Source organism: Spermophilus citellus, assembly GCF_964194105.1.
Source record: "Spermophilus citellus genome assembly, chromosome: 2".
In the NCBI taxonomy this organism is placed as follows: domain Eukaryota; kingdom Metazoa; phylum Chordata; class Mammalia; order Rodentia; family Sciuridae; genus Spermophilus; species Spermophilus citellus.
This window is the reverse complement of record NC_138183.1, coordinates 141,857,137-142,001,315: the sequence shown is the minus strand read 5'-3', so window position 1 is coordinate 142,001,315 and position 144,179 is coordinate 141,857,137. Positions and strand designations below refer to the sequence as shown.

Here is a 144,179-nt window from a genome sequence, read left to right as displayed (position 1 = left end):
AGATAGTAGGAGAGAATGAGCCAAAAGTAGAAACAAGACTCAGCTCACACTGGTCCTTATTGTTCTTGAGGATCTGATTCTGAGTGAGAAGAGAAGCCACATGAAGGCTTTGATCAGGATAGAGACCTGAAGGCAACACGCAAACAAAAACAATGTTGGTTCCTGTGTGGATTACATAATATTAAAAATCTTAGAGACAAGTGTGAAAGTTTTATAAGATACAAGAAAAAGACCATTGTGCTGTATTTTTTGAAGAAGAATATTTAATATGATTAACATAAAAACAATTAGAAATGAAAGCTTCATTGCTCGGAGAAAGATTTACTTTACCTGAAGAAGCTGAACCGCAGGTTTCTTCCTGGTTAGGCTGGAGGAAAACTAATTTTTTTAAATTTGAGAATTATTATGTGAATTGAAAAGGATTCAACTGAAAGGATTCAATATTTATCCTAGAAGATATGTAATCACAATTGTTCATCAAGAGAAGAAATTACAAATCTCAGAAGTATAAAAAATTCCTTCAGGATGAATGTGGATGAAAAAGTTGTAAGGAGCTGTAGAGACATCACTTAATCACTTCATTTCTCTCATGTTTTCATTTCCTCTTACTGAACTAGATGTAGGAAAAATTAAAAGTAGCTTATATACACTGATTCCAGCCCCTATCAGTGGTATGAAAGCTAAAATATGCTTAATGATATAATTTTCTGACTTCAGTGTCTGAGTATCTCATCTGGAATTTTAATAGGAAATTTGGATATTCCTTTCTAAAAGTTAATATTTCTCTGTTTACAACCTATAATTTAGCACTTCATTTTAAAAGTAGAATAAAACTATTATGAATTTTACTTGTCAGCAATGCCATATTCAGAAAGATTATACTCTCGAAAACAATAAGTATCTCCATTTACTTTGGAAAAATGCCACTACTCTCTGAGTCATCCTGATTTAAGTTTTAGCTCATTTATGATCTCTAAGGGACAAACCCTTTCTCTCAATGGAAATAGTTTCATTGCCTAATCCTCATTATAGGAATAATACAATTTCCTTCAAAGCTGATTTTTGTTAGTACCCTAAATAAAAAGCACATATTTTATAATTCCTACCTCTTTTCTTGCCTTTTAAAGTTCAACTGAAGTTTTAGATTCTCCATAAAAATATCCATGTCAATATTCATATCATCCTTATTTCCATGCCTTTGGCAGTAGCAATTTGTGCATTGATTGGATGTTTAACATATAATGTCATGTCATGCATTATGGTAAAGTTTCATGGTTAACATCTCAGAGTCTAAGGTTTTATTTTAGCTTTCTGTGAAGAAATGAATGACTATAACAAGCCAGAGACAACCTTGTTTATAAGAGCCAGTTTATAAGATTGGCCTTGGCTGACATCAGGAAATTTGGCCCTTGATCTATTCCTTTACTGATAAGGGTGATTCATTGTGCCTACATAGTTTGTACAAACACTGTGATTTATAATGAATACTTGCTGTCATTCTGGGAATTTGGAATTTGTGTACATTTTAGGCAAAGGGTATCAATGTGACTAGCCACCAACAAAATCTTAGGTGCTAAGTCCCCTTGAGCTTTCTTGGGTAGAAACATTGTACATACGTTTGTGCATCTTATTGTTGGATAAAGGTATAAGCATAAGGAGACATATGTGTGAAATTCTCTACTCTGCCTGTGTCTCTTTCCCTTGCTCAACTGTGTGTCCTTTCAGTGTAACAAAAACCTTATCCATGAGTGCAACGATATGCTGAGTCCTGTGAGTATTTCTAGCCCATTTCTAAATACCCCCAAAACATTCTTAAACAAGCTACTATATTTGTTATTCTTTATGGATGCTGTCAGAAGACATGAGACACTTGGGTCAGCGACAAAGAAATTTATTGCTAACAGCATAGAGCACAGCATCAATCTTATGCTTGTGTCAGTTACTCTTAAACTGCAAGTTCCAAAAAGGCAATGCAGAGGACCTCAGGTAGATGTTGTGCAAACAATGGATTAGTGCTGTAGCTGAGGAATACTGAGTTAGAAAAATACACCTTTTAAAAAAATTTCCCAGCCCTTTGTCTTGAGAGGACACTGATCTCATATTTCAAGGTTGCTTGCTGCAAACACAACCCTAAGAAATGATTGGTTAAACCGTAAACAGGACCTTAAATTCTTAGAATAAGTAAAAACCTTTCAGATGTTCAGGGCCCGTGGAATACCACCTTGCTTAATCATACCCCTACATATCCTACAAGGTTGCAAACATATTAAAGACAGTAAACAGGTTTTCATATTTCTTTTATGCTATCAAGAACAGAGGCAGTATTGCATACTTAGTAAAAACTCAGTGACTCCTTGTGTTAATTTTCTGTGATTACTACAATAAATGACCATGGGTTTGGTGATTTAGAAGAGCAAATATTTATTGTTTCACATTTCTGGAGGCCAGAGGTTCAAAATCAGCGTCACTGAACCAGTATGATGTATTGGCTGGTCTAAATTTCCTCTAGAGGCTCTGGAATGGAATACACTTTCAACATGTCGTGGCTATGAGCTTCCCTTGGCTTTGGCTCTATCATCTAACCCTTCTTCCATGGTGGCATTGCCTTCTCCTACCATGTTTGTATAGCGGAATCTGTCTTTGCTTTTCTCTGATACGGGTGCGTCTGGGAATTGCAACTAGTGCCCATAATCCTGAATAAACTCCTCAAGACCCTTAATGTAATCACATCTATAAAGAATTTCCTGTTATGTAAGGTAACATTCACAGATTCTAAAGATTAAAACATGGGTATTTGGTGGGTGAGTCATAGAATGTTTTAAAAGTTATAAAAAAATCACAGTCTGATCACAACTGAATACTAAAAAAATGAAGAGATAATTATTCAGTTACAATAGCTAATAAATAAAAAGTAAATTCTATTTCTACAATACTAGAAAATCCCCAGAGGCACATTTACATTCATATGTATATTTTGATAAAAGAAATATAAAATCTGAATTTATAGAAGGTGAAATGATTTTACACTTCTTATAAAATTATCAGTATGTTCATAGAGATGTGGAAGTAAAATTTACTGAATAATAAAATATTTATTTTTGTGAAGGTACATACAATTTGTAATGCTAATTAAAGGCATGAACTTTGTTAATTTTTTCTTATTATGTGTTAATATAACAATAAGCAACATATTTTTCTAATGTTTACTTTGGGAAAACACTGCTGACAGGAATATAGACTAGAAGGAAAACAAAGCTTATATGCTTTTGATGGTTTCTAATCTGTGAATTAGAGAATTTAAATAGTGACCTTAATAATACCTGTGTATATGATCTACTTGGCTTTTACTTCTATTGTGTAGGATCCAAGGAATAAAAGACTATAAATAACATCTTTACAACCTAAGGAAGTGTCTAACTGTGTTTTCTTCTCTTTCTAGGAAATCGCGTGGAGCGCACACACACTACACATCTCACGGAGTTCCAAACACAAATAGACTTGAAAACTTAGTTTAGCTTCATAACTGTGAATTTGAAATTTCCTGTTTAGTTTTTTGTTTATCAATTTAAAACAACTCTAAAACTACTTCTGGCTCTCTTATATTTCCTAATTGGCAAGAAATAAATTTTCTATTTGTTAATTCCTCTGCTAGGGAATTCAGAATTTAATATATTTTGCTATAAAAATATTATCCAAACTTGGTGTGGCAAAATCTCTGCAGTTCAAGTGGTAGAAACTGTATTAATTTGATGTTTCTCTGTCCTTTGGCAGAACTTTCAAAGGGAGCTCTCATGAATGGGAGTCAGTAAACTGGGATTCAGAGGTCACATCTGGCTCTCCATCTGGTTTTGTAAAATGGACTTTATTCCTAAACAGGTATGCTCACACATTTACATTGGGTTCATGACTGTCTATAATATTAGGTTGTAAAATAACAAGATTAAATTTAAAAGAAATAAATTCAAAGTCATGAATTCAGAGTTCCAAATTAACTGCACAAGATGATTTTGCCTGACCCTTAATCTCCACATAGGTAACTAAGAATATCACACTAGTCAGTACAATGTGGCTAACAAAGCATAAAGGACAATTTTCAGAATTAATGAAGTTTGTTTCCAGATTAATAAAACTACCAGCAATAAGTAATATTTATTGAGGATGCATTATATGTCAAATGTTTTTTTGAAAACTGTGTAGTATGAATCAATGCCAAGGTTACCCCTTTTTGTAGACATGTCCCCTTTCATGTATTGGAAAAAAACCTGAATATTTTTCATGAAATTTTTAGCTCATGTTCACATAGTTCATAAGCTGCCTAGGCAGAATTCATATCTTCTTTTCACCAGAGCCCATTTTCCTAACTCCCAGTTTAGAGAACAAAATACTTACAGCCTTATGATCACTGTGTCTAAATATTTGAAATAAAATATGCATTTATTGAGAGTAGTTTCAAGGTCAGCATTAAAACAATAAAATCACAGGTAAGGTTGAATTATGTCAATAGATGAAGAAAACTTTAGCTAACAATTGAAAAAATTATCATAAATAGAACATGCTGTATCTGTTTTCTGGTCTCATAGAATAAGGGTTTCTCCAGGACTTGAGTATCATTATTTTTTTAAGGAATTTTCTGGTGGAAATATTTGTATGAAGTGGAAGACCTAGATGTGCTCAACTAAATGCCGGATAATTTATGTGGAAGAGGAAGAAGGCAGGGAAGCTGGGATTTGCTCTGGATCTTATTCTGATAGCATTGCTGTCATGGAGGAAGGTGACGTGCCTGTAGCAGGAGAGTCCAGGATTAGCTGCACAGAATAGTGTGAAGCATGCTGTGCATCTACAGGGAGTTTTAACCAGTGCCCTGGAGCACAGTAAATGAAGGACTTTTTTGATCCTGCTGAATTTTCTTTTTTTCAATTAGGCTTAAACATGACAGCTATGGAAAGTTAAAAACTTCTATAAAGTTCAAAGCAGCAAGGAAGCATTGGCAATACCATTTTCCATTATATTTTACCAATGTTACCCAACTTTTTTTGAGAGATTAAAGGATAATTTTTATTCTGTGACTAATCTTGAGTCTCATTCTTCAGAGATCTAGTAGGCTTCCTGAGGACTTACTCTGCAAGATGTTCTGTGCTTTAGCACAGAAATAGATGTTTCAAAATGACTTTCTAATTTTTGACTATACAACACATTAAGTGAAGTACAAGAACAAAACACAGAATGGAGATATTTAAAGGGAGATGAATATTTTAAACTTTCATACAAAATTCTGTCTTGAAACTTTGATCCTCACCCCACCTGAAACAGCATGGTAATCACAAAGATGTATTTTTAAAATAAAGCAATAAAAATGTGTATGATATAAATGTTTATGTATATAAGCACAAGCTATAATTCATTATTAACAACACGGATAGCCTCTTAGTTATTCATTTTTAAAAGAATTCATTTGCAGTCTTAAACAGCTACTTAGGTAAAAATTAAACGTGCTTAGCGACAGACACTATCTCCTTAATTTTAATTAATACATAAACATCTATTTTAAGTATTTATTTGCTCTGGAAGATTAATCTACATTTCAATGACAACACAGTGCCAAATATGTATCACTGAGTAAAACATTCATACATAAGGCAAGTTGCTTCAGCAGAGATGATTAAGTCTTGTGCAGAAAAGTTAGGCTCCTGAGTGTGAGTTTGTAATTATATAAGAAAGCCAAGATTAAAACACAGAACTCTTTTCCAGCTATGAATAAAATAAGTAAACACTGGGATGTGAACATTATGAGAAAGTGGACTTCAGTAACCTCTGCCCCATCATATTCATGGTGCCTCTGAGAGCACAAGACACACATAATAGCACTCAGTGACGGCTGAAGTGAATAGAGTAAAAAAAAAAAAAATGTTAGAGAAAACACTCTGAGAGTTATTACCGGGACTCTACAGCGGGTCGTTGGCTGCAACTGTAGCGTAGAGGTCTTGCTAAACTGCTGAGGCTGGCCTTGAACTTGCAATCCTTCTGCCTTACTCTCCTGAGCCACTGGGATTACAGGCATACACCATTTCAATCCAGCTCCCACTTAAGTATTCCAAAGTAGATTTACCAGAAGGTTGCAAGTGTACATGGCCATGAGTAACGGGATCAGAAAGACCCTGTGGAACAGCGGCAGTCTACCTACTGAGGAACTTCTAGCAAAATTCCGTGAAGGGGGTCCTGCCGGGAATTGGTAGGTTTATTAAAAGTGTCAGTTTGTGGCCGCCGGGACTCGGGGCCTGGGGACTGCGGTACTTGCTGGAGAGGGGCTGTCGCCTCCCCAGCCCCGGGCGCCGCCAGAGCCGCAAGCCGGAGAGACACGGCTGCGGTGCGGCCAGAAGCCGGGAACGCCGGGGGCGGAGAGAGCGACCGGGGCAGCGCTGGCAGTGGAGGCCGGCGGAGAGAGGCACGGGAGCCCGAGGCTGAGACACACCGGAGGGAGCAAAGGGAGAGCCCCGCCATCATCCCGAGATAGCAAGAAGAGGAAGATGGCGGCGGAAGTGAGTAAGCCTCTCCGTGCTACGTGCCCCGCGCCGCTGCGTCTGAAAAGCTGAGACAGACAGCTGTGACTCTGCATTAATCCATCCAGCTGAGGCGGCTGGTCAGCCCTTCCCATCCTACGAAGGTGGATGCCTGCCGGGCCTTCGTGGGTAGTGGCAGCAGTTTCCAGGCGGGGCTTGGGAGACAGTGGGGACCCGCCCGTTGCGTTGGTCGCCCGGCAGGGGGAGGCGAACTGTCGTCATTTGCGGGGGACACCAGTGTGGCGGAGGGCTGGCGTCGCAGGACTGCGGCGAAGGAGATAACTTCATTGAAGCCTGCTGCTACAGGTGTGTAACCCCCTAGCTTTCCCTCTCCACGCATCGGGGAAACCTTAAGGGCCCTTCCCAGCTCTCCCTTGAGTGCTACAGTCAGCCCGAGGGAGTCAGAGGTGGGGTGGGACCCGCAGTGTGGAACTGCCGCTCCCGCCAGGGCTGACTGCTGAGGTCTCTTGCACCAGCTACGGGGGAGTGGCTACCGGAGGGCAAGTAAAATTCGCTGATTCTCAGCCCCAAGCTCTACAAACTTAGGGTCTGAGGGAATGGCAAACTGGGAGAGTGTGCCCAGTCGTTCATGAAAACAGGGCTCCCAGGAGCAGCAGACCTGGCCTGTAGCCAGTATTGTGGTGAGAGGGGCCTGGCTAGAGGAAAAGTGGAAGTGATTGGACACAAGAGGAGGACCTAGGCACTCAGGATTGGAGACTCGCCCAGTCTGGGAGGAGCTGCTGCACAGTGATTGGTTCCCGCGTACTGACAGGAGAGACTTGACCTGGTGGGCACAGCGCCACCTACTGGAAGAGAAGTTAATCAAACTCTAAGATGGCATTTATTAGTTTTTTTTTTTTTGAATGGGGTTTTTCTTTCATCCTCATTTTTCTATCTTGTTTTTTTTTCTTCTTCTTCTTTCTCTTCTAATTTTAATTTTAATTTTTTTTAATTATTATTATTATTTTTTAAATTTTTTTTTCTTTTTTTAGTTCCTATTTCTTTCTTTTGTCTTTTCATTTTTCTTATCCCCCCTTCCTTGAATTCTATCTGCCTACTCTCATTCTCTTTAGTGACTTCTTCCCTTCCCTTCTAATACCTTTCTTCCCAAGCATCAAATAAATTTATAGGAGTAAACAGTAACTCAGCAGTCAAACAGAACAAGAAGCAACATGAGCAGCTTCAAGAAGCAAGGAAGAAAAGGAGTACAAACAATGCAGGACAGCCTAAATATTCAGAAGGACCTAGAGTCATCAGAAAAATGGTCATATAAAAACCTCAAGGAACACCTTAGACAGATGGAATGGAACCTTAAAGAGGATACAAGACAGCAAATTCAAGCAGCGAAAGAACACATTGAGAATGAATTACATAAACAGCTAAAAAAAAGTTAAGCATCTTTATCAGGAGATAGAGATTATAAAAAATAATGAAACAATAATTCTAGGAATGAAGGAAATGATAAACCAAATTAAAAACTCAATTGAGAGTATCACTAACAGGGTGGAGCAAGTCGAAGCCAGAACGTCAGATAATGAAGACAAAATATACCATCTTGAAAAGAGTCTAGCCAACTCAGAAAGGCTGGTAAAAAATCACGAGAAAAAATCCAAGAGTTATGGGATAACATGAAGAAACCAAACTTACAAGTCATCAGGATAGAAGAAGGTACAGAGATTCAAACCAAGGGAATTAGAAACCTGCTGAATGAAATAATTACAGAAAACTTTCCAGAAATAAAAAAGGAAACAGATATACAAATTAAAGATGCATACAGGACACCGAGCACACAAAATCACAGTAGACCAATGCCAAGACACATTGTTATGAAGATATCCAATATACAGAACAAAGAGAAAATACTAAAAGCTACAAGAGAAAGGAGACAGATTACATTTAGGGGTAAACCAATACGGTTAAAAACGGATTTTTCATCACAGACACTGAAAGCAAGAAGGTCATGGAAAAATGTATTTCAAACTCTGAAAGACAATGGATGCCAACCAAGAATTCTGTATCCAGAAAAATTAAGCTTCAGGTATGACAACGAAATAAAGATCTTTCATGATAAACAAAAGTTAAAAGAATTTGCAGCCAGAAAACCAGCATTGCAAAGCATTTTGAGCAAAACACTACACGAGGAAGAAATGAAAAACAATAACCAAAACCATCAGTGGGAAGTACCTCGCTAAAGACAGAGGGCGACGGGAAAGATAATCACGGAGAAACAAACTAAATTTAAAAAAAAAAAAAGGATAAACAATCAAACATGGATGGAAGTTCAAACCATATATCAATAGTAACTCTGAATGTTAATGGCTTAAACTCTCCAATAAAGCGACATAGGCTGGTATCATGGATTAAAAAAACAAATCCAACAATATGCTGCCTCCAGGAGACACATCTGATTGGAAAAGACATACACAGGCTGAAGGTGAAAGGATAGGAAAAAATATACCACGCACACGGTCCTCGTAAGCAAGCAGGGGTGGCCATCCTCATATCGAATAAAATCGACTTCAAGACTAAGTTAATCAAAAGGGATAAAGAAGGTCATTTTATACTGTTAAAAGGAACCATTCTCCAACAAGACATAACAATTATCAATATTTATGCACCAAACAATGGTGCTGCGACATTCATAAAACAAATTCTCCTCAAGTTCAAGAATCAAATAGACCACAACACAATAATTATGGGTGACTTCAACACACCTCTCTCACCATTGGACAGATCCTCCAAACAAAAATTGAATAAAGAAACTATAGAACTCAATATCACAATCAATAACCTAGACTTAACTGACATATATAGAATATATCAACCATCATCAAATGGATATACTTTTTTCTCAGCAGCACATGGATCCTTCTCAAAAATAGACCATATATTATGCCATAGGGCAACCCTCAGTAAATATAAAGGGGTGGAGATAATACCATGCATTTTATCTGATCATAATGGAATGAAACTGGATATCAATGATAAAAGAAGGAAGGAAAAATCCTACATCACATGGAAAACGAACAATATGTTACTGAATGATCAATGGGTTACAGAAGACATAAAGGAGGAAATCAAAAAATTCTTAGACATAAATGAAAATACAGACACAACATATCGGAATCTATGGGACACAATGAAAGCAGTTTTAAGAGGAAAATTCATCGCCTGGTGGTCATTCCTCAAAAAAAGAAAAAACCAACAAATAAATGAGCTCACACTTCATCTCAAAGCCCTAGAAAAGGAAGCGCAAAACAACAGCAAATGTAGCAGAAGGCTAGAAATAATTAAAATCAGAGCGGAAATCAATGAAATTGAAACAAAAGAAACTATTGAAAAAATTAACAAAACTAAAAGTTGGTTCTTCGAAAAAATAAATAAGATCGACAGACCTTTAGCCATGCTAACGAAGAGAAGAAGAGAGAGAACTCAAATTACTAACATACGGGATGAAAAAGGCAATATCACAACAGATGCTACAGAAATACAGAAGACAATTAGAAATTATTTTGAAAACCTATATTCCAATAAAATAGAAGATAGTGAAGACATCGATAAATTTCTTAAGTCATATGATTTACCCAGAATGAGTCAGGAGGATACACACAATTTGAACAGACCAATATCAATGGATGAAATTGAAGAAGCCATCAAAAGACTACCAACCAAGAAAAGCCCAGGACCGGATGGGTATACAGCGGAGTTTTACAAAACCTTTAAAGAAGAATTAATACCAATACTTTTCAAGTTATTTCAGGAAATAGAAAAAGAGGGAGCTCTTCCAAATTCATTCTATGAGGCCAACATCACCCTGATTCTGAAACCAGACAAAGACACCTTAAAGAAAGAAAACTATAGACCAATATCTCCAATGAACCTAGATGCAAAAATCCTCAATAAAATTCTGGCGAATCGAATACAAAAACACATCAAAAAAATTGTGCACCATGATCAATTAGGATTCATCCCTGGGATGCAAGGATGGTTCAACATACGGAAATCAATAAATGTTATTCACCACATCAATAGACTTAAAGATAAGAACCATATGATCATCTCAATAGATGCAGAGAAAGCATTTGACAAAGTACAGCATCCCTTTATGTTCAAAACATTAGAAAAATTAGGGATAACAGGAACTTACCTTGACATTGTAAAAGCTATCTATGCTAAGCCTCAGGCTAGCATCATTCGGAATGGACAAAAGTTGAAGGCATTCCCTCTAAAATCCGGAACAAGACAGGGATGCCCTCTATCTCCACTTCTATTCAATATAGTTCTCGAAACACTGGCCAGAGCAGTTAGACAGACAAAAGAAATTAAAGGCATAAAAATTGGAAAAGAAGAACTTAAATTATCACTATTTGCAGATGACATGATTCTATACCTAGAAGACCCAAAAGGGTCTACAAAGAAACTACTAGAACTAATAAATGAATTCAGCAAAGTGGCAGGATATAAAATCAACACGCATAAATCAAAGGCATTTCTGTATATCAGCGACAAAACTTCTGAAACGGAAATGAGGAAAAACACTCCATTCACAATATCCTCAAAAAAAAAAAAAATACTTGGGAATCAACCTAACAAAAGAGGTGAAAGATTTATACAATGAATACTACAGAACCCTAAAGAGAGAAGTAGAAGAAGATCTTAGAAGATGGAAAAATATACCCTGTTCATGGATAGGCAGAACTAACATCATCAAAATGGCAATATTGCCAAAAGTTCTCTATAGGTTTAATGCAATGCCAATCAAAATCCCAACGGCATTTCTTGTAGCAATAGATAAAGCAATCATGAAATTCATATGGAAAAATAAAAGACCCAGAATAGCAAAAGCAATTCTATACAGGAAGTGTGAATCAGGCGGTATAGCGATACCAGATTTCAAACTATATTACAGAGCAATAGTGACAAAAACAGCATGGTACTGGTACCAAAACAGGCGGGTGGACCAATGGTATAGAATAGAGGACACAGAGACTAATCCACAAAGTTACAACTATCTTATATTTGATAAAGGGGTAAAAGCATGCAATGGAGGAAGGGTAGCATCTTCAACAAATGGTGTTGGGAAAACTGGAAATTCATATGCAACAAAATGAAACTGAGGGGCTGGGGATGTGGCTCAAGTGGTAGCGCGCCCGCCTGGCATGTGTGCGGCCCGGGTTCGATCCTCAGCACCACATACCAACAAAGAGGTTGTGTCCGCCGAGAACTAAAAAATAAATATTAAAAAAAAATTCTCTCTTTCTCTCGCTCTCTCTCTCTCCTCTCTCTCTCTTTAAAAAAAAAAATGAAACTGAATCCCTTTCTCTCGCCATGCACAAAAGTTAACTCAAAATGGATCAAGGAACTTGATATCAAACCAGAGACTCTGCGTCTGATAGAAGAAAAAGTTGGCTCTGATCTACAGATTGTGGGGTAGGGCTCCAAATTCCTTAATAGGACACCCATAGCACAAGAGTTAACAACAAGAATCAACAAATGGGACTTAATTAAACTTAAAAGTTTTTTCTCAGCAAGAGAAACAATAAGAGAGGTAAATAGGGAGCCCACATCCTGGGAACAAATTTTTACTCCTCACACTTCAGATAGAGCCCTAATATCCAGAGTATACAAAGAACTCAAAAAATTAGACAATAAGATAACAAATATCCCAATCAACAAATGGGCCAAGGACCTGAACAGACACTTCTCAGAGGAGGACATACAATCAATCAACAAGTACATGAAGAAATGCTCACCATCTCTAGCAGTCAGAGAAATGCAAATCAAAACCACCCTAAGATACCATCTCACTCCAGTAAGATTGGCAGCCACTATGAAGTCAAACAACAACAAGTGCTGGCGAGGATGTGTAGAAAAGGGTACACTTGTACATTGCTGGTGGGACTGCAAATTGGTGAGGCCAATTTGGAAAGCAGTTTGGAGATTCCTGGGAAAGCTGGGAATGGAACACCATTTGACCCTGCTATTGCCCTTCTCGGACTATTCCCTGAAGACCTTGAAAGAGCATGCTACAGGGATACTGCCACATAGATGTTCATAGCAGCACAATTCACAATTGCTAGACTGTGGAACCAACACAGATGCCCCTCAATAGATGAATGGATAAAAAAATATGTCGCATCTATACACAATGGAGTACTATGCAGCAATAAAAAATGACAAAATCATAGAATTTGCAGGGAAATGGACGGCACTAGAGCAGATTATGTTTAGTGAAGCTAGCCAATCCCTAAAAAAACAAATACCAGATGTCTTCTTTGATATAATGAGAGCAAATATGAACAGAGCAGGGAGGAAGAGTGGGAAGAAAAGAGTAACATTAATCAGTGACATGAGATGGGAGGAAAAGGGAGAGATGAGGAAAATTGCATGGAAATGAAGGGAGACCCTCATTGCTATACAAAATTACATATAAGAGGTTGGGAGGGGAATGGGAAAATAAACAAGGAGAGAAATGAATTACAGTAGATGGGGTAGAGAGAGAAGAAGGGAGGGGAGGGGAGTGGGGATAGTAGGGGATAGGAAAGGTAGCAGAATACAACAATTACTAATAGGGCATTATGTAAAATTGTGGATGTGTAACTGACGTGATTCTGCAATCTGCATTTGGGGTAAAATTGGGGGTTCATAACCCACTTCAATCTAATGTATGAAGTATGATATGTCAAGAGCTTTGTAATGTTGTGAACAACCAATAAAAATAAAAAAAATAAAAAAAATAAAGAAAAAACTCTGATTTTCTTCACAGAATTGCTTACATTGAGAAAAAAAAAAACATGAAAAACAATAAAACTATTTGTATCATTTTGGGAGATAAAAATTTAATGAGGTGAAATACTAAAGGAGATTCTCTAAAAGAAAACAATACCAAATTCCATTCAAATAAAAAAATGCTATCAATTTATCACCCCTATTTCAGGTCAGATAAAATTATTTGATATTAGGAACACCTCTGTAAAACATGTTTCTGTTAGATCTTAGGAAAAAGTTGTACAGTTTTTTATTTCTTTGTGCCAGGAGTCCCACACATCTGCTTGTAGTAAAACAAAGCAAAAACAAAAGAAAAATTACTGTCCCATCTTCATTGGATAACATAAGTTTTGCCTTGTTATTCATTCCTTTTGAAGCTGGTAGCATCAGCCTATAATTTATTATAGAAAACATGAGTTTAGGAAGCAATTTAATGATACTGCTCAATTTTGGAGCTTCTGAGAGTTCAGAAGTGAGAAGCCAGATAGAAAAGTGAAACTCTTTGAAGTAACACAGTATGAGATGATAGAAACCAGCGTCAACTCCAAGAGGAGCAGAGTGCCACGTGTTCAAAACAGTGCAGTACATTACTGAAACTTCCATTAATTCTACCCAAGTTCAGTTTTATGGCTATGTGTTTATGGCTGTATGGGGAAAAGTATATTATATCCAGGTGTGAAAGTATATTGCTTTTCTAGGAATAAGAATTGAGTTGCAATAAGTCATCAAAGACTGGATATAGAATGTGATATCATAATGACAAAAAAGAGACCAGAACCCAATTGGTTTGGTCTAAGCACTGGAACTAGTTTTCTAATAGGTGAATGAATTAAAATAATTAGAAACAATTTTTTTGTACTTCCAAGGAGGTGAAAAAATATAAGCACAAAGTTGATATTTCTCGACTATCTGTTATAGTTCAAGGCACCTGAATCAAGACAATCTGAGGCCTTTATTCAGTTCATTATCTCGTTGTTATTCTTTTGAAATAAATTAAATTTTACCAACAGTAGGAAAATAGTGAAGAAAGTTCCTCTGTATCCTTCAACTAGATACTCACTAGGATAATATCTTTTTCTAATAATTTTTACATAGCTGAAATACACTGTCATAAGTAGAAAATTGATACTAATAAAATACTATTGACCAAAATACAAACATTATTTGGATTTCATCAGATTTTATGTTAATTTTGGGAGAGGGGTCACTTTAAAAAATGTTATCACCTGTACAGATTAAATATCCCCATGTTTAGGGCCTGCAACTGTTCCAACACAACAAGGAAATTGCCTATGATATCCCTTCCTATTCCTGCCTTTCCCATTATGTGTCCTGGCAACTGCTTGCTTATTCTGCATCCCTATGATTTTGTCACTGCAAGAATGTTATTTAATTGGAATCTTATAAAATCTAAGCAATTGTGATTATTGTTCTTATTTTTTTTTTTTGTATTTTTGTTTTTTCAATCAGCTTGTCTTTAAGAACCATTTAAATTGCTGCATGTACATGAGTTCATTTTCTTTATTTTTGTCACAGGTAGTATTCCACAGTACAGTTGTATGACACAAGAAACTCAAACCTGTTTTGCAGAATGTACCCTTTCATATTTGGGCCAGCAGTGGATCCAGAGTTTCAGTTGCTTTGTATCTTAACCAGTCAGCACATGTGCATTGAAGACTGCCTGCAAGAAACAATTCGAGTATCCAAAAATTTGGTGCAAATTCAGAGTTAACATGCCCTTGAGACTTCAGGGAAGATCAACTTTATCAAGTAATATTACAAGTATATGATTGCAATTCCTGAAAATTGCTATGAAAGAAAGAACAGAATTCTCTGAGATCATAACATATGTGGACTGAATATAGGCTATAAGGTCAAGAACTGCTTCTTCAAGAAAGGGTTAAAGCAAAAAGTAAGGTGCACAGTACAGGTATATATTTGCCAAAACCTTCCATGTGGATAGGCAGACAGAGGCTCAGCAGACGCTTTCTACTTTCTCCCTTTGCTGTCAAAAATCTGCAGATGGGATTGGGCATGACTTGGATGATCATGCCATGAAGTATGCTCCAAGAATGGGAACCCGCTCCTTCCCCACATTTTGTATAAATGTACTTTCACAATGGCCTGGAAACACAAAACTGGTAACGTTCATGTTAGGTGGATTCTTGCGTGGGGGTCTGGTCTTGCTGCAAAGAGGAACACAATAAGCTTGAATATTGAAGCCTGAAACATATTTGAATACTAGCACCTATAACTAGAGACCTTTAAAGTCTTTTTAAGACATGTGATGAGAAAATACACCTCAAAATCCAAAAGCCAGAGGGAACAAAGTACCCATGAATAACTGAGGCTAGTCCAGGGTGTTGGAACTCAGAAGATCATGAGACCTGTAGGTTAGATGGCCTGGGCTTATATTGAGAGGAGCTTTTTATGTATGCGCAATTTCCAAATCACAGGTAGTGAAAGCAGTTTGGTGTAATGTTTAATGACTTCATATATAGTTATATTTTGATTCATATTTTAAGAAATTTTTAGTTCCCAAACCATATAGCATATCATATTTATGTAATTGATTAAAAAACAGCTTATTAAATGGGAAATATAGGAATTCCTCCTTTTTTCAAGGTTATAAATAATTTTTATAGAATTAGTTGCCTTTCTTCATATACCTATTTTTCTTCCTCCTCAATGAGAAAACAAAATCCCCCAAATATTAATATGTTTCTAATATATTATATTTTCTAATGGTTAATTTCAGTTCTGGGTAAGAGAAATTTAATATTTCATAAGATTTGTTTTAACGCCCATTGCATAGGTTACTTCAGTTAATGATCCAAAAGTATACAAAATAATGTGTGCTTTCTTATTTAATTGTTGAAATGTGTGTGTATTTGTGTATAATTTCAAGTATTGTTTGAAATTTTATACTGTTTTTTTCTACTTTCTTGAGTATATTAATCATACAGTTAATTTAAAATTTTTAATAACTGTAATGCCAACTACAAGTCTCTTCTACCTAGTGATTTTTATTTGTATTGTTTTGGTTTTGGTCATTTGGCGTTTTGATATACCTTGTAAATTTTAATCAGATTCGATGCTGGATGGACACTTGAGTTGAATAATAATAATTACTGTGATATGTTATTTTTCCTCAAATAGAGTTAGATTTTCTTTGACAGCAAAAAGAGCATCAATACATTTCTCAGTTCTTTTGAGTGATGATTTAAAGCTCAGTAGAACATTCTAGGTCAGTTTGGCTGGTACTTTTTAGATGATAGTCCTTACTTCTGAAGTATATTCCTATACCAAGGGTGTGGCCTTACTCCTAGGATGTGTTTTTTTTTTTTTGTCTAGGGTTTTAACAGAAATTATGGTGTTTGAGAGGTTTCTCACATTTCAGGGCTTTAGTTCCAACTTCTGTCTCTCTAATGCTACATGACTGACTTATCTTCAGTTGTTTTTTTTCTAGTTATCAGCTATTGCTAATCTTTTGCTTTTATTTTTTCTTTCCTCTTCTTCTTTCTTTTCTATTTGTTGTTATTTTATTTTTGAGACTCCTGTTTCATATGCAAGCATAATCAACAACCTGGGGAAGATTTGCCTGTAGATGTTTTTACTCAGTATTGTAATCCCTCATTCTGGAAATTTGGCTTCTCAAATCCTGTCCAATTTGGCAGCTTTAGACCCCTGGGCTTGTGTCTCATCCTAGTGAATCTGTATGCTTGCTTGGATTCTGCTCCATTGTGAAGTGAATTGAAAAATATCTTCAGAGAAAAGAATGGAATGTGTATCTCACCTCATATATTTCCATTCTTCTAAGGATTACAGATTTAAGGATTACAGATCCTTAAATTCTGCCTGAGTTACTGCAAATTATTGTTTTATGTATTTTGCCCAAGTTTTATAATTATTGGTGGGAAGATTTGTGTGAAATGAGTTTCTCTGTTGTAGTTAGAGCAAAAATTTTGAAAATCATTATTTGAGCTTACATTTATTATTCCTAATTTACAAACTCTCTCATAAAACAGATAGTACTAGCTAAACTTTAAAGTCAAATCTTTTAATAAGTTCATTGATCTTTCAGTTATACCCCAAGGGTTATAAATATTTTTCACAAAAAAATAGTTCTTAATATGCAGAATCTAGTGTGCATAAAACATTAAAAACTATTTTTTTGGCAAACTATTAATCTTTATATATGGTGCATATATATAGGTATTTATATGTGTGCATATGTACTTTGTCTTTTAAGCACAGCAGAGATCAGCATATGTAAAATCTAATTCCAAGCACCCTATCATTCGGTGCTCTTATTTTTGTGGACATACATTTACTAGACATGACTGATGCTATCACTCAGAAGAGAATATAGGGCAGAAGAGATCTTAAATAGTTAACTATCAAAATTGCTAGTATGAGTTGTTAACTCTAATGAACATTTTTTATTTCCTTTTATATTATATCCACTCATGTAATAAATAATAGTCATAAAAACTATAAAAGTGATAATTATAATTTTGGAGATTGTATAATTTCATACTTCCAGAGGGGCTAAAGAATATTCCATCCATAATCAGTTGTTTAAATTATATATCTTACAATGACACTTGGTGTTTTAAAGAAGAAAATGTATTTTGGGAGAATTTCATCCTAAAAATAAATCTGCCTCAATTAGAAAGCTTGAATCCTCATTCTCCTGCTCATTTAGCTTAATGAATGTCATTACCATGGGCTGTTGATCATAATGGATAAAATATGAGAAGCTTTCTTTCTCCCTTATGTTTTCCATGCCAGCTTAAAAAAAAAATCCAAGCTCCATGCAGGTGAGGTTTCACATACATTATTGTTTCTCATCATAGGATGAAGATGACAGAACAAAAACTATATTTGTGGGCAACTTTGATAAAACCATGGCTAAATTAAAATTTTTGCTTTGCAATTTATTAGTTGTGGAAATTTGAGTATATTGAACAATGTAGATAATAATGTTTTAGAGGGACTATGAAAGATTAAATATGTTTTTGAGATGGTTCTCATTGTGTTGCCCAGGCTGGATTCAAGGGATCCTCCTACCTCTGTTGGGATTACAAGCATATGCCACTCTGGCAGGATTAAAGATCTATATCTTAAATGATATTTATAATATGAGTATGTCAAACATGTGTGTGTGTGTGTGTGTGTGTGTGTGTGTGTATACAAGGGTGTATGTGTGTTTTTGGCATACATTTAGATCTACCAATACATTATAAATTGAAATCTTAATCTCTGTTATTACCTAAAAGGATAAATTAATTTGGGAAGTAAAATAATGTTTTCACAGAGGAGCTCTCTGATTCACCAACAGAAAATGTTATATAAAATTGATAATTAATCCATGGCAGTATAACAGTGGGAGAAGGCTAGAAAACCCATTTTGGATGGCCAAAGTGAAAATGCGCACCTTTCATATTGCTTTTTTTGACATCTGTTTTTTTATAGTCTGGTCTATAGGTACAAATTAATTGGTAAAATTTTAGAACTGGCTAGAGTAACACAAGAATGGTATATTTTTGTCTCTAAAACGACCATCAAATTGAAGTGTATGTTTCAAAGTGTGCCTCTGGATCTTTGATATTCTGCTTTTCTATTGTGGGGATACTTTAAAAAATGATTGAGAAGCCCCTTAGGGAGAGAACTGGGGAAAGTGTCAACCTGTTGGCAGTGCCAAGAAAGTATGGGGGTTGGTTGATAAATAATCTCTACCTATGACACAGAGCCAAGAAGAAAAAAAAAAGAAAGCAAAGTAAAAAATCATAAACATAACTGCAAGATGGTATAAGGAACATGATTATGGAAGAAAAAAGTGAATGAACAGAAGCAAGGAGTGTAGGAAGGTGAAATAACAAAAACAGCAGAAGATAGTACAAAACAGAGCTTACAAAGAATATGAGAATAAGGTGTAGAAGAGAAAGAAAAATGCAAGACTAAGTTGCAGCATGAATGCAAAATAAGGAAAACAAGAAATGTTTCCTGTTGTCATGTCCTCAGCTGCTTTACTCCATTATACCCTTCCACTATGTTGTTCTGCCTCTCCTGGGCCAAGAGCAATTGAGTCAGCCATCTGTGGACTGAGATCTCTAAAACTGAGAGCCCCAAATAATCTTTTTCTTCTCTGTTGTTCTTCTCCAGTCTTTTTGTCACAGCAGTGAAAAAGCTAACTAGAGCAATAAACAGATCAAAGAAAAGTAAATAAAACTTATATTGCATATTAGAAGTATTCATTACTTTGGTAAATATTAAGCATCTACTATGTTGTAGTTCAGATTCTGTTGTCAACAAATCAGAAAAAAACCATTATTTTCATGGAAATGCCATTCTCAAAGTATAATCTAGTTGAAATATTCTAGGCATCATTAAGATGATGATGATGATGATGATGACGATGATGATGATGTTATTAGGTTCTGTTTTGAATGTTTTAGGTATATTATTGTTATGAACTAAATCTCTGTGTCCTCACCAAATTCTTATGTCAAAGTCGTAACCTCCAGTGTAGCTGTATTTGGATAAGGAAGTAATTAAGTTTAAATTAGTAGGTTAGGGACTTGATTCAATTGGATTATTTTACTTACAATAAGAAATACCAAAGATTTTGCTTATGCTATCTGTCTCCTTCTCTCTTCCCTTACCTTCTCCCACTGTGTACATGGAGAGAAGGTCATGTGTGGGTGCAGCCATCTGTAAATCAGGAAGAAAACTTGCTCCTGCAACTGAACTCTGTTTGATCTTGTACTTTCCAGCCTTCAAAATGGTGAGAAAATAAATGTCTGTTGTTGAAGTGATTCAATCTTAGGTATTTTATAATAACAGATTAAAAATACTAAGATAATTTGAACCCTAACAAATAAGCACTATTTCTATTCCTATTTCATGGAGAAAAGCCCCGACATATTAATTAAAATTTCTAATACCTAAATACTTCTAAGTTTCTTCCAATTCTTTATCTACTTGAAATTTAGCACTTATTTGTGAATTTATCATTTAAAAATTTTAGTTGTAAATGGACACACAATTACTTTATTTTTTTCATGTGATGCTGAGAATCAAACCCATTTCCTCAAATGTGCTAGGCAAGTGCTCTACAGCTAAGCCACAATCCCAGCCCATGAATTTATCCATTTATTCACAAAACAGGTGTTAATATTTTTGAGTTCATATCTCAGGATTCTGGCTCTAGAATTTTTCCTCTGAATCATATTTTTCTTCTGTCTCAATGGTTAAGTTGGAAATAATTTCATCCATGTTGAACTTACAGTGGGCATTTAATTTGTATTTGATTACCCATTTAAAAACATTATCTAGTGTTGGATTTTTAAATACCTTGATAATAAATTAATATCACCTAATAGTTTACTCATTTTCTAATACAACACACTCATAATGCATGCCAACTCTATCACTTAAGTATTTCTTGGACATGTTTTCTCCCATTTCCAGCCCTACTGTATTAGCTCATTTTCCCATTATAATGGAGTTGCATTATATCAGTTTTTAAAGAAAGACCAGCCTGTCTTTCTTCTCCATCTTTTTCATAATGTTACTCAAAAACTACTTGTGATCATATTTACTTACTACCTATAGGTTTTAACTTACCCTTCAGAAATTATTAGATTCCAGCCTCATTTAATGACATCCTAACCCTTTCATTAGTTTGCTTTATTCTCATTCTGTAACTTGATAAGTCCTTTAAAATATTACTTAGATGCTACCTCTTCAGAAATTCTTTCCTGCTCAATATCTCAATACTCATATATATCCCACCAAGGGTTCATACCCACCCACGGATACTATCACCTGTGCATATTTTCCCATCTAACTCTTATTTATTTACACATGACACCCTTTAACTAATTAAACACCTATAGGACAGGTTTTATATCTGCATTATTTAGGTTTTCTATACCTAGGCTAAACACAACACTTATAAACACTTATAAACACAACAATTATACGATAGTATGTGGTTTTCCCAATGCTCTAGGATGCTGTTTAATTCAATAAGTATTTATTGAACAAATAGTCTATATAATTATTACATTAGTCATTTACTTCATTTCACTTATTTGATAACTATTCATAATAGAAATAAATTGTTGTTAGAAACAAAAACACTACTATTTTTACTAAGGGATTTAATTGTTCTGTTTTCTCAGATTGGCATTACAACAAATAGGCATTTGGTAGAACTTCCCATCTGGCTGTTTTCAGATAAACAATTTGGAAGAATGTACCAACGAGTCTCATCATCTTTACCAATTTCATTTATTTGAAAACAGGCTTTATGGAAAAAATAGCTTTTAAGCAAGCCTGTAGATTCTAAATATGATTATTTCCAAGACTGACATCCTGTGAAGATCCCAACTGGGAAAACTTGAAAATTATAAACAATAGGGATTTAACTCAAGGAGTTGATTATGTAGATAATTAAAGAGCTGAAACACAAAACAGGAAAAATGAAAGATGACCTAAAAATTAAGAACAGAAAAACATTCTACCTCTTCTGGGACTGAGAATCAAAAGGTCGAGATGTGGTCACCAAAATGGAAGGATCAGTATCACCTGTGGAGTGCTGGAAACCATTGTAGACTTTGCTGGAGGGAGATGGAGGCTAAGAAGTACCTCTGCTATGGTCAAAGACACCACTGCAGACTAACAAGAGAGGAAGATACGTGTCTTGGATTCTCCCTTTCTCTCACTCTCTAGTCTCTTGACAATGTCTGCCATTGATCAAACCCCAGGTGGAGACCAAATGACATGAACCCTGGAAAATTCAACTTGCAAAGATTCTCTCTCCTCTTATCTACAGCAGAGCAGAGATTTTTTTTTAAATTGTTTTATTTATTTATTTATTTTTGCAGCACTGGGAATTAAACCCAGGAACTCACACATGTTAGTGAAGTGCTCTACAACTGAGCTACACTCTCAGCTCATTTTTTAAAATTGTATTTTGAGACAGGGTGTCCCTAATTTGCCCAGGTTGGCTTTGAATTCGTGATCCTTCTGACTCAGCCTCCCAAGTAGCTGGGAGGTGTGTGCCACAACACCTGGCTAGAACAGAAATTTTGAGAAATGGAGCCGTGATGTGATATCACCTGGGATATGATATCACCTGTATCTTAAATTTTAAAACATGGAGTATAGATTCATTCTTGTCATATAACTATCTATTTTTTAGAATATGTCACTAAACCAAACATATACTTTGAAAATTCTGTATGATTGAGGTTGATCAAAATCTCTTATGATAGAATCATATATGGATATGAATAAAATGATGAAGATTATTTGTTCTCTTTCAGTAAAGTGTGGTCATCTGGGAGGGCATTAGTGTCTATTCATTTATCTGACCAATTAGTTTACACTTTAGAAACTGATTATGCACAGCAAAGGTGATTTCATTAGGAGAAAGTTTTGTAGCCATGTGTCTCAGTCCTGGGGAAAAGGGTGAATGAAGGAAAGACTGTAATAGCACTAAGAAAAGGATGGCAATGTGGCACTTTGGACAGAAACCTAGTAGACAGCAGTACCAGGAGGCTAGAGAAAGCAAAAAAGGGAAAGTAATTTTATCTGCTTCGAAGTATGAAGTGGAGCTATTCCTGGGTGTTTCTCAGACATGGTTTCTGTTGTAGTAGCCTCAGATTTCTATTTAGGAAAGAAAGCATAGCAATGAGGGGCTAGTACAAACTAAGCAGTTTCTATTGAAGCTATACCTGCATGACAAAATGCAGACTCTATTTATTTGGTGTTGGGGTAGGAGCTGTTGGTAAACACTGAACAAAGTCAAGAATATTTTCCAAGGAAACCCTGGACTCTGCCTCCTGTAATCTCTGCTTTGTATTTCCTCTTAAAGATAATGTCAAGTCTTCATTGATGTATATTTTTTTCAAGTGAATCAAACAAGCTTCTGTCTGACTCCATTTCTCATTTTGTCTTGTATGTATTATTCTTTTTCTAAAATGAAAAATAAATTCAACATTGGTTGTCAAACATCTTCATTAATCATCAACCTCTCATTGCAATGCAGTATAGAAAGCATGGTTATCTATTTTCAAAAGCAAACTCAACTTTCAAGATTTTTTAAACAAAAGTTTGATGGACATTCTTTGATTTATTGCCTTATCTGGGTAAATTTAATTTAAAATTTAGGTATAATAAACACTGAAAATCTTTTTTAATATACAGCTCTTCATCATGAAGATGAAGTTTAATCAGATTACATGTTCGTCCTATTAGCGGAAGACAATGGAGATAAATAAATCAAGCCAACAAAACTCTAGAACACATAACATAAATATCATCTTACTTTGATGGATGAATAGAATCGGGAAGAGAGCTTCTTGCCAGGTTAGCACAGCAATTGAGAAACCGAAAAACTTTCTCCTTCAAAAACACCCTGTAGCCAGATGGGGTGGTGCACTCCTGTAATCCCAGTGACTCAGGAGGCTGAGACAGGAGGATCCTGAATTCAAAGCCAGTCTCAGCAAAAACGAGGTATTAAGCAATCAGTGAGACCCTGTCTCAGGGAACCCTAAGAACCTCATTAGGGCACAAGGATAATTATTCTAGCACATTTTCTCAGTGTGATTCTTTTTCTAATCCTCTTCTTCTTATTATTATTATTAGGCATTTATTTCCTATGGTACTGATTTTTCTCTATGTCTCATTTATTTGTCAAAATTGTTCCTTCCTAAGCTTTTAATATCTGTAATGTTCTGGTAAACATGGCTTTCTCACATTGTTTTAGCTTATGTAATTTCAAATTGTATCATTTTTTGTACTAATTCATAGACAAGAATCAATCCATACACATGCATTTTCTCTCCAGGCCACTTGGAACACTAGCCAGGCTATGGATTGCCTACTCTTGAATTAGGTATCCATCCATGATCAAATCAGTTATGGTCAGAAACTGTGTCCCAAAATGATGTGGAAATCATCCATGGACACCTGGTTTCACAGCAGCTTCAGTGGTAGCTCAAGGGGCGGGGTAGTGGTGGTATGACACAACAGTGTGGTTTCTCAACATAAACAGAATTTTCTCTGAGCCCTCAATCATCTCACATTCAGTAATAGAACAAAAGAGAAATGGTTTCCTGTTTCCAAAATTTCAGTGGCATATATTTTCAGTAAATAAAAACATCTCACATTTTGCAAAGAAAAGTAAGGGCCAGAGAGGATAAGTGACGCATTTATTTTTATGTAACTACTTAGCATAGTTGAGACTAATATCTAAGAGTTCTGGTTTTTTTGTAGCATAATAAGATATTTTCTTTACTTGAGACTGAACAAAAACAGGTTTTTTTTTGTTTGTTTGTTTGTTTGTTTGTTTGTTTTTGCTTATGAATGAGCAATCTCTGCACTAAGCCTGCTTACCCTAATTCTGTAGATTGTGGCTGAGGGCAGTTCTGGGAAAGGTATTCATGGATAGACTTAATGCTTCTGAATAGACTGTAACTCGTTTGGTTTTCAAGATATTGACATTTCCATAACAGATTTCTTGCTAATGTCTTCCCCCCCCGCCCTTCTAAATGTGGCCTTTGAAAACAAAAATAGGAAATTTATCTGGAGCCAAATACTAGCCACTTTCATTACCTGAGATATGTTATATGCAGGATCCTATTTATAAACTATAGTTACCAAATACACTACTATTTAGAAAGTAATTCATAGTATTCAAGTAAGAGAATAAGAACATCTTTCTGTAAGTAAAGTCCTTGGATTTGAGAAAGTAATTAGAATAAGTACTAAGGGAGAACAGCTTGATTAGAGATGAGGATCATGATGATGATGATGCACAGAGGAAGTAAGGAACAATGGAATGAAACCCCAGACTGAGTCCTAATGTCCTTCCTTGCTCCTTCATACACTACCTAAGGGCAGGATGTTCAAATGTATACACGTGAGACGTCATTTTGTATGTACTAGGGTGGTTTCTGGAAGAAGAAATCGAGTCAGAAGTGGAGAGCAGGGCTTTTAAGGATTGACTAAATATAGAAGAAAGATAAGGGAGAAAAATATCTTATGGCAGAAGTGAAAAGTAAGGGAGGGGAAGAGGAGTGGAGGAAAGGAGGCAAAAGTTTGTTTTAGACAGTTTCAATAAATAAAATTAATACAAGATTTGTACACTTCTTAGTACTTAACAGAAGAGTTTCTGCTTAAATTTGTTATTTTTAGAAATAGCTATCTTCTCAATTATCATTGAGTGTCAGAAGATGTAAGACAAAAATATTATTGCAATACATTTCAAAAGAAATAGTAACTACCTAACTTATGTTTGTACTGATCACTATGTACAATGTCGTGTTAAAGCACCACAGAGTAGACCTTCCCATGGAGAACAAGCCAGAAAAATCATGTTGTGATCCTGGGTACTAGCGCTATAGGACAAGGCCCAACACTTACAAGCTGTATAGTTACTTCTTACATTAAAACTGGAATGAAAACTCTGCAGCTAAAAAACCCAAATTATAGCTTCAAGTGATTTAAAAATTCAGAATGTGAAGACCTTAATAATACTCCACACAGGGACTCAAAAACAAGGCATGAACTGAAGAGTAGTTTACCTTTAAGCTAAATTTAGAACCTGATGCAAATACTGAAAATATTTACTTAAAATAAAAGTTAAAGGATCCGTTGATTCTGACTATTACCTGGCTCCCGCTGACCTGTCTCATAGCATCATTTCAAGATTTTCCCTATACATCATGGGAAGGAGTTAAAGCCTTAGAGTCACTTGTTCAACATTTAAAATGGGTGCAATATTCCCTCAGGACAATCAAACAGTATAAAAAAGCATGGATCATGCAATCCAATGCTAATGACAGACAACTTGCTGTTATTTAAAACAGTATATCCAAATATATTTAACTATCTCATTTAGCTTCTATATGTATAATGTCATGTTAAAGCACGACAGGGTAGACCTTCTGTTACTAATATAATAAAATTAATTTTCTTTGTCATTGCTTTTAATAGAAGTAAAACGAGTGTAAACAATTTGTTAGAAATAACAGTGAGTAGAAATAAGAATAGTGAGATAATTTGCCGTGCATTGCAGCTTCATCCTTGTTATTATGTAAACATGCTTCATAATCAGCTTTATAAATTTATATACAGTGCCACAAAATTCACTTATGTAACTTGGCTATATTCCCTTTTCCATGTCTGATTTCATTTTTTCCATCCTCCTCTACCCTGTATTATTTCCCTTCCCTTTTCCTTTCATCTTGCTCCTCTTCCTCCTCTTCTTCTTTCAAATTTAGATACTGGTGGCATTGGACTTATAAAGTACCCATGGAAAACATTTATTAATAGCTTATCATTACCCTATCTCATACTAGATATTTATACTTTTGTATTATTAATATAATAAGAGAAAATAATATTATTACAAAATAGAATTTTCAATCAACAAATTTCCTTCATTCTATTGATTGATACATGTAGGCTAAAATTAAAATTCCGTCTTTCAGAAGAATTTTTGAATCAGAGCATAATATTTCATTCATGAATGAACAATTCACTTATAAATTATTGAAAAGTGAATCAAGAGTTAAAGTTGCAAATGTAGAACATCTCAGTCATCTATAATTACTTTTCAATGTTTTCAGAGTGAAACTGTATGGCTTTCAAAACTTAGAAAGCCTAGATGGAAATAATTTAAAATTCAGTTTTCATTATCTCAGGTTGCCAAATGAACAAGATGGTTTGATGAATTAAAAGGTTAAGAATTCTGTATAAGTCTTGTGTGTGTTTTGAATTTTTGTTTCTTTCCTGTAAATTATCAAACTCTCCTTTTCAAATGGACCGTGATGTTTGCCCTTTTGAATTTATGATGGATGCTATACAATTAAAATTATCATGACAACTGAAATGTGAAAGTAATGGGCCTACAAAAAGTAATTGCAATAAAATAATCCTGGCATTTCTCAGGTTCAGAAGTATAAAGCACTTTATCTCAGTATCTAATCTTTGTTTTTAAACTTCACTTACATTTACCTTTACTATTAAACAAGTTTCTTTTTTCTTTTTTTTTTATTCAAAATCTATACAACTGCATTACTCTGGATGAATTTTTGTTTCTTTCCTCTGTGAGATCAAGTTAAAATAACTTCACAAAATTAAGGTCAGCAAATATTAATTTACTTGTTATATTTCATTTACACTAATTCATGATTTTTTTGTTGTTTTCTTTTTAGTTGTAGATGGACCCAATACCTTTATTTTATTTATTTATTGTTATGTAGTGCTGAGGATTAAACCCAGTGCCTCACACATACTCAGCAAAGGTGCTACCACTGAGCCACAACTCTAACCCCAATTGTTTTTTTCCTTTAAATTAAATGTTTCATCCGGTTATCAAATGGGAGCAACAGTTAAATATTTAGAATTATTCATATTATCTCTATATACTTGGGGAGACACTCAAAATAGATTGTATGAAATATTCTTTTGTATTTATATGTGCATATATCTTATTGAGCATACAGACATTTTTCAATTAAGTTTTATTTCTCCTAAATAATTGTTGGAATTTTCTTTTCCCTGTAAAGTCTAATAGTTACTCATACTATCAGTTATACTTTGAAGGAAGAGAGTAGAATAACCTTAGATATTTTTTTCTGTTTTTAAAATAACAATAGTAAAATTCATGTTCAAAGTTTTAGAAGTTAATTTGTTTTGAATAACAATTTTCATATTGTCTAATTTAATCCATGTTTTGATCATTTAGATCATTGAGAAGATTCAATAAGATAAATATGATCTAGCTTTATTCAGTAAAATTATCTGACATATCATAAATGAGTGAAAAAGGAATTTGAGGCATGCTTTGGAATTAAGCAATAATGAAAATATGGAAAAATCTCCAAGTGTGGTTAGACTTTCAGGGTTCCAACTCTAACTTTGTTACTATCCATTATCTAGCTTGTAAATGTGATCCACTGTGCAGCTAATTTGAATATAACTTCTCATCCTATATATTTTAAATAATTCATGTTATTATGATTTCAGTGAATGTTTAAAATAAAGCTTTGTTCAATCAAAAGAACTCTGCTGATATGTAGTTATCTTATTGTTATAATTTGCATTGGTAAACAATATGCAAAAAGTAAAGAAAACTAGATATAAAAATAGAAAAATATGTTCAACCAATACATTTCCAAAGAGAACACTCCGGGAATAAAAATGGGTCACTTGTTATTATCACAAGAGGTACTCTTGATATTATGAGGATTCACATTAGATTCCTATTCATTAAATACTGATGAAGAATTTGAGTTAATTTTAGCTTGCATATAGAGTAGTAAGATAAGAGTATCTTTTTTCTACTGTTAAATAACTAATATTTCTGGTAATCTCATATTTACACACATGCACAAAAACATGATGTTTTAGATGTTTTACTTCATGGATAAGTCTTTCCAGGAACAAAATAAAGACAAATTTCTAAAAACTCTAGTGATTCTAGTAAGTTAAGAACATGAATTTGATTTTTCCACATCTGTCAATGATGACTATATGTTACCATTTATCAGATGGTGAAGTTTAACCATGCCTTCATATTTTTTGAAAATTTTCAAAATAATAGTTGATACAATTAATTTCAAATAGGTTTGAAAGTAGAATTCACAAAGTTTTCTTTCTTTTCTATGTGGACAAATATGCAGATTTTAGTTAAGAGTAAAAATCTTGTGCTTATTACTCTACAGAAATTCCCATACTCGTAAAACTTGTCCAGACCATAAGGTTTCGATTGCTCTTGTAGGAGCCTCCAATCAAAGCATGTTCTATATTTACACCTTAACTTGTGTTTTAAAATTTAACAAAGGGAGAACCTAAACTTCCAAGGAGGGGAGACACATGGGATTAATAGGTAAAACAGAACTTTCAAGAATATCCAGCTGGAAGCCTAGGTAATAGCACTGGCAGTCTGTGTAAGGATATTTTTTCTGCACTGCTGAGTAGCTGCCATTTCATGGGTAGAATATCCATAATAAGCTTGGGGACCTAAGGGGGGATAGTAACACTGATTAATTCACTCATTCTTATTCTCTGCATGCTAGAACCTACTTTCCTATACTTCATTCCAGTAAACACTTAATATTAAGACTTGGAGTGCTTCATTGTTGAAATAAGGGGAAACTGGCCTTGGGCCACATTTGTAAATCTACATTCAAGTACACCATCAATCAAATCTTACCCAAATGCCAGTGTGCAGCTGGGTATTACAGATGTTCACTAGACTCATTCCTTTACTTTCCACAAAAACAGATCTAGGGGACAAATTGAAAAACAGGAGAATTAAATTTTATATTAGGAGTCCTTTTTCTACCTTCTAAACATTCTTACTGTTAATTGGCATCTGAGTCTGCATTACTTACAAATTGATTATTTTGTATGTATTTAAGTGTATTCAGAGTTTGCTTCTTTACATTTTTATTTCATTACTTTTTCATTTATTCTAAATATTCACATGACTAACCCTAGGGTAGTTGTTACTTTGGAGCTACTCTGCTGCAGTGCAACTACATTGCCTTTTATTTCGGTGACTGTTTCTTGCTTAAATGGGCTAGAATATTTTGAGCACTGGTTTTAATGTATTGGTATGACATGAAGTGACACTGAAATGATATCCCCAAGGCCTTATGTTCATTCAACCAAGTTAAATAAGTTTCTTGTTCTTAAAAGGAAGAAAATGTAGATATCTGCAATATTCTCTGGAGCTTATTCAGAACCATTAAGGCACTTTAGGTAGTACATATGTTCTTTGAATTTTATTCTATATTTTCCTACTAATTGACATATATAAATATTTTTAAATTGCCATCTTTCAGTCCAGGACAGAATGGCAAGTACTTTCATTTTTCTTTTCAAAGTATTTTCCCATCTATTACATTTTTTATATTAGTTGAGCTATAATATACTTTACAATACTATAGATCTTTCAAAAATTATTATAGAGTAAATAGTGGAATTGGCTGAAAGTACATATATTTTCACTCTTACATGCCTGAATACAAAAATAAACAAAAGATAAAAGTATTTACAAATAGTTGAGCCACAGTATTAAATCACATATAGCCATGCTTATTTTAAAAGAAAATACAGATTACTTAGATTAAGAAGAGAGATTTTAAAAAGTGGTTGAGGTAATCAAAGAAAAGTTTTAATTTTGAAATATTTTGTAAAGATATTTATTATTCTAGCTTCCTGCCATTTTTGTTCAATTACCAATCTCCTTACCTGTCAATTCATAACAGGGTCAAGGATACATCACTTCTTACAAATTAACCTACTAATTTGCATAGACATTTTAGAAACTAGAAACAAAAAGGTTAGAAGACTAAAAAGAAAAAAAAAGTAATGAAATTCTTTTTGTAAGTCAGTGTACTAATTCATATTTTTTTTAGTTGCAAAAGCAGATAACCCATTTCAAACTCACTTAAGCCCAAGTGGGGACTTTTTTGGTAAGAAAGTGAGGTATGTCCCATGAAGCCCATGAATAAGTTGATAGCCTCAGGAAGGATAGTAACCAGGAGACAGCCATGGGTAAAAGGTAGGCGATGAGTTTGCTTGTAGTGTCTGTGTGTGTCTCAGGCCATATGGTTTTTCATCTCTGAGCATTTTGCCTTCATTTCTGTCTCCCCTCTCTCTTGTAGAATACTTTCTTTGTCTCTTGAAGTACATGGTTGCGCAAAAGTTCTTGTGTGTTCCAACTAAGTTTTCCAGGTGTCCACCCAAGTCGACTCAGCAAAGAAAGCTCAGGTCCCCAGTATGTCTGCTGGGATCCACTGGCTATGATAAGAGTTGGGGAAGTCCCAGAGGAAGCTCAGTTTGATATCAAGTAGACAGCTTGAAACATTTTTAATAGGCATTAACAACAACAACAACAACAACAACAACAACAACAAAACCCATCTTCCTTTGTTTTGGACATTTTGAGTATTTATTACTCAAAACTTCAAAAAGACTTAAAAGCTGCAAGTATCTTTTCAAATAAAAATGTTTATATTAAAACATGTTTTTAGGAATGCTTATTTATGTACACATTATTCAATTCTCAATAAAGAATTGCTGAGAACCTACTAGCTCAAACGCAGCACAGAAATGCCAAGATGAATAAGACCAGTTTCTTAAGAATTTCAGGATCTTTCTGGGAAGACAAGTAGGTAGGTGGGTGTCCCAGTTGTATGTGGGTAATGCTATAATAGAGGTATGATCAAGGGAGATCAGAAAAATTATCCAACTCTGTGGGGACTGAAATTATATAAGTTTTTAATTTTAAAATTATTATTATTATTATTATTATTATTATTATTATTATTGCTGAGCAGTGGATTTAACCCAAGAACATTCTACCTCCGAGAAGATGGCAGCATAAGACTACTAGGAATAGCCCAAGGTGCCAAGAAAGTAAGAGAGGAGCGAGTCTGGAAGGCATTGTCTAATCCTTGGCTTCCCTGAGTCCAAATCACATAAACATTAACATGAAAATATAGATGTCCTAGCTGCATTTTGGAGTGTCACCACTCTTGAAATAAAGTCCTGTAGCCTCAGACAGTGCGATTAGAGCTGTTAACATTTTAATTCTGGATGACTAAGAGGTGACAGGTGTGCAGCCTGAGAAAGTCACTCAAGACCATTCACAGCATGTGGAGACAAGCAGTACTGAGCCAGGGTGCAGGACACACCCCAACTCTACAGGCAGGACAGAAATCTATGCGGGGGAGTTTATAAAATTTTCTGTTGAGGCTGCTAACCCACTGGAAAAACGTCAGTGGTAGTGAAACATAAATACACAAAAGTTTCCACATGGGATTTTTTTGGTGATTGTTGATCAACCAACAGCCCACTCCTATTCTTTGAGACACATTACCCAGCCTGAGATAGTATGTAGAAAATGAAAGGTTGTTGTTGTTTTCATTAAAATAGACTTGTCTGGGGGAGGGTGGAGAAAGGAAGGAAGCACCTGGACCTTTGCAGAGGAGGAACCAGAGGGGGAGAGAAACATGCAGAGAGAGGGAAACATGGGCACTGCAGTGGAGAGTGAGGAAAGGGAATAAAGAGAAGTGTGGTAGGCTCTGCATACTACCAGTTCCCAAGGGAATCCCTCTGCATGCTGGCTTTCCCAACCCTATCCCTAACCTGCTCAGCAGTACAGACAGCAATCAAATACAGTATTTTGTTCAAGGATCACGATGTTTGTGTAACTATTACCTGTACTTTACCATAAAAAATATCCAAACCTCACTGTAGGTTTCTCAGTGCCGAATTAAACTGCCTACACCAGAGTTACTTGGGGTGATTGTTTACTTAAAAAATGCAAATTATGGGCTGTTCCATCCCAGATCTACTGAATCAGACCTTCTAGGACGAGAACAGGGTAATTGGAAAATTTAATAAGCTCCCCAGTGATTTTTGTTGTTGTAGTGCTAGGGATCAAATCCAGGGCCTCCCATAGGCTGGGTATAAAAGTATAGAGCCACACCTCCACCCAGATTCTTATACACAGTAAACTCTTGCCAACGTTTGTATGAAATGAGAGTGCCTAAGATGAGGAGGCAAGTCCTACTTCTCTGTATTCCTAGAATCTGGGCGTGACATAGTGAGGTGTCCAATTAAAGTTCACTGATCTGAATAGAGCTAAGAGATTTAATGAGAAAGTCACTTGTGCCATTGCACAAGTAACAGCTGATTTCATTTTTCCATATTCAAATCTATGATACAGATTTTATACTGTTATATTTGCAATTTAAATTTCTGTTAAACTTTTCAACTTTTTTAATGGTAGTGGGGATTGTACTCAGGGGCACTCTATCACTAAGCTACATTCCCAGCCCTTTTTTTTGTTTGTTTTGAAGCCGTGTTCTGTAAAGTTGCCCAAGCTGGCTTGGAACTTGTGTGCCGTAGTCCGGCTGGGCTAAATAACTGAGAGGTGACAAGCAACTTGAAGGTTGAAGCGGGAACTACTTTACTGAGAGTGAACTGGGCAGGAACTGAGCTAGAACTCAAAGTAGCGGGCACCCGAAGTAGCAGGAGCCGCTTCTCTGCCAGACAGCAGAGGTATATATACTTAACTAATTACACACCACTTAACTTAATTAACATCATCTAGATACAGCAATCAGCCAATAAGGAATCCTCATCATCTTAATGGTTCGCTGGTGTTGCTTCACAAACCACTCCTCCTGGCAAAGTGCCAGGCGCCATCTTGACTTGATTTGCATCCCCAACACTTGGGACCCTCCTGCCTCAGCCTCCTGAGTTGCTTGTATTACAAGCATGTGCCACTGCACCTAATAGCTCTCTTATTTTTAGTACCTGTAAACTATTTCATTCAACATGCATAAATATTTTCGTTCACACAGATTTTTTTTTTTTAATTTTTAGTTTTGAAAGGGTCTCCCTTAGGAGAACTTATACCTGTGCGGTGCTTTTTGGTTTATGAAACCCTTTCACACAATCTTTGTTGCTTCTCACAACACTCTGTAGGAGAAGCTCTATCATCATTTTGCAAATTGATATACAGATTGAGAATAAATAACTTGCCTAGGGTAATACAGCTAGGAAGTGGAATGTCTGACTTAAGCTAGGGTCTTCTATGTCTAGTACCATTTCCAAGACACCAAATACTCACCACGTTTTCTGGCAGGAATATGACCTCACAACTTCCTGATGTAAAATCCTGAAATGCAGAATGCAGCAGACGAAATTTACATTTAAAAAGATGATTGGCCAGCCATATCCTAACACAACAGGAGTCAGCTCTTGCCATTTGGGATACTGCAAAGAAGATGTAGGTATTAATGGCAATTTTCAGTGTAAAGAACTTACTATGGTTTAATAATATCTTATGTTGTCTGTATATGACCCAAGCCTGTTTCTGTAATCCTCAAGTGAAGGAGTGTTTTGCCGCGTCCGGCAAAATGGACCGAGTCCGGCGGGAGACGTCGGGATTAACAAAGACACAGGAGTCCGAGGTCCTTCATCCAGGGGGAATCTGACTTTATTATCTCAGCTCATACTTATATATTTCTTTCAGACAGAATGGAAAGTTACTGGTAGGCAGAAGCAAGGACGGAGGGGGGCAGGTGGTCCTTGTCGACTCATACTAAGCCTTCAACCAGGAACCTTATCAGACCCAAGCAGGTCAGGACGTTCCCACATAACCGTTATAGGCTGAATATGAAAACAGACACCACAAATCTTTCAAGGCCTTGGGAGCTGGCCTCTTTGACGTGCACAACAAGAAACCAGGGCCGGCACCAAGCCCCGGGGGCCAGGGGGGATCCGAGCCAGCAGTGTTTTAGTCAGCATTTTCCACCACTATGACCAAAAGACCAGACAAGAACAATTAGAGGAGGAAAATTTTATTTTGTGGTTCATGGTTTCAGAGGTCTCAGTCCATAGATGGCCAACTCCATTGCTCTGGACCCAAGGTGAGGCAGACATTATGGTGGAAGGGTGCAGTGGAGAAAAGCAGCTCAGGACTTGGTACAAGGAAGCAGAAAGAGAGCTTCCCTTAAGGAGGACAAAATATAAGCCCCAAAGCATGCCCCCAGTGACCTACCTCCTGAAGCCAAACCTCACCTGCCTATAGTTACCATCAATCCTATTTAAATAGATTGATGCATCAGTTCTCATAACCCAGATATTTCACCTCCGCATGTCTCACACATGAGCTTTTTGGGGGACAACTCATTTAAATCCTAACAAGGGTATTGGGATTGTTCTGGAACACTCTGAAACTGTAATTAACTTTCTTTAGCAGTATTTATAGGAAGTGGAACAATCACCACAGGTGGTAAGGCAGATAGGAAGGAGGCACTGGAGACTTCAAAGCTCTTCTAACATCAAAACAATTACCACAGGACATTTGAGCAGCAGCTGAGTGAACAGGGGAGGAAGGCTTCACCTGCCAAAAGAAAGGACTGTTTTAAGTTTCTGTTCTCTTTTTGAGATGGGGTCTTGCTGTATTGCCTGAGATGGCCTTGAACTTTTCTCCTCCTGCCTCAGCCTCTCGAGTAGAAGGCACTACAAGTGTGGGCCTGTCTAATAGGGGCATTTTAAGGACACACTGCCCAAGGAGTAACCTGAAGGGTGCAGCCTTTCAAATCAAGGACAAACTGTCCAACTAAGCAGCTGCAGAGGTTCTCTACTAGAGAAGGCTGGAAAGAAAAAAGTGCTGTTTCAACTTGCTACTTTTGTATGCTACAGAGGGTAGGTCTAGTCATTTTCAGTAAAAGTTCCCAACCACTAGAGCTCTCCGAGGATGGAGAAGTTCCCTCTAAAGATGGCAAGTTCCTACTCACAAGCTCTGGGGGAAATAGAGGGGAACTGTTTATATATTATAGGTAGAGGAAGTAAAATTATTATTATTATTATTATTGGTGGTGCTGGGGATCGAACCCAGGGCAGTGTGCATGCAAGGCAAGCACTCTATCAACTGAGCTGTATCCCCAGCCTGAAAATTATCTCTTTTAAGAGATAATTTCAAAACTAGAATTCTAAGAAAATAGCAAACCAGCAATTCTTGTTGAGATATCATGCAGAAAAGGTAGAGTTATGGCTGTGATTGGCTCAGGCTCTGCCAAATACTGTTCTAGGTACTTGTAACATAAAAACTTTTACTATTTGGGTCCGTCAAGTTTCTTTCTTGGAGTATTATCTTGAAAATGAAAGGTCCATCACTGTGGTAAGTATGTTAATAAGTCCCATTCAAGTTCTATGTATATTTGGGTGATCCTTTAGAGAAAGGTAATTAAAAAACTGAGGCCAAAAAAATAAGACATAATGATTAAATTCACTGCTATCTTTATTCCTAGTGTTTCACATTACTAGAATGTATTTGGGCTCAATCAACATCTGTCTTCACATTCTTAAGTCCCTTTTCCCTACAAAGAATGAGGAACTTAGAGGCCAAAGTGTTATGTAATATGTCCAGTAAATGCTAGGACTTAGGATGCGAGATTCTTTGTTTATGAGAAAGTTCAATTTTCATTTTCTCTGGAGGCTGAGGGAAGGTGAATTTTACTTGTAGTCTACTTCCTCTCAATATCAGGGATTTCCATTCTTTACAAAACCTAGTCTTTATTAAACCAAATGAATTTCAACCCCACTAAAATACAAAAGAGGCCGGGAGCTGTGGCTCACTCCTGTAATCCCAGTGGCTTGGGAGGCTGAGGCAAGAGGATCATCAAGTTCAAAGCCAGCCTTAGCAACTTAATGAGGTCCTAAGCAACTCAGTGAGAGAGACCCTGTCTCAAAATATATATATATATATATATATATATATATATATATATATATATATATATATATGGGCTGGGGATATAATTCAGTGGTTGAGTGCTCCTGGGTTCAACCCCCAGTACCAAAAAATAAAATAAAATACAAAAGAGCAAGGTCCACAATACATTGTCCTATGAATTAAGAAAATATGTGAAAAACATTTATAAACTGAAAAGCAATGTCCAAGTGATAGTCACATTACTAATAACAATTACAAAACAGTAAAGGTGAAGCAAAAGTTATTGAAGAGTCATGAACTACGTTAATTCAATGAGTTGCTCTGTGAATGAGTTTAGGAACCACCTAAACTTCTGGCAGCTTCTTTCCAAAGGTCATCTGGAAACTACCCACCATGCTAATAATGGCTGTAGATTCACTGGACTCCAAACCAAGCTGTGTTAAGAGCTAAATGGAGCCTTTGTTGGTTAGATGGGAAATACAGGGCTCCTGGCAATGCTAGAATGAGCTGGTTCCAGGAGGGGTGTTGACCTGATCTAAAAGGACTTGGAGGGGGTACTGGGAATTGAACCCAGAAGTACTTTACCACTGAGTTACATCCCTAGTCTTTTTTTTTTTTAATTTGAGATGCTTATCCAATGTGCCTCAGTTCCTAGGCAAGACAGTTTTATTGAAGTTCTATTGAATCATTTTAGTAGAGAGTAATCAAGGTTGCATAGCACTATTTTCTTGAATGTCCTTCCTATTTTAAAATTTGGACTATAAAATGGGAAGAAATTAAAATTGGATATTACTCTTACCTATTTTCCTTTTATTATACATACTTTAGATTTCAGACTGAATACAAATATTGATCAGAAGCCAAAATACCTCACACATTTCTTATCATTTCAATCCAAGCCAATCTTTCAACTCTGCATTTTTTTGTTCGTGTCTCACCAATTACTTAAATAAATACATGAATAAATAGCAATCTACACAAATATGCATCTTTCATTTATAATTATCTGAAGCAAGAGATTTAAAGATGGGTAGTTAATCCATCTCACAAAATGCATCTTCCATGCCTGTTCAGTCAGGCTTGAATATTCAGATTCAATTTTTAGAGAATAGGAATACATAACATTGTTAGAGGGAGGCTTCTGGCAGATCCTGTCTGAGAGGGACAAAAGGTCAAACAGTTCTTTTGCCGACCTGTGGCGAAGGCTCTGGGTTTGGTCAGAGGGTAAGAGTTGTCTAGATCTGGAATGGATCATTCATGACAAGTAGGTTCTTGTCAGACCAAAAAACATGACAACACAACTTCCCGCTAGGCAAGAGACCAGATGGAAAGTTACGACAAAATGTGAAATGGGGATGGGAATTAATGGCGGAGAAAACATTTCTAAGATTTGAAATGTAATCTTACCTGGATTGCTGGGGTTACCATCTTGGGGTAATGCCTGGAAATCTTGGGAAAACAGAATGCTATTGGAAACTGGTCACCCAAGTGAAAAACTAATTTACCTTCAAATAACCATGAAGCACTAATATAAACAGTCCTTGATTAAACCCATAGTTTATATGAAGACTTATACAGAGCTCTTTACATTTAGAACTTAGATATTCATAATTAGCTGATGAGTGGACACTTGAAAGTTTTCCTATTATATTGCCTGCAACAGTTTCATTTTGATCATCTTTGTCTGACATCAGTTCTGCCCCCCCACCCTCGAAATTATTGGTGAAATAGAAGTACTGAGGCTTGCTATAGGTGGCAAGTTTTAGCTTTAACTAGATAACTTTAAGTTGATCACTGTGTGATCAACTGTCAAGGCAAAGAATGAATGAATACACATGAAGTTTTTGGAAATACTGAAGGCTTCATTAGGGGTAAGCCACAATATATTGATGTCTTGAGAAGGATCTTTTCCCATCCCACATACATTGAACAAGTTTAAGTCTATTGTTCAATTTTCATTGATTTAACTTAATTATACATTTTCAGAGACTGTGCATGTACTACTATGTGGGATTGTATGTGGTCTAAAGGTTAGACTCTAAATCAATTATTTTTAGGGACTATGTACAGCATAGATTCATAGAACGTTAAGAAATAGAAGGGTCCTTAGAGATTATATACTTCAAAATTATAGTGAAAATGAAAGAATTGGAGGTCACGAGGATTATTTCACTTGGCTAAGGCTTCACTACTAAACTAATGGTGGTGCAAAGACTAGAACCTAGGGGTTTGTCTAACTCAGCATTCTTCCCACCACTTTATTTTAGATGCTCAGAAGTTTACAATTCTGTCTGGTTTCTCAAAAGTCATGGAAGGTGACTCCTATTGGCCTTAGAAACTATAGTGCCTCCAGCTGCCTAGTCCATGAATGCTGTGAACCTTGCTCCATAAAATTAACAGTATCAAGTAAGAATTAAATCTCAAATCAATATTGGCTGATGTTGCAAATGTTTTAAAATGTTTTCTGCATTTTATCCTCTAGGCTTAAAGCTAAATACTGCTTTTTTTTTCAGAGATGTCTTCTCTGGCACTTATCTATGCTTTTCCTTTTTTTTTTAATATAACTTTCTAGCATACATTTTGAAATAATACATTTATTTACTTATTATGTATCTTCTCCAATACATTCTAAATTCAATGAAGACAGGTCATTTCTGTTTTGTTAATAACTGTTTATCTGGTACCTAGTACAGTCTTGGCATATAAAATAAGCTCAAATATATTTTTTGAATAAACAAATGAATTTATCTCTATAATTATGGTTAAGGCAAGCCTTAGGGAAACCCTAATTATCTCTTTTATTCTTTCCTTAACTTGGTATGTGAGCCCAGGGAATTAAAGTTCCAGGGAAGTTGATTTTGCTGAGACTTTTAGCTCAGCAAAATCTACCAATTAGATTCAGAAATGGAATGAACAATTTTGTAGGATGCTGAGTTCTGACAAGAAGATGCAGAAACCACCAGTTGCCTAGGTACATATAGGTACCTGCATTAGGCAGGTCAATCTCGACAATCTCAAGTGTCTTCGCACCTTAATGTTTTGAAATTTGTTTCTTTTCAACTGTTTGATTTTGAATTGGGTTAAGAAAAATTACATACACAAACTCATTAAGAAATAATCTAAGTTATCTAATGAGATTTAGAAAATTCATTATTCAGGCACACATGCCCTTTTACAATTACTTAGTACATAAACATTCTACTGAACATACAGTTTGCTATAGGTCCATAAAAATGCAACTCAAAGAAGACTAAAAGACTAATGCTAGAGTCTTAAAAATGTCTGTGCAGCTTTTTCTTTGGTGTGTATGTGTGTGTGTAGCCCAGGGTCTCCCACATGCTAGGCAAGTGCTCTCTACTAGTGAGCTACACCCCCAGTTCTCAAATCAGTTTTAAACACACACACCACACAAACACACACAAACACACACACACACACACACACACACACACACTTTCATGTGATTACTCTATCAACTCTGTGAAGAAAATTATGCCTGAGCATATACAGAGTAAGTGGCTTATTTAAAGAACTAGAATTGTCAGGTTTCAAACTCCCAAATTAATGCTTGTCTCATATAGGCCAGGCCAGTTTTTTGACTCCAAGAATTTCCTATCCTTTAGGTTTAGCAAAATTTCTATTCCAATCCTGGATATAAGAGATCTTTCTTCCAAACTTCACTGGGAAAGGATCAAGAGGAATTTAAGAATAAAATTTTTGATAGGGTATTAACTATCAGAAAGTTATAAACATCTAATCAGAATGGTGATAAAATATTTTAATACAATATCAAAATAATTTAATGCAATATCTCTTTAAAGATTAAGTTAATAAACAATTAATTAATAACAAGGGATTGAAGCCAGGGGTACTTACCCACTGAGACATATCACTAGCCCTTTTTTAAAATTTTGAGACAGGGTCTCATTAAGTTGCTTAAGGCCTTACTAAATTGCTGACGCTGTTTTGAACTTGTAATCCTCCTGCCTCACTCTCCTGAACAGCTGGGATTACAGGCATGGGCCACCATACCTGGCAAGATCAAATTTATTAGATGTGATTTTTTTCTACCCAACCCAATGAAAGAAAATTTTAATTCAGAATAGCAAGTTTTTTAAATAAGTGAATCCCCCGAAAAGCACAGAGAACAATATAGGCATTTATCACAGATTAAACAGCAAGGGAGAAAAGATCCAACATTTTATTTTTAGCTGCTAGTTGTTTCTCAAAAGTCACACAGGGAAGTAATCTACTGATTAAAGTTAAAGTAAAATATGCTCTCATCTTAGAGTTTGAAAATAACTTTGAGACCATCTAGTTCAATTTCTTCCCTTTTTTTTTTTTTTGCGGGGGGGGGGGCGGTACTAGGGATTGAACTCAGGGGCATTCAACCACTGAGCCACATCCCCAGCCCATTTTGTATTTTATTTAGAGACAGGGTCTCACTTGAGTTGTTTAGTGCCTCGCCCTTGCTGAAACTGGCTTTGTGATCTGCCAGCCTCCTGAGGTGCTGGGATTACAGGCTTGTGCCACCACTCCTGGCTTCTTCCTTTCTTCTTTTATTTATTTTTAAGACAGGGTCTCACTGTATTGATCAGTCTGGCTTCAAGTGATCTTCCTGACTCAGCATCCAGGTGACTTGCTTTTTTTCTTAATTGAGGTAATGGATTTGAAAGTTCACTTGCTGTAATTAACCCTTCTTGGGTGTGCTTGTGTTTCCAGGAAATGCTCTCAGCTTTCTAAGAAAATCATGACCATTTCTGTTTTTTTACGTTTTGTACCTTATGGCAGAATAATTATATATTTATTTTTCCAGTACTGAGGATTAAATCTGAGGGTGCTCTACTACTGAGCTACATTTCCAGCCCCCTCCCCATCTTTTAAAAATTTGAGACAGGGTCTCACAAAGTTGCCAAGACTGGACTCAAACTTGTGGTCCTCCTGCCTCTGTCTCCCAAGTAGCTGGGATTACAGGAGTGTGGCACTGTGCCAACCCAGAATAATTATATATTGAAATCCACATTTCTAAAGTTCAAACATGTATTCTCTGCTTGCATATTTGTTCAAGTATTGTGCCTCTGTCCTAGGGTACTTTTCCTTAACTAAATTTTCAGCTATAAAAGACATGAATGAGTAAATCTTGGAAAAGGGATAACATCTTTGATATTTTCAACTCCTAAGATGCACTGTAGGTAGCGTTCAAATCCCATCCCAAATCCTTCATGTGGCTCAGATCCAAACCGACGAAGGTCCAAATACCTGTTTTTAAAAACAAAGAATTTTTACCTATAAACACTATATGAAATCAAATGTTATGATTACAATTTTGTTTCAAAAGTATTTTGCAACCATTTGTTATTGTCCACATCATTGTGGTAGACCAGACCAGTCTTTCCCCTCCACAGAGATAACAGAAACAGAGAAGTTAAAATGATCTATCTATACAAGTTTACCCAGACAGGCAGCAGTAGTTCCTGTTGTGTAGTTGTGGATTTTGGTCACCTGTTTTCCTTTTTCTTGTTAAATTACTTATGTACTTATATACAAAATACTTGCCTCATGAGGCTGCAGGAAATTTATAATAGCTTTACTAGTTTTCTTAAAAATATATTTCTCTTCCATATCTTGTTAGATTGCTAATGATCTTTGTTCCTCCCTGTCATCCAAATCATATTGTTCAATACATGCAGGGGAATGAAGAGTTTTACCTGACATATAACAGAAAGATATGCCCTTGATTAGACTGTATGCTATATCAGAGGCAGGCTCTAGTCTTAATCAGCCTTTTATCTTCAGAGAATGTTCTAGAGTAAATGCTTACTACATGAAGATTGTTTAAAGGAACAAAAGTATATTCTTGAGGGCTTCAGTAAGAAGAAACTTCTAAGCTGGGTGCAGTGGTGCCTGCCTGTAATCCCTGTGACTTGTGAGGTTTAAGGCAGGAAGACTGCAAATTCAAGACTAGCCATGGCAAATTAGTGAGGCCCTATGAAATTTAGCAAGACCCTGTCTCAAAATAAAAAATACAAAGAACTAGGGATGTGGCTCAATGGTTAAGTGTCCCTGGGTTCAATCCCCAGTAAGCCCCCCCCCCAAAAAAAAAAAAAGAAAGAAAAAGAAACTTCTAGTTCTTTGCTTCAGGCCCAGCGAAGACACCCAAAATCATTTTTCTGGTTGGCTAGACAGCCTCAGATAGCCATACGTTAGCATGTTCTATTCCCACTTACAACCGCATGGCTAAAAAATGGTACAAATATGACTGAAATGCAGATTTCAATATACCAGTATGGAAAAAGTTATTTTATGAAGAGAAGAAAAGAAAGACTACAAATATTATTATTATTGGTGGGAAAACTGAGCTATATAATATGAATTAAACTAAGTTTATTGTTTCCTGAATGATCTGTAAAATCAATTCCACAATAAAACTTAAGCAGCACAGCTGATAGCCATTTGTCTCCTTAAGAATAAAGACTATCATCTATTTTCCACTATCAATAAAAATGGCTGGATGTATTGATATTTTAAGAAGTTAAGATTAAAACTTATATCTCTAAAATAAAAGATGAATTGTAACTAGATGAGTTTAATCAGGTGAAAGAACAATATGCCAGAGGTTATTTAGCATAAACTCCAGATTGGTAAGAACTATAAGGAATAAAGGAAAGAAACACAGTCTGAGTAATTAAAATGTTTGATAGCTGAATTCATTTTAAGTTTACAAGGCACAGAGACAGGGTATACTCTGATTTATGAAAAAAAAATGAGATGAAAAGCATACCAAACTTTGTCATGAATACCTTTAGGACCTGATGGCTCTTAGAAGTCTAGTAATAGTTTCAGATGTCTCTAAATTTCTCATACATTGATATCTAACCACTGACATGAATGTCTGCAAACTGCAATCAGCAGAGAGATTCAGTTTATTACATTTTTCTTGCTTTTGCATTAATAGATAAAAAATTCAATTCTATGAAAAAAAGTTTGCCAATGTATATATGTATATATGTCTGATTATTATTATATTGATTCTAGGGTAACCAGATATAGAAGAGATGCTACAAAATTTGAGGGATTAGTTACAGATTTTATTTGCACAAGGCACATAAAATAGGAAATGACTACACTCTGAGTTCCCTGTTCAGGGTCATGGGAATACAAATAAAAACTTTTCTATGTAATGCTCAGCTCAGTGGCTAGAGTAAGAATCATTAAGGGTCTCATTCTTACCATTGGTAGGCTTCTGTGAGTCCTGATCTATAAAAGGAAAATAACAGAATTGTTTTAGGCAATGGGAGTAAATATACATAAATGTATTATTGTCAAATATTTATTCTGAGTTGTATATAAAGAGCTCTTTGTAAAAAAGTAAACAACAAAGCCTGTGCTCTCTATACAACAGAGTCAAGAAGCTGAAACTTTATAGTAAGTTAATCAATAGCCCAAGGTATTATTCAATAAGCGGTACAGACAACAGGTCTACAGAATGAAAATAGAACCCCAAAGAAGGGATTCATCTGAGATGAACTTCTTATTCCATGTAATAATTAGGCCAGTTCTGGTGGCACATGCCTGTAATCCCAGAGACTGAGACAGGAGGATCTTAAGTTTGAGGCCAACATGGGCAACTTAGCAAGACCCTGTCTCAGAATAAAAAATAAAAAGGGCTGGGGATGTGACTCAGTGGTAGAGTGCCCCTGTGTTCAATTCTGCTTACTGTAAACAAAACAAAATGACATGACACTATTATAACTAGTTAAGGTGTCCGGAAGACCTGAATGAACAAAGAACACATGGACAAAACCTTCATTCTCATTATTAAAGCAATAACAATAATTCTGAGGCTGCCTTCATAATATTGTTTCAATTTGTTTCTTGTTTAACTTGAGAAAAATGGATAACATTTTAAGTTCTTTGTGCTCATTAAAGTTGATCTTAGATCATTAAAAAGGTGTTTGGGACCCAGGTTATCTGAGTGATGAGAATGCTGAAAAATTTAATATACAAAAGTATAGAAAATAAGAACAGCAGCCACAGACAGATGCCTGATATAGGGAAACATATCTCTACTTCATTAGGAAGGGTAAATTTGGACAGTATCAAATATTAGGTAAACATTTAATGTTATGAGGAAAGGTTTCCTGAAGGAAGGAAGCAAGCAAAAAAAAAACCAGACCAATTAATCTTTCAACAGATGAGGTTTCTTGCCACGTGAGTTTTATTGTGCTTTAAAAAAATAACTCATGAGATTGGGGTTGTGGCTCAGTGGCAAGACCCTGGGTTCAATCCTCAGCACCTCATAAAAATAAATAAAATAAAGGTATTGTGTCCAACTACAACTAAAAAATAAATATTAAAAAAAACCTCAGTGAACATTCAAATACTTTCCATCTAAAAATATGACCTTCACTTCAATTCTACAACTTTCCCAGGACTTTCTAATGCTTTAGTAGGAGTAAGGAGGGCACAGGTAATAAAGGGTCTTCTCAGAACCTATTTACCCCACTTCTGTTGGAACCTAACATAGCAGAGCAGTTCAGAAGACAGGAATCAGAGAACTGCACTGCCCAAGAGATTTACAGGTTGGGATCTTGGAAAAGCATCAACTTTTAAAGCATTTCTCCATTTGGAAAAGAGGTCGTAGAGGTCGCAAAAATGGCTAATTCAATAGGATATTTTCAAACAATTAAGGCTTTCCCAGGTTGTGAAGAAACCTAGTAGTATCTGGAAAGAAGGATTTAGCATACAGACATGGGAAAGTCTTTCCTTTCTTTCTTTCTTTTTTTTTTTTTTTAAGGTTACCAGAGCAAAGTAGAAATCATGGAAAACAGAGGTTTATAACCTTGGTTAGTTTAGGAAGTCACTGTGGTTTGTTGGCAGACCATGCATATACAGGAGTGGTAGTTCAATTAGAAATATGATTCCCTACTTCCCATCTCTAAAACATTTTCTATGTGTTTATGGAGCCCTTTCCCAGGTCTCCAATAGCAGTTTAAAATAAAGTTATTCAAATAGCTAAATCAAGATCCATATAGAGGAGACAACCTGAGGAGGGAAATCTGCTTATTCCAAGTGCTAGCTTTGCAGATATTTTTAGTAATTTTCTTTTTCCATCTTTATCCTTTTCCTGGATTGATCTGTCTTTATGTTCCTGTGGGAGTCTGCCATTCATAAATAAAAATACATAAAAAGGGAAAAGAAAAATGTAGGAAAAGCTTTGAGGGGGAAACATCCCTCTTCCTTTCATTAATTTTTAAAAAGGCTACTTTCCACACCTATGTACAGGCAAACACTGCTGTGGGCTTGTTTGGTCTTTAAGACAGTGAAGCTCAGAAAGGTTAGAAACACCTTACTTAAGGCAATAGAATCTGAGATCCAGGTCTGTAGGTCCCATGTGTGTTTCTGGTACTTTCTGTAACTATCTTTGGGTAACTCTATCCCAGTTTCTGACATGTGCTTCTTTTAGGTCAGAATAATACCTGGCCAGCTGTTGCTTTAAGAAGTGATACCGTTCCTCCCTGAGGCTGCCTCCAAAGAGCTCTCCAACTCCAGGAACAAGAAGATCAACAGCAGCTACCTAAACAGGAAAAATAGTCATAATCAGCATTACATTTTCAGATGGTTCCAGTAACAGCTACTCAAGCAAGTGGAATGTGTTTTTAGATAACCTTATAACTGGCTATTTTACTGCTTACCAGTGTCTTATTTACATCTGTCCACATTTCTGTCATAAATATAAAATGTTTAATATTATCTTTAGAATAATACTATAGAAGAGCCAGGCATTCATGCCTGTAATCCCTGTGGCTTGGGAGGCAAAGACAGGAGGACCCTTAGTTCAAAGCCAGGCTCAGCAAAAAGCGAGGTGCTAAGCAACTTCGTGAGACCCTGTCTCTAAATAAAATACAAAATAGGTCTGGGATGTAACTCAGAGGTTAATGCCTCTGAGTTCAACCCCCAGTTCTCCCAAAATAAAATAAAATAAAATAGGGCTGGGATTTGGCTCAGGCTCAGTGGTTAAGTACCCCTGGTTTGAAACCCCTGTACCACAAAACAAAACAATGCTACACAAGTTGCAGGTGGTCAGTTTTTCTTCTCCCCTCCTGTCAAGAGTGTATTTTCGGGCTGGGGATGTGGCTCAAGCGGTAGCGCGCCTGCCTGGCATGCCTGCGGCCCGGGTTCGAACCTCAGCACCACATACAAACAAAGATGTTGTGCCTGGCAAAAACTAAAAACTAAATATTAAAAAAAAAAGAGTGTATTTTCTTCACAAATGTGCTGTTCACTATAAAAATTAAAGTTTTAAAGTTATAAATTATTAAAAAAATCAGTTATCAGGCTGGGGATATAGCTCAATAGGTACAGTGCTTGCCTAGCATGCACAAGGCCCTAGGTTCAATCCCCAGCACCACCATCACCAAAAAAAAAAAAAAAAAAAAAAAAAAAAAAAAAAAAAAAAAAAAGCTGTTCTATTGCATTAGGCTGGGGCTGTAGCTCAGTGGCAGAGCGATTGCCTAATATGTGTGAAGAGGCACTGGGTTCAATCCTTAGCACCAAATAAAGGCATGCTGTCTATCTACAAGTATTAAAAAAAAAAAAAAAAAAAGCTTTGGGCTAGGGTTGTAGCTCAGTGGTAGAGCACTCCCCGAGCGCATGTGAGACCCTGGGTTTGATCCTCAGCACCACATAAAAATAAATAAATAAAAACAAAGTTATTGTGTGCAACTAAAAGAAGTAAATATTAAAACAAAATCAGTTATCACTATGAAGAAGCAATTGCATTTTGGCTACTTCCTTTCAGGATTTTTTTCTTTATACATTTAAGAAGAGTAAGTTAGAGACCAAATTACATTTAAAAACTCACCATTCTAATTGCTTTGCCAATATTATAAAATGAATATTTTCTCTGTCAAGAAAAATATATTTAATGTTACATAGCTATATAGTTTAATGGTTTAGAAATATCATAGTTTACTTAAACTACTATGTACGTGTGTGTACATATTTGTTTTCTCATAAATAGTGTGTCAATAAAGAATTTTCTTCTTTTTTTTTTTTTTCTTTTTTTGGTGCTGGGGACTAAAATCAAGGCCAAGTACACACACTCCACCACTGAGATATATACCTCTAGTCCCTACAATGAAGACATTTCTTTTATTTTGTGGTACTGACGATTAAACCAAGGAGTATTTCACTCATGAATCCAGCCCTGTTTTTCTTACACTTTATTTTAAGACAGGATCTCATTAAGTTGCCCATAAATCTTGCAATCTTCCTGCCTCAGCCTCCCAAGTCACTGGGAATATAGGTATGTGCCACCATGCCTGGTTAAGAGATTTCTTTAATTTGTAGTATTTCATTAGGTCATAGTAAGTTTTCATTATTAATCAAAGGAGTACAAATTAAAATAATGATATACTATTTTGGAGTGTCTTAGAAAAGATAAAACAATATAAATTATATAGATAAGAGAATGGATGAATCAGTACCCTCATGCACTTGATATAACCTTTTCTGGTTAGCAACTTGGCAACAGATAATCAAAAGCCTTAAAAATGTAATATGCTTTGAGTCAGCAATAGCAATTCTAGGAACTGGTCTTAATAAAATAATCAGAGATGAATAAAAAGATTTCTGCACAGGGTGTTTATTACAGCATTACTTATAATAATAAAAAATTAATGTGTACACCAACAGGAGACTATTAGATAAATTTTAGGCATGGATACAAAAAAAGACCGATATGTACATAATATGATTTAATTGTGTTGCCCCTGTGATACAGTGGGATTGTAGTATTGTGGGATTTCGGGCTGGGATTTGGCTCAGCAGTAGAGTACTCACCTATCATGTGCGAGGCCCTGGGTTCAATCCTCAGCACCACATAAAAATAAATAAGTAAAATAAAGGTATTGTGCCCAACTACAACTAAAAAATAAATATTAAAAAAAAGTTTCTTTCCTTCCTTTTTTTGGTATTAGGGAATAAACCCAGGGGTATTTAACTACTGTGCCATATCTCCAGCCCTTTTAAATATTTTATTTAGAAACAGGGTCTTGCTAAGTTGTTTAGGGCCTCACTAAATTGCTGACCTAGCTTTGAACTTGCAATCATTCTGCCTCAGCCTCCTGAGTAGATTACAGGTGTGCACCATTGTGCCCAACTTCAAAACAAACTTTTTTTTTTCTTTTTAATTTTTTTTTTTAGTTGTAGATAGACAAATACCTTTACTATATTTATTTATCTTATGTGTGCTGAGGATTGAACCCAGTGCCTCACATGTGTGAGGCAAGCGCTCCACTTCTGATCCACAACCCCAGCCCCTCAAAAAAACTTTTGGTAAAGAAAAACAACTTGATATTTTAGTTTGTATTTCCTTAGTTATGTTATTACTTAGTTATGTTATTACTTAGTTATGTGTATTACTTTGTGACTTATCAATTCTTCGGGGGCTTTTGAGAGTCCAAGAATCTGAAGGTGTAACATTAAGGTTTAGTACAACAAATGAGATTAGGAATCCATAAAATATTCCATTCTTTAAATGTCACAGATACTGTAATTTATTTTTTTAAACTTTTTCACACTTTACCATTAGACCACACCCCACTTTGATTTCAGAACTGTTGACTGAGATTCTTTACAGACATTTGAGATTAATAAAGAATCATTCTAGAATATGCTCCCAATGATGTATATCTCATCCTCATTACTATCATTAAAGAGAAAACATCAGGTATGATTCTCATTGTGAGGCTGAATTGCAGGGAGAGAGAACAAAGATTCACCAATGGTTCCTACTCTTACTAAATCTCTTGCCTCTCAATGAGGTGTTGAGGACTAAGAGTATAAAAAGGTCCTTGCTCTGCCACAGCACTGCCTGTTGATATTGGGCGATAATTCCATTAACCTGGGTATCTACATGATCATCCAGGTTGTTAAAATTTGGTTTTAGTGACTGAGACATGATAAACATGTAATTAAATCGAACCAACACTGTGGATAGGTAGACAAGAGAGCATGACTAATGTGATACAATTCTCATGGGCTGCACACTTAATATGATTAGTCTCTACTAGGACCCTCCAATTTTTCGAAAAAAGGAGAAAGTCCAAAGTTTTTTTTTGTTTTTTGTTTTTTTTTTTTTTTTGGTACTAGGGATTGAACTCAGGGGCACTTGACCACTGAGCCACAACCATAGTCAAATTTTGTATTTTATTTAGAGACAGGGTCTGAGTTGGTTAGCACCTCGATTTTGTTGAGGCTGGCTTTGAACTGGTGATCTTCCTGCAGCTGCTGGGATTATAGGCATGTACCACTGCACCAGGCCAAAGGGAGTTTTTATGAACACAGAAAGACTGGCATCTTTATTTCCTAATATTTTGCTTTGAGACATGGATAAATAAAAGGCCAATGGCTACATAGCTAAATAAGAGGCCAACGGCCACTGATGAAGTGACGAATGACAGTTGTTCTGCTTTTTCTATGTAGTCCTTCAGCATCAAACAAGAGAACTCTTTCTTGCTTGGTCTTGCTGAGAATATAACTAAGACAAACAAAAACTCCTCTGGGATCTTAGTACTTCTGGCAGAAAATTAGGCTATTCTGGACCTTAGTTTTTTAAATGCTATTTTTAAAGAAGTTTAAAAGATATCTATTATTCTTTGATTACAAATCTCTTTTAACATTTGGGTTTATGGGATAATTCACTGTGTACCTATACTGGTTTTATAGCTTTCTGTCTGGTTTTTATTTATCTGGAATATATGCAACTAGAGTAGAACTGGAAACTTCTGAAACAATTTTGAGTTAGTACCAAAATCTTATGCCCTGGTATGATTGATACTCATAAATATTTTTAAAAAATTTTTAAATTAAGTTGTAGACAGACACAATATCTTTATTTTTATTTGTTTATTTTTATGTGGTGCTGAGGATTGAACCCAGGGCCTAATGCATGCAAGGCAAGTACTCTACCACTGAGCTACAACCCCAGCCTGACCTATACATAATTTAAAAAAAAAATTTCTTCCTATCATGCCTTCCTGATTACTAGGGTACATAACTAGTTATATCCAACTATTTCTGCTTTGGCTATTTTAAAATTAAGGTGACAGTTGCTGTATTAGTCAGCATAGCCTAGGTTATACTGTCATCATACAAAATCTCCAAAGTGCCAGGTGCAGTGGCACATGCCTATAATCCCTGTGACTTGGAAGGATCACAAGTTTCAGGCTAACCTCAGCAACTTAGTCAGATCCCATCTCAAAAAATAAAAAAGGACTGGGGATATAGCTCAGTGGTAAAGTGCCCCTGGGTTCAATTACCTATTCCAAAACAAACAAAATAAAACACAAACCAAAAAACAAAACAACTCCCTCCTCACTAAAAAACAAAACAAAACAAATAACAAAAACCACTCTAAAGCTTACATGAGTTTCTCAGTCTCAGCATTAATAACATTTTTGGCTACACACTCCTTTGTTGTGAAGACCTGAACCATGCACTGTGAGATTCTATCCCCCACCCCCAGTACTGGGGATTGAACCCAGGGGTACCCTATCACTGAGCTACATTCTCAACCCTTATTATTTATTTGGCTACCAGGAATTGAAATCAGGGACACTTAACCATTGAGCCACATCCCCAGACCTATTTTGTATTTTATTTAGAGACAAGGTCTCACTGAGTTGCTTAGCCCGTCTTTTTTGCTAAGGCTGGCTTTGAACTCCTGATCCTCCTGCCTCAATCTCCAGAGCTGCTGGAATTACAGGTGGGCACCACTGCACCCAGCTAGCCCTTTTATTTTTTGAGTCAAGGTCTAAGTTGCCCAAGCTGACCTCAAACTTGTGATCCTCCTGCCTTGGCCTCCTGAGTAGCTGGGATTGCAGGTATGTGTCTGGCCCACTGTGGGATACTTAACAATATAACTGGTCTCTATTTACAAGATGCCAGTTGCACTATTCTAGTTATGAGAACTAAAGTGTCTCCAGGCATTGCTAAATGTCCTCTGAGGCTGGGAAGAGGAAGACTTAATAATTCCTGATTAAGAATCACTAGTTTTGGGGGCTGGGGATGTGGCTCAAGCGGTAGCGCGCTCGCCTGGCATGCGTGCGGCCCGGGTTCGATCCTCAGCACCACATACAAATAAAGATGTCGTGTCTGCCAAAAACTAAAAAATAAATATTAACATTCTCTCTCTCTCTCTCTCTCTCTCTCTCTCTCTCTCAAAAAAAAAAAAAATAAATAGTTTACAACAATGAACTTTTTTTTTTTTTTTTAACCTTTCCATCCTGGCCTGAAGCTGACAAAATAGCCTCTTTCTGAAGTCTTGTGGCAGACATAAAAAAAAGCAGGGAAGACTTTATGCTATAAGCATTCATCTAGAAGTAATGTACAATTGTCACTTTGGCTCATCATGCAGCAGGGCAAGCGCATGTCAACAGGGCACGGAAGTATAATCTCTGAGGCACAAGTAGAAACTATTTGTGTACAGCAAAAGAGTTTGCCATGTTTCTCTTTCCTCATTTACTTGGATCCTTTTACTTCTACTGTCCCAGCAAATTCTTCTTTATCCCTTAGAATTAAGACCAGGATGTCAGTTTATCTATTTTCTTTCACATCATCTTGGAGATACTTATTAGTTTGAAGTAACTTATCAAAGTGAATATTTAAGTTGAATAAAAATTTTAGAAGACAAAAGTTCCATATCACTATTGTAGCTTTACTTGACACTAATTTTGTGCTATGTAAGAGAAACACATTTATCATCTATGTCCTTCTTCTAGATGGTCGGAAAATTCTGAAGTGGGTAAAAAAAAATTGGGGGGGGATCAGGGATTGAATCCAGGGGCACTTAACCACTGAGCCACATCTCCAGCCCCTTTTGTTTTTTATTTTGAGACAGTCTCACTAAGTTGCTTAGGCTGGCTTTGAACTTGTGGTTCTCCTGCCTAAGCTTTCTAAATTACCTGTACTATAGCCATGCACCATCATGCCTAACTCAAGTGGAGGAAATTCTATGTTTCCATGACTTAGTGAAGTTGCTTCCTCTTTATACATACATTTGTACCTTTTAATTAAGGCATTCCTTTATAGTGCCTCAAAAGTTCTATGACCAAACACTAATATTTCTCTTTGAGCAAGTAGAGATTTACTTGTGGGGCAAAAAAAAAAAAAAAAATGCACAAAGGCCTTGTTCTCCTCTCTTCTTCTAATATAAGATTCTTCTTTCCTCATTTACTTAAGTTTACTTTCCCTCAACCATATTCTAATACTTTTTGCTCTTCCAATCTATCTAGAAGCCTCCACTTTCTGAGACCTTTTATATATTTCTCAACTACAAATAAAGACACAGTTTGTATATACAGAGATTCATTTTCTTCTGGTATGATATAAAAAAATACTTCTTTCTCTAAAGATTATTAGAATGATCCCCTCAGATTTCCATATCTTTCAGTTAGGACTGAGATTCCAAGTAGGATTCTTCTGCCTGTATCTCCTCCTGATATCTACTACCTGTTTCTCCAAGGGCTTGAGCAGAGATAAAAGGCACATACAGATACAATACAACACAAGATACAAGTATACACAAAATGCAAAATGTGGAGGGAGTCATACAAATTTCTTGGAGAAGTAATAAGAAAAACCTGGATGTGGTTTGCCAAGTGTTTGGGAGGCTGGATGAATACAAAATGGTTGGCAATAAGCAAGCTGGCTTGGCTACTTGCTGGGGATTACAATTTGCCTTTATGGGCTGGCAGTTCTGAGATTTAAGTGAGGCTGATACTGACCAGGCAGTGCAGATGGGAGGAATTAATTCTGATGAGGTAAAGTAGGAAAGGTTCATGGATGAATAAAAGTGTTGCAGTAGACATTAGATTTTATCATAACTAACCAGAAAGCATGATTCATAGTTATGCTATTAAGTGCCACTAGAAATGTACAGATAAAGTATGATGAATAATCATACAGATCATAGCCACTATCAAAAAATACTGATACTGATTGACTACTCATGATTCTTCTAGGCAATTTTAGTGTGCTTAGAGAATCAGCCACCTGCAAAGGTGACTCTAAAACTGGACTACTTTTAGCATTCCTTTTCTGCCCAGTCGGTTGTTGTATACCACTCTTAGGGCAAGTCTTAAGCCAGTCATAGAGCCATCTTTCCTCTGGGGCATGAAGCTGCAAGTGTCCGAAACTTCCTTTAGGAAATATACATATATAAGCATATGTCTACATTCCTGTTTAAAAGCAAAGTAACTCAATCTTCCTATGTTAGTCTTTAATGAGGTTTCTGGAACTTTATTACATAACACCCCCAAATCAGCCACAACCTTGAATTTTTAAATGTTCTTCTGAATTAAAGACCATCCATACTTTATGAAAAACTATAGGATTCCTTCAGTGGTAAAGCACTTTATGAAACCCCTGGGTTCAACCCCCAGTACCAAAAAAGAAAGAAAAATATAGGATTCGAAGGGAACAGAAGGTAGAATCAGAAAATATGAATAGTATAGCTGTGGGTCTGGTGGTTACTGGGAATAATAAGCTATAAGGAACAGGAACCAGAGCAAGCTCTGTCATCAGAGAATTCACCAGCTGCATAGTGAAATGCCTTCTTAATTTAAAGATGACCAAATCTGAGCACTTTTGCAACTAAAAATCTCTAATGTTTTTCTATGCTCCTTGGGAGACTTGAAATAAATGGAAGGACATTGGCTCTGCTACCCTTTCACTCTCCCCGGGTAGTAAAACGTTCCCCTAATTTCCCCTACCTTAAACAAAACCTGTTTCACTTTGGCTACATCTTTCAGGCCCAGGATGCTTCTTGGCACATCCTCCCCCTTGGGTGTGAGTTTTGATTCTGCTTAAGTCACACAGCTGCAGTGACATGCTGTCTAGAAATAGTTTCTGTTGGTATTCAATCTGAACAAACCCTGGTTTCTATTTATGATACTCCCTTCTGACTCTGACTCTTTGAATCCAATCAATGTACCAAAAATAAAACTCAGATCTTGAATTAAAACAATAATAACAACAAATAGGCTATATAGAAACAAGACCTTTTTGATACATAACCTCTTTTATGCTAAGTCAAAGGCAGGAAAAAGTGTCATGTACTTTCCACTGCTATTTCTCTTTCCACCAACCTGAGCACTTACAAATATTGATGAAAACACAACTGGATGCCTCCTTATTCAGTTTCCCATAGGCTACTACTCATGATGGAATAACATTACATTCAATTATCAAAAGAAAAAGAATGTTAAATAAACCAAAGGAAACACATTTGTGGTCTCAGACTCTATGAACTTTTCTCTACCTTCTGATATAGACATTATTTTCCCTCTGAAAACAACTGGGTACAATGAGGAAAGAGCCTTCTAGATGCCACAGTGAGAAGATGAAGATGGGCTGTAGGTAGCAATGACTGAAGATGGACTTGGGCAGGCATAATGGAGAGTCAATTGTATTACTTCTGTGGCCTGAAAGAGGCAAACATTTTATAATGTGCAAAACTGCAAAGAATTAATGGCTTCAAAGGAACAGAATTCTCACCTTGCCCCTAGACACATACTCCCTTCTCCTCAGGGCCAAGGTAATTGCACATTTCCTTCTTCCTTAGAGAGTTCTAAATTCCAAGTGAGCCAGCAGAAAAAAATTAGCTGGGGCCACAAACGCACAGGAGTTCTTCCCCTTGAGAGAACAAACATTGCTGTAAATAGCACCACTCTTAGAATCAAGTCTGACCACTGGGAGTCACCTATGATTCCTTCCTGTAGTACTTTTTTTTCTACTTCCAGTTTATTTCAGAGTCCACTGATTCACTGATTACTTCTTGAAAATATCTTTATTTATTTATTTTTAAAAGCTTTCTTTTTTTTAAAAAAAAATATTTTTGCAGTTGTAGATGGACACAATACCTTTACATTGTTTGTTATTGTATTTTGGTGCCAGGGAGCAAACTCAGTGCATCACACGTGCTAGGCAAGTGCTTTACCACTGAGTCACAATCCAGGCCCGAAATATCTTTTTTTAGTTTCACTTCTTTCTTCATTTTCATTGTCATCACCATCTTAGTCTAAGATCTTATCTTTCCTTTTCCATATTCTAAGAGTCCCCTCCTTCCTCAATCTCTCCTGTGTACCACTTGTTAGCTTCATCTTATCATCTTGCCATCAAGAAAAAGGAAATACAATGCCTTTCTACTGTGCTGGATGGATCCTAGGCTATATGAAACATTCCAACCCCTCCATAATTCGTTCCCTCTTGTCTAGACATCTTTATCAAAAAATTTCACTCTCTAATATTTTTATAGTTTTAATTTGCAAAACAATTTTATAAGCATTGTTCATCTTACCTCCACAACAAGCCTGTGATGAGAAAAGGATAGTAGTCCCTTCCAAAGTAAATGTCTTTACTTAAGTTATTTACACATACGTTATAAAAATAAAGTGTACAAAGCATAAAAATAACAAATATATATTCTATAGACTTTTATGAAATGAACACACTATGAATCATCACCTACATCAAGAAAGAACACGATGACTATCACGCTAAGGGAATAAAGCCAGTCCCAAAAAGCCAAAGGTCGAATATTTTTGCCGATATGTGGAAGCTAACCCACAATAAGGGGGGAAGGGGAAGAACAGATATTTTGTAGATTAGACAAAGGGGAATGAAGAGAAGGGAGAGGAGGATAGGAAAAGGAAAGGCAATGGAATGAATCTGAAACAATTTTCCTATGTACATACATGAATACACCACTGTGAATCCCACCATCGTGTACATCGATTAGAATGGGTTTCTAATCAGTACAAGATACATTCCATGCTTGTATAGTAATATCAAAATGAACTTTATTGTCATGTATAATTAAAAAGAACAATAATTTTTTTAACCAATTAAAGCAATTTAAAAAAAAGAAAAAAAGATGAGCTTCCAAAAAAGTCTTTCTCATGCTCTTTCAGTTACTGCATCTACCAAAAGTAACTTCTTTCCTGTCTAATATCATCATAGGGTAATGTTGCTGATTTTTCAACTTTCTGTAAATAGTATCATACAGTGTATACTGTTTGTTTAGCTTCTTTTACCGAAAGTTGTATTTGTGACATTTGTCATGTGGATACATGTAGCAATAATTTATTGACAAGGGTCTTCCTCACTGCATCTGTTGGTTTGAGACTTAGCTATTTTGATGCAGATCAGCCTCAACCCAGGGAAATTCATTAGGTACCTCGTGGTTGAGTGTTTGCTCTCACTGTTGTATTCCATCATATAAATATGCCATAAGTGAGTTATTTATTCTACTGCTGATAGTACACACTCCTTGGAGTGGGGCTATAAAACTGTATGTATTTTGGTGAACAAAGGTGTACCAAAACTAAAACTCAGATCCTTTGAATTAAACAACAACAACAACAACAACAAATAGGCTAGATAGGAACAAGATCTTTTTGATACATTTGGAAGGGAATACTATCCTTTTCTCATCACATAACCTCTTTTATGCTAAGTCAAAGGCAGGAAAACATGTCATGTCCTTTCCCCCAACCTGAGCATTTACAAATATTGTTGAAAACACAACTGGATGCCTTCTTACTCAGTTTCTCACAGGTTACTACTCACAGTGGAACAATTATAGGTCCACATTTCAACAGGAGAGAAACTGCTGAATCATAGAATATGCAAATATTCAGCTTTAATAGTTCTATGATTTGGGGCTGGGGTTGTGGCTCAGAAGAAAAGTGCTGGCCTAGGGGCTGGGGATGTGGCTCAAGCGGTAGCATGCTCGCTTGGCATGCGTGCGACCCAGGTTCAATCCTCAGCACCACATACCAACAAAGATGTTGTGTCCGCCGAGAACTGAAAAATAAATATTAAAAATTCTCTCTCTCTCTCTCCTCTCTCTCTTTAAAAAAAAAAAAAAGTGCTGGCCTAGCATGCGTGAGGCACTGAGTTCGATCCCTAGCACCACATAAAAATTAGATAAAGGTATTGTGTCCACCTACAACTAAAGAATAAATGTTTTTTTTAAAAAATAGTTCTATGATTTCAACATGGTTTGTGTCCTCCAAGGGTCCACTGAGATTAAAGGCTTGGTCCCCTGATGCTTCTGAAAGGTGGTGGAACCTTTGAGAGGTGGGGCTCAGTGGGAGGTCCTAAGGTTATTAAGGGAATGAGGTATTCCTTGTGAGATCTCTTTGGTAATCCTTGTGAGAGTTTAGTGTAAAGCCTGGCCCCACCTGTGCTTTCTGTTTATGTTCAAGATGTGACCACTTACTAGTTCATATATGTGCTCCCACCATGATGTGCCACACCATGTAGCACTACAGGTCAAACCAATGAGGCTACCTGATCTTGGACTCTAAACCTTCAAAATTGTAAGTTAAATAAACATTTTCTCTTTATAAGAGAGCTACCTCACGCATTTCATTGCAGTAATACAAAACTGATTAATAATGGCTACTGCCAAAGAGTTTCCAAAGTGATTGGACCAATTTATACTTCTACCAGCAGTGTATGAAAGTTTTATCTTCTAACACTGTTACAAACAATTGGAACCATAGGCTATTTTATTTTAGCCATTCTAACTGGTAAGTAGTGGCACCTTTCTATGGTTTTAATTTGCACTTCCTTGTCAACAAATGAGACTAGGAATACGATCCCTTGAGAATACTGCAACTAAGAAAGATTAAGTGGTGGACAAATGAGCAAAACCTAAATTTCCTGGCTGTAACCTACTGCTTTTCTTGCTCCTCCAAATAATATTCAAAAAATATCAGTGTTCTGGCAAGGCCATCAAACATGTCACATCCTGCCTCTCCATCTCAGCTCCAACAGTTACTAGCTCTATGACTGTGCACAAGTGACTACAGCACAGTGCTAAGAAGTAAAGGCCTCTTCTGTAAGAAAAGGATTAAAGGCACATGGTATACGCTCAACAAATGTTAAATTTTCCTCTTTCAAATGCTTCAATACTATACTTGTCAGATAATAAGTACTCTCTAACATGCCGATTTGGAATCTCAAGTTTAATCTACTTTGCTCATCTTTTCTTTTATTTTCTTCTTATAACCATAAACACATTTTCTCTCTAATCTTGCAAAGTTAGTTTCTCTTTAGGTAAATAAGATGATACAAATAATTTCAACTTGTCTGAATTCCTTTTCTTTGCTCTTCTTCATATATTGCAGCTTCCTCAATACTCTTATTTAACGAGAAAGCTTAGAAGACATCTATGTTCACTTTTATCTTGATTGCTTCAACTAAACAGTTGTTTGGCTGAAGCAATGGAAAGACTGAAATGGAGACAAATATCAGTAGATTAGCAAGAAATGTAAAAGTCTATTACACATAAATATACTTCTCCTCCTTATATTCCTTACCTTTATAATTCAAAGTATATTTCTTTTTATTATTTATTGGTACTGGAAATTGAACCCAGGGGTGCTTTATCATTGAGCTACATCCCAGCCCTATTTACTTATTTAAAAGAATTTCTTTCTTAGTTGTAGATGGACACAATACATTTATTTTATTTGTTTGTTTATTTATTTTTTATGCAGTGCTGAGGATCGAACCCAGTGCTTCACACATGCCAGGCGAGCACTCTACCACTGAGCCAGAACCCCAGCCCCTATTTTTTATTTTTATTTATTTATTTTTTAATTTTGAGACAGGATCTTGCTAAGTTTTGGAGGCTGGACTTGAACTTGTGATCCTTCTGCCTCAGCCACCCAAGTCACTGGGACTACAGGAGTGCACCTCTGTGCCTGGCCTGATCTGTCTTTTTCAAATGATCAAATATGCTTGGTAATTTAAAAGATATCCTTATATATGCCAGTGAAGAAAAACTTAAGACTACATGATTTCAGAGAATCTTAAAGATGGTTAGTACCTTACAGGAAATCAAACCAAATCCTCTGATTCTACAGAAGGAGAAACAGATGGACCATTGGAGAGACTCATCTACGGTAATATATTTGAGTAATAACAGCTGGATTTCAAACCTAAAACTAGCAGCTCTCAATCTGGGGTAGTTTTCATTACCCCACAGTGCATATCTTTTTTTTTCTTTTTTCTTGGAAGGGTTGGAGGAAAGGAAGAAGAAAGACTATAACTGTAGAAATATACAATTTTACTACATGTTACCTCTTAGCCCAGAGTTCCATGTGTAGGTTAAATATTTTCCTAGCTTTCTCTTTTGATTTCCTAGAGAAAACACTGATGAAACACACCTTTCTTATTTTTTAAGACTGCATTGCATCTCTTGCAGAAACCCTTGTAACCCTATCTGCAATCTATAATTAGAGCCTTACTAAGAGAAATCCAGAATTTAGTCATCTGCCTAAAAGTCTACATATTCATTGCTGAAAAAAAAACATGGAATACATGGGGTAGAAGCAGGCACTTTACACCAGTAGAATGATAAGAAATCTAGGTGGCTAATATGTTATAATCTAAGGTTAATATAAACAGTTTAACTAAATGATATTTGAATAATTTAGCAATGATTAGCTGTATGCCATAGTACTATATGAATTGTGGAAGCACACGAAAGTTCACTGTGATGCTTTCATAGTTTCAGACCACATTACCAGAAAGATTGTGCTATAATGAAGGCCTGACAGTATTTCCTGAGCTAAGAAGTGTGTGTGAGTGCAGACTCTGAGAGAACTGCCTTTTAAGAACTCTCATTATATAGCAACATGTTATATGGCAACACATGCAAACATTATGATGCTAATATTCCAATAAAGCTTTTAGCACAATTTAGAAGGTAATGACAGACAACTTCACACTCACTGATTACTTACCATCCAAACACTGGGCTACGTGTACTTTTCATATATTACCTAATTTAATCCTTTGGACTCCAGAAAATATTTTTATCATTTCATTTTTACAGGCCAGGAAACTAAAATTCAAAGAGATTAGGTAGTTTATCTAAGATCAAATAGTTGGAATTGAACCTAAGAGTGTCTGAGTCTAGGGCCATTAGACTTTTCCTTTATACTGTGTTGTCATCACTAACACTATTTAGAGTAGAAGCTTTTTTTTTTTTTTAGCTTCCTACCAATTTCCTTAGCACTATGTGTCTAAAACTGTGTTTGGTTCTATTTATCCATCCATCTACCAAATAGATATTATTATCTGTTATGTCCCAGGCATTATACTAGGTCCTAAGGATACATTGGTGAGTGAAAAAGAAAACCTCAAGACAGAGAAAAGAGTGATTAAACATTTATGCACATAGACACAAACTTACAATTGTATTAACGGATATGATGGATTAAAAGTTAGTAGCTCTGGCTGGGCGCAGTGGCTTATGCCTATTATCCCAGCAACTTGGGAGGCTGAGGCAGGAGGATCAGAGTTCAAAGTCAGCCTCAGCAATTTAGCAAGGCCCTAGGCAACTCAGTGACACCCTGTCTCAAAATAAAATACAAAAAGGTCTAGGGATATGGCACGTGGCTTAGTGCCCCTAGGGTTCAATTCTGGTACCAAAAAAAAAAAAAAGGCTGTGGATTTAACAGGGGATCATTTCTGATCTTAACAAGGGCCACTTTAGTGGCATGATAGAGGCAGAAACCATATTGGAGGAAATGAGTAGTGAGCAGTAGATAGTGTAGTTTTATAAAAAATAAAACCCTGAAGGAGAGTTTAGTTTGAGAGAGAAAAACTTATAAGGAGACTATGAAAAATACATTGCTACAAAGTTTTATTTATTCTTTAAGCACTGCAGAAATCTAGAAAAGGAACATTCCAAGTGGCTGGGTAACCCAGGAAAGTGTTTAAAGAGAAGGAAAGTCTTAAGCAGAGAACCTAAAGGGATGCAGAACTGAGTTTTAAAGTACTCCATTTAGGGATATTACATGAGGGGGAGGGGGAGAGGAGGGAGGGAGAGGTCGGGGAGAGGGTGTTGGTACAGGGTAGAGGGCGAAACTGCAATCAGTCTCTCTGTGCTGTAGTTTTTCTTTTATAAAATGGAGGAAACTAAGTTTCTTGGCAAAGTTGTTAGTTGTTTCAGGATTTTGAGATGAGATGATAGTACGTGACTCACAGCAATCTAGGAAATTATAGCTAGAACTGTTTTATTAATACTATATGAGAAACAGGAAATATACTCAAACAGATAACCTTGTATACTAAAGATGGGGCATCTTATTTACTAGTGGGGCTTAACCTTCATTTCCCACAAGTATTTGACAGGCACAGAAAAAGTATCAGCAAACTTTAGTTTTGGGGCCTAATTTGAAATAAATATATTTGTCTCACAGACCTTTATAATTAATGGTATTAAATATAACCTATTGAATAAATATTTTAAAAGTCAAAATATATTCTTATTTTATATTATAGCTAATTTTGTAAAGGAGAGAAAAGAGACAGAATAAGGGATGGGGATGTGGCTCAAGTGGTAGCACGCTCGCCTGGCATGTGTACGGCCCGGGTTCGATCCTCAGCACCACATACAAACAAAGATGTTGTGTCCGCCGAAGTCTAAAAAATAAATATTAAAAAAAATAGAGACAGAATAAGAGAAATAAGGGGAAAGTAAACCAGAAAAATAAAAAGCAACTAAAATTAAGAGTGAAAAGAACAGAGGATAAGAAAGGGTAGAGATCAGAGACAAGAGGAACTACAGGCAGATGGAGAAGACACAGATGAGATGTGTGAGATCTGGACAAGGAGGACCTGCCTAGAACTCCTTGATTCCTCCACAGTCACCCCTCACTATTTCTTCTTATAGCCCAGACCAAAGTACTCCAATGAAGCTGCCTGCTCCTCTGCCTGATCACACCAAAGCTATATCATCTGTTGCCCAGCCTGTTTCTCTTCCCAGGAGTCTTTTAATCAGTACCACACTCTGCAGCAGACCTGGCATGACTACACAGTGTTCTAAGCCCACTTCTCAGTCACTTAAACAAAAACAAAACAAAACAAACCTCCCCCTACAATTGCATCTGCTAAACTAAGGACACCTTGAGATAGAAACAAGTTTTTTTTATTTTTATTTAATAGAACACTAAAATCTTTGGGAATGCTTGTCAGAAGGTGCCTTTATAAAACAAAAACGGGCTGCAGCTGGGGCTAGAGCGCTTGCCCAGCATGTGTGGGGCCCTGGGTTCGATCCTCAGCACCACATAAAAATAAATAAATAAATAAAGGATTGTGTCTGACTACAACTAAAAATAAATAAATATTAAAAAACAAAAACAAAACCAAAAAATTTTGGCAGTATTGGGGATTGGACCCAGGGTTGCTTTACCACTGAGGTATACTCCTAGTCCTTTTTATTTTTTATACTGAGACAGGGTCTAAATTGCTGACTTGAACCTCCTGCCCCCGGCCTTCCAAATCACTAGGATATAGGCACACGCTGTGGCCCCAGTCTGAAAAGCTATCATTTTTGTGAGATTGAAAGAGTGATTTTTAAAAATATGCTAAAAGCTAAATGAAATTAAATAAGGGGAAAACCCAAACTCTGAGATGATGCACCCCAATTTATTTAGTATCTCTTCTTACTGTGTGCTGAGGGCCATCTTCATTATCCCTCATGTAGAAAGGCTTGAGTGCTAATGGATACTTTATGACGAAGACTGGTATGTCGCCACAGTGTTTCACCAGGTACTTCTCATGTTCAGTTTGTAGATCAACACACCACTGTAATGAGAAAAAAGGAATGATAATGGGAGAAGGCAGAGCTAAAATACTCAATAAAGCCCCCGAAAATAACCTGTGTCAGTTCCAAGGGCTTCTTTTCCTTGAGGCGTGGTGATGCGTAGAGCTGTCTGCTGAGGTTACACAGCTGACTAAACTAAAGAAAGATACTTGTTAAAAAGAACAGCCAAAGGCTTGGAGGGATGAAAGCTGAACCCACAGAAAAACACAAAGCTTTCTGTCTGTCTCAGGGAGCCGCATTCAGCAGGTGAATAGCACAGGCAAGAAAACAAAGTACACTTTGTAGATGAATAAAACTGACTTCAGAATTTTAGTTTTTATTAATATTGCCTTGAGCTTCTCCCATAGTCACTGTTCTTAAGTCTCAGGAAATTAAATGACGGAAGATAAAATTCCTAATATTGAGCCCAGCTTTGGCTAGATGGTCTCTCTTGGGATTTTTTTTTTTTTTTAATAAAAGCGTCAACTCATATCAGATGCTCTTTGATAAATATTTAATAGCATGTTCAATCTATTTACTCAGCAAATACTAATGTGCTTATTAAAATCTAGATATTAGATATGGTGGTAAGAAAATACTTACAATTCCTGACTTTGTGAAACTTCTAGGGTGTGAGATAAACTTTAAACTAAAATTATACAAAGAATTAATTGATTATAAATCAAACTAACACAGTTATGTTAAAACTTACAAAGGCATCTGACAATGGGAGGGAACTGGAGTAAGGGATATTTGAGGACAAAGGCATTACATTCTTAACATTACCTTATGATTCCCACTTGTCTGGCAGTAACTTTTCTTTTATTCTTTATTCACTTTAAACAAGAAATTTATTTAAACAATAACATGCTTGACTTCAAAGTAAAACTACCTAGGCTTTTTTTTTTTTTTTTCAATTGCAATTTACTACTAAAGACAAATTGTACTACATGTTAACAGCTACATATTAAAAATACATATTAAAAAGTTATAAAAGGGGCTGGGGATGTGGCTCAAGCGGTATCGCGCTCGCCTGGCATGCTTGCGGACCGGGTTCGATCCTCAGCACCACATACAAAGATGTTGTGTCCGCCGAGAACTAAAAAAATAAAAAATATTAAAAATTCTCTCTCTCTCTCACTCTCTTTAAAAAAAAAAGTTATAAAAATCTTCTTGATTTTAAGATGACAAATGAAAAAACACTAAAATTCTAACAATTAAACAAGGCATGTAAAAAAATTTTTTTTCCCCTTTTGGTATTGCAGATAAAATCCAGCATCAACTCTACGACTGAGCTGCATACCCAGACCTATTTATTTTTTTATTTTGAGACTGTGTCTCACTAAATTAATGAGGCTGACCTTCAACTTGTGATTCTCCTGTCTCAGGCTCCAGATTTGCTGGGATTACATGTGTGTACCACTATACCCAGCTAAGTATACAAAGATTTTTATGTTGTTGTTGTGAAAACAGTGAGAGCAAAATAACTTACTCAAATATAAAGAGTTGAATTAGCATACCAGTAATGGAGAAAGCAGGTATTTTCACAGAACCAATACAGAATCAATATTTTTCCCTATCATATTTCCATTTGATGCCAACCAAAACATACTATTGTCCAGTTAGTTTAAAAAAAAAAAAAAAGGAACGTATTCCTTCAAGGACACCAGTACTTTATGTACAATAAAGGAATGGAAAGGGGAAAAAATAGAATAGAGAAAACAATACTGTAGTAGTCAGGACATGCTGGAATCAAATTGCAATTTTCTGATTGAGAATGTATTCTTGGTCTGTAAGAACAGAGTTCCGGAATAAAGTAGCAGGTTCCCTTCTTATAGACTACCTGTGCTTGCTGCTGCAGCACATCAGTTGTATCTCCATCCTCTATTTCCAGCTGTGTAGGTGTGTTTCACTAATTGCTACTCATGTAACTGGAAATTGATCTACCTCATTAAAAACCCTGTCCACAATAGGGTTTTACCAGTTCTCTAAATGGTTTGTGCCTCTTAATCTTAAACTGCACACCATGGAACCCATCCTTCTCCTGCCACCTTCAAACTGACATGATTGTTAAAGTCTTGAGTTCATTCTTGGGCTTTTTGTCAGCCATAGCAAGTTCCAGAGTTTCTTCAGTTGTTGTTTTAACGAAAGAGGAACCAGGTCCACACCAAAGGCGCACAAGAACAGTGCAAGGAGCAGTAGAAGGCGGCAGCAGTGGTAGATGAAGAAGAGGCATATGCACCTGCCTGGTAATATTTAAAGTACAGGAATAAAGGACTGGAATAGAAACAAAGACACTGCCTCTAACACTGGGGCTCTCTGGGCCTATATTTTTGCCAGTAGAATAAAGGAGATCCTGTACAGAAATGAAGAATAGAATAGGGGTTGCCAGGGTTTGGGGCTGAGGGAAATGAACAGTTGTCATTCAAAGGGTATAAACTTTCAGTTATAAGATGGACAAATTCTGGGGATCTAAATTACAGTGTGGGTGATGATGGATATCTTCATTAATTTGATTGTGATCATTACATCATGCATACATGTCAAATCATCACCTAGTGTACCTTGAATATATACAACATGAAGCAATTAAGTATTAAAAATGAAGGAGTTCTTAAAAAGGAGCTATTTGGCCTGTAATCCCAGTGTCTTGGGAGGCATGAAGATTGTAAGTTCAAAGCCAGCCTCAGCAAGGTGCTAAGCAACTCAAGGAGACCATGTCTCTAAATAAAATACAAAATAGGGCTGGGGATGTAGTTCAGTGATTGAGTACCCCTCAATCCAATCCCTGGTATCCCCCAGTCCTCCCCCAAAAGAGCTATTTGAGAGGCTCAAAATTAAGTCTATAAAGTTCAACTGAAAAAGAAACTTGGTTAATATGTTGACTAACCTTATTTCATCATATAACCTCTTTTATCTGTTACCTTTTAACATCATTCAGAATAAATTTTGGGAAATAATTAACCATTTGATTTCCACAGTAATATTATATGACTATTATTCTTTTTTTAGGATTTTCTTATTTCTCAACTTGGTATACTCCTTTGTAATCCTTCAGGCACTGCTATTTCAAATGCTACCATTTTATTTCAATTTATAATTTTATATTTTTTTCATCTTAAGTATTTTAACAAGGTCCAGCAAAGGTATAGAAGAACGAATACTATATGTTGCTAGTAAGAGAAATAGTTTATTTTGAAGAAATTTTTTTTTTCTTTTATGTGCCAGAGATTTAACCCAGGGGCACTTTACCTTCAAATCACATCCCATATCCCTTTTTATTTTTTGTTTTTGAGATATGGTTGCATTAAATTGCTTAGGGTCCTGATAAGTTGATGAGGCTGGCCTTGAACTTGCGACCCTCCTGCCTCAGGCTCCTGAGCCACTGGGATTACAGGCATGTATTACTACACAATAAGAGGGAAATATATTACACACATTCACACATTACAATACTACCTCTGGAGTGAAGGTAAAGTTCTGTGATGCTCGCTGTAAGATCTCTATGGCCTCCGTGTAAGAAATGCTGTAGGAAAACAAATAAAAGCAGAGAAAGATTAACACTCAAGCTAGAGGATGTGGGTCACTGGGGGTGTGCCCTAGAAGGGCTCAACTTCCCAGTGGCCCCTTCCCCCCTTTCCCTCTGTTTTCTGGCTGTCATAAATGGATTTGCACTCCTCCATCATGCCCTTCTGCCATCATATTCTGTATCTCCTTGGGCCTAAAGCAATGGACTTGGCTGACCATGGACTCAATCTCTGGAACCATGAACCAAAATACACTTTTCCTCTTCTAAGTTGGTTTTGTTAAGTATTTTGGTCACAGTAACACAAAGGTAATATAGTAACTGGAAAGAGTTTCATTTTATAGTATAAATAAAATCCCCAAAGCTATGTTTTGAGTAATAGGTTTTATTTTTAAGATGAAAATTCTATTCAAATTAAAACTTAATATTAAATAATAGGTAATATCTAAGGTAATAATGGTGATGGCAGTGGTGGTGTTTAGTAGAATTTAAAAATTAGTACTTTATAGAAAAGAAAATGAAGCTTAGAGAGGATCAGTACCTTGCCAAACATCAGTCATAAAAAGTAAGTAATATACAGTGATCTCCTAACTCCAAAATCTAAGTTTTCAACTGCTAAGATACTTGGAGTTTCATATGTTTGATCAACACATTGAGTTCTTCCCCTGATTCTACCACTTACTAGCTATGTAAATCACCTCAACTCAGTGAAAGCATGTTATTAATTTTTGTAATATGCTATACAAACATTAAAAATTAAGTATTCATACTTGTAAAAGGAGATTGGACTACCTTGTCTGGAGTTCTTTCCTGCTTAGACATTCTATTGTTCTATTTCATCAATTACTTTATATGACCTACCGATTACACTGAGAAATATTAAAAGCAGTCAAAATGGGAAGCAGTAAGATTTTATAACATTGTTACTATTCCATTATCAAGTCAAAATGACTCTAAATATTGCTGTTTTATTTCTCCAACACCTTAATTTAGGGCAAAGATTCAAGTTCAAATTATAGTCTGACAATGGATTTCCTTAGTGGCCTTCAACTCTCTCTACTATTTTTTAAAAAAAATATATTTGTTTTTAGTTGTAGGTGGACACAATATCTTTTATTTTATGTGGTGCTGAGAATCGAACTCAGTGCCTCACGCGTGCTAGGCGAGCATGCTACCACTTGAGCCACATCCCCAGCCCTCTTTTCCTTTTTTTTTTTTTTAAAGAGAGAGTGAGAGAGGAGAGAGGGAGAGAGAGAGAGAGAATTTTTTTTTAATATTTATTTTTTAGTTCTTGGCGGACACAACATCTTTGTTGGTATGTGGTGCTGAGGATCGAACCCGGGCCGCACGCACACCAGGCTTGAGCCACATCCCCAGCCCCCTCTTTTCCTTTTTTTAAAAAAAATATTTTTAGTGATGAACACAACATCTTTATTTATTTATTTTTACATGGGGCTGAGGATGGAACTCAGTGCCTCACATGTGCAAGGCAGGTGTTCTACCACTGAACCACAACCCCAGCCCCCTATTTTACTTTCTTTCTTTTTTTAAGTTGTATGGACACAATACCTTTATTTTATTTGTTTATTTCTATGTGGTGCCAGGGATTGGATCCAGTGCCTCATGCATGCTAGGCAAGTGCTCTACCATTGAGCCACAATCCTGGCTCCCCTATTTTTAAATATTTCTTCTTTCTAGAGACCATTTCCAATGTGCTTTCTAATGAAGAAAGGAGAAAGAGACATTTTGACACAGCATGACACAGCATCAAACTATCTTCATATTTCAAATTTTTCATTGTTGAATGAAGACAAGACACTATTCTAAAATTGTTAGAGGAAAACTGCCAAGGTAAAGAGATTAAAATTGACATTCTGTAGTTGTGCATCCTTATAATCCCAGCAGCTCGGGAGAGTGAGGCAGGAGGATCCCAAGTTCAAGGCTAGTCTCAGCAAAACTAAGGTGCTAAGCAACTCAGTGAGACCCTGTCTCTAAATAAAATACAAGATAGGGCTGGGGATGTAGCTCAGTGATTGAGTGCCCCTGAGTTCAATCCCCAATAACCCCCCATCCTCACTGACATTTCTTTGCCTTAAATTCACAAAGACAAATAAATTGAGAGCAAATAAAGAAGATAAGTACTCTATATATTTTCAAAATCTTTTAATAGTATAAAGGAAATGTAAAAGAACTGAATCCTACCTGAACTTCTACTGCATAGGGGATAAATTCACTGTACAGGTCCCTTGATACATTTTGATATAGAACAGTTTTAACAGACACTGAAGGATACACTGAATTCTATTTATTCAAAATGATACAGGCCATGTGGAGTCTGCATGGATTAGACAATTAATGGTGTAGATCACGTAAAAGACAAGATTCTTTGTTTTGCCAACTCCCCCTTTTTTCCCTCACATTAAAGGATTAGTCACAGGTAGATTCAGTTATACCTAAAATGTACAGGAACTTCAGAATCCATGCCTTGGGGAGCATGAAGCAGCCAGAGTGATGACGGCAGTAGGGAGGGTACCGCCATACAGACCACTTCCCATCTCATCGCTCATTACATTAATGGAATATTCACTGCCAACACACTGCCACCACCCCATTACGCTTTCTGTGCCCACTCTTAACACTGTGAAAGTATTGTCTGACTTAAGAAGTCTATGTTAATCAGTATCTTTCCCTTCCTTCCAAATAATACAAGGACTAACACACTTCAACTAGGACACTAACACTAACACTTCAACTAACACACTTCAACTTCACTATATGGTGTCACATGATATTAAGGTCCAGGATTTTAGTTCTAAGATGAAGGATCCTCTCCCCAACCAACGATGTGAAAATATTATTTTATCATCCTATTGTCACTATTGTTATTAGAATTTCTTGTGGATCTAATCATTCTATATGTTATTTCTGTGGTGGTTGCTTATGGTAGAGTATCCCCCCTGCCTCCATAGTAGGCATTATAAGTAATCTAGAGGTAATCTAAAGTATACAGGAGGATGTGCATAGGTTTTATGTAAATTCTATGCCGTTTTACGTAAGGAACTTGAGATCTATGGGTTTTTTTATCCATAGGTGGTCCTGGATTGAGACTCCAATGAAATCCTTGACAGGTACTAAAGAATGACTACTTAAGTTGAATTGTAGTAACACAGCTCATTAATTACTATGTTCATTTATCTTGGCATGACTTATTAATTTATTTATTCATGACACACTGATTATCAACTATAAATAAACCAGACATAAGAGCTATAAACATAACTAGAACTTGAGTCTTGCCACAAATTTGGGGAGTGTGAGAAAAAAATACATAAACAAAAAAATTATAACTCAATGTGATAAATTCAATGATAAAGTACAAATAGAGTTCAGAAAAAGAATAATGTCTACTTACATTAAAAAGTTGTTTTTTAGCATATGTTCTAATCTGTCCTTGGTAAGAAAAGACAAAAATGAAAAAAATTTCAAAATGTAATTATATTCATTATGTGTAATTTAAGATACTTAGAGAGCAGCTTTATCAGGCTTTATCTACAAAACTAGTTACCTTGTATCCAGGAGCTATGAATTTGTGACAGAGCTCAACATCTTCAGGACAATTTGAAAGAACCGTCATTGTTGTGGTCTTGAAGAGTCCTTCCATAATCTAATGAAAACGACACAGAATTGCCTGAAGTGAACAACTTATACAAAATACCTCTGAAGACCGCTCTCCAGGTTTCAGTGACTATAAATCCATTAATCTTCTTAATCCCTGAAAATACTGTGGCAAAGTTGTTCAGTTTTCCAGGCAGCTCAATTTCTTCTCACAGAGGAAGAAAAAAGGAAAGGAAGTTTGAATTTTGTGCTAACAGTTTCAATACTGGTACTGAAGTGAGATATGAAATGAACAGTTTTAACTGACTGATGTCTCAACTGAATATCTATAAGCCCACTTGTAGAATCAGGACAACAGTAGTGCCTACTTTACAGGACTGTTGTGAGAATTAAAATGAGATAATCCATGTAGCAGGCTTGGCTTAGTACCTGGCTCACAGAAGCACAGAAGTATTAACTGTTGTGAAGTATAAGAACATTTTGAAAAGGGGTTCTGTCAGTCATTGGTAAATGAAGTAAACTTTAAAATCCGAGAGACAATGAGACATATCTAAATATCAATGTTTAATTTTTGTTTGGTATAAAGCATAAAGTAAAAATAATATGAATCAGCATATAATTTAGGATTAAATTTACCAGGGTATCCATAGAAGCCTCATGGGAGAAACTTTTTCTGAGAAGAAAATAGTAACTGGAATGGAAGATATTTCTTTTTATTTATTTTTTATTTTAAAATTTATTCTAATTAGTTCTACATGACAGTAGAATGCATTTCGAAATCTTTTACACAAATGAAGCACAACTTCTTCCTCTGGCTGAACATAGTGCAGAGTCATCCCAGTAATGTAATCATTACATGTATATAGGGTAATAATGTCTATCTCATTTCACCATCTTTCCCACCCCCACACCACCTCCCCTTCCCTCATTCCCCTCGGCACAATTCAAAGTTCCTTCACCCCCACATATGGATTATCATCTGCTTATCAGAGAAAACATTTGGCCTTTGGTTTTTTGGGTTTGGCTTATTTTGCTTAGTGACTTTCTCCAGCTCCATCCATTTATCTGCAAATGCCATAATCTCATTCTTCTTTAAGGCTGAGTAATGTTCCATTGTGTATATGTACTACATTTTCTTTATCCATTCATCTGTTGAAGGGCATCTAGGTTGGTTCCATAGTTTAGCTATTGTGAATTGAGCTGCTATAACCATTGATGTGGCTGCGTCACTGTAAAACACTGATTTTAAGTCCTTTGGTTATAAACTAAGGAGTTGGATAACTGGGTCAAATGATGGTTCCATTCCAAGTTTTCTGAGGACTTTACATACTGCTTTCCATAGTGGTTGTACCAATTTGCAGTCCCACCAGCAATGTATGAGTGCACATTTTCCCCCACATCCTTGCCAACACTGTTGCTTATATTCTTGATAATTGTGGAATGGAAGATATGTCTAAAATCTTTTTAATCAAAGTGGTAGAGCACATGCTTAGCATTATGGTTCAATGCCCTATACCAAAAAATAAAAATCCAAAGCTAAAAACTAAAAGTTTTGGTTTGAAATCAGTGAGATCCCATGAGGCCCTCCAGATGTTTAACTCATAAAAACACACACATTTATAAAGTATAGGCTGCCTCAAATGGAGGGGTGTTTCTTTTCTTCTGTTGCAATACTGACATGCCTTACCCAGACTGGAAACAAAGTGGGGCACAACTGTATATGATCAGATATAGGAAAACATTTAAATACCAAGTGACTACATTAATGCCATTTATTATTAATCCCTTGCTAAGCTATACCACATTACTGGTTTATTCTCTAAATGTCTGTTATTATTGTCATTTATCCATCCAAACAACATGTATATCTAATACATGGTGAGCATGTATTAGATATGTTTCTAAGGTACTGACAGTGTAAGATAGCAACAACAACTAATATGAAAGGTGGGAAGAAAAGTTAGAATCCAAGACAATAATAAAGACAAAATTGAAGGGAACAAGCAAAACTTCCTGAGGGCCTTGTAATCTAAGGAGAGAAGAGTTGTTTAACTGTAGACTTGATGTAAAAAAGTAAAATAAACTATTTATTACAATAACAGAAATAGAATGTATAGAATTTAAACCAGTGGAGGAAAATAAAGAAAATCAGATGAAATCAACAGAGAGGAGAATAGCAGTAAGAAATAACTTGATGAAAAGGCTAGTCAGATGCTAAAGGTTCTTTACCTTGAGCTATGTCACCTACCAGTCCAGAAGTGAGATAAAGAAATTTATGATGGGTTATATTCCTCAGTTACTAAACAAAGCCAGCACATACTGGAAGGGAAAAAAGAAGCTGGATTGGACAGTACGCCTGGACTGTCAAGGGACTGTTATGGTTTGGATGTTAGGTGTCCCCCAAAAGCTCATGTGTAAGTAAGTGCAAGACAGTTTAGAGGAGAAATGAACAGATTATGAGAGACTTTACCCAATCAGTGGATTGATCCCCTGATGAGATTAACCAAGTGGTAACTGAAGGCAGGTAGGATGTGGCTGGAGGAGGTGGATTATTGGTGTGCCTTTGGGGTATATAGTTGGCAAGTGGTGAGTGGAGTTTCTCTATGCTTTCAGATCACCATGTGAGCTGCTCCCCTCTGCCACACTCTTCTGCCATGATGTTCAGTCTCACCCCAATCCCCAAGGAAAGGAGCCTGCTGTATATGGATGGGACCTCTGAAACTGCGAGCCCCCAAATAAACTTTTCTTCCTTTAAATTTGCTCGTCAGTTCTTTTAGTCACAGCAGTGAAAAAGCTAACTAAAACACAATACACCTGTTTATAAAATGAAGACTCTGATCACTGAGGTTGTTAAATTTGTGTATTTGTGAGCAGTAAGTAAATATCCATTTGAAAATGAGTATAACTGACTTCCCTAACCTTGACTTTTAGACTACACTCTGTAAATGTAGTTGACGAAAACAGAAACTCAACTGAAGAGTTAACATAACTTTAAGATGTTTTAAAAATGTATTGCTCAATGGCACTAAACGGTATTTATTAGTTGCTTTGTAACTCATGAGGGGAAATGACTCTGAGTTACAACATTCTGATTTAATATTTATGAGACTACTCTTCACTAAGATGATAATTTCCACAGAATACAATTTATAAAGAAAAAGAGAAGTGGGACATTACTTTTGGGGGCAGTATACCTTTTCCTTCTCTCTTTAGGGAAAAAGTTTGTATTCTATCTAAATCATCAAACAGTGCATGCTTTAAATACCAACAGTAGAGTACAATGATTCAAGCAGCAAATCAGTGACACCAAAACTTGAATATTCTTCTGATTTAAATGCCTAGTTATTAGATTCAAGGAGATCAGCATTAAAATTCACAAAATCAAAGAACTTTTTGTGTAATTATGTAACAAATTATCCAAACTGGGGTACTTCTGAGAATGAAAAGTAGAAATATTTTATTATAAAAAAAAACCATAAAAATTGAATATGACAATGCTAGGTGATTGTCCAATATGTTTATATATTGTGTAATGTTTGTATCAGGTTAAACATACCTATTTTCTCAATCATCAATAATTTTAGAATTATTTTTTCTAATTCTGTGAAGAATGTCATTTGTTCATGGTGAAGATATTCAATATCCAGTTTTCTAAGACATATACTACATAATTTATATTGTCTTTAGTTACCATTAATATGCAATTCCATACCAAACTTCTATTCCTATTTCACTGTAACTTAGTATCCATTGGTCAACCTTTCCCCATCCCTCCTTATCCCTAACTATTCTTACTGGGATGAGGCAATATCTGGTTTTCATTTGCATTTCCCTGATGATTTTTTCATACATCTGTTGGACATCATATGTCTTCTTTTGAGAAATCTCTATCCAGGTCTATTGCCCATTTTTAAATTGAGTTTTTTGCTTTTTTCTTACTAAGCTTTTGGAGTTCCTTATATATTTTGGATATTAACCCCTTGTCATATGTATATAGTTTGCAAATATTTTCTTCCATTCTGTAGTCTGTCTCTTCATTATGTTGCTTGGTTCCTTTGCTGTGCAGAGACTTTTCAGTTTGATAAAATCCTATTTTTGTTTTTATTTCCTATATTTTTGGAGTTTAGTCCACAAAATCCTTACCCATCCTGATGTTCTGAAGGTTTTTCCCAGTTTTCTTCCAGTAGGATTCAATTTGCTAGTTTCAGTTTTTATAGTTAAGTTTGGAGATTGAACCCAGGGCCTCATATATGTTAGGCAAGTATTCCACACTGAGCAACACCTCAGCCCACACATTTAAGTGTTTAATTAATTTGAGTTAATTTTTTCTTTTGATACCGGGGATTGAACTGAGCCACATCCCCAGCCCTATTTTGTATTTTTTAATTTAGAGACCGGGTCTCACTGAGTTGCTTAGCACCTTGCATTGCTGAGGCTGGCTCTGAACTCGTGATCCTCCTGTCTTAGCCTCTAGAGCTGCTGGGATGTCAAGCATATGACACCATACCAGGCATGGGTTGATTTTTGTTAGTGATAAGATGTAGGAGGTCTAGTTTTATTCTTCCGCATGTGGATACCCAATTTTCTCAGCATGATTTACTGAAGATACTGTCTTTTCTCCAATGAGTGTTCTTAGCACCTCTACTGAAAATCAACTGGCTGTAGATGCATGGGGTTATTTCTCTATGCTCAATTCTGTTTTGGTCTGTATGTCTGTTTTTATGTCAACATCATGTTTTTATTACTATTGTTTTGAGATATAGTCTAAAATCAAGAATTGTGATACCTCCAGATTTGTTCTTTTTGCTCAAAACTGCTTTGCCTGTTTGGAGTCTTTGGGGCTTCCATGAATTTTAGAATTATTTTTTCTAATTCTGTGAAGAATGTCATTGGTATTCTGATGAAGATTGTATTGAATATATAAATACTTTGGGAATTATAGACCTTTTAATAATATTAATTCTTCCACTGTGAACATGGAAAGAACATAAACATTTTTTGTGTCATTTTTTTCCATAGGAGTTTTGCAAATTTTTTTTTTTTTTTGGTATAAGTCCTTTTCCTTCTTGGTTAAATTTATTCCTAGGTATTTTATTTTTTATAGCTATTGTGAACAGGATTCCTTTCATAATCTTATTCTTAGCAATCTCATCACTGGCATATAAAATGCTTATGTTAACATTAATTTTCTGTGCTGCAACTTCATTGATTATTTTATCAGTTCTTGTAGTTTTTTAGAGTCTTTAGGTTTTTCTATATAGAATCATAGCATTTGTGAACAGGGATACCTTGATTTTTTCCCTTTCTATTTGTATGCCTTTTATTTCTCTCTCTTGACTAATTGCTCTGGCTAAAACTTCCAATATTATGTCAAATAAGAGTGATAAGAGTAGTCACCTTGTCTTGTTCCAGACCTTAGGAAAAATGCTTCCAGCCTTTGCCTGCTCAGTGGTATGGGTTTGTCATATACAGCTTTTATAATATTTATTTTGTACCTAATTTGTCCAAAGTTTTTTGCATTGAAGCAATGTTGAATTTATCAAATGCTTTTTCTGTATCTACTGAGATGAACATATGATTTTTATCTTTCATTCTGTTGATGTGATGTATTATATTTATTGATTTGCATATGTTGAACCATTTTTGCATCCTGGAATTGATTCCACTTGATTATGGTCAGTATTCTTTTTATATGGTTTGGGATTCAATTTGCTAACTTTTTATTCAGAATTAGGTATTTTAAAAAAATATTTTATTTTTAGTTGTAGATGGTCACAGTACCTTTATTTTATTTATTTATGTGGTGTCGAGGATTGAACTCAGTACCTCACACATGCTAGACAAGAGCTCTACCTCTGAGCTACAGCCCCAGCCCATGAATTAGTTATTTTTATTTAGACTTTTTGCATTCAAGTTTATTAGGGATAATGGTTTACAGTTGTCGGGTGTGTGTGTGTGTGTGTGTGTTTGTGTGTGTGTGTGTATGTGTATATATGTGAATGAGTGACTGGTTTCAGGGTTAGGGTGTTGCTGGCCCCATAGCAAGAGTTTAGAAAAAGTCATCTCAATTTTTTTAATTTGTAAAGAACTAGTATTAGTTCTTCCTTAAAAGTTTGATATAATTCAGCAATGAAGTCACCTGATTCTGGACTTTTCTTTGTTGGTAGACTTTTTATTATCAACTCAATCTCATTGCTAGTAATTACTCTCAGTTTTCTATGTCTTCATGGTTCAATTTTGATAGGGTGAATGTGTTCAGAAACTTAGCCAATTTGTTTTCTAATTTGTTGTTCCAAACAGTATCTAATGACTGTTTGTATTTCTGTGGTATCAGTTGTAATGTCTTCTTTTCATCTCCAATTTTATTTACTTGGTTCTTTTATTCTTAGTATGGCTAAAGATCTGTTGATTTTGTTTACCTTTTCAAAAAAACCAACTCTTTATTTGTTGATTTTTGTATTTGTAAAGTCTCTATTTCATTTATTTCTGCTCCAATCTTTGCATTTCTTTCCTTCTATTAATTTTGAGATTGGTTTGTGCTCATTTTCTTCTAGATCCTTAATACATATCACTGTTTACTTGAAATCTTTCTATTTTTTGATGTAGGCATCTATTGCTATGAACTTCCCTCTCAGTACTGTTCTTACGTTTTGGCATATCATGTTTACATTTCATTTGTTTCTCAAGAATTTGAAGATTTTTATTTCTTCAATGACTCACTGTTCAGTAGCATGTGATAAGGCTCTATGAATTTTGTATAGTTTCTGACATTTCTTTTGTTAATTAGTTTTATTCCATTTGGATCAGAGAAGATATAATATGATTTCAATTTTTTGATGATGTTGAGAGTTGTTAATTGTAGACAATGTTTCATGTGCTGAAGAAAAGAATGTTGATTCTGCAGACATTGAACAAAATGTTTTACAATTCTTTGTTAAGTTCATTTGATTTATAGTATAGCTTAACTCTGGTTTTTGTTGATTTTTTTGACTGGCTATCCATTGATAAAAGAGGGATGTACTCTCCTACTATTATTGTGCTGGACACTATCTCTCCTTTTAGATCTAATATTTGTTTTATAAAATTGGATGTTCTGGTTTAGGTAAACATGTGTTTACCATTGTTATATGTTCTTGTTGAATTGATCCCTTGACCATTATGTAGTGACTCTGTCTCTTTGTGGTACTAGGGACTGAATCCAAGGCCTCATGCTTGTTAGGGAAGGGCTCTACCACCAATGAGCCACATCCCCAGCCCCTCAGCTTTTGTCTTTAAGATTATTTTGTCTGAAATAAAAATAGCTACTGTGACTTGTTTTTGGTTTCTGTTTGCATGGAATATAAAAAAGGGGAATTATTAATAATTAAGCCATTTTTTTCTCAATCTGGCTGTTTCTCTAGCTATACTATAGTAAGATGACTACACCCTATCTTTCTAACCCATTATAACTTAAAAATCCAGTTAGAATACAAAGAGCAAATGACTCAGGATTCAAAAAAGTAAACAGTGATAGGTAGCCTTGTGATGGGCTGACTTAAATAATAATCTGTAGTGAAGGTGATTTTTCCCAATTCCACTCTTCCTTCTTCTGGCTTTCATTTGGGAGTGAAATATTGAACTGTTTGCAGGCATGGGAAGCAAAACTTTTGAGAGAAGGTTGCTACTTCCCACAGAACTGGGAAAAGGTCCCCGTGTTTTAGTGTTTACAGGGAAATCTTACGTTGGTATTCTACTCTTCTTTGTTTTCTCTTCTGGTTCTTTCTTGAAGGCAGCCCCAGTTGTGGAATACCTGGAACTCCCAAAGACCCATTTCTCTAATCATAGGACCTGAGAGAGGAGGACCCTGCTGTTTGGAGAATGTGTATGTGGGAATCTCCATTAATTTAAGTACCTTTACTCTTGTTACTTCTAACTAATTAATTATGGATGACCACAGTCACCTGGAAATAAATAACATGGTGAAGGATAAAAATGTGAAAGAAATCTGTCTTTCTGGCTAGAGGAACCAGAGCTAGGGGGTCTCAAGAAGCCAGAAAGTATGAAGGAAATTCTGAACAGCAGGAAAAGGTGACCCCTAATTTTGTGTATGAACTTCCATAAAGCCAGGGTTCACCCTGAAGCATGGCACATGTGCAACCAACCCAAAGAAGCACAGGGTGGCTTTCCAACAAGGAACTACAGTATAAAGCACTGTGCAATTTCCAGAGTAACTGCTGAGTGGCACATGCAATAGACAGACTCAAATAGCATAGCAAAGACTTTGAAAACTGACATAGAAACCAATGCCAACAGAGAGTGAGACAGAACTTACAGATCTTATTGGTTACTGATCCTAGGTTTAATGACTGATAAAACAACACTACAAAATGATATCACTTCCACAGGATTTTAGCAGGACCAGAGCCCCAGAATATGACATTCAAAATATCTAGGATAGAGTCTAAAATTACCAGACAGAAAAAGAACCAGAGAAGTTCGAAGAATTCTAAGAGGAAAAGACAATCCACTGATGTAAGCACACAGAAGACCCAGATTTTGGAAAATATTTGATGCAGATCTTAAAGCAGGTATAATAACCACCTTCCACAAAATAAAGGTAAACAACATTCTTTAGATGAACAGAGATAGGACTTCTCAGGAGATAAAAAAGAAATGAGAAAATATGCATCTGAAATAAAAATTTCACTGAAGGTGCAAAGTAGCAGAAAGAAGACAACAAAGGAAAGGATTAGTGCATTTGAAGACAGATTAGTTGAATTCCCCAGTCTGAATTATGGAAAGAAAAATGATGGATTAAATAACAAACAAAGAACTGAAGAATTGCGGGACAATATCCAAAGGCCTCATATGTGTGTTATTGGTGTATCAGAAGATGAAAACAGACACAGAAAAAAATGTGAAGAAGTAATGGTTGAAAATTCTTCCCAAATGGCTAAAGACACATTCAAGGAGTTCACTAAATTAAAAATAGGATAAACTCAAAGAAAATCATACCTAGACATACAGTGACCCACCTGTTAAAAAACAAAGATAAAGAGCTCACCAAAATTAAAAGAATGAAAAGGCAAGTTACTTACTAGGAGAACATATCTGGAAGCCACACATCCAACAAAGAACTAGTACCTACAATATATAAAGAACCCTCAAAACTCAACAGTGAAAACAAAACAGTCCATAAAAGACATGAATAGTCATTTCACTGAAGAGGACTTATAGATGGCAAATAAGTATATGAAAAGATGTTCAGTATCATCAGCCAGTAGGAAAATGTAAATCAAAAACACAATGTGGTACTACTAGATACCTAGAAAAGAACAGTGAGCACATCAATGCTGGTAAGGATGTAGAAAAACTAGATCATTCATACATTGCTGGTACAATAAATTGCTGAAAATAACATAATTTCTTATGAAATTAAACATATGACCTAACAATTGCACTCTTGAAAATTTATTGCAAAGACAGAAAGACTTGTATTTATGCACACACAAAAACTATACATAAATGTACGTGAACTGTACACAGGTGTTTTATTATAATATCCCCAAACTGAAAATTATATATGTATAAATATATAAATTAAGCAAACTGTGGTAAAAACATATTATTCTACTCAGCAATGAATAGAAATGAACTACTGATGCATACAACAATGTGGATGATACCACTTTCAGAAGAAATCATGAGAATCTTGAGTGACCTTGAGTTGTTTTTTTTTCTTTTCTTCCAGGTTGGCTTCCAATTCACAATTCTCCACTTCAGCCTCCAGAGTGGCTGGGATTATAGGCACACATCCCTGCACCTGGCTTCAAACCATTCTTAATGCCGTTAACAGCAAGAGAACTGGTAAATTAGTATTCATAAAAATTAAAGCCTTTTTCTCTATATATGACACTGTTAAAAAAAATGCAAAGACAAGCCACCAGTTGGGCGAAAATATTTGCAAATCAGATATCTGAAAAAGGACTTTTATTTGGAATAAAGAATTTTCAAAATCCAATAAGAAAACAAAAATCCAATAAAACATTTTGATCAAACACTTCACCAAAGACTATAAACTGACGGCTAATAAGCATATGAAAAGATGCTCAACATCAACGAGCATGAGGAAAATGCAAAGTAAAACCACAATGAGATACTTATACATTGCCATCAGAATGTCTTAACACACACACACACCTGAAAAAATTAAATGCTGGTGAGGAAGTAAAGATGCAAAACTTTTGTGTACTGCAAGAGAGAATGCAAAATGGTTCAGTCATTTTGGAAAATAGATTGGTTTCCTATGAAAATTAAACACCAAACACTTTTCTAGCAATCTCACCCCTGGAACTTATCCGAGAAGTATGAAAACTTTATATTTATAAAAAACTTGCATATGAATGTTTACAGCAACTGTGTTCATTATTTTAAGAAACTAGAACTGAATCAAATGTTCTCCAACTGGTGAAAGGATAAATGAGCTGAGATGCATCTGTCCTATTAATACCTAGCAGGAAAAAGAAGCAACAACTGATAAACATGGATGAATCTCATATAATTATGTTACGTGACAGAAGACAAAGTAAAAAATCTGTAATTATTCCTTTTATATGACATTTTGGAAGGGCAAGATTATTTAGAGGAACAACAGATCAGTGGTTGCCAGAAGGAGGAGGGTTGGAATATAAAATGACAGCAAGAGGGAGTCATTTTGTAATGACCAAATTGTTTGGCACATGTCTGTACTCTCAGCTACTGGGGAGGCTAAGGCAGGAGGATCACAAGTTTAAGGCCAGCCTCAGCAACTTAGTGAGACCCTATCTCAAAAATAAAGAAAAAAAAGGGGTATGTGTGTGTGTGTTTCTGAGGATGTAATTAAGTGGTACAGTGCCCCTGAGTTCAATCCCCAATATTGAAAAACATTTTTGTTTTGTATCTTGATTGAACTTCTCTAACTAGAGAAGTGTACAGTGTTCCTCAAAACATGAATTTTTATGTATGTAAATTTAGAAATAAATTTAAAAGAATATAAGACAAGGGGCTGGGGCTCAGTTGCAGAGCACTCGGCTAGCATGCATGAGTCACTGAGTTCAATTCTCAGCACCACATAAATGTAAAATAAAGATATTGTGTCCACCTAAAACTAAAAAATAAATATTAATATATATATATAAGACAAGCATAACAGCAAGATCCATAAAACAGAAAACTGGTAAATTAATACAGTGGGTATAAATTAGAACTGTTTTAGGTAGCTGTTATACAACCCTCAGGGAACCATGGCACTGAATCTACCTCCTCTCTCATGTCCATCCCATCTAAAGCTGCTGAACTGTCCATCTTTCTGGGGTTGACCATCCTTATTTATGAGTCCTAGACTTACGTTGGAATATATCTGGAACAATACCGGCAAATGTAGTACAGGAAAATGCTCCAAATAAAATGACTCTGTGCTTTCTGCTTCACGATATTTCTGAATATTAATCACCAATGATTAAAAAACTAGATTAAAAAACAATTTGTTTGTTTGTTTTGGTACTAGGAATTAAACCCAGGGGTACTATACCACTGTGTTACATCCCCAGCCCATTTTATTTTTTATTTTGAGACAGAGTCTCACTAAGTTGCTTAGGGCTTCACTGAAGTGCTAAGGCTGGCCTCAAACTTACCATCCTTCTGCCTCAGCCTCCTGAGTTGCTGGGATTACAGGCTTGCGTTATCACACTCAGTGCCCTTTTTATTTTTGAGACAGGGTCTCACTAAGTTTCTGAGGCTGGCCTTAAACTTGTGACCCTACTGCCTCAGCCTCCTGAGCTGCTAGGATTACATGTGTGTGCCACTGCATCTGGCTTGGAGAGATTTATATAAAATATAACTCTGATCATGCCTTTTCCAAATAGAACATTTTCTCCTTTACTTTTGGACAAAGTTCAAACTCCTTAGCATGGCTTTAAATACAAGGTCTTTCATGAACTGATTCCTGACTCTCTCCAACCTTGTGCCTTGCCCCTTCAAATGAACCCTGACAGTTCCTACAGATCTTTTCTAAAATAACTTTATAGATGTTTATTGAAATATTACAGATGTCTTAAATTTATTTTCCTACCAAATAAGAGCTACTATTTATTGAGCATATTTATTTCCTAGATATCATGCTAGGTGCTTTATATTATATACATTCTTTCACCTTTTAAAATAAGTACAATTATTCTCCTTTTACAGTAGAGAAAGCTAAAGATTATGAAGGTTAGGTAACTTCATAGCATAGCAAGTGGAAGAGCAGAGATAGGAACTTAAACCTGACTCTCATATGTTCAGCTATTACAGTAAAGGCAGTCAGTAAATGTTTATTAAATTAATAATAGCTCTCCATCTTCTTTATCTTATAGTTATCTGTAATTCACAGAAATCCAGGATAAAAAATACATAGAACCATATAATGTCACAGACATCTGAAATTTTAAAACTGTGTACCTGCATGAGATCTTGAAGACTCTCAACAAAAGAAATCTCTGCTTCTACCATATAAAATTCTGCCAGGTGTCTCCGGCTCTGAGAATTCTCAGCTCGGAATGTTGGACCAAAGGTAAACACTTGAGTAAAAGCTCTGCAATTCAAGATGAAGATTATGAAAATAGGGTTCACATGATTAATTTAAAATATTTAAAGTACTCTGTGAGCTCTTAAAAAAAAACTGTACCTTTGTCATATTCATAAGCCCACACATATTAGCTCTCTACTTCTCTAATGGGTGATAATAATAGTTTCATTAAAAATGTTACATTTATAGAAACCATTTTATCCCAAAGGAATTTGCAACTGCTTTACAAACCCTACGGTTTTCTAAATATAGATACACAACCACTTCTGGGTGCATCCTACTGCAGCTGCCTTAAACAGCAGGCAACTACATTTCACAGCAATCATGATCAAAGTAAAGGAAAAATACCACCACCCAAGAAACCACACAGAGAATTCTAGATAGAAACACAAAAAAATTAGAATTTCATGTGAATAAGGTGTGCAAATTTATTTTTTAAATACATGAAAAAAGAAATGTCAGATATGTGCAGTAATTTACCTTATCCCAAGTCTATCTGAGCCCTTCATAACCACCCACATATTCCAATAGGTGCTGAAATCCGACCCTTGAAATTTGGGGGTGAGGGCAGATTTTGAAGAAATGTTTATCCCCTGGATTTAAAAAAAGACTACAGCTCAACCATCCAAATGAAAACACAACAAAAACCCAAACAAACCTTATTTTAAATTCCCCCAAAGAAGTGGACACACATCTCCATTCTTGAACATTTTAGCGTTCTTCATATTTGACAGGGCAAAAAAATGGAGATCAGATCAAGCATATACAAAGTAAGGAATATTTCTTAGGACTTAATTATAAATTTTGTTTTTGTAGAAACAAAGCAAGAAATTTGGGATCCTCAGCTATTATCTGGAATACTCTTTATATGTTCATTATTAGGCAAGTAAAACTAAGATCAGTAAGCAGTGTAGAAAACAAATGTTTTATATAAAAAAGAAACATACCAGTTTTGTTTCATTTTAAGATACTCTGGGAAATGAAACAGTAAAACAATTATAGTAATAACTAAGAGATTTTTTTTTTCTTTCAAAAGTTCATTTCAGTTGGTAAGGGGCTTAGTAATTATATTTTGGTTCTACAGCCACCTTCATGAGATCATAATCGGTTAACCTCAGAGAACTTTAGCTTTTAAGGGAAAAATAAACAGTAGGAACTCAGAAATATTACTATGGTTAACTTTTTCCCCAAGATTCAGACACAGACTTGCTTATTAGAATGTTCCTGAAAAGACAACTTATCTTGTACAAAATAAAAACGTCTGTCCCATTTCCAAAAACAAAATAATGAATAATTCTGCTTTTCTTTTTACCTTTCTTCCAGTGCTGTTAATCTCAGTTAATCTATTTAGTCATCCAGGCCAGATCTTACAACTCCCACTGCCCACATGTCCCACATATTGATTACAAAACTCAATTGTTTACGCTTTGAAAATTCTCTCAAAGCTAGTCACTCTTATCTCCACAGCTGCTGTTGGCGGTAAACCCTTGTATTTTGCTTAAAAAATAAACAGCTTTTGACTGATGTTTGCCACCTGTCTTTCTCTTGGCCCAAAATACTGTCAGTTTTCAGGCTCAAATCTGATTATATCATCCCTAATTTAAAAATCTTCAATGATTACCAACTGCCAAAAGGATAAAATTCAAACTCTTGATTTCAACTCAGGATTCCCCTCATGTAGCCTTTCCTCCCTCACCTAGCATGCTCCTTCACCTTTCGGGTCTGCAAAGGCCATTTTCCATCCAGTACTCCCTGTCCCCTGATTCTCTCTATATATTTTATTTTTTAGGTACCTGATGTTGAATCCAAGGGCACTGAGCCACATCTCTAGTCCTTTTTATTTTTTATTTTGAGACAGTTGCTTAGGGTCTTGCTAAATTGCTGAGGCTGGCTTTAACTTTTGATCCTCCTGCCTTACCTAGCCTCCTGAACTGCTGGGATTACAGGTGTGCACACATGCCAGGGTCCTCTCATTCTAAATGGCAAATTCCCATCCAACCTTCAGGACTGGGCTTTTATGTCATTACTTCTTTGAAACCTGACCATGTATCCCAAATTCATTATTTCCTCTTGTATATAATACTTTGTTCATATATTTATCATATATGAAATGTAATTATATTTTAAAATATCTCCCTTCCTCCATTAACTATGAAATTTTCCAGAATAAGCATCATGTTTTATTCATGTTTGCATCTCCAGTGTCTAGATAAAACAGGTGCTCATGCTGAATGAATGAGTAACTAATGATGATGACGGGCTTCCTCAGTTGTCAAGTGGAAAAGCACAACATCCTCATAAACAACAATATTACAAATATAGAAAAACACTCAAATACACCTTACTAGGGCTGTCACTCAGTACCTAAGATGGGAACCTAAAATGGATACCTAAAAATGGGTCAATCAATTCAGACTGTCCCAAACAGTAAAATCAAAAGTTACATGGCCTTTGGTTTCCAATCTGTGACTATGACATCTATAAGTAGGCTAGCAATAGGTATATCAAAATTTAAAACATGGCATTTATTATTGGTACTACGTTGTAAGAAACTGTATATATAAATGTTAACATTAAAGTGTTGAATTTTTTAGGGCATAAATACATATGTGGTATAGCTGAAATTTACTTTGGAGGCTCTGAAATACAAGGAAGGCTAATGGGAATGCTATTCAAGAGTGATATTTGTATTAAGGTACTAGGCACAAAGACATAGTGGTTTCATACAAGAACTCAAAATTCAAAGCATAAGGGCATTTGCTTCAACATGGCAATTCTATATATGTTGCTCCAGAATGAGTAGCAATAGGGATTTTAAAATTTAACAATGGTTCCCTAGATATGCTTGGCAAGTTCTCCAGTATAAAATGTAGAAGAGTATTATGAATTTTTACTTTAATTATAGTAAATAGCAGGCTCTGACTGAGGTACTCAAGAGCTCAGTAACATTTTTTTTTTCAGTTAATTTCTTTTTATTTTATTTATTTATTTTGGTACCAGGGATTGAAACCAAGGGCATTTAACCACTGAGCCATATTCCCATTTCTTTTCACATTTTATTTAGAGACAGGTTCTCACTAAATTGTTTAGGGCCTCAGTGAATACTGAAGCTGGCTTTGAGCCTGTGATCCTCCTGCCTCAGCCTCCGCAGCCGCTGGGATTACAGGTATGTGCCACCTGGCCTCTTTTTATTGTTGAAGTAAGTAAGTAACATTGTAATCGAGTAAGAACTGATGACCACAGTGCTTCTTTTGAATTAACAGAAAGAAAAAATAGTCTGGAAGGTATGTTGGAAAATTGCCTACTTTAGCATCCAGTCTTTAAGCAGAACAATGTTTAACCCATTCAATAATTATCACCCTACATCAGCATCAAGTGTACTGTTATAAAGTAGTAATTACTGCAGGGTGCGGTGGTGAATGCCTGTAATCCCAGCAGCTGGGGAGGCTGAGGCAGGAGGATCAAGAGTTCAAAGCCAGCCTCAGCAATGGCAAGGTACTAAGCAACTCAGTGAGACCCTGTCTCTAAATAAAATACAAAACAGGGCTGGGGATGTGGCTCAATGGATTGAGTGCCTATGAGTAAAGTGGTGATCACCAGTAGAGAGCCATCCTTGTAAGCCAGCCATTAAATGTCAAAACCTTACAGCTAACCCCTTCATAGTTGATTCCTTAAAGTATTATTACTATTTCTGTTTTCCAAAGTAAGAAACTTTTGATTCACAGAGGTTAAGAAGCTTTCTCAAAAGTCACAGAGCCACAGTTAAGTTAAAGGGTGGAGGCAGACTCAAATGCAGATCTACTCCAATGCTTACAGCCTTGATTAGATACTGACAAAAATGATGTTCATAACTAAACATTTAAAAGCTCAGAAAATTAGGGGCTAGGGTTGCAGCTCAGTGGTAGAGCACTTGCCTTGCATGTGAGTGGCACTGGGTTCAATCCTCAGCACCACATAAAAAAACAAATAAAATAAAGTTATAAAAAAATAAAAATTTAAAAAAACTGCAGTAAACAAACTAACAAATAAACAACAACAAACCTTAGAAAATTAGAAGGAAAAATTCATAGTACACTCTCCCTTCTCAAAGATAACTAAGATAAGTAGTCTGGTATATTTCCCTGCCTTATGAATAGTTTGCTTTATGTGTTAAAATCATAGCTCTCTAGGATGTGTTGTCTTCATAAAAATAATGAGAATGATAAATTCTCATCACTATTTTGTAACTTTTAGCAAGTCTTTAGTCTTTGTAGTCTTCAGATTTTTATAGGCATGGGGGATGGAGAGGCTTGGCATTGACTCTAGTATCTTTTGCAATAATTTTGTTTCTAGGTCCATAGAAAAACCACTCTTTTAAAAAAATATTTATTTTTTAGTTTTAGGTGAATACAATATCTTTATTTTGTTTTTATGTAGTGCTGAGAATCGAACCCAGTGCCTCACGCATGCTAGGTGAGTGCGCTACCACTTGAGCCACAACTCCAGCCCCTCCTGTGTTTTTTTTTTTTTTAATATTTTTAGTGTAGATGGACACAAGGCCTTTATTTTATTTATTTTTATGTGGTGCTGAGAATCGAATCCCCAGTGCCTCATGTGTGTTAGGCAAGCGCTACCACTGAGCCACAACCCGGGCCCCACTTCTGTTTTAATATATGCAGATTTCTTTTGTTCTGTCTTCTACAGACATGAGAACCATTTGTAGCAAGGCTTATAGCAACATTTAAAATAAAATCTGAGAACAAGCCTATTTCTAAAACAAGATACGAAGCCAGGTGGAAGGCCAGTACTGCTGTGAGAAGAGACCAGCAGAAAAAGAAAACACTCAGCACTGAAAACCATTCTTCTGCCAAATTAGAAAGGAAAGCTATAAAAGGAAAGACCATGAGCTTGGCGTCAATGATGAAGATAACAAAACTACATTCAATACACATCAATCAAGAAAGCTACAAAAATGGCTTTTTGGAAAATAAAAAATAAAATGACAAAGTGTTCTATATAAAAGTCACCTTCTTACATGTGTGGAGTTTTATGAAGCCCTTGAGTTGGCCAGTCAATTATTTTAAAATGGTCACCGGTTGTTTGGCCACTTATTCTTTCTGGACCTGATATTTAAGAGCTAGGCTTCATATTTTGAAAGAATAGAGGAACTGCTATTCTTTAGCTGGGAAAGAACTTACTTGGTATAAGACTGATCAAAAACTTTTTCCATACCCCAACCTCTATATTACTTCTCTACTGTCATGTCAGTAAGACGTTCAATGAATTGAAGAGAACTCATGGCTTTAGTTAACAGTCTTTGTGGAGTGATTTTCCCATCATCCAGAAAATGATCATCTATTTTACTATTGTCTTGTGTCCACTGGATTATCAGTATCAATACCATAACATACTTGTCATGTGTTATTATTACACGCCTTAGAGTGGATTTAATTTAGGTATGTGTACCATTTTTTTGTATACATTTTTAAAATTTGTTTTAATTAGTTAGACAGTTGAATGCACTTTGATACATTATATAAAATGGAGTATAATTTATCCTTCTTCTGATTATACAATGTAGAATCTCTCCAGTCACCTAGTTATATATGTACATAGGGTAATAATGTCTGATTCATTGTACTATCCTTTCTACCCCTATGGCTCCTCCCCTCCCTTCACTGCCCTCTACCTAATCTAAAGTAACTCTATTCTTCCTTAGCCCCTGAACCCAACAGACTGTGAATTAGCATCTGCATATCAGAGAAAACATTAGGCCTTTGGTTTTTTGGGATTGGCTTATTTCATTTAGCATGATAGTCTCTGGGTCCATCTTTTCATCTGCAAATGCCATAATTTCATTCTTCTTTAAGGCTGAGTAATATTCCATATGTGTGCTGTGTATCACTTTTTTTAATCCATTCATCTGTTGAAGGGCACCTAGGTTAGCTATTGTGAATTGAGCTGCTATAAACATTGATGTGTATTAGAAGTTTACAAAGATTTTAAGGATTTATCTTTTATGAGGCATGAGACTAGAGAAGTAGATAGGTGACTGACTATGGCCATGAACTATCAACAGTTGTGGGGCTCAAGTCTCACACACAGGACTTTAAACTTAAAAAAATATTTTTTTTAGTTGTAGTTGGACACAATATCATTTATTTATTTATTTATTTTTATGTGGTACTGAGGATTGAACCGAGCACGTTGCATGTGCTAGGTGAGCGCTCTACTGCTGAGCCACAACCTCAGCCCCAGGACTCTTTAAGTTTTTAAGGTTAGGGTAGTGATGAAGAGTGGGTATTAAAGATCTAAGTTGAATTCCTGGTTCCTCAACTTAAGCAAGTCTTTAATGTCTCTGAATTTCTCCATGCAAACATGGGTTTAAGTACACATCTATCAAGGGTTATTATAAAGATGAAATAAAATAAAATGTCAAAAGCTTAACCTAATATCAACTATATAAATAGTTCAACAAATGGATAATAGTTATTAGGGCTGGGGAGTTGCTCAGTAGTAAAGCACTCCTGGTTCAATCCCTAGTACCCTCTCTCCCCAAAACAAAGGAAAAAGAAAAAACAAGCAAACTCCTGGGACATTCTAATGCCCAGAGTTGAGAAACAATGATCTAGATATTCTAACTGCCAATTATAATTAAAAGACACAAATAATCAATACAAAGGTGTTATTTTATACCAGTGGTACCATCTGCATAGAATGAAAATTATCTAACATTCTCGACAGACTCCAAATCCAACAGCTTGGTTTACAAACACAAAAGCATAAAGGCACTAAGGCAGTCTAGAAATAGGCAAACTGCTTTTAACGTACTTAGACCACAGAAATAAAACATGAAAAGCCCCTATTCATTTTCCTTGAATTGGAGGAGGAAGAAAAGGAAGAAGAAAGAAAGGAGGAAGAGAGGAAGAGAAAGGAGGAGGCAGAAAAGGGAAGAAGGAGGGTAAAGGAAGGGGGTGAAAAGAAGACAACTAGGACACTGGTTATGAAGCATAGCAGAGAGATGATCCTTTGGAGCCTGCACTAACTCTTGTTCTGTGTACCAAGTGACACGCACAGGGATTTCAGAGCTGTACTGTGTATATACTATCAAGACATCCACCAGTATTAAAATAGCTAAATAATCTGTGGCATATTCACACAAAGAAATATTTATTCTACATTAGTGAAAATGATAGGTTATACAACATGGATATAATTTAGAACATAATGAAACGACAAGCATGTTGTGAGGACTATAATGTTAAATGAATAAAATAAGTTACCAAAGAAAACAGTGATTCTATTTATGTAAAATCAAAAAACTTTCAAACTAAATGTACTGGTCATAGATGTAAACACCCGTGACAAAACTCCAGAAAAAAATTAAAGTAATGATTCAATGCAACATGAGGATAGGGACAAGTTGTCAGGGGAAGGAAAAGGATTGGATTAGGAAAATACATACAAGGCACCAAGGAAATGAAACATTTTGAGGGGCTCTGATGTTGAACATTAATATCTTACCTCTATTTTAAAAGTTTTAATTTTGTGTTCACATAATATGTAGACACCAAAAACAAGTCAGAAAGAACAAGCCAACGGAATGAAAAAAAAGTAAAATGACAAAATTATAATAAAAGTAAAGGGCAGGCATTGGTATCAGTGTCCAAAGTATTTACCAGGCTACTACTCAAGTTTTTCAAGCTTCCTAACTTTTTTTTTATTAGTGTCTGTCCATTTGATTTAATTCAACAAATATTAACACATATTAGGAACTTAGGTCTAACAAACATGGTTACTATGATAAGGGCAACAGAAACCTCCAAAATGCATGTGACATGGATGCCTTAAATACCTGACCAAGGCCAACCAGATCTGCATTGTTTGATATGGCAGCTCCTAGCCGTATATGGCTTTCCAAATTTATTTAGAATTGAATCATTTAATTAAAATTCCTTGAAATATGACAGTCACACTGTCCATTCTTCAAGTGTTCAACTGTCAGTCAGTGGCTTCCATATAGAGCAGTTTCATCATGTGTTTAAGTTCTACTGCCCAGCACTGAAGTAGAGTGTTGAAATCTCAACAATGCAGAAGATAATCAACTAAAAGAAAATGAGTGTTCAGATACTGGGTCAGAAGGAAAGAGATTAATGGAGTAGAGAGTTGATGGGAAGAGCTTCTGAATTTGCTCCAGGACCTAGTCATATACATCTGATTTTCCTCATAGCCACTACTATGCCAGACCTCTTTGCCCTTGCACCCTGCCATCTGTGCTTTACAGAACCCATGTCCTACTTTTGTGTGTGTGTTTATAAGTACAGCTTCTCTCTTCTGATAAAATGGCTGTCTTTCAGAAAGGTACTGATGCATACCTAAGGAATATTCAGTAAATGACATTTTGCAGCTTTCATTAACTTTCCATCAATATGCATAAAAATTCTCAGAATCAGGCTTTTCCGAGCTCTTAACTCATCCACAGGCAAACTAACAACCATCTCATTTATTATCTCTAAAGATGATAATGAACCTACCATTCTCCAATGATCCTGGTTCCCCTGAGAAGAAACATTCAGGATGCATGTATAATAAAATGGCTAGTGCCTCTGTCTTCTGATTTGGTTTTACTTATAAATATGGCTTCAAATGATACAAAGAAATAGTAAATGCTGTATGAATACTTTAAAAAATACTCTTAATGATATGGATCATGGTATGACCTATACAAAGGGTCAAGAGACTCTGGGTTGAGCTATTATTCTGGATGTATCCCAAGTTACACTTAACCCTCCACAGCTATATATAAAATATCAATGTTATCAAATCAAATACATATTTTGGCTAAGAGAAGTATGAAAGAAAATTTCTGAGAAAACTCTTTGTACAGTAGTCCCTAAAGTACTTCTGCCTAGAATTCAATTTTTTTCATTGAACTTTATTTCACACTATCCCATGGTAGAATCAGGAGAAAATCCAAGAATAATTACCCAGTTGAAGAAACTAAGTAAAAGTCACTAATAAATGTTCCTGAAACAAACAAACAAAAACCAGGGTTCTGTCATAATTCTTTTTTTTTTAAAGAGAGAGTGAGAGAGAGAGAGAGAGAGAGAGAGAGAGAGAGAGAGAGAGAGAATTTTTAATATTTATTTTTTAGTTCTTGGCGGACACAACATCTTTGTTGGTATGTGGTGCTGAGGATCGAACCCGGGCCGCACGCATGCCAGGCGAGCGCGCTACCGCTTGAGCCACATCCCCAGCCCCCTGTCATAATTCACATACTAAATCTCTCTCTTATACCTGAAATAAGGTTTGCTAGAGTTCTGCACATTCTCCAAATTGTAAAGATTTATGTGACACACATCTCTTTATCTGTACCATGTACCTGTTTCATGTGACAAAACATTAGTTTTATTTTTTGGGGGGTATAATATATCATGGGAGATATAGTGTGTGGGGTGACCTCAAAAGAAATAAAGGATAATGTTAATAGCAACCAATATAGGTGACTAAACTTATATGTTATCAGCTTTTACTGGTGAGAGAGAGTCAAAAGAACCATGAATAAGTTCCTTCATTAGCAATTTCTTCTAAAGAAGCAAAGATGAAGTTTCCTTTTATTTTACATTAAAAAATCTAGTTTTTGCAATATTTCTTATAGTATGTCTACTAGATCCTACAAGGCATTTCTATTAAGTGTCTCACTAAAACAACACTGGTGAAGGCAGAAATTTAATTTATTCCTACTTATCACCTTTGGGGGGCCATAGGTTCTGGTTTGCCCAGGACAAACCCACTTTATGACAAATGCCCCAGAATAATTGTTATCAGTGCTGCCTTTCACTCTAAAATCTTCCATTGCTGATGGGCATGAAAGAATATAATTACTTTAGAAAACGGGCAGCTGCTTATGAAGTTAAGCATAAATTTACCATACAACTCAGCAATGTTTATGTTTAGGTGTTTATCTGGGGGAATATAAAAAAAAATATGTGCTCACAAAGAATTGTACCTGAATATTCAATTTTAATTATAATTTACCAAACTAGAAACAATCAAATATTATCAAAGGATGAGGAAGAGAAAGGATTCTGGAAAGATTGTGGAATAAAAAGCACCAGGATCTTTTTACCTACTTAGATAATAGCAATGGCAGAATCAGTCTGCAGTTACTGTTTAGGAATTCTGGTATCTATTGAAGGTGAAAGGCTAGGATAGTAAACTGGTTAATCCCCATCATTTTTAGCTTTTAGCACAGTAGCAGCTATCCATTCCCCACTCCCAACCCTGAGGCAGGGAGTTGTGCAAGTGTTCCTGCAACAGAGGCTTGTGGGAGCCACAGTAGGCAAAAAGAATTCTGTCCTCCAAATATTGGGAATCTGGGCTTGGATACCGGACTGCTGGTTTGGATCACAGAGATACAAAGAGGCAGGCAGCTACTTTGTTGCACCTTCTTGAAATGCTGCAAGTCTCTCTTCTGATATGACTTTCAGGGGATTTAAAGGACCATTTCCCTTTCTCTTCCTTTCATTTTTTTCTCTTTAAGCATTTTGGGAGTTAGATATTTAAAAACCTGGGCTTTCAAAAACAACTACACTTGTAGGGAAATTTAGAAAGTGTTCATGCCTGTCCATAGGAAGGTCCAGGCCTGGGAAGACTAAGTTCACTGACCCTTGGCACAGAGACAGTCTATAACAATAACAACAACAACAAAAAAGAGCAAACCGTGCCGAGTTTTGTGGCACATGACTATATTCCCAGCCACTCAGGAGGCTGAGGCAGGAGGACTTCAAGTCTGAAACCAACCTTAGCAATTAAGTGTGACTGTCTCAAAATAAAAAAATTAAAATGGCTGGGGATCTAGCTCAATTGAAGATTGCTTACCTAGCCTGTGTGAGGTCTTGGGTTTAACCCCTAGTACAGGGGAAAAGGAAAGTAAATCACATTACAGATCTACTTTAAAAAGACTTAACTAAGAGAATTTGTGACAACTATTAAGGAGATAGGAAACCTAAAAAGAAAACAAAAGGAAATTCTGGAAATAAAGAGTATAACAGCTGAAATGAAAAAACTTTCTTATTGGGTTCAATGGCCAGATTTGAGGAGGCAAAAGAATAAGTCAGCAAAATTGAAGATAAGATACTGAAAATGATGGAGTCTGAATAATGGAAAGAAAAAAAGCAAAAGAGAACAAAACCTCCATCATGATGTGTGAGTGGGACTCAGAAGGAGTGGGGGGACAGAAGGAAATAATGGCTGAAAGTTCCCAAATTTGATTAAAGATTTGACTGTAAACATTCAAGAAGCCTAACATTCCAACTAAGATGATTTTAGAAAAACCCACAGTGAGATACATAATTAAACTTTCAAAGATAAAGAGAGAATGCTGAAAGTAGCAAGAGAGAAACAACCCACTGCATACAAGGATTGGTCATTAAGATTAGCTGCAAGAAACGAATATATGCCATTTAGAATTCAGTTACATTACCAATAAAATGAGATGGCTGAATAGCTACTTTAGGCTGCTAAAAAGAATTCTAAAATAGAAAGAACTGTAAATAAGGTTTGTAGTTACATAATAATTCTAACTTTACTAATTGGTGAAAGTCCAGAGAAGATTTAATGAACTAGCAATATTTACTTTGATTGCACAAATGGTGAGAATCTACATCGTGTACAACCAGAGAAATGAAAAGTTGTGCTCCACTTGTATACAATGAAAAAATGCATTCTGCTGTCATGTTTAACTAATTAGAACAAATTAAAAAAGAAGAAATATGTGGAATAGAAACTCAGCAATGGTCTTTGTTTTGTAAAAACGAGAAGATACTGTCACAAGTTGAATTATTAAAATGCTATCTCTTGGGAAAAAAAAGATTAGCTGCAAGGCTGGGGTTGTGGCTCAGTGGTATTGCGCTTGCCTCACATGCAAGGGGCACTGGGTTCGATTCCTCAGCACCACATAAATAAATAAATAAAAGTACTTTGTCCATCTACAACTAAAAAATAAAATAATTATATATAAAAAAGATTATCTGTAGATTTCTCATCAGAAGATCTGGAAGCTAGAAATGAGTGGGCCAATGTGTTTGAAGAAAGAAAACTGTCAAACAAGAATTTTGTATCTGGCAGAAACTTCAAAGAATGAGAAGAATTTAAAACATTCCCAGACCAACAAAAGGTAGAAGTTTGTTACCATTAGATCTGCCCTGTAAGAAATGCTGAAGGCAGTCCCTCAGTGGAATGCAAGTAGACAGGAATCTGAAGTAGTCTGGAATCTGAAGTAGACAGGAATCTGAAGGAATAAAGATCTCAATGAGGATGAACATGGGTAGTGACAGTTTATAATTGCATTTTTTGTTTTCTACATGATTTAAGAGACTAGCACATTAAAACGAAATCATTAGTTAAAAGCTAGTATTATTGCAATTGGTTTATAAATTTACATAAATTTTCTACATACTTTAAGAGGCTAATGTGTCTCAAGTAACTACGACTTTATGGTTTGAGGACTCAATGTTTAAGATATGATAACAACCAAAAAAGGTGGGGTCAGAGCTGTTACAGAAGCAAAGTCTCTGTTACTAAAATTAGATTGATACACATTGTTTAGGATATTAAATGTAATCCCCATGGTAACAACAAAGAAAATATTCATAGAAAATATGCAAAAGCAAACAAGAAAAGAACTTAAATATTTCACTATTAAAAAACTTTAAACACAAAACAAGACAGTAATGCAGAAAATAAGGGACAAAGATTCTCTAAGGCATGTAGAAAACAATAGTACAATGATAGAAGTGCCTATTTATCAGCAATTACTTTAAATATAAATGGATTAAACTATTTAATCAAGTCAGAAATTAACAGAATGGATTTTTAAATTTTTCCAATTAGTTACAGGCAGAATAGATTTTTAAAAAGTATGACAGATGCTCTTCAACTTACAATGATCAGGTTAGTACATCCCAATAAAATCGCGATAAGTTGAAAATATCATATGTGGAAAATGCATTTACTATATCTAACCTACTGAACATCATGGTTTGGCCTATCCTACCTTAAATATGCTCAGAATACTTATATTAGCCTACAATTGGGTACAATCATCTAGCACAAAGTCTATTTTATAACAATGTGATGAATATCTCATAATTTATTGAATGCCTATATCCAGAAAATGCTGGCAACACAAAACACTGTAGAGTACCAGTTATTTACCCTTTGACCACATGGCTGATTGGGAGCTACAACTCACTGGTGTTGCCTAGCACCTCGAGAGAGCAATGACTCCTAGTCCAAGAGAAGACCAGAATTCAACATTCCAAGTACAGTTTCTACCGAATGTGTGTTATTTTTGCACCATTGTCAAGGTGAAAAAACATAAGCAAACAAGTCAGGGACTATCTGTGTATGCTGTCTACAAGAAACTCACTTTAGCTGCAAAGATACCAACAGACCGAAAGTGAAAGAATGGAAAAATATTCCATACAAATAGTACCCCAAGCATAGCCGGGGGTAGCTATGCTAATTTCAAACAAAATACACTTTAAATCCAAAAAGATTACAAGAGTGTTGGGTCATGTATATATGTATCTTTTGAGGACATTATTATATTAATAAAAGGTCCAATACAACAAGGAGATATAACTATTATAAACATTTACACACCTAATGATAGCCCATCAAAATTATTTAAAGTATACTGACAGAACTGAAGGGAGACTAACCATAATACCTGGAGACTTCAATTCCCTCTCTTAATAATGTATAGATGAGCTAGACAGAAGAAACAGGATTTAATACAACTAACCAACCAGATGTAACAGACACACAAGGAACACTCTTGAAATGCCTGAGATGTTTTTATATGTGTATGTGTTACCTACTCAAACAAATACACATTCATTAGCTTTTGTGTGTGTGTGGTGGTAAATGGCATAACACTGTGTATGTACCTGATGTTACTGAATTGTACACTTATAATGTTTAAAATGGTGAATGTTTACTATGAAAATGCAAAAAATAAAAGTCAACAGATTATTATTATCCCATTCAATGGGATAATATTCAGCAAAAAAGGGGAACAACCTGCTGGATAAATATATTTATAAGTAAGTATGAATAAGTATAAATAAGTATAAAAGTATTATACTGAGTGAAAGAATCCAGATACAAAAAGAATAAATACTGTATGATTACATTTATATGAAATTCTAGAAAAGGGAAATCTAATCTAGGCTGAGAGAGAACACAGACAAGGGTTTGTTTAGAGCCAAGGGTGTAGGAGGAAGAATAACTTCGAAGGAGAAGAAAAGAATTTGGGGTGATAGAAATAATTCTGTATCTTGATCATGGCAATGGTTACAAAGGTTTATAAATTTGTAAAAACTTAATTATATATTTAAAATGGGTTCATTTTTATTGTATATAAAGTATACCTCAATAAAGCTGATTAATAATATATAACAAGAACAGCTTATTCATACACTGTTTTTCCTGTTATTTAATCATACAAATCCTAATTTTGTTCCAATTATAATATAAAAGATGATGTGTCAGACCCTAGGAGCCCTAGAGGGGGAACAACAATGATCTCCTTTGAAAAAAAAAATCCAGAATACAGTGACACCTAACATATCTGACTAGCTCTTATAAGGAGCCACTGGAGCTCCTCTGACTTGCTCTTATAAAAGACCGTGCCCTTGGGGATATAGTTCAGCTGGGAGAGTGCTTGCCTAGCATGCACCCCTGGGTTTGATCCCCAGCACCACCAAAAACATAAGTTAAAAAAATAAAAAGTGCTGGGGATGTGGCTCAATGGTTAAGCACCCCTGGCACCAAAACAAATAAATAAATGAATTAAAAAAAAAACAAAAAATGATTATGCCCTAATCTGCTTTTAGTTCTTAGTTTAATTCTGATTTAGTCTTCAAACTCTCACAGGTATCTGATTTCTGTGTCCTCACCCCTTCCTTCATTCCAGGCTCTGGTTTGGTTAAACCTTCTAATGAGTCCTGAATCCTGGCTGGCTTAACCTTTGCTTCATGTCAACTCCAATTCTGTTAACTGATGTAAAACAACTTGAGCCTCACCTGTCAGCTATTTCCACCTAGTCACACCACCTTAGCTTCTCTCTTTAGCTGGTTCTTTGTACTCACCCTGGTTTTCCAGGTTCCAGGATTCATCACTACCATCATCACTGTGTCAACCAACATGCCACTGCACCTAAAATCACTGCCCACACTGTGATAAAACACTTTACTTGGTGTCCAATTTTCACAATAGCTCTCTATAATTTATTTTAATCTATTAGAAAGGGTAGGCTCAGACAGTAAGCTTATAAAACTAGGAGATAAAGAAGCCAGAATTCCAATTTAAGTTTCCCTGACTGCATTCACTTCAATTAACAACCATTTTGGGGGGACAAGATCGGTACTTTTTGACAGGGATAACATTATCTTAATAGCTACCTAACTGTCACAACAGCACGAGTAACCCTCCCCATCCCCATCAATGGGAACATTCAACATTTTTAATGTCCTTCTTAGTGTCCAACACAGTTATACACCATTTAGCTGAAGACCCAAATTACTGCTGAGTAAATGAGTAACCATAGTTATTTTTAGCAGAAGAAAACAGGTGAGAAAAAAAAAACTCAAAATGACAAAAATTCTTTTCTCAATCTGACCTAAATTCTGCAAACAGGCAACAAACAGATTCTTTTTTCTTTCTCCTAAAAAGTAACTAAAACTATCAGAGCAAAACAGAACTTGGACAAGGTTAAGCAGTAATTGAAAGAAGTAACAACATTAGCTTTGCTTTTTATAGCTCCAATCACTGTCCATATTGATCTGATTGCTAAAGATTAATTTCATGTCTCACTATAGTAACCTGCATCTGCTTCTAGACAGCACCAATGGGTATTGCATTTCATGCACAATGAGTTCTAAGAGTTTTGTTTCTACCACTACTCAAAGGACTGGCTGGGAAGTAAAAACAAACACATACAAACCTCACATAAAACTTGCTTATTTTAAAATGCACTCACTCCTTTAGATATATATATATTTTTCTGCTTAACCTAACCTCAGTGTGCTGAATAACAGAAAAACGGAGCTATTATCCCAGGCATTTGAAGCAGAGAAAAGGCAGGTTAGTATTCCCATTCACAAAGGAATTCCATAGTAGAAATGGGTACAGCACTCTGTGTCTGGACTTCCAAAGCCAGTATGCAGACACTTTAGAGTTAACACAGTATTCAGAGACACTAAATCATCATGCAAATAGTGTGTAAGCTAACCAGTAACAAGAAGAAAATTAATACCATTCAAGATAGTAAAAATTAAGTTAAAATAAGGAATTAAGCATAGATACTTATAATCATTCCTTTCTGAGACAGCCTTAAATAATGATAATTTAAAAAGCATTTAAAAGGAAGAAACAGTATACAAGGGATCTAAATAAATTTTTGAAGGACAGCAAACAGATGGCTGAATGATGAGCAATGTAGCAAAGCATGGAAGCTGTTATCTGGAATACAGAGAGAGTATGCTGCAACTGAAGGGAAGTGACCTGCACACAGAACCCTGGTGACACTGGGGTGGGGGAACTGGAGATTCAGTGAACAGTTTCCACATAAAACAATCAACTCTCCTTCACTCTTCCCACCAGAATGGCTGTAAGCCAGATGTTACCAGCAACCAGGGACCAGTCTTTCTCTAAAGCAGCAGTTCTCATAATTAGTATCGAACCTAGAGGGATTGTTAAGACACAGATTGCTGGGTCCCATTCCCAGTGTTTGTGATTCACTAGTGTTTGCCAGGGCCTGGGGGCATGAGGGAATGGAAAGTGACAACTAATGGGTATAGGATTTCTTTTCTTTTCTTTTCTTTTTTTTTTTTTTGGATAAATGGTCACTTTATTAGCAACTGCAAAAGGACAGAAATTGAACCCTCACTACAGTGGGGAGAAACATCTAGATAAACTCCACATTCAGTGGAGTCGTGAAGATGTTGTAAAGTTAGATGACTATGATATTACACAACTTTGTGAACACAGCAAATACTACTGAACTGTATACTTTTAAAGAGTGAATTTTATGGTATGTGAATTATATCTCAATAAAATTGTTCTTAAAGAAATCATTTACTTGTCTGCATACAAGGCTCTCTCAGAAGCCTACCAAATACACTCTAACACCTATCAAGTTATGTCTCCCCTCTGTCTTCCCTATGATAAACATGCCTAGAATCTTAAATTATTTCCTTAGGTCATGATATTCAGATCCTTCTTTATCCTGGCAGTTTTCCTAAAGTCAGACAGGATACAAAGTCACAAGTTTTTCATATAAAGTTTAATGAAAGAGTCTATGTATTCTGAAGTTGATAAGGAAACAGGACAGAAAAGTTACACAGTTTTCTAGCTTTTGATGACTTGGCTAAATATAATTTATTAAAAGATAATGGGCCTCACATGATCAAAGTACCAAAAGACATTTCCAGAGCCAAAACAAATAACTTACACTAGGATAACAGATTTTATTTCATGAAATGCTCTATAATAATGGGAAGAGAATTAACTGAACTTCTTTTGTGTTAAGCATACAAAAGCAACAGAATCCACCTCAAATTTAATAGCCAGTGGTAATAAAATGCAAGTGACATTTAACAATGCACTTAGATAAAATCATTCTACTGATAATGTTGCCTTTCAATTCAATTCAACCTAGACAAGGTGAAGTTCCCTGCCACGTGCTCTTGCCCTTAGGACAACCTTCTTTATAATGACTACCTCACTTCTAATTTCTTATTTAATGTCCATCTTCCTCATATGGTCATGAAGGCTAGGATAACATCTATCTTATTCATCTCTATACCCCAGCATCTAGCCTAGTGCTTAGCACACAGTTGGTTTTCAATAAATGCTAAATTGAACTGAGATTGATTTGAGTCCTGAACCAGGCAATGTGGTACTAATAAAACAGAGACAAAGAAGAACAAAATAGAGTTAGCAGAATTTACAGGCTAATGGGAAGATAATCTTATTATGAAAATTTTGGGGGTAAGAGAAGAATAATACAAGTGGAAGAAATGATTTACAGTAGAGGGGGTAGAGAGAGAAAAGGGGAGGGGAGGGGAGGGGAGGAGAAGGGGGATAGTAGAGAATAGGATAGACAGCAGAATACATCAGACACTAGAATGGCAATATGTAAATCAATGGAAGTGTAACTGATGTGATACAGCAATCTGTATACGGGGTAAAAATGGGAGTTCATAACCCACTTGAATCAAACTGTGAAATATGATATATTAAGAACTATGTAATGTTTTGAATGACCAACAATAAAAAAAAATTAAAAAAAATTTTACTTAAAAAAAAAGAAAATTTTGATATTTTTGATAGTTGATAGAAATCCTTTTCCAATAGGTAGCTTTTATTCTGTATTAAGTAATAGTTATAAAATCAAATAAGACTCAGTCCTTATATTCAAAAGCCCAAAGTCCAAGCTAGAGAAATAAGTTAATGATTTCACTGAAATAAAATAGGTAAGCATTTAAACAAGAAAGAGGGCATTTAAACAAGAAAGAGGAGATGGTGGTGATGGAGTATTGAATGTAATCATTTTTAGGTTGAGTTTGCACTGATGAGTGGGAGTAGTTAAGCTAGACAAAAGCATGGGGAAAGGACAGCCAAGGCAGCAGATGAATTTACGAAAAGGAGCACACACACGTGAAACAGGGTGATGTGCTTAGAATATTACATGCAGTTTAAGACAGCTGGAGCAAAGGGAAGTAGAAGTGATTTAATGAAAGGAAGCAAAAGCTATGGGAATAGAACAATTTGGAATGATTTCCATATAATCTGGTTTGACAAAACTGGAAGGTTAGTAATGCCATTTCCTGAGACAAATAATTCAGAAGGAAAAACAGGTGTATGACTATGATAATGAATTAAAGGAGTTGAATTTGAGAAGCTTGTACAACCATCAATTGAAAAAAAAAACAACAAAAAAGAGTAATTTCAATTTATAGTTTGATAGTTTGGCAAAGAGTCCATGTTAGAGATACGAACTTCACAATACTGTTCTTTGACCAACACCTTATAGTTGTCCAGGTTTTCACTTTAGCCCTTCCACACCAACAATTCAAGAAGACCACCAATTCTTTAAGTGCACCTTTGTTCCTGCATCACCCTGCATTCCTCTACCACTTCCTCACCATTATCATAACCTTCAGAACTTATCTACTTCCATTAAATTTACTTAGCAACATTCAACCCGTTTAACCCAAACCTCTGCATTCTCTGTACCTGAACTCAAGAAAGCTAACAGTGCCTACTAAAAAGCCTCTGCCCTTGCTAATCAATCTCCCTGAAATGCTCATCCTCTGGTTATATTATACAAAAATATAATATTGGCAAGGTAATGATGAATTAATTTCAGGGTCACTTATACCAACATCTTCTAATTCATGTATCTATCTAAATTGGGTGCATTTTTAACATAAATAATACATTAAAAGAAGAAATCTCTGTGTCTCAAGGTCCCAATATCAGGAGATCAGCATAAAGAAGCTTCAGGATTATTCATATACAATCAGGAAAGGAAGCAAAAGCTATGGGAATAGAAAAATTTGGAATAGGGTAATTAAAGATCTCAGTCTCATGGCAATAGCATCTCCATGAAAAGAGGAAAAGGAATGATTAACTCATTCTGAACTATTACAGTTAGTTCAACCTTATAGTAGAAACAGAGAAAAGTATTAAGAATGAGAATTCATGTTTCATGAATCCAATTTAACAGTAATTAAACTGAGTATCTACTATTTAACTATGAATTATGAAGATAGAGAACTAAGAAAAATGTTGTCAAGGGATTTATAATCTATGAGAAAATCATATATGAAAAAACCTCCAAATTGGCTAAACACTAAAAACAAGAGGAAGGTTTTTTTTTTTGTTTGTTTGTTTTTAAAGACATGAAATAGGGGGGTACATTAAAAGAGCAGGAAAAAATATAGTTTTTTTTGGAGGGGGTACCACGAATTGAACTCAGGGGCACTGGATCAGTGGGCCACATCCCCAGCTCTATTTTGTATTTCAATTCGAGACAGGGTCTTCCTGAGTTACTTAGCACCTTACTTTTGCTGAGGCTGGCTTTGAACTTGCAATCCTCCTGCCTTAGTCTCCCAAGCTGCTGGGATTACAGGCATGTACCACCACGCCTGGCTAAGAAAAATAATTTCCATTAGAAAAAAAACAGAGGGTGTCAAGAAGGCATATTTCATTTGAGCCTTTAGGAATGTGCAGATATGGAAAAAGCAGTTTAATGCTGTAGAGCATAAGAAGAGAGATATGCATGAAAATGTAGGCATGAATCACAACAAAAAGGTACTGATAATCAAATAAGTATAAATGAACAAAGTACCAAGTGGATGAAGAATGAGAAAGAGACATGAACAGATGGGAAGGCAGCTGGGTACCCTTATAAGAGTAACTCAGATTAACTCAGGTACACATGTTGATATTCTCATCAAAGCCATCTAATAGAGCATACTAGATATGAATGTTTCATGGCTTCTGAGCTCAGTATATCTGAATTAATGAACAAACCCAAGGGAATGAGTTGAGGATTGCTCATACCAATCACAAACCTACTAATTAATCAAAATTGAGTGAAATCAGCCCAAATCCCAAGCTAATTTACTCCTTTCCAATAGAAACAGTTTTATTTTTATTTTATTTTATTTTTTTGTTCTTTCTTCTGATTAGAAAGTGACAAATGCTAATTTTCCAAATCTGGAAAAGACAAATTCAAGGAAGGAAACAAAAATTTAGCATATAAAGCCACTTTTTACAAGTTGAATATCGGTGTACATTCATTCTACCTTTTTCCTCTACACATATGCACAATTTTAAAAATTGGAACCATGATGACTTTTTAAAATACATGCTATAAAGCTTTATCAAACACAATTTTTTTCTTTTTTTTTTTTGGTATCAGGGATTGAACCCAGGGGTGTTCAACCCCTGAGCCATATTCCTAGCTCCCTTTATACATTTTTTAAATTTTGAGACAGGGTCTCATTAAGTTGCTAGGACCTCGCTAAGTGGCTGAGACTGGTTTTGAACTCTTCCTGCCTTGGTCTCCAGAGCCATTGGGATTACAGACATGTGCCATCAGTCAGACTTTCTCACCAATGTTAAAGGCTGTACAGTAATCCAACATACAGATTAATCATAATTTAACCCTAAGCATTTTGCCAGATTCCATTATACCCAATTCTAAAGTTTTGAGTTTCTTTATTGAGCACTTCAAATTATTTATAAAAAATAAAATTTCATGATTCACATACTCTTAGAGATTGCATTAGTTTCCTGAGGCTGCCATGACAAATTGGGTGGCTTAAAACAACAGAAATTTATATCCTCAGCTTTGTAGGACAGAAGTCTGAAATTAGGATGTTGGCAGAGTCATATTCCCTCTGAAGGTTCCAGGAAAGAATTCTTTCCGGCCTCTTCCTAATTTCAGGTGGCATCAATCCAACCTCTGTTTATACATTCATGTGGTCTTCTCCCCTCTGTGTCTCTGTATCCAAATCTTTCTTTTCTTTCTCTTATATAAACATTAGCCTTCTTTTCTCTGGGCACTGCCCATGGTACCTCCAATCCCATCTCTGAGGTGGCTACTGCTGACGGTTGGTGGTCTCTTCTCCAATCAGTTGCTGCCTGCACAGCTACTACCATTGCTGCTGCCTCCCCAAGGTCACCTGAAGGACTTCTTTCTGGATGCTGCTGCCCATGCAGCTGCACACACTGCTGCCCAGAAGCATATTGATGCTGCCCCCTAGAGATCGCCTTGGTAACACTTCCCTCACAGCTTCAGTTGCAGCCACCACTGCAGCCATTGCTGCAGACACTGTTTCAGCACCACTGTTGCTGACCCACCACCTGCTGCCACCAACCACCACCACTACCGCTGCTACCACTGCCTAGAGGACTGCTACTTGGGCAGTCTCCAGGTTTGGTTGCACGGGGCTGCAACCATCTTGGGGCGCTGACCAGGGCCTGGGGCCAGAGTACCAGCAGGTTTACCACCACAACAGCATGTGTCTGGGGACTCCAGCAGGGACCTGCAAGTCCAGTGCAGGGATGCCTATAGATTGGGAGGTGCCTGGGGTCTTCCTGCAGGAGCGCTGGTGGCCCCTGGCTTGCTGCTGAATCTCAGGCTTGCTCCTTTGCATGAGTGTATCCCTGGTGGTCTCTCTGCAAATAAGAGTAGCATTGAGGCTGGGGATGTGGCTCAAGCGGTAGTGCGCTCGCCTGGCATGCGTGCGGCCCGGGTTCGATCCTCAGCACCACATACAAAACAAAGATGTTGTGTCCACCGATAACTAAAAAATAAATATTAAAATTCTCTCTCTCTCTCTTAAAAAAAAAAAAAAAAAAAGAGTAGCATTGAGATCTTGGGACTGCACTGTATCTGAGCCTGAGGTATTGAAGCCCAGATTGGTGGGATAGTGACTGGATCTCTGAGGGCAGATCTGGGCCTGGTGATCCCATGAGATGTCAGAGACAGGGCTGACAAACTTTTGAATGCTGACAGAGACAGTTCGACTTTCCATCAAGATTTATTATATTTTACTTTCCTATTCACTAACATCTCTACCGTATTTGTATCTACCTATTGGGTGTTTTTTATGCATCAGTATATGGAGGACAAGGATATATGAATGGTGTTTTGCATTTTTGTTTTTATTTTTATATCTTTATTTTTTTTCTCTTAGTTTGTATTCTTCCTATCACTTATCTGTTTTCTTGGATTCTCTTTCCAACTTTTCTCCAACCAACAGCCAATCTCTGTTGGCTCCTCTTCCACTCATCCTGTGAATCTTTGCTTCTAGCTTCTCTCTTCCTCCCTTGCAAAATTGCGTACTATGCTATTTCTGTTCTCTTGTCCACCATTTGAAATTGTAAACTGTTTTAGCAAATTTTCTGTTTATACTATAGATAGTTAATTGAACTCATCATTTTGGCTTAATGTGAGAAAGCAGTAGACGCCTTAGTGGGAGCTATTAGGATTAAGGCTATATATTGTTATACTGGGTACTGTTGTTATTGGTCTCACCATTAAAGGCAAGGAACTGGAAACCTTCAGGGACACTATAGATCTACCAGGTAGAATTTGTGCTGCCTTAGATCCATACTGCTAGATGGGAAAACACATGAACAACATGAAAAAACAAGGGAATAAAACGACCCAAACAAACCAAGATGCTCCAATGACAGAAGCCACTGATAACACAGTAGAAGAAATGTCCAAGAAGGAGTTCAGAATGCATATAAACTGATCTATGAATTAAAGGATAGTATAAGGAGTGAAATAAAAGAAAAAATACTGGAAGTGAGGGGCTGGGGCTGTAGCTCAGTGGTACAGAGCTTGCCTAGCATGTAAGAGGTGCTGGGTTTGATCCTTAGCACAACATAAAAATAAAAAAAATAAAGGCATTCTATCCATCTACAACTACAAAACATAAATAAATAAATAAAAATACAGGAAGTGAAAGATCACTTCAATAAAGAGTTAGAGATTGTGAAAAAAACCAAGCAGAAATCCTCGAAATGAAGGAACTAATAAACCAAATTATAAATTGAATAGAAAACATCACCAACAGACTAGATCACGTGGAAGACAAAACCTCAGACAATGAAGATAAAATATATAATCTTGAAAGTAGAGTTGTCTATGCAGAGAGGATGAAAAGAAACCATGAACAGAACATGAGATAACATGAAAAGACCAAGAGTTATCAGAATTGATGAAAGAGCAGAGATACAAACCAAAGGAACAATCTTTTCAATGATATAATAGCAGAAAATTTCCCAAACCTTAAAAAATGGAATGGAAAAATCAAATATAAGAGGCTTACAGGACCCTAAATATATAAAATTACAGCAGACCCACACCAAGATACATTGTAATGAGAATGACTAATAAACAGAATAAAGATAAAATCTTAAAGGCTGTAAGAGAAAAAAATCAAATTATGTTTAGGGGGAAACCAATTTGGATCTCAACAGATTTCTTAATCCAGACCCTCAAAGCTAGGAGGCCCAGCATCATTCTAAATAGAGAGCAATTGAAAGCATTCCTTCCAAAAACTGGAACAAGGCAAGGATGTCCTCTTTTACCACTTCTATTCAACCTAATCCTTGAAACTCTAACCAGAGCCATTAGACAGAAGAAAGAAATTAAAGGAATACAAATAGGTTAAGAAGAACTGAAACTATCATTATTTGCTAATGACATGATTCTATATTTAGAAGATCCAAAAAATTCCACTAGAAAACTTCTAGAACTAATGAATGAATTTGGCAAAATAGCAGGATATAAAATCAACACCCATAAATTAAATGCATTCCTATACATCAGTGATGAATCCACTGAAAGAGAAATTAGGAAACTACCCCATTCACAATAGCCTCAAATAAAATAAAATACCTGGGAATCAATCTAACAAAAGAGGTGAGAGATCTCTAAAATGAAAACTAGAGAACTCTAAAGAAAGAAATTGAAGAAAACCTCAGAAGATGGAAAGATCTCCTATGCTTCTGGATAGGCAGAATTAATATTGTCAAAATGGCCATACTACCAAAAGCGTAATACAGATTTAATGCAATTCCTATTAAAATCCCAATGACATTCTTCATAGAAATAGAAAAAGCAATCATGAAATTTATTTGGAAAAATAAGAGACCCAGAATAGCCAAAGCAATCCTTAGCAAGAAAAGTGAAGTAGGAGGCATCACAATACCAGACCTTAAACTATACTGCAAAGCTACAGTAACAAAAATGACATGGTATTAGCACCAAACTAGACTTGTAGACCAATGGTACAGAATACAGGACTCAGAGACAAACCCACATAAATATGGTTATCTCATACTTGACAAAGGTGCCAAAAACATTCACTGGAGAAAAGATAGCCTATTTAACAAATGGTGATGGCAAAACTGGAAATCCATATGTAGCAAAATGAAATTAAACCTCTCACCCTACTCAAAAATCAACTCAAAGTGGGTCAGGCACTAGACCAGAGACCCTGTGCCTAATAGAAGAAAAAGTAGGCCCAATTCTTCACCATGTTGGCCAAGGATCTGACTTCCTTAACAAGACCCCTAAAGCATAAGAAGTAAAATCAGGAATCAATAAATGGGATGTATTCAAATTATAAAAGCTTCTTCTCAGAAAAGGAAATAATCAATAATGTGAGAAGAGAGCTTACAGAATTTGAGAAAATCTTTATCACATGTACCTCTGAAAAAGCATTAATCTCTAGGATATATAAAGAACTCAAAATAAATATATGAAAAAGTATTCAACATCTCTAGCAATTAGAGAAATGCAAATCAAAACTAATCTAAGATTTCATCTCACACTAATCAAATAATGGCAATCATCAAGAATATAGGCAACAATAAATGTTGGCGAGGATGTGGGAAAAAGGTGCACTCATACATTGCTGGTGGGACTGCAAATTGGTACAACCACCATGGAAAGAAGTATAGAGATTGCTCCGAAAACTTGGAATGGAACCTCTGTTTAACCTAACTCAGCTATCCCACTCCTCGGTTTATACGCAAAGGACTTAAAATCAGTATATATAGTAATGCAGCCATGTCAATCTTTAGAGCAGCTCAATTCACAATAGCTAAACTATAGAACTAATCTAGGTGTCCTTCAATAGATGAATGAATAAATAAAATGTGGTATATATATTCAATGAAATATTACTCAGCTTTAAAGAAGAATGAAATTATGGCATTTGCCAATAAATGGATGGAATTGGAGAATATCATGCTAAGTGAAATAAGCCAATCCCCAAAAGACAAAGGCCAAATGTTTTCTCCAATATGTGGCTGCTAATTCACAATTAAGGGGGTGGGAAACTAGGGAAGAACAGAGTTACCTTAGATTAGGTGATTAGGTAGAGGGAAGGGAGGGGAGTGGAGGGGGGAAGGAAACAGACAGATATATATATATATATATATATATATATATATATATATATATATATATGCGCGACTGCATGACCAATGTGATTTTGTAACATGTACACTCAGAAAAATGAGAAATTATATCCCATCTATGTATATCAAAGTACATAAATGCATTCTACTGTCATGTATAACTAATTAAAACAAATAAAAAAAATTTAAAAAAAGATACTAGCCTTAATTTAGGGCCCACCCTAATCCTATATAATCTCATCTTCATTTACAAAAACTCTATCCCTAATAAGACTGCATTCACAGGTTAGGACTTATCCTTTTATGGGACACAATCCAAGCCACTAAAGAGGTCATCTAGAAAATACAGAAATCTCTAGGATTTTAAAAGTAGAATAAATCCCACTGAATCCTTTCATAGATCTAAGGTACATAAGGGATTTTAGAAATGTTATTTTTCTTATATCTTGAAACATCTCACTAGTTCATGATTTTAGGAATGACTTCATCATTACTCATTAATTGCTCCTAGTATGTTAAAATAATTAAAATAAAAGTAAATAAAATAATTTACTAATTATAGAAGAATGATGGATGCTTAAGAAGATGTAATAGTGAGATAAACTATTACCACTTTATTGTCTTCAGTTTCCTTACACAAAATATTATGTCATATTTCAAGAAAGTTTAAGAAAAACCTGAATATACAATAACTAGACTTTTTGTAGCTTTCACAGAACACAATTGGAAATTCAGATATTTTATTTTTCATTAATAATACCAAAGAGAAAAAATGATAAAGAATAACACCCCAGTTATTAGACAAATCAGCAAGTGAATGCAAATAGACAGCAACAATCTATTCACTAATAAAGATGTTAAAATTAATTATGTAAGTGAAAACTCATATATGATGAGGCTTTGGATAATGGTTACCTAAATGAATTTTCTCAAGAACTGTTAAATGAACACCACTTTTCAAAGGACAAAAAAGTATTTTTCACCCAATTAGTTATTTGGCATCATGCAATAATTTTCAACAAGAACTTGGACCATACCATTTTAATAATGTGAATGCAAGTACCAGAAGTAATAAGGAAATAGAACTATTGAATATGTTTTGAAATATAAAGTCAAAATATTAAGCACAGGCTAGGTGCAGTGGTGCACACCTGAAATCCCAGCAATTTGGGTAGCTGAGGTAGGAGGACTGTAAATTGAGACTAGTAACTTAGTAACTTAGCCAGGCCCTAAGAAACTTAAAGAGAACCTGTCTCAAAATAAAAAATAAAATGACTGGGGATGTAGCTCAGGGTAAATCCATGGTTAAAAGAAAAAAAAAAAGAAAGAAAGAAAGCTAGTATATTTTCCAGGTTCAGAATGGAAGTGATGAATAGTAAGTTGTATTGGCTGGGCTCACAGAGTCACTGGGGTGCTTTTAAAACCCAGAAATGTGAGCATGAAAATTTGAGCTTGTCAACATCAAGAAGTAAAATCACAACCCACAGAATGGGGAAAAATATTTCCAAATAACTTATCTGATAAGGGACTTGTATTCAGAATATGTAAAAAATTTTCATAACTCAATAACAAAAGACAACCATATTTTTTTTTAAAGAGAGAGTGAGAGAGGAGAGAGAGTGAGAGAGAGAATTTTTAATATTTATTTTTTAGTTCTCGGCAGACACAGCATCTTTGTTGGTATGTGGTGCTGAGGATCGAACCCGGGCCGCACGCATGCCAGGCGAGCCCGCTACCACTTGAGCCACATCCCCAGCCCGACAACCATATTTTTAAAATGAGCCAAGAATTTATACAGACATTTCTCCAAAGAAGAAACAGATGGCCAATAAGCACATGAAAAGATGCTCAACATCATTAGGGAAATGCAAATCCAATCCACAGTGAAATATTATTTCATACCTCCTAGAATAGATATAATAAAAAAAGACATATGTGGGGAATGGTGGCACATGCTTGTAATCTCAGCTACTTGGAAAGCTGAGGCAGGAGGATCTCAAGTTTGAGGCTAGCCTGGGCAACTTAGAAAGCTCTGTCTAAAAATAAGAAGTGTGGGGATTTAGCTCAGTGGTAGAATGCCCTGAGTTAAATCCTTTGTAACGGGGTAGAAATAAAAGACAGACAATAATTATGTATTGGCAAGGATGTAGAGAAACTGGAAGTTTTATATATTGTAGGTGGGACTGTAAAATGGAGCAGCTACTGGGAAAATAGTCTAGGAGTTGCTCATAGTTACAAATCAAGTTAACATATAACCCAGAAATTCCCCTCCTAGCTATGTATCCAAGAGGAGTAAAAACATGTCCTCACAAAATATTCTACTTCAATGTTCACAGCAGTATTACTCATCATAGCTCAAAAGGAGAAATAATCCAAATGCTCATTATCTGGTAAGTGGAATAAACAAAATATGATACACTCATGTAATGGAATGTTATTTGTCAATAAAAAGGAATGAAGTACTGACTCATGCTACAACATGGATGAATTTTGAAAAAATTACCTAACAAATTATGAGATTGTGTTACTCCATCTATATCAAATATCCAGAATAGGCAAATTTGTAAAGAAAATTGATTAGTGACTCCTACTAAGCATAGGATAGGGAGTGGTTGCTAATGGGAATAAGTTTCTTTTGAGGGTGGTAAAAATATTCTAAAATTATTATAGTGATTTTTTTTAACAACTGCAAAAATGAGAAAACCCACTGAATTGTACAATTTAGATTTGTGAATTCTATATTATGTAAATTATTTCTCCATAAAGCAGTATAAAAATTACTACTAGATTTACTATCTTTAAGTTCTTACAAAATTCCTAATAAAGTTGATTTTTACTATCCCTTTAGTTTTACTTCTCTATTTATTCATGTGATGACTTTAAAATATTTGTTAAATAAGATCATAAGCTGCAGATGGTAAATGTCAATGACTATTTTTCTTGGTTTACTGTGGGTTAACCATTTTTTTGAAAGAACATTTAGATTATTAGAAATTTTTTACTATTATAAATAAAACTGCTTTCAACATTTTTATTTATAAATCTCTGTACAGTTATCAGATAATCATGTTAAGAAAAAAAAATCCCAGAAATGAAATTCTGTGAAAAAAAGTATTCCTCCAGAAAGACTGTACCAATTTATACTTTGAACAACAATGTTCAAGAATATTAGTTTTAACTTGAAATATTCCTGTTTATGGCTTAGTACAAAACAAAAACCAAATCATCACTGCTGAAAAGAAAGAGAAAAAGAGGAAAAAAAGAAACAATAAATAATTCTTTCAAATACATGAGGCTGATACTCTCATTCTGTTTTTAATTGATAAAAATAGGATATTTTATTACATTTATTAAAAGGATTTGCAATTTAGAGCATTACTGACTCTCAGAATGAGCTTTCCACTTATAAGAATTCAAAGAAAACATAAGTTTTCCATTAAAAAAAAAAGCTGGGTGTGGTGGCATACACCTGTAATCTGAGTGACTTGGGAGGCTGAGGTAAGAGGATCACAAATTTGAGGTGAGCCTCAGCAACTCAATGAGGCCCTAAGCAACTTACTTAGACCCTGTCTCAAAATAAAAAAATAAAAAGGGCTGGAAATGTGGCTCAGTGGTTAGGAGCTCCTGGATTCAATCCCTGAAACAAGCAAACAAACAAAACTGTGTGTGTGTGTGCGTAGCTAAATCTATTGAGAGGTAATCAAAAGCAGTAACTGCCCTTGACCAACCCCAGTAGTAGAAAGTATATCCAGTGATCAAATCTTGGTTTCCAATAAAAGAAACCATGGTCCTTAGAGAAATGGCTGATTTTAGGGCCAGGGTAGGTAAAACAAACCTGGAAAAACTGCCCAAACTTGGAAATAACAAAGATGTCCTTTAACTGGTAAATGGATAAACTGTGTTACCTATGGATAACAGAATATTATTTGGTGCTAAAAAAAATGTACTATCAAGCAATTAAAAGACAGGGAAGAACTTTAAATTAATATTACTTCCCTAAGAAAACAATGCTAACCTGAAAAGGCTAGATACTAAATTTCCAACTACATAACAGAACAGAAAAGGCAAAGCTACTGAGACACTGAAAAGATCAATGGTCCTAGGGATTAGGAAGGAGGGATGACTAGGTAGAGGAGAGAGAATTTTTAGAGTAGTGAAATTATTATGTGCAATACTATAGAGGCAGATACATGCCATTACAGATTTGTCAAAATGCACAGAATTTACAACTCCAAGAGTAAACTCTAATGTGAACTTACAGACTTAGAGTGATAATGATGTGTTAGTGTATATATGACAACTCTTGAAAGAAAAGAGAGAAGCAGTTGAGGATGGAGCAAAGCGAAAGAAAGGAAAGAAAACAATGCTTAAAGGTAAGCAAACCTAAGAAACAATAACAAAACAACAACAAACTGGGGCATCCTGTGACATCAGAGAATAAGGAAGTATTGACAGGATAGACGAATGCCAAAGGGACACAAGAGTCAATCTGCATGAGTTTTCAATAATTAAAAGTGAAAATGGCTTAAGCAACAAAGTAAATAACACAGTACTGAATGATAACCCAACTATAAAATAAATATACATGAGTCCATTCTGATGTAAATGAACTTAATAAACAAAAGTGAGAAGATAACCAGTCTTCCATACAGAATTTCAAATATTCCCCCTCTACAAATTGGCAGTTAATTCCATCTCCCACCCTCCAAATTCCCATCCCCAGTGAGAGGAGATAAGACCTAGAGACTTATTTCCACAGAATAAAGTATTTTCAGGGGAGAAACAAAACAAACACTACTGCAAGTAAGTAAGGTATCACCATATGTATATCACATATTCCTTGAGACGATGAGAAGAACACTTTGTCTTTGTGGCATTCTTTCCAAAAACCAAAATAACTTCAGTCTAATCATGAGAAAAATAAAGAAACCCAAATTAGGGTACATTCAACAAACAGGTCATAAAGAAGAAGATTGAGAAACTGTCACAGATTGGAAGAGACTTGGGCAACAAGAGAGCTAAGCTTTATATGGTTCCCTGAACTGAATCCTGGAAAAGAGAAGGATGATATTAATAGAAAGACTGGTGAAATCTAAATAAAGTCTGGCATTTAGTTACTAGTTACTAGTAATGTACTAATAATGGGTTCTCAGTTTTGACAGATGCACCATGGTAATGGGGGAAAGTGGGTAGGGGGTACTATATAAAATGTGTACTACCTCTACAACTTTTGAATGTTATCTAAAATTATTCTGAAACAGAATGCTTACTTTAAAAACTTTTTAAAAATTAACTTCAAAATGGAGCCTTAAACCCACCAAACTAACATAGATGACCTTTTGGAAAATGCTAACCTTCTAAATTTAACTACCATTTATACCACTTTAAAAGTCTTTTAAAATAAAATTAAACAAAAAACAAAGCTGAGGGGAAAAGGACCAACAATCTCTTACTACATATTAAATCATGCATTATTCAGAAACATGATATACTTTATATTAATAGTCCCAGAACTATGTTTATTAAACTAGGAACATATGACTGACATTATCAGAAAAAACTCATAACACATTATAAAAATAAGACCTAATAATTCACCAGTTTAATACTCTGTTAAGTTTCACTGTACCCTCTTTTGTAGTTCAGGTCACTTTGCTGGAAAAGAGGCATGTTTAATATATTCAAATATCACACTACAGAAATAAGTATTTGGTAAATTTACATCTTCCCCTGTTATAATATTTCTGGTTATCAACAGGGTACCTTATAAAGAAATGAATACTGAAAGGTGGTTAAAAAAAGTTATCCAAACACTGGACATAAAGCAAAAAGGTAGACAGCTTTTAAAAAGTGATTTCTGGGACTAGAGTTGTGGCTCAGTGGTATAGTGCTCTCCTGGCATATGCGAGGCGCTGAGTTCGATCCTCAGTACCACATAAAAATAAATAAACAAAATAAAGGTATAAAAAGTGACATATTTCAAATTAAAGAGCTTTTGCACAGAAAAGGAAGCAAATAGGAATGTGAAGAGAGAACCTACAGAAAGGGGGAAAACCTTTGCTAATTACTGTTCTTACAGAGGATTAATATCTAGAATATATAAGGAACTCAAAAAACTTTACACCAAAAAATTAAATAACCCAATTAATAAATGAGTAAGTGAATTAAACAGACACCTCTGCAAAGATACAAATGACCACAAATATATGAAAAAATGTTCAATATCATTAGTAATTAGGGAAATGCAAATCAAAACTACACTGAGCTGGACAAAGTGGCACACGCCTATAATTCCAGCAGCTCCAGAGGCTAAGTCAGGAGGATCTAGAGTTCAAAGTCAGCCTCAGCAATAGCATAGTGCTAAGCAACTCAGTGGGACCCTGTCTCTAAATAAAATACAAAATAGAGCTGGAGATATAGTTCAATGGTCTAGTGGCCCTGAGCTCAATCCCCAGTGCTTAAAAATAACAAACAAAACCTACACTGAGATTTCATCTCACACCAATCAGAATGGCAGTAATCAAGAATACAAATAATGATGAATGCTGGAGAGGATGTGGAAAAAAAGAACATTCTTACACTGTTGGTTAGATTGTAAATTAATACAAGAGCTATGAAAATCAGTATGGAGGTTCCTCAAAAGATTAGGCATGGAACCACCATATGAACCAGCTATACCACTCTTTGATATTTAATCTGAAGAATTAAAGTCAGTGATACAGTGATACATGCATACCCATGTTTACAGCAGCAAACAGCCAAACTAAGCAACCAGCCTAGATGTCGATCAACTAATAAATGAATAAAGAAAATGCGGTGAATATATATACACAATGGAATTTATCCAGTCCTAAAGTAAAATGAAATTGTTATTTGTAAGAAAATGGATGGAATTAAAAACCATTATGTTAAGCAAAATAAATTAAACTCAGAAGGTTAAAGGTTGTATGTTTTTTCTCATCTGCAGCAGCTAGAGAGAAAAAGGTGAAGAAAGGTAGGGGTGGATCTCATGAAAATCCAAGGGATCAGAAGAGGAAAGGGAGCTGGGGAAGGAGGTGTGGAGGGAGAGGGGAAGTACTGGTGGTGATACTGGTCAAATTATATTGTTATACTGTGTATTGTGTGCACAAAGGAATATGTAACAAAAAATCCCATTGTTAATTGATACAACTAATGCACCAATTAAAAAATGTGGAGGGAAAACAGCGATGTCCTTTCAATATGATGTGGGGATTCACACCCATTCAAAGGTTATTTAATTACTTAGGGGAATGTACATGCTCTATTCTTCTACTTATTACTAATTAAATATTCTAGATTAAGTGAAGCTACTTGTTAACTTAAAGTTTTATCCTTTAGAGTTGAAAGCCATTTCTTTCAGGGAGAAGAGATGATCCCCATGGCTAGGATCTACTGGTCTGTAGGACATCAACCAGTTTGTAACTAATTTAGAAATCTTATTCCACCAGATGTTAAATTGCCTATGAATATGGAGTTCCTTAGGTGCTATTTGGAACAGCCTACTTCATTGTTCCCTAAGCAATTAACTAATTAAATAAAGTCTTTGATACATGTTCACTTATATTTGTATCAGTGATGGTTTTAATTTTTAAAAATTATACTTTCACAGGCATAGGAAGCTTTCTAAGATATGACTGACATCACCTTACCAACTATCAGCCAGCCCTGCAAATCCTAGTCTTGTAGAGCTATTATGATAACAATTTTTCTGGATAGTAATCTGGTAAAACTACATGGAATTATCAAATAACTTCTGTCTCAAAGATAAAGTAAAAAACAATTTAAGTATATGTTATTTTCTCTTTTTTTTCAATATGAAGTTTTTTTTTATTGGTTGTTCACAACTTTACAAAGCTCTTGACATATCATACTTCATACATTAGATTGAAGTGGGTTATGAACCCCCAATTTTACCCCAAATGCAGATTGCAGAATCACGTCGGTTACATATCCACAATTTTACATAATGCCCTATTAGTAATTGTTGTATTCTGCTATCTTTCCTATCCCCTACTATCCCCCCTCCCCTCCCCTCCCTTCTTCTCTCTCTACCCCATCTACTGTAATTCATTTCTCTCCTTGTTTATTTTCCCATTCCCCTCCCAACCTCTTATATGTAATTTTGTATAGCAATGAGGGTCTCCCTTCATTTCCATGCAATTTTCCTCATCTCTCCCTTTCCCTCCCATCTCATGTCACTGATTGATGTTACTCTTTTCTTCCTACTCTTCCTCCCTGCTCTGTTCATATTTGCTCTCATTATATCAAAGAAGACATTTGGCATTTGTTTTTTAGGGATTGGCTAGCTTCACTAAGCATAATCTGCTCTAGTGCCGTCCATTTCCCTGCAAATTCTATGATTTTGTCATTTTTTATTGCTGCATAGTACTCCATTGTGTATAGATGCCACATTTTTTTTATCCATTCATCTACTGAGGGGCATCTGGGTTGGTTCCACAGTCTAGCAATTGTGAATTGTGCTGCTATGAACATCGATGTGGCAGTATCCCTGTAGCATGCTCTTTTAAGGTCTTCAGGGAATAGTCCAAGAAGGGCAATAGCAGGGTCAAATGGTGGTTCCATTCCCATCTTTCCCAGGAATCTCCAAACTGCTTTCCAAATTGGCCGCACCAATTTGCAGTCCCACCAGCAATGTACAAGTGTACCCTTTTCTCCACAACCTCTCCAGCACTTGTTGTTGTTTGACTTCATAGTGGCTGCCAATCTTACTGGAGTGAAATGGTATCTTAGGGTGGTTTTGATTTGCATTTCTCTGACTGCTAGAGATGGTGAGCATTTTTTCATGACTTGTTGATTGATTGTTTATCCTCCTCTGAGAAGTGTCTGTTCAGGTCCTTGGCCCATTTGTTGATTGGGTTATTTGTTATCTTATTGTCTAATTTTTTAAGTTCTTTGTAAACTCTGGATATTAGGGCTCTATCTGAAGTGTGAGGGGTAAAGATTTGTTCCCAGGATGTAGGCTCCCTATTTACCTCTCTTATTGTTTCTCTTGCTGAGAAAAAAACTTTTAAGTTTAATTAAGTCCCATTTGTTGATTCTTGTTGTTAACTCTTGTGACTTAAGAAATTTATCGATGTCTTCACTATCTTCTATTTTGTTGGAATATAGGTTTTCAAAATAATTTCTAATTGTCTTCTGTATTTCTGTAGCATCTGTTGTGATATTGCCTTTTTCGTCCCATATGTTAGTAATTTGAGTTCTCTCTCTTCTTCTCTTCGTTAGCATGGCTAAAGGTCTGTCGATCTTATTTATTTTTTCGAAGAACCAACTTTTAGTTTTGTTAATTTTTTCAATAGTTTCTTTTGTTTCAATTTCATTGATTTCCGCTCTGATTTTAATTATTTCTAGCCTTCTGCTACATTTGCTGTTGTTTTGCTCTTCCTTTTCTAGGGCTTTGAGATGAAGTGTGAGCTCATTTATTTGTTGGTTTTTTCTTTTTTTGAGGAATGACCACCAGGCGATGAATTTTCCTCTTAAAACTGCTTTCATTGTGTCCCATAGATTCCGATATGTTGTGTCTGTATTTTCATTTATCTCTAAGAATTTTTTGATTTCCTCCTTTATGTCTTCTGTAACCCATTGATCATTCAGTAACATATTGTTCATTTTCCATGTGATGTAGGATTTTTCCTTCCTTCTTTTATCATTGATTTCCAGTTTCATTCCATTATGATCAGATAAAATGCATGGTATTATCTGCACCCCTTTATATTTACTGAGGGTTGCCCTATGGCATAATATATGGTCTATTTTTGAGAAGGATCCATGTGCTGCTGAGAAAAAAGTATATCTATTTGATGATGGTTGATATATTCTATATATGTCAGTTAAGTTTAGGTTATTGATTGTGATATTGAGTTCTATAGTTTCTTTATTCAATTTTTGTTTGGAGGATCTGTCCAATGGTGAAAGAGGTGTGTTGAAGTCACCCATAATTATTGTGTTGTGGTCTATTTGATTCTTGAACTTGAGGAGAATTTGTTTTATGAATGTCGCAGCACCATTATTTGGTCCATAAATATTGATAATTGTTATGTCTTGTTGGTGAAGGGTTCCTTTTAACAGTATATAATGACCTTCTTTATCCCTTTTGATTAACTTAGTCTTGAAGTTGATTTTATTCGATATGAGGATGGCCACTCCTGCTTGCTTACGAGAACTGTGTGCGTGGTATATTTTTTCCCATCCTTTCACTTTCAGCCTGTGTATGTCTTTTCCAATCAGATGTGTCTCCTGGGGGCAGCATATTGTTGGATTTGTTTTTTAATCCATGATACCAGCCTATGTTGCTTTATTGGAGAGTTTAGGCCATTAACATTCAGAGTTACTATTGATATATGGTTTGAACTTCCATCCATGTTTGATTGTTTATCCTTTTTTTTAAAAAAAAATGTAGTTTGTTTCTCCGTGATTATCTTTCCCCTCGCCCTCTATCTTTACTGAGGCACCTCCCACTGATGGTTTTGGTTATTGTTTTTCATTTCTTCCTCGTGTAGTGTTTTGCTCAAAATGCTTTGCAATGCTGGTTTTCTGGCTGCAAATTCTTTTAACTTTTGTTTATCCTGAAAGATCTTTATTTTTTTTGTCATACCTGAAGCTTAATTTTGCTGGATACAGAATTCTTGGTTGGCATCCATTGTCTTTCAGTGTTTGAAATACATTGTTCCATGACCTTCTTGCTTTCAGTGTCTGTGATGAAAAGTCCGTTGTTAACCGTATTGGTTTACCCCTAAATGTAATCTGTCTCCTTTCTCTTGTAGCTTTTAATATTTTCTCTTTGTTCTGTATATTGGATATCTTCATAACAATGTGTCTTGGTGTTGGTCTACTGTGATTTTGTGTGCTCGGAGTCCTGTATGCATCTTCAATTTGTATATCTGTTTCCTTTTTTATTTCTGGAAAGTTTTCTGTAATTATTTCATTCAGCAGGTTTCTTATTCCCTTGGTTTGAATCTCTGTACCCTCTTCTATCCCGATGACTCGTAAGTTTGGTTTCTTCATGTTATCCCATAGCTCTTGGATGTTTTTCTCGTGTTTTTTTTACCAGCCTTTCTGAGTTGGCTAGACTCTTTTCAAGATGGTATATTTTGTCTTCATTATCTGACGTTCTGGTTTCTACTTGCTCCACTCTGTTAGTGATACTCTCAATTGAGTTTTTAATTTGGTTTATCGTTTCCTTCATTTCTAGAATTATTGTTTGATTATTTTTTATAATCTCTATCTCCTGATAAAGATGCTTAACTTCTTCTTTTAGCTGTTTATGTAATTCATTCTCAATGTGTTCTCTCGCTGCTTGAATTTGCTGTCTTGTATCCTCTTTAAGGTTCCATTCCATCTGTCTAAGGTGTCCCTTGAGGTCTTTATATGACCATTTTTCTGATGACTCTAGGTCCTCCTGAATATTTAGGCTGTCCTGCATTGTTTGTACTCCTTTTCTTCCTTGTTTCTTGAAGCTGCTCATGTTGCTTCTTGTTCTGTTTGACTGCTGAGTTACTGTTTATTCCTATAAATTTATTTTATGCTTGGGAGGAAAGGTATTAGAAGGGAAGGGAAGAAGTCACTAAGGAGAATGAGAGTAGGCAGGTAGAATTGAAGGAAGGGGGGATAAGAAAAATGAAAAGACAAAAGAAGAAAGAAATAGGAACTAAAAAAGAACAAAAATTTTAAAAAATAATAATAATAATTAAAAAAATATTAAAATTAAAGCTAGAAGAGAAAGAAGAAGAAAAAAGAAAAAAAAACAAGATAGAAAAATGAAGATGAAAGAAAAACCCCAATCAAAAAAAAAAAAAAAAACTAATAAATGCCGTCTTAGAGTTTGATTAACTTCTCTTCCACTAGGTGGTGGGTCAAGTCTATCCAGTCAGTACGCGGGAACCAATCACTGTGCAGCAGCTCCTCCCAGACTGGGCGAGTCTCCAATCTTGAGTGCCTAGGGCCTCCTCTTGTGTCCAATCACTTCCACTTTTCCTCTAGCCAGGCCCCTCTCACCACAATACTGGCTACAGGCCGGGTCTGCTGCTCCCGGGAGCCCTGTTTTCATGAACGACTGAGCTCACTCCTCCAGATTGCCATTCCCTCAGACCCTAAGTTTGTAGAGCTTGGGACTGAGAATCCTCAGCGAATTTTACTTGCCCTCTGGTAGCTACACCCCCGTAGCTGGTGCAAGAGACCTCAGCAGTCAGCCCTGGCGGGAGCGGCAGTCCCACACCACCTCTGCCTCCCTCGGGCTGGCTGTAGCACTCACGGGAGAGCTGGGAAGGGCCCTTAAGGTTTCCCTGATGCGTGGAGAGGGAAAGCCAGGGGTCCACACACCTGTAGCAGCAGGCTTCAATGAAGTTATCTCCTCCGCCGCAGCCCTGAGACACCAGCCCTCCACCACAGTGGTGTCCCCCGCAAACGGCGACAGTTCGCCTCCCCCTGCCGGGCGACCAATGCCACGGGCGGGTCCCCCTGTCTTTCCCAAGCCCCGCCTGGACCCTGCGGCCACTACCCACGAAGGCCCAGCAGGCATCCACCTCCGTAGGATGAGAAGGGCTGACCAGCCGCCTCAGCCGGATGGCTTAATGCTGAGTCGCAGCTGTCTGTCTCAGCTTTTCAGACGCGGCGGGGCGCGGAGCAGGGAGAGGCTTACTCACATCCCACCGCCATCTTCCTCTTCTCGCTGTTTCGGGATGATGGTGGGGTGCTGGCTCGCTCTCTCCGGTGTGTCTTAGCCTCGGGCTCCCGCGCTTCTCTCTGCCGCGGCCTCCACAGCCAGCGCTGCCCTGGTCGCTCTCTCCGCCCCCGGCGTTCCCCCAATATGAAGTTTTTAACACTAGGCTTCAAGAGTGCTTGCTTAGCATGTGTGAGGAAGCCCTGGGTTTGATCCCCAGCACTGTAATCCCAGCAACTCAGAAGGCTGAGGCAGGAGGACCACAAGTTCAAAGCCAACCTCAGCAACTTAGTGAGGCCCTAAGCAACTTATCAAGACCCTGTCTCTAAATAAAAATAAAAAGGGCAGAGTGTTGAGAGCCACAGCCGAAGGGGCCCCAGCAAACTTCCAGCTCAAGTATATGTTATTTTCAAGATCATCTTTGTTCTACCCTTGACTTTCCATCCTGCCCTAAAGTATGTATAGATATAAACATGCAGTCTATTTTATTACATTTCCCTTAAGTTTTTTCACTTGTGCATTTTTAAACAATGGGGAACACAAAGATTCTTTTCACTCAAGCTATTTTCTGAAAAGACTATTAAGGCCCAATCCCTATTTCAGAAAACAAAGATTCATATAGGAAAAGCAGTACTTATTGGTCAACATTAAGAAACTACTTACAACTGGGTATGGTAGCTAAATGCCTGTAATCCCAGCTACTCAAGAGGCTGAAGCTGGAGGATCCCAAGTTCAAGGGAAGCCTCAGTCATTTAGTGAGGCTATAAACAACTTGATGAGACCCTGTCTCAAAATAAAAAATTTTAAAAGGCTGGGGATATAGTTCAGTGGTAAAGTGCCCATGAGTTCAATTTCAATACCAACAAAACAAAATAACCTCCCTCCAAAAAAGGAAAGAAATAAACTATAATCACAGAACATAAGATTTAGACAGGATTTTAAAGATCTTCTTGCTTAATCCCTTGTTTTAAGAAAAGGAAGTTGAGCCCAAAGAAATACAATGATTTTCTAGAGGGCTGACAGTGACTAAAATTAATTTTTTTGATCTTATTTTAAAGACTTGTTAATGGGTCTCACAATGGATCCATGGGTAAATTTTCTTTATTTAAACCACTTGTTGAAAAAAAAAATGCTTCCTTCTATCTGTTTCAGGTACCTTTCTTTTTCTAAGTCAAACAGGTTAATACCTGATTCAGGTGTGAATTATGAACTGTTCTTATTTCCAATACATATTATTAATTTTACTTAAAGTCTGATTACATGGATTAGTAAAAAGAAAAAAATCCCAAATTCACATTTTCAGTGTTCTATATTTACTAAAAACAAAAGTCTAGACTAATGTGGATTTTTTTTTTAAACCAAGAACCCTGGATTTTGTCAAACTGTCAATCTAAATATACTTTTGGTAAATTCAAGTAGACTATAAAGGCTAATTCCAATTTTTAGGTATGAGCACTGGGAAGGGAAGCACTATTTTCCCATCACCCAAACCACTATCAGCACAAGGAAAATAGAAAATAAAATTCTGTACCCTGACATCACTTCTAGATGAAGTTGTCCTGATACAGTTAAGAAAGCAGGAACATTGAAGAAATTCTCCTCAGGTAACTTTATTTTGCTTGAAGGCTGCAAAGGAAAAACATAAGCCACAGAAAGCTATTACATATTTTGCTTTACTTTTCACATTTACACACATGCCAGAACTAAAAATCAGTGCAATTTAACCTATGCAAGGACTGATCATTCTCAAGAAAATAAAGGTGGTTCTCAGCACATATCTAAAAGAGAAAATGCCTATTTAGAAAATACGAAAGTCACGTAAATTTTGCCCCATATTTTTAAAACACAAAAACCAAGGGATGAGGTACCTTTGTTATAAAGTATACTTCTCCATAAAAAGTGATTCTGATTAAGGGGCAAACCAAGGCTAGAGTTTCTAAATTTATAATTTTAAATGCAAAGAATTACATAATTTCTCCAACTTTTAACCTACAGCTGAGGCTTAATTTTCTCAAGGGAATAGCCTTTGGAACACATTTTATTAAGACAGTGACAGTGCTTTTAACACAGATTTTTGTTAACACATTATAAAGTTATAAACAAATTACAATCAACCCTTTGTACCTACAAGTTCTGCATTTGCAGATTCAGCCAACCTCAGATTGAAAATATTCAGAAAAAGAAAAACTTTCATCTGTTCTGAATGCATACAATTTTTCCTTGTCATCATCCCCCACACAGTACAGTTTAATAATTATTTACAGGGGCTGGGGATGTGGCTCAAGCGGTAGCGCGCTCGCCTGGCATGCTTGCGGCCCGGGTTCGATCCTCAGCACCACATACCAACAAAGATGCTGTGTCTGCCGAGAACTAAAAAATAAATATTAAAAATTCTCTCTCTCTCTCCTCTCTCACTCTCTCTTAAAAAAATAACATTTACATAGCTTTTACATTACATTAGGTGTCATAAGTAATTAAGAAATGATTTAAAGTATATGGAGGACGTGCATGGGTAATAAGTGAATGTATGCTATATTTTTATATAAAGAACATGAGCATTTTCAGATTTTGGTATTCTTGGGGTCTTGGAATCAATCAATGGCACACTGATACCTAGGGATTAAGCTCTATTAAATATTCATTGCAGTTAAGAAGCAGAAATAATGTAACCCAATCTTTAAAGGATACAATGAGCAATTAGGCATTTATAAACTTTTATGTAGAGAAAATGATTATTCCATTTGAAAAAGGTAATAAACAAGCCAGCCAACATTTATAAGAGGTATGCTTAGAAACAAAGCTATTTTGGGGTCCAAGTACAATTTAAACAATATAGTTAAGAAAACTTCTGAATCAAGTTTATTACTATCATACTACTTTTTTGGAAGAAAGCAAAATTTTCTAATCTCATATTTTAAACTGCACATTTATTTGAAAGTGTTTTAGTGTAACAGTGAAGTTATCATACAATAAAGTCAATTTTAAGTATGTAATAGAAAACGTAGGACTCCTTTGAATACACTTAACACCAAACATTAAATTATGGAAACACATGAAATAAAGGTATCATTTAATTTCATTGGCTATTCTAAAACTATTGCATATTAAGTGTAGATGTGTGAGTTTAAATAAGAAATGTACAGTTAAAATTACCAATTGAAAATTTTCATTTTATTTTTTCAAACTTACTTTGCTATTGACCCTAGAGATCCTATACATAAATTATTTTTTAAAAGTCCATCTTTGGGCTGGGGATATAGCTCAGTGGCAGAGTGTTTGTCTAGCACATACTAGATTCTTGGGTTCAATCTGTAGAATTTCAAATAACAACAAAAAACTTTAGATCCCATTAATGATGAAAGAATATTGTTTTCAAGGACTTATATACTCAAGACTAATTGACCTCAAAATAAAAGCTATGTTCTGTGTTATTTCATAACTAATTATTCACTGAAGAACTGCTTTCCAAATAAGGTTCCAAAAACTTTGTAAGTCTATAATACCCTCTCCCCTTCACTTCTTTGGTCTATAATTTGCATAGGGTATTTATCCCAAATTTACTTAAAGCAATTTCTGTCATTCCTTGTACATTTAAAAAAGTCTGGTCTTTATTTCTAGATTTTAATCTTTTACTTATTAGCACTAGTACAAAATGGATTCTGATCTTATATATTTAACCATTTTAAATGGGTGCAAACAGGGCTGGGGTTGTGGCTCAGCAGTAGAGTACTTGCCTAGCATGTGCGGAGCACTGGCTTTGATCCTCAGCACCACATAAAAATAAAATAAAGGTATTGTGTCCAACCACAACTAAAACAAAATATTTTTTTAAAATGGGTACAAACATAATGCCACTTCATTATACCTCCCAAGATTATGTGCGACTGTTTATCATTGAAATAACTATGTTATTATAAATTATTTTTCTATCTTATAATTATTAAATTGATTTTTTCTTCCATATTTTTATTGGTTTATTATAGTTGTAGTTAATGGTGGAATTTGTTGTTACATATTTGTATATGCTCACGATAAAACAACATAATTTGGCCAATATCATTCCCTAGTATTTTTCCTTTCACTTCTCTCCTCTCTCCCCTGGACTCAGTGTAGTTTTCTTTCTTTCTTTCTTTTTTTAATTAGAGCCTTATAGATGGTAATGGTGTTCACAAACTCATGAATGCATAAATTCGATTTTGGTTCACAATCACCCCTTTTCCCTCTGGCCCTCACTCTCCTCCCCTATTCTCTTTCCTCTACTCTGCTAGATTTCTTTTCACTTGTCTATTTGTTCTTTTTACTTATACATAAGGGTGAAATTTCCTGTGGTATATTTGTATGTGCACATAACATGATTTTTTAAGAATTCATCCTGGCCGGCTTGGTGGTACAAGCCTGTAATTTCAGTGGCTTGGGAGGCTGAGACAGGAGGATTGCAAGTTTAAGGTCCAGCTTCAGGAACTTAGCGAGGCCCTAAGCAACTCAGCAAGGCCCTGTCTCAAAATTTAAAAAAAAGGAAGTGGGGTGGGGATGCCACCCTGCTAGGTTCCATCTCTAGTACAAAAAAAAAAAAAAAAAAGCATTCTGCATTGCCTCCCCTCTCCCATCTCTCCATTCTGCCTCTTGATCACCAGATTCTTCTTCACTACTTATCTTTCCTGTATCGTTTTTATATCATCTCCTTCCCTCCTCCTTTCCTTTATTTCCTTTCTAGCTTCCACATAAGAGAGAGAACATTCAACCTTTGAATTTTTTTTTTAATATTTATTTTTTAGGTGTAAAATGCCTTTATTTTTATGTGGTGCTGAGGATTGAACCCGGGTCCCGTCTGTGCTAGGCGAGCGCTCTACCACTGAGCCACAATCCCAGCCCCAACCTTTGAGTTTTTGAGTGTGGCTAGCAAATGCCTTAATTTCATTCTTCTTTATGGTTGTAGAATTCCTTTGTGTATATACCACAATTTCTTTACCCATTCATCTGTTGATGAGCACCCAGGTTGTTCCATGATTTAGCTATTGTGAACTGTGCTGCTATAAATACCGAGGTGGTTGTATTGCTACAGCATTCTGATTTTAGTTCTTTTGCCAAAATACCGAGGAGTGGAACAGCTATACTATGTTATACTTGGTTACATTCCTAGTTTTGTGAGGAGACTGCATAATGCTTTTTATAGTGGTTCTACTAGTCTGCAGTCCCACCAACAGTGTACCTTTTCCCACACAACCTATCCAGTATTTATTATTGTCTGTATACTTAATCTTTGCCATTCTGACTGGAGTATAGTTTTGATCTGCATTTCTCTAATTGCTAACCATATTGAACACTTTTCAAATATCTGTTGGCCATATATATTTCTTCTTTTCAGAAGTGTTTGTCTAGTTTATTTACCCATTTATTAACTGGGTTATTTGATTTTTTTTTTTTGTATAAACCACTGAGCTACATCCCTAGCCCTCTTTATTTTTTGAGACAGGATCTTGCTAAGTTGCTCAGGACCTCTCTAAATTGCTGAGGTTGGCTCTGAACTTGCAGTTCTCCTGCCTCAGCTTCGTGTGCTGCTGAGATTACAGGCATGTGCCACCATGCTTATAATTTTTAATGTGAATTTTTTTGAATTCTATATATTCTATATTAATTCTGTCTCAGAAGCGTAGTTAGCAAAGATATTCTTCCATTCTGTAGGTCCCCCCTTCACATTCTTAATTGTTTCCTTTGCTGTGCAGAAGTTTTTTTTTTTTTTTTTATGCCATCCCATTTATTAACTCTAGGCATTATTTCCTGAGCTTTAAGAGTCCTACTGAGAAAGTTGTTGCCTATGCCTGTATATTGAAATGTTGACCCTATGATTTCTTCTAGGAGTTGCACAGTTTCTGATCTAATTAGTAGGCCTTTGATCCATTTTGAGTTGCTTTTGTGCAGGGTCAAAATTAAGGAAAATGATTCATTCTTCTACATAACCAGTTTTACCCTTATCATTTGTTAAAAAGGCTTTTCTCCAAAGTATGTTTTTGGCACCTTTGTCAAGGATCAGATGATTGATTCCTATGGTCTGTTTTTATGTCTTCTATTCTATACCACTGGTATATTTGTTTTTATGCCAGTTCCATGCAGTTGTTTCTATAGTGCTGTAGTATAATTTGAAGTCAGGTATTAGAGTTGCTGTGGCTATCCTGGGTCTTTTTTTCTAACAAACGAATTTTAGGACTGTTTTTTCTAGTTCTACAAAGAATGTCATCCGTATTTTGATGGGGATCACACTGAACCTACATATTGCTTTTGGAAATATGGACATTTTAACAATATTAATTCTGCCTATCCATGAACATGGGAAGTTTTTCCACCTTCTGAGGTCTTCTTTGATTTTTTTCTTCAATGTTCTATAGTTTTCATTGTAGAGGTCCTCCACATCCTTAGTTAGAGTTATTCCTAAGTATTTTATTTTTTTGAGGTTGTTGTGAATGGATTGTTTTCCTGATTTCTTTCTCAGCAAATTCATAATTGGTGCATAGGAAAGCTACTGATTTTTGTATGCTGACTTTGTTAATATGCTACTTTGTTGAATTTGTTTATTAGCTTTAGCATTCTTTTGGTGTAGCTTTCTGGATCTTCTCTAAGATCATGCCATCTGTAAACAATGGTAATTTGACTTCTTCCTTTCCTATTTTTATCCCTTGTATTTCTTGTCTTGCCTAATTTCTCTGGCTAGAATTATTTCTAGTACTACACTGAATAAGTATGATGAGAATGGCTTGTCTTGTTCTAGATTTTAAAGGAAATGTTTTCAGTTTTTCCCCATTCACTATGATGTTGGCTTTGGATTTGTCATATATAGCCTTTATGATGTTAGGGTAGGTTTCTTCTATCCCTAGTTTCTTCAGAGCTTTTATCATGAATGGGTGCCAAATTCTGTCAAAGAATTTCTCTGCATTTATTGAGCTGACTTAAGTAATTTTTGTCCTTAATTCTATTTATGTGATGAATTACCTTATACTACAAATAAACTTAATTGCAAAATATTAAAAATATTTGTTTTCAAAAGTAATTACTGAGAGTGATCTCAGCAAAACTGGTCAAGTAAATAGCTCTAAAGACTTATCCCACTACAGAAAAGCACCCCCTCCAAAAAAAAAAAAAGAGCTGACATTGTGGGCACTCTAGAAAACAGTTAAAGGTTTAAAGCAACCAAGAACTTAAAAATGGAAGAATTCACCTGCCAACAGCAGAATTCATGCTCATTTCAAATGCACCTGGACCATTTTCTAAGACAGATCATATTCAAGGCCATAAAAAGTCTCAAATTTTTTTAAAAAATTAAAATCATACAAAATATCTTCTTTGACTACAATGGAATAAAACTAGAAATGTAAAATAGTGTGTTTACCAGGGAAAAAAGTGGTGGTTTCTTAAAAAGTTGAAATATATTTACTGTGACCTAGTAATTCTACTACTAGGTATATATATAAAAAATATTTAAAATGAAGTTTTAAAATATTTATATACAAATATTTGTAATAACACTATTCTTAGTAGACAAAAGATAGAAACAACTCAAATATCCATCAGTGGAAAATGGATAACCCAAATGTGGTATATACAATAACAGATACTATTCAGCCACAGAAGGAATTTTTGTACACTTATATATTATTTAAATTAAATATATATACTAACACATGGCTGAACCCTGAAAATATTATGTTAAGTGAAAGAAGATAGACATAAAAGACAAAAACGATATGATTTAATTTATATGAAACAGACAAACCCATAGAGAGTTACCATCTAAGGGGAGGGGAAAATAGGAGTGACTACTTATCGGCAAAGGGTTTTCTTTTGGGGTAATTAAAATGTTTCAGAACTTAACAGAGATGGTAATTATCAGTTATTATGAACGTACTAAATGCCACAAATGTACCCTTTAAAATGGTTAATTTTATGTTAACTGAGTTTTACCTCAACTTTGTGAAAAGTGTACATAAAAGAATAATTATTAACCAGGTGTGGTAGTGTAGGCCTATAGTCCCAGCTAGTGGAGGCAAAGGTGGGAAGATGGCTTGAAGCCAGGAGTTCAGGGCCAGCCTTAACAAAATAGCCAGAACTTGTCTAAAAAAAAAGTAACAGTTGAATCTGAGAAGTTAAAAAACTACTAACCTAGAATAGCAAATATACAATTTAGGACTAGAATATTAAATTTGTGATCTTAAATACTTCACTAATAATGAAGAAATAATAAAACTAATGAATTAAGTACCCAAATTGTGACTGCCAGGGGAAAGGATTTCTTTAATGAGTTCCTAAAACCACATGTGATAAACCAAAATACTGACAAATCTGAATACATTAAAACTAAGGACTTTAATGAAGGAAGATACAGGCAAAGAATGATAGATTTAAGAGTAAAATATTTGTAACACCTAAAATTGGCAAGTGATTAAGAAGATGTAGGAATACTACCTGTTTGCTTCCCAAATTGGGAAAATAGAGTTACAGAAAAGAATATTCAAATGATCAAGATGCATATGAAGAATAACTCAAACTCTCCAGGAATCAGATAAATGCAAATTAAAAGAAGATATTTTGGTCTGGGGATGTGGCTCAAGTGGTAGCATGCTCGCCTGGCATGCGAGCGGCCCGGGTTCGATCCTCAGCACCACATACCAAAAAAGATGTTGTGTCCGCTGAGAACTAGAAAATAAATATTGAAAAAAAAAATCTCTCTCTCTCTCTCTCCCTCTCTCACTCTCTCTTAAAAAAAAAGATATTTTAAGAAAACGTATACATCAGATAGATAAAAATGAGAAAGTTGTATAGTATCAACTGTAGGTTTAAATTCAATATGGTAGCAGAATTCTAAGATGTGCTCCCATGATTCCCACCTCCTGGCTATTTAATCAAATACCAATCCAATTACTGATATGAATTGATTTTGCAAATTTAATTGAAGTTCCAAATCAGATGACTTCAAGATCCAGAGGTTATCTGGATATACCAGAACTAGTCACACGAGCTCTTAACAGTACAAAGTTTTCTACTGCAACAGATTTGCAAGATAAGGATCTGATATGAATCTGCTGCTCAGATGGAAAGGAAGACATGAAGAGGTCCTGACAGCAGTCTCTAAGAGCTGAGATCAACTTGGCCAGCAGCCAGAAGAAAATAGGAGCTTCAGTTCAACAACTGCAAAGAACTGAATTCTGCTAGTAAAAGGAGTTAAGTCTGTCTGATAGAGAACTTCAAGATGCAGATGAGAATGCAGCCAGATGGCTTCAGCCTTGAAAGAGGAGAACCTAGGAGAACCCAGCCAGGCCAGTTTGGATTTCTGACCTACAGAACTAAGAACAAATAAATGGATGTTGTTTTGGGAAACTAACTTTGTAGTAATTTGTTACCAAGCAATAGAAAACGAATTCACAGGAAATAGGTGGCCTCCAGAAAATGCTGGTAGAGTATAAACTAGTATTAACTAGTACTGCTATTCTTAAATAAAGTTAAGACTGCACACACCTTACAATATATACCCTTGATAAAATTTTCATACAGATCCATTAGGGAATATGTATAAGACTATCGCAGGATTTTTTTCTAGGTGTAAGTTAGAACTGGAAACAACTAAGAGTTCATTATTAAGAGAATGTGTAAATAAAATGTTGCAGAAACCTAACAATTCAATACTCTATAGCAATTAAAGGTGACAAATTTATCTACAACATAAACAGAATTTCAAAACAAGTTAAATGAAAAAAAAGGAAACAGAACAAGACACATAATACACTGTTATTTTTGTGAATTTAAAACATGTGGTTAGGAATACATTTGAGAAGATGGCGGCAGGAAGTGAGTAAGCAGCTCTGTGCTCTGCGCCGCCGCGTCTGAAAAGATGAGGTAAAGATCATTAAAGGAGATCTGTCGACAAAAACCCAGCACCGTGTCAAGAAAGGGGCCTAGGTGGAGTGAATCCGCCACTAATCCAGCCAAGGTGGAGGGAGTCCATCACGACCTCAGCACGAGCAGTAAGGCTGCAGCCCCAGCTGCACGGCTCTATCAGCCCCATCTCCTTCTCCTCTCCGCCTCTCCGCCTTGCTTCTCTCCAGCTGTCTCTCCTCCCAAGCTCAGTCTCTAAATCTAGATCTCAATTTCTTTCCCCCACCCCGCCCGCTCTCCCGCGTGTCCGGTACCTGGCCAGCGCGGCCCCGAGGCACCGCCTCCCCTCCCCCAACCCACACCCCCTCTCTGGGGGTTCCGAAGGCCGCTGCTGCCACCGCCGCCTCCCGCGGAACAACATAGAGCAGACTCTTCACCGCGCGAATGAGCTGCCGAATTAAATGAAACAGCTGATAAGATAAGTGACAATTTAAAATCCAAGTGATCCGAGAACACGCACTGAGCCCTGATCCGCTGAATTCAAACTCCCGGTCACCTGCTTCCCGCAGAAAAACAGCTATGACTCGGCATTAATTCATCCGGCTGAAACAACTGGTCAGCCCTTCTCATCATACGAAGGTAAATGCCGACCGAGCCTTCATAAGTACTGGCCACAGGTTTGAAACGGGGCTTGGGAGAGAAGGACCCACCCGTTGAATTGGTCGCCTGGCAAAGGGAAACGACCTCATCAGACTGCTGCGGAGGAGATAACTTCGTTGAAACCGGCAGCTAAAGGTCTGTGATCCCATAGCCTTCCCTCTCCACACATTGGGAAAACCTTAAGGACCCCTCCCAGCTCTCCCGTAAGGGCCCCTCCCAGCTCTCCCGTGAGTGCTACAGCCAGCCCGAGGGAATCAGAGGTGGTGCGGACCCGCCTACCGCTCCCACCAGGGCTGACTGCTGAGGTCTCTTGCACCAGCTACGGGGAAGTGGATACCGGAGGGCAAGTAAAATCCGCTGAGGATTCTCAGCCCCAAGCTCTACAAACTTAAGGTCTGAGGGAATGGCAAACTGGAAGAGTGTGCCCAGTCGTTCATGAAAACAGGGCTCCCGGGAGCAGCAGACCTGGCGTGTAGCCAGTATTGTGGTGAGAGGGGCCTAGCTAAAGAAAAAGTGGGAAGTGACTAGACACAAGAGTAGGCCCTAGACACTCAGGATTGGAGACTCGCCCAGTCTGGGAGGAGCAGCTGCACAGTGATTGGTATTGACAGGAGAAACTTGACCCAGTGGGCACAGCGCCATCTACTGGAAGAGAAGTTAATCAAACTCTAAGAAGGCATTTATTAGGTTTTTTTTTTTTCTTTTTTCTTTTTTTTTTGATTTGGGTTTTTCATTCATTTTTATTTTTTTCTTTCTTGTTGTTTTATTAATTTTTTTTACAAAATATTTTTTTAAATTTTTTTTCTACTAATTTTAATTTAAATATTTTTTTTAATTATTATTATTATTTTTTTTGTTAATTTTTTTTCTTTTTTAGTTCCTATTTTTTTCTTCTTTAATCTTTTCATTTTTCTTATCCCCCCTTTCCTTGAATTCTACCTGCCTACTCTCATTCTCTTTAGAGACTTCTTCCCTTCCCTTCAAATACCTTTCCTCCCAAACATCAAATTAATTTACAGGAGTAAACAGTAACTCAGCAGTCAAACAGAACAAGAAGTAACATGAGCAGCTTCAAAAAACAAGGAAGAAAAGGAGTACAAACAATGCAGGATAGCCTAAATATTCAGGAGGACCTAGAGTCATCAGAAAAATGGTCATATAAAGAAAACAAGGAACACCTTAGACAGATGGAATGGAACCTTAAAGAGTATACAAGACAGGAAATCCAAGCAGTGAAAGAACACATTGAGAATGAATTTCATAACAGTTAAAAGAAGAAGTTAAGCATCTATATCAAGAGATAGAGATTATAAAAAATAATCAAACAATAATTCTAGAAATGAAGGAAACGATAAACCAAATTAAAAACTCAATTGAGAGTATCACTAACCGAGTGGAGCAAGTAGAAACCAGAATGTCAGATAATGAAGACAAAATATACCATCTTGAAAAGAGTCTAGCCAACTCAGAAAGGCTGGTAAAAAATCATGAGAAAAACATCCAAGAGTTATGGGATAACATGAAGAAACCAAACTTACAAGTCATCAGGATAGAAGAAGGTACAGAGATTCAAACCAAGGGAATGAGAAACCTGCTGAATGAAATAATTACAGAAAACTTTCCAGAAATAAAAAAGGAAACAGATATACAAATTGAAGATGCATACAGGACACCGAGCACACAAAATCACAGTAGACCAACGCCAAGACACATTGTTATGAAGATATCCAATATACAGAACAAAGAGAAAATATTAAAAGCTACAAGAGAAAGGAGACAGATTACATTTAGGGGTAAACCAATACGGTTAACAACGGACTTTTCATCACAGACACTGAAAGCAAGAAGGTCATGGAACAATGTATTTCAAACACTGAAAGACAATGGATGCCAACCAAGAATTCTGTATCCAGCAAAATTAAGCTTCAGGTATGACAATGAAATAAAAATATTTTATGATAAACAAAAGTTAAAAGAATTTGCAGCCAGAAAACCAGCATTGCAAAGCATTTTGAGCAAAACACTACAAGAAGAAGAAATGAAAAACAATAACCAAAACCATCAGTGGGAAGTGCCTCAGTAAAGACAGAGGGCGAGGGGAAAGAAAATCATGGAGAAACAAACTAAAAAATTTTTTTTCAAAAGGATAAACAATCAAACATGGGTGGAAGTTCAAATCACATATCAATAGTAACTCTGAATGTTAATGGCTTAAACTCTCCAATAAAGCGACATAGGCTGGTATCATGGATTAAAAAAACAAATCCAACAATATGCTGCCTCCAGGAGACACATCTGATTGGAAAAGACATACACATGCTGAAGGTGAAAGGATGGGAAAAAATATACCACGCACACGGTCCTCGCAAGCAAGCAGGGGTGGCCATCCTCATATCGAATAAAATCAACTTCAAGACTAAGTTAATCAAAAGGGATAAAGAAGGTCATTATATACTGTTAAAAGGAACCCTTCACCAACAAGACATAACAATTATCAATATTTATGGACCAAATAATGGTGCTGCGACATTCATAAAACAAATTCTCCTCAAGTTCAAGAATCAAATAGACCACAACACAATAATTATGGGAGACTTCAACACACCTCTCTCACCATTGGACAGATCCTCCAAAAAAAAGTTGAATAAAGAAACTATAGAACTCAATACCACAATCAATAACCTAGACTTAACTGACTTATATAGAATATATCAACCATCATCAAATGGATATACTTTTTTCTCAGCAGCACATGGATCCTTCTCAAAAATAGACCATATATTATGCCATAGGGCAACCCTCAGTAAATATAAAGGGGTGCAGATAATACCATGCATTTTATCTGATCATAATGGAATGAAACTGGAAATCAATGATAAAAGAAGGAAGGAAAAATCTTACATCACATGGAAAATGAACAATATATTACTGAATGAACAATGGGTTATAGAAGACATAAAGGAGAAAATCAAAAAATTCTTAGAGATAAACGGAAATACAGACACAACATATCGGAATCTATGGGACACAATGAAAGCAGTTTTAAGAGGAAAATTCATCACCTGGTGGTCATTCCTCAAAAAAAGAAGAAACCAACAAATAAATGAGCTCACACTCCAACTCAAAGCCCTAGAAAAGGAAGAGCAAAACAACAGCAAATGTAGCAGAAGGCAAGAAATAATTAAAATCAGAGCGGAAATCAATGAAATTGAAACAAAAGAAACTATTGAAAAAATTAACAAAACTAAAAGTTGGTTCTTCAAAAAAATAAATAAGATCGACAGACCTTTAGCCATGCTAACGAAGAGAAGAAGAGAGAGAACTCAAATTACTAACATACGGGATGAAAAAGGCAATATCACAACAGATGCTACAGAAATATAGAAGACAATTAGAAATTATTTTGAAAACCTATATTCCAATAAAATAGAGGATAGTGAAGACATTGATAAATTTCTTAAGTCAATTGATTTGCCCAGACTGATTCAGGAGGATACACACAATCTGAACAGACCAATATCAATGGATGAAATTGAAGAAGCCATCAAAAGACTACCAACCAAGAAAAGCCCAGGACCGGATGGGTATACAGTGGAGTTTTAAAAAACCTTTAAAGAAGAATTAATACCAATACTTTTCAAGTTATTTCAGGAAATAGAAAAAGAGGGAGCCCTTCCAAGTTCATTCTATGAGGCCAACATCACCCTGATCCCGAAACCAGACAAAGACACCTCAAAGAAAGAAAACTACAGACCAATATCTCTAATGAACCTAGATGCAAAAATCCTTAATAAAATTCTGGTGAATCGAATACAAAAACACATCAAAAAAATAGTGCACCATGATCAAGTAGGATTCATCCCTGGGATGCAAGGATGGTTCAACATACGGAAATCAATAAATGTTATCCACCACATCAATAGACTTAAAGATAAGAACCATATGATCATCTCGATAGATGCAGAGAAAGCATTCGACAAAGTACAGCATGCCTTTATGTTCAAAACATTAGAAAAACTAGGGATAACAGGAACTTACTTTGACATTGTAAAAGCTATCTATGCTAAGCCTCAGCCTAGCATCATTCTGAATGGACAAAAGTTGAAGGCATTCCCTCTAAAACCCGGAACAAGACAGGGATGCCCTCTATCTCCACTTCTATTCAATATATTTCTCGAAACACTGGCCAGAGCAATTAGACAGACGAAAGAAATTAAAGGCATAAAAATTGGAAAAGAAGAACTTAAATTATCACTATTTGCAGATGACATGATTCTATACCTAGAAGACCCAAAAGGGTCTACAAAGAAACTACTAGAACTAATAAATGAATTCAGCAAAGTGGCAGGATATAAAATCAACACGCATAAATCAAAGGCATTTCTGTATATCAGCGACAAAACTTCTGAAATGGAAATGAGGAAAAACACTCCATTCACAATATCCTCAAAAAAAATAAAATACTTGGGAATCACCCTAACAAAAGAGGTGAAAGATTTATACAATGAAAACTACAGAACCCTAAAGAGAGAAGTAGAAGAAGATCTTAGAAGATGGAAAAATATACCCTGTTCATGGATAGGCAGAACTAACATCATCAAAATGGCGATATTACCAAAAGTTCTCTATAGATTTAATGCAATGCCAATCAAAATCCCAATGGTATTTCTTGTAGAAATAGATAAAGCAATCATGAAATTCATATGGAAAAATAAAAGACCCAGAATAGCAAAAGCAATTCTAAGCAGAAAGTGTGAATCAGGCGGTATAGCGATACCAGATTTCAAACTATATTACAGAGCAATAGTGACAAAAACAGCATGGTACTGGTACCAAAACAGGCGGGTGGACCAATGGTATAAAATAGAGGACACAGAGACTAATCCACAAAGTTACAACTATCTTATATTTGATAAGGGGGCTATAAGCATGCAATGGAGGAAGGATAGCATCTTCAACAAATGGTGCTGGGAAAACTGGAAATCCATATGCAACAAAATGAAACAGACCTCTTTTTAATTCTCTCTAGTATTTCATCCTCTTAAGATTTTGGAGCCAGTTGTTAGTAAATTATGAAATTTGGGAGATATCATCATGTTAAAATTTTTTTTTTAATTTTTATTTTACTTCTGTGTTGTGTTTTATGCATATGCTGGGAAATATTTTTTCCGGCTCTTATGTGTAAGCCTTTTAGGGCACAGTTCTTTCTTTCCAAAGTGTTTTAGAGTGATTAAGATTGCGAGTCCTCATAGGTGTGGTGTTCACAGACTTTGTGCTTATTCTTTTTTTTTTTTTTCCCTGTAGGAGTCAATGTCCATGAGTGGGAAATGAGTGCCTCTTGGCCATTCATATTTGGAGCTTGTCAGTTTGTTGTGGGTTCTCTTTTCTTCATTGTAATAATAAGGTCCTGGTCTAGGGATGTAGATCATTGATAAAGTGCTTGCCTAGCATGAATGAGGTAGAACCAACACCAACTCTGGGTGATGATGATGATAATGATGATAATGACATCTAGTTATCTACATAATGTAATATTTCATTTTATTTTATCATTATGTCTATATCAGTTGATGCTTGTTAAATGGCAAGGGCATTCTTAGGGCATGGAAATGTGCCTCCTGTTCTTCTAACTGGGAAGTTGTCATCTCAACCTATCCCTTGTGTACCAAATAGATTCTTAACCACAATTTGCTTTCCAAAATAGAACTGACTCTAAGCACAGAATACCTTGTAATATTAGTATAAGCAATTTTAGAAGGCAGTTAAGATATGATTTTCACTGTAAATTAATACACTGTAATTTAGTGTATCAAGCTCATTAGATTTGGGTTAGTATAAGTTATCATCCTTAAGACTAGTGACATCAATATCATTATTCATGCTTTTAACTCAGGAGAATAAAGACCAACAGCCTAATTGTGGTCATTCTCCCTAAAGACCACAGACTTCCAGCATCTTGATACCACCACTTTTAAATTTCCAACATGATCTTAAACTGCAGCCTATGCAATAATATGTGTATGTGAATATTTTTATAAGGGTACATGTATAAACCCCAAATTAAATGCTTTTATTAATGGCTAAGTATCTACCTAGAACTCACTAAAGAGTTTCATTAAGATGATTATAAAATAATAATTACAATAAGAGCAAAACTTTATGTAGTACTTATGTTGTGTTAAATATAATTTCTGGTGCTTTGCTTAAATTCATTCTTTTAACTCAAAAAACCTACACAGAAAAAAACATTAGTGACCCCATTTTCAGGTAAGGAAACTTTACTTGTTCCAAACATCTCCAAGGAGAGGAACTAGCATTGAATTTATAACTTTAGTATATTGTTACTATATAGAACTTAAATATATGACTTCAAATAAAACATCTTATATGAGTTCTGCTCACAGAAATGCTAGAGTGAATTGTTTCAATCTAATAGAGAACCATGGAAGCTATACACAATTTTTAAAATATTAAAAAAAAACTGTGAGGCAATTGAATCAACTCTCTCTAAAGACACCAAGATGCTGTGAAAAGACCAGACAGAAGACAGAATCCAGAAACATTGAGCTTGACATCTTGTGTCCATTTACCCTTTGAAGTGTCAGGTACACAAAGAAAGAATGAAACCTGGGCTCCTTCACAGAGGTAAAAGGAAAAACAGCAAATGGGGCTGTCAAGTGCATCTGAGGCTTTGGGTAGATCCCTGGTGGACTACACTGAGAGGTAGAGGAAGATTACCATGTTTGAAGTTTATTAGATCTTAATTGGATCAAGAATGTCTGGTCCTAGTTTAGTGACGCATCATAAGCAGAGTAAAACCTCTCAGAGGGAGGACATCATTAAGAGGACCCCAGGAACATCTGTAACTTTTCATATAATATTATTGAAAACTAAAGAAAAAAAATACCAAAACATTGTGCAATAAATGCACTTGTGAACAGCACAAGCCTAAAGAAGAAAATAATCATAATTAATATTGTTAGGTAGATAGATGCATGCCAATAAAAAGTTCTTAGTCCAAATTTAGAAATCAGGAATAGATATGCTTAAATTTATGGCTCTAAAAAACATGTAAGGAACAAAACTTAGACTAAAATTCAGCAAACTAAGCATCCATCTCATTTGGGTAGAAAAAGGACAACTAATAAATACTTTAAAAACTTTAAAGAAAAAAATGGTAAAGATAGGAGAGATACTAACAAAATAAAAAAGTATATAACAGAGGATGATAAACCCCCCAAAGGATTTTTTAATGATGATTAAAATTGATTAATTTCTAGGTCACGGAAAAAAATAGAGAAGACAACATCAAGACTAAAAATATAAAATCTCTAAATATTCAAAAATATCTAGGGGCTGAGGATGTGCTCAGTGGTAATAAAGTGTTTGCCTGACATGCACGAGGCCATGGGTTCAAATTCCCAAATCTAATGATATTATGTGATTTCATTAAGAAGTTAATGAAAATAAATTTGAAAAAATTATAAATAATTCAAGATTCTGTAAAAATAAACACAAATAAAAATATGAACAGTTAAAAAACCCAGAAAATTACCCCCAAATTCTTGGGTCAACCAACAACACTATTTCTCTTTCTGTGGTAACTAATTGTGTACAGGCCATAGTTCGTAGCAGATATTTATTCTAAAACTATATGTTGATTACTATTATTGTTGCTGATGTATGTTTCCTTTTCTCCTGAGAGTTTTTGGGAAGCAATTGTGTTCTACAAATCTACAGAGTAGAAACTATGTGGCTGAGCTATACACACAATTCAACAAAGTGACAGAGAACCTACTTCCACACACAAACTAACCACACTCAAGCTTCAACAATTCTTTAGCATGGAGAATATGTTAGGCAAAAATTCCAAACCAATGACTAGGCCCCAAGTAGAAGTGCCTAGAGGACATCCGTTCATACACTTGGACATCTACTCCTACAACAGTATCAGAGAAAGATTGCAAAATAATGGCTCAAGAACAGCCAGTGTTACAGCAACTCTACAAGAGTGAATTAAATTAGCAGTTCTTCAGTGAAAAACTGAGAGGCATTAGAGATATCAGGCAGCAAGACTCCTCCCCAAAGTTACAGTCCTCAACAAAGGAAAACAAAGATGTGGAAATAGAAGAAATTTCAGAGAAAAACTTTAAGAAATTGATCATTAAAATGATTAAAGAGGGTTGGGGATGTGGCTCACGCTGTAACACGCTTGCCTGGCATGCATCCTCAGCACCACATAAAATAAAGATGTTGTGTTCACCTAAAACTGAAATATAAATATTAAAAAATTTCTCTCTCTCTCTCTCTCTCTCTCTCTCTCTCTCTCTCTCTCGTTCTCTCTCTCTGAAAAAATGATTAAAGAGCTAAAATAAAAAATAATTCAGAAATTAAGACAAATGAAGGAGATGGAAAAACTACTCAATAAAGACAGAAACTCTGAAAATAAACCAATCAGAACATCTGGAAATGAAAGACATAAATCGAATAAAGAATTCAATTGAAATGATCACCAATAGACTAGATTATGTGGAAAAGAAAATCAGGCCTAGGGTATTGTAGCTGGAATATTCAGCAGACAGTAAAGAGAAAAAAGAAAAAGATTATGATCAGAATATACAAGAACTCAAGACAACATTAAGTTTGACTTCAGAGTCATCGTGATAAAAGAGGACATAGAAATACATCCTAATGGCATTAAGAAGCCTTTCAGTGAAATAATAGCTGATAATTTTCCAAATGGTAGACATGAGTTAGATAGCCACATGCAAGAAAGCACAGAGAACACCAAATAGAAAAGGTGGGAAAAAATTTTCAGTGCATAGTATATCATAACCAAAATTACTAACATGGAGAATGTGGCTAGAGTATTAAAAGCTACATGAGAAATATATAAGATCACAAGATCAATTTATACTCAATTACAACTTGTTATTTCGAACTCAAAGTCAGGAGGGCTTGAAATGAGATAAGCCAAGCTCCAGAATAAAATAATTGCCAGCCAAGGTTACTATATTCAGCAAAGTTTTCATTCAGCATCAAAGAAGAAGTAAAACATTACCTCTAAGATAAAAGAATCCATGACAGCTAACCTGCATTACAGGTAAAGATACACTATACAAAGATATACTATATGAACAAGAAGTCTAAACTCCAGAGCTCTCTAACAGATGAAGTTCCCCAAAAGGCAATGAAGCAAATGAAAAATAAGAAGTTAAATCTATGAAACAAACCAAACTGACTGGAAATCATAAATATCTCTTCATAAAAACTGTGAATAAAAACAGTCTCAACTCTCTAATTCAAAGACTGGCAGAATGTATTAAGAAGCAACATTCTAACCATGTGTGGTTTGCAAGATACTCATCTTGAAGACAAAGATATCCACTGACTGAAGGTAAAAGAATGGGAAAAAAATATTCCACACATATGGAGCTGGAAAACAAAGAGAAGTAGCTTATTCTTTTATCTGAAAAGTAGATTTCAAGCAAAGATTAATCAGAAGAGACAAAGAACACCACTACAATTTGTTAAAGGAAAAACTCAACAAGAAGATACAATGATAGTAAATACTTACGCCACAAATATCAGTGTACTAATTACATAAAACAAGCACTTCTTTAAGTCCCATTCAGACCCAAATATGGTAAAAACTGATGATTTCAACACAACGCTCTCAACAAGAGACAACATTCATAAATAGAATTAAAAGAACACCTTTGGTTCAAACAATGCTATCAATCAAATGCACATCACATATATCTATAGAATATTTAACAGGAACTACAATACTGCCATGTTTGGCCATATTGCACAAATTATGCTGATTCACAGGTCCTGAATTTGATGGCTCTCTCACATATATGTCCTGCCTATGGTGATTGTGAGTGTTGGTCTTCTTGCTCCTACTGCTCTTCATATCCATTTCATTCACATCTATAAATCCAAATAATACTACTTTTGGAACATAATCTGAATACCATTTCTTTTAAAAATCCTTCCCTGATGCTCCAAGCTAAGAATTGATTTTCTCCTCTGAAATCTTTTCTCTGTAAGAAACCTTTGTGCAACTTCTTGTAATTGAACATCAGCTATTCTGCTATAAATTCATTCTGGTTTTATTATTATATATAAATAATATATCTGTGATTCTATTTAATTCAGTCATCTCAACAATAGAGTGCTTCACTTGGGAATCTGCACAGCATCTGTATTTTGCAAACTGTGCTCCTCTACTCCTAGGAGGATAGAGAAAGTTCTCCAATCTTAACATATGAAATGCACAATTCTCCCTGACTTTAGGCATCATTGCACTGTTTGTATTTGGAGGGGCCAGAATAGGGAAGAACATTTATTTTAAAAACTTCATGGTAATTTGGAAGAAATGACAATGTCTTCATAAAAATTTATGCACAAAGATATTCCCCATTATATTCTTTAAAAGATTTGAAAAAAATGAAAACAACTAAAATATTGCATAATAATGTTGCAAAATTATAGCCAATTAGTTTGGTTGTAAGCATTTTTCCAACATATTTTTAATTACAATGAATAAGGTTGATTATTGTAATCTGATAAAAATATTTTCATTATATAACAAGGCTATAGGATAAAATTAAATATTTCAAAAAAACAGTTTTATCTGTTACATAAAATTATCTGATGATGTTACATCAATGCTTTAAAATCTTCTGTATCTAGAGTAATATATAAACTTTTAAATATATAAAATACAATAATTTTTACAATTTGCTATATTTGCACTCCCAATTTCATCTCCTAATTTATTTTCCCCACCGGTCATTATACTTCAAAATCACCAAGTTACTTGTCATTTTGCAAAAAAAACTATCAAACTTCAGTGTCTTTGTGTATATTGTTCCCACTCTAGAATGCAATTAGTTTCTCTTTTACCTGTTAGAATTCCCCAAAGAAATGGCAGATCTGGTTCTCATATGAAGATGCAGACTATGCTTCTTTTGTATTCTAATTTTATATAGTAAAATGCCATAACATTATGAATTAAATTGTATTGGACTCAAGCTAATTGTCAGCAGAGGATGTGTTTCTGATTTTTATACATGTAACTCCACATATACTAAAGGGACACCATAATTGAGTGAAGATAAATTACACACACCTTAAACAAGAAGATGAAGACATAATGTCTATATTCTAAAATATTAAAAATTATAAATAGTTTATATTGGACTTTCTCTTTTATTTCTTTGATATTATGTTCATTCCACACTCTATTGGTTACGGTGAATTTTCAGAAAATCTTTATCCTTTTTGTTTAAAAATATTTTATTATCTACACCATGAATTTTTAATTGTATATATTTGAAGTATACAACATGAAAATGACTGTTAAAGTCAAGCAAATTAACATACAATACACACACACACACACATACACACATACCGTATGTGTGTATGTGTGTGTGTGTGTATTGTATGTTACACACACCATATGTGTGTGTGTATGTGTGTGTTTGAACTTACTTTGCATTTGTGTGTAAGATGAAAGGACCTGAAATTGTTCTCTTTGCAAGTTTCCTGTGTATAATACAATATTACTAACCATGGTCATATTGCTGCACAATAGATCTTTACTTTCAGTCACCCTAGGTAACTACAACTTTGTAGCTTTGATCTACATCTCTCCATTTCCCCATCCTGATAAGTTCCTCTCTACCCTGTTTCTATGTATTTGACATTTTTTTAGAATTGACACAGAACTGACATCATGCAGTGTTTTTATATCTGGAGTGATTCCTTTCTTTTTCCCTGCCCTTGAGTTTCATTAAATTATGACTAATAAATAAAAGTGTAGTTGCCTAGTAATTTACAGAGTCTAAAGAATCAGCCTCATAACATTTCTATATGAGCCTCTGGGCTTGCATCCATGCTGCATATGCATGGACTTATTCATAAGCAG

At 35.7% G+C, this 144,179-nt stretch overlaps 1 protein-coding gene across 3 annotated transcripts; it reads right to left on the bottom strand.

Moving 5' to 3' along the window:
- Positions 1 to 35,077: 35,077 nt before the first annotated feature.
- LOC308635908 (asparaginyl-tRNA synthetase-like) lies at positions 35,078 to 123,339 on the bottom strand. 3 transcript variants are annotated; one of them, XM_081270780.1, is made up of 10 exons: positions 123,249 to 123,339; positions 82,887 to 83,019; positions 70,381 to 70,479; positions 70,228 to 70,265; positions 66,749 to 66,815; positions 63,154 to 63,291; positions 46,095 to 46,192; positions 43,846 to 43,872; positions 38,023 to 38,064; positions 35,078 to 35,280 (listed from the first exon to the last, which is right to left on the bottom strand). In XM_081270780.1, coding segments are annotated over exons 1-9 (609 nt in total). In that variant the 5' UTR covers positions 123,257 to 123,339; the 3' UTR covers positions 35,078 to 35,280; positions 38,023 to 38,063. The 3 variants fall into 3 exon arrangements, with proteins under 3 accessions (XP_081126906.1, XP_081126904.1, XP_081126905.1); XM_081270778.1 differs by lacking the exons at positions 35,078 to 35,280; positions 38,023 to 38,064 and adding an exon at positions 40,793 to 41,874; XM_081270779.1 differs by lacking the exons at positions 35,078 to 35,280; positions 38,023 to 38,064; positions 123,249 to 123,339 and adding exons at positions 40,793 to 41,874; positions 83,113 to 83,238.
- Between the last annotated feature and the right edge of the window lie 20,840 nt (positions 123,340 to 144,179).

Excerpts from the sequence above, each read along its gene's own strand:
- LOC308635908 (XM_081270778.1), bottom strand. Across the intron at positions 63,292-66,748 it reads ACTTTACCTTCACTCCAGAG|TGGTGTGTTGATCTACAAAC; the intron begins GTAGTATTGTAA and ends TTCTCATTACAG. Across the intron at positions 43,873-46,094 it reads TTAAAGCAACAGCTGGCCAG|ATCAGGACTCACAGAAGCCT; the intron begins GTATTATTCTGA and ends TTCCTTTTATAG.